The sequence below is a fragment of the Ylistrum balloti genome, unplaced genomic scaffold (genome assembly GCF_031769215.1).
Source record: "Ylistrum balloti isolate Yb309-2 unplaced genomic scaffold, AGI_CSIRO_Ybal_v1 Utg370176, whole genome shotgun sequence".
Lineage (NCBI taxonomy): Eukaryota > Metazoa > Mollusca > Bivalvia > Pectinida > Pectinidae > Ylistrum > Ylistrum balloti.
In genome coordinates this window covers 528,080-672,258 of record NW_026782164.1, presented here as the reverse complement: position 1 = coordinate 672,258, position 144,179 = coordinate 528,080, and the positions used below count along the sequence as shown (strand labels likewise).

General features: G+C 35.2%; 7 protein-coding genes across 7 annotated transcripts; 2 read left to right on the top strand and 5 right to left on the bottom strand.

Moving 5' to 3' along the window:
- Positions 1-11,051: 11,051 nt before the first annotated feature.
- LOC132551104 (uncharacterized) lies at positions 11,052-40,591 on the bottom strand. The gene is made up of 4 exons (XM_060215210.1): positions 39,145-40,591; positions 16,736-16,897; positions 15,187-15,309; positions 11,052-14,377 (listed from the first exon to the last, which is right to left on the bottom strand). The coding sequence occupies exons 1-4, from the start codon at positions 40,589-40,591 to the stop codon at positions 14,211-14,213; spliced, it is 1,899 nt and encodes a 632-aa protein (XP_060071193.1). The 3' UTR covers positions 11,052-14,210.
- Positions 40,592-62,639: 22,048 nt separating this feature from the next.
- Positions 62,640-68,623, bottom strand: LOC132551106 (uncharacterized). The gene is made up of 6 exons (XM_060215215.1): positions 68,569-68,623; positions 66,654-67,049; positions 64,875-65,282; positions 64,315-64,398; positions 63,860-64,039; positions 62,640-63,481 (listed from the first exon to the last, which is right to left on the bottom strand). Exons 1-6 carry the CDS (start codon positions 68,621-68,623, stop codon positions 63,393-63,395), a joined length of 1,212 nt encoding a protein of 403 aa, XP_060071198.1. The 3' UTR covers positions 62,640-63,392.
- Positions 68,624-74,756: 6,133 nt separating this feature from the next.
- Positions 74,757-76,855, top strand: LOC132551117 (uncharacterized). Its single transcript, XM_060215226.1, has 2 exons — positions 74,757-76,017; positions 76,494-76,855. Exons 1-2 carry the CDS (start codon positions 74,775-74,777, stop codon positions 76,853-76,855), a joined length of 1,605 nt encoding a protein of 534 aa, XP_060071209.1. The 5' UTR covers positions 74,757-74,774.
- A 1,054-nt stretch (positions 76,856-77,909) lies between these two features.
- On the bottom strand, positions 77,910-87,990 carry LOC132551113 (sodium/glucose cotransporter 4-like). Its single transcript, XM_060215221.1, has 15 exons — positions 87,910-87,990; positions 86,278-86,349; positions 85,541-85,645; positions 84,601-84,660; positions 84,374-84,478; positions 83,759-83,864; positions 82,607-82,687; positions 81,456-81,661; positions 80,852-80,987; positions 80,373-80,480; positions 80,015-80,165; positions 79,658-79,826; positions 79,015-79,227; positions 78,503-78,611; positions 77,910-78,283 (listed from the first exon to the last, which is right to left on the bottom strand). The coding sequence occupies exons 1-15, from the start codon at positions 87,988-87,990 to the stop codon at positions 78,072-78,074; spliced, it is 1,914 nt and encodes a 637-aa protein (XP_060071204.1). The 3' UTR covers positions 77,910-78,071.
- Positions 87,991-91,432: 3,442 nt separating this feature from the next.
- On the bottom strand, positions 91,433-103,841 carry LOC132551116 (sodium/glucose cotransporter 4-like). The gene is made up of 15 exons (XM_060215225.1): positions 103,761-103,841; positions 103,373-103,444; positions 101,768-101,872; positions 100,809-100,868; positions 100,364-100,468; positions 98,720-98,825; positions 97,693-97,773; positions 97,091-97,296; positions 96,499-96,634; positions 96,039-96,146; positions 95,620-95,770; positions 93,530-93,698; positions 93,151-93,363; positions 91,960-92,077; positions 91,433-91,644 (listed from the first exon to the last, which is right to left on the bottom strand). Exons 1-15 carry the CDS (start codon positions 103,839-103,841, stop codon positions 91,433-91,435), a joined length of 1,923 nt encoding a protein of 640 aa, XP_060071208.1.
- An 8,491-nt stretch (positions 103,842-112,332) lies between these two features.
- LOC132551115 (sodium/glucose cotransporter 4-like) lies at positions 112,333-121,768 on the bottom strand. The gene is made up of 15 exons (XM_060215223.1): positions 121,688-121,768; positions 119,358-119,429; positions 118,514-118,618; positions 117,920-117,979; positions 117,693-117,797; positions 117,378-117,483; positions 116,907-116,987; positions 115,972-116,177; positions 115,133-115,268; positions 114,327-114,434; positions 114,002-114,152; positions 113,574-113,742; positions 113,197-113,409; positions 112,701-112,830; positions 112,333-112,541 (listed from the first exon to the last, which is right to left on the bottom strand). Exons 1-15 carry the CDS (start codon positions 121,766-121,768, stop codon positions 112,333-112,335), a joined length of 1,932 nt encoding a protein of 643 aa, XP_060071206.1.
- Positions 121,769-128,582: 6,814 nt separating this feature from the next.
- Positions 128,583-137,537, top strand: LOC132551114 (uncharacterized). The gene is made up of 9 exons (XM_060215222.1): positions 128,583-128,799; positions 129,309-130,370; positions 131,015-131,177; positions 131,665-131,812; positions 133,902-134,011; positions 134,259-134,378; positions 135,123-135,263; positions 135,372-135,483; positions 135,675-137,537. The coding sequence occupies exons 1-9, from the start codon at positions 128,665-128,667 to the stop codon at positions 136,804-136,806; spliced, it is 3,123 nt and encodes a 1,040-aa protein (XP_060071205.1). The 5' UTR covers positions 128,583-128,664; the 3' UTR covers positions 136,807-137,537.
- The last annotated feature ends 6,642 nt before the right edge of the window (positions 137,538-144,179 follow it).

The following is a 144,179-nucleotide window of genomic DNA, read 5'->3' as shown; positions in this document are numbered from 1 at the left end:
TCCGGAAATGATCCGACCAGAAACTGGAGACTTATTGATTGCATCTTGGAGACGAGATTACGAACGGTTCTATACTGTTTCTAGTCTATTTTTATGTGTTGTTTTATTTTTCATAAATGTGGCAATTCTCCAAAAAATAACCGCGTTGAAGAAGCGATATGCTTCGTTTAAACATATTGGGAAAGCGGAACATGCAGAAATCAACATTACGTTAATATTGGTAGTTTTGTTTTTCTTTCAGCTTCCCCTGTACATATTCATCAATGTGGTTACTTTCATTTCAAAAGAAAAATATGTTCAGAACTTTTCTTTAATGACTAAACTTCTGACCTTTATTCGCCTTTTGTACATTTCTCAGTCAGCTGCTAGCTTCTTGATATACTGTGTGCTTGCACGGAAATTCAGGGAAGCGTTACGGGGTATTTGTGACAATTTGAATGCTACTTCTGGCCTTATCGGACATTTTGGACACAGGGCGGATAGGATGCCAATGGAAGATCGTGGAAAATTAAAAATCGCTGAAGACATGAAATTGAAAGCTGATGGTAACCTAACTCTTGCCACTTCCGAATGTAATGATATCCGAAGAAATCAGAGTAAAATTGTTTGAGAACAATTTAAAAACAGAACCCCGATATATCAGGTTGATTGAAGAGTGATTTAAAAAAAACCTGAGGTATATATGATGTAAGCAGATACACGAGGTATATACAAGATATAATATACACAGATGTATCAGGTATATATAATATGAGAATAGAAATAATGTTTTTTGCTGTGCGGTTTGTTTTTAATTTATCTATTTGATCTACGTAAAAATTGTCTTTAAACCCAGATATTCTACTTTTTAAAAACTACACCATGCCACAAAGAATATCTCACATACCAGAAGTACACCAAAGCGATAACGAGAGAGGTGAAAAGTAATTTACAACACAGACAGATTGAGAGATTTTTTCTTATTAAGCGTGCACCACTTAAGTGAATGGCCCGTTTCACCAGCATTTTTGCTAGCAGTAAGTGATTTTATTAGTACAGGATACCCCGCGTGTGTGGGCGAAATGACGTAGAAAAACTGTCATGTGCTATAGCATATTGTGTCTGATTATAATAACACGCTTTATCATAAAACCTCACATTCTCCAGATAGAAACCCTTTACCATGCAAGCATTGGTGGGGTACAGAGAGGAAGAGATTGAACGATATACAGGTATGTTGTTGTTTTGTAATCAATTTCGTGTATTTATGAGGTTAAAAAATGTGTTCAGGTATATAATACTTTGTCTTAATTACATCTGAAGTAAATCAAACTGAAATCAGACTGAATTTTAAATAAATCCCAATTTAGATAACGTATATTTAAAGAAACCGATCATTTTCTGTTATTTACATTTATTAAAAGCAAATCACTGCAAGTGGCGTGTACGTAATACCGGATACATTTAATAAAATGAGACGGGAGTGAGACATCTATTTGAAAAGAAATGTTTTTGATTATTTCTATCACACTCAATCTTATCGATGCTGTGCAATAGATCATGGAGTTGAGTAATATGTTCTTAGGTAGTTTACACATTTACTTAAACATGTATTGGTAAATCTTAAAGAAACGTCATTCGTACTGTCGCAAATATTAATTTGTTTATGTTACCAGTATTACGTGTTAAGATTTGTATGTAAACAAATATATATCACTGTTGCCTATAAAATATTGTTTTGTTCTTCATACCGAGTGTTTTAAAACGGCAGTATATTTTTGGCGATAAGTGCTGATTTTACCATGAAGCATGCATCACGACAAAAGTAAATAAACGACACATCGGTTTAGGTTTTTATCGTAAACGTAATCTCATTCCTCGTCAGAGTCCCCTTATGAATTTAGTCCTCAATGTTTATTCTTGGTGTCTTGTAATGCCATTACGTGTATATACGTCTGCAGTAATATCACCGAGTCACAGTCGCTAACACAAAAAACCATATCGCTGACGGATTACGACAGAAATATAAAAAAAAAAAACTCTCTTCGTGCGTTTGGTGTTTGATCTACGTGTGGCTCTTCAGCAACAGCTGTGATGATAAATTGATGCATTGGGAGTTGAATAAACCCCAATAATTGTGGTAGAACTACGATTTTATACGGAGCCCGTTAAGTGACATGCTCCATACTTATTTTATTTCGTTTTTTCGAAATAATAATTCGTTTAAACGAAATCGTTTTTCGAAATAATAATTCGTTTAAACGAAATATTATTTCGTTTTTTCGAAATAATATTTCGCTTTTTCGAAATATTAATTCATTATTTCGAAATAATATTTCGTTTAAACGAATTAATATTTCGAAAAAACGAAATAAAATAAGTATCGAGCATGTCAGTTAACGGGCTCCGTAATTTTATACTGTTGTCAGTTTTGCATTTTATTCAGCGACAATTTAATTAGCGGCCATCCCTTGTCAAAGGCCGAAAGATAATACTCTTGTGTTTGTATATGTAATAGTTGGCGTGTTTTCCTCGCGTTCTTACAATACTACTTTATAGCTTTGGATTAAAAGACCCTGATTGACCCATAAGTATCATGAAAGAGTTGATATGAGGATGTGAAATCTGGCAGGTTTTAATGTATATTCTATTCATTGTATTTTTACATTTAGCACCCCGTCCTCATGTCGGACACTGGCTGGTGTGAGGACGTGAAATCGTGTAAAACTTAAAACAATATAACACTAAGTGGATTGACGATCGATATCGATTCGGTAGGTTAGGAAGGTATATCCATGATAAATATCAGTTATCTACTTACCGTTTGATAGCGTCTTTATAAGCTAAACATATGATATACAAGGTCATTTGTCTGATGAAGGTGACCGTGTAGTCATTCAAATGTCCCACTCAAATCTTCTGTTGGTGGTGTTAAAAAAATTCTGTCACATTCGTTGTGGTAAAATATCGGTAACAATGTGCTGAAGGCATTGCAGTGAAGAATGGTACACCTGATCGGTGCTGAAGATGACGTCACTACTTGTATTTATCGGCATAGCAGCATTTTCTTCGTTAATCATAAAACGTTATTAGTGACAAATTCGATCTTTTTTCCATCGACTTACTTTACATTTTATCGGCCCCGCAGAATATCCCGATATCTGTGTTTAAACATTGGTATTCCTCCATACAATACATTACTTGTAATGTATGAATATGCTTAATATCAACAAGGAACATCAAATATGCTTTACATAGTCTTTAATACACTTTCCGGATAAATGTTACATTTGCAAATTCGATTGACACAGCAAACTTTTTTATGAAATGATTTGATCATAACAGGTATCACGTGACTCATGGCGCCAATGAAGTTTTCAGGGAAATCGACTTTCAGTATTGGGGCCCTTTTCTCGTCCGTGCAGTTTAATTACCTGATTTCTGGCATCATCACTCCCGTGGTCCTGTTAGTTGGCGCTGTTGGTAACATCGTCACTCTGTTTGTTCTGTGCCAGAAATCTCTGTCAAGTGTCCCAGCGATTTTGCTGCAATGTCTTACTGTGCAGGCACTTCTCGACTCTCTGATAGCCGTACACATGGATGTTATACCAGCCTTGAAGGGATCCTGGGCTACAGCCGAGCTGTTTGTCAAACACGACTTACATTCAATGGATCTTCATGCACATGAAATAGGACATATTCATGAAAACGGGTCTTTCCATAATATATTCGATTTCATTCACATGGCCAAACATGATCAGGAATCTTTAAAACAATTTATCAATCCAAAATATTCTATTCGACAAAATAAAACGTCGATATCAACGATGACTGACGTCAAACGATACACTATGTTACTCAAAGAGGACAACGAACTTGACCTTGTCTCTTCCAGTAAAAAGTTCAAATATGGGGTTGGTGTAACATTGATGACGAGAACAAAGGACAAAGCAGATGTTGATACGAAGCTTCAAAATACAGCTAGCATCATGTGTGGTATAAATAGTGCTAACGCACGTACGGATACTCCGACTGACGTAAACATGACAGGTCCGACCCGTCTCTCAAACACCGTCATAAGCAAATGCAACACGAGCACAAACATGAACGAGTCCCTTTTGCAGGATCATTTACATCGTCACGGTCATGTGATAACGTGGGAGGCATTCGAGCGTTACGCCGTGTATGTTAATGAACACTTTGGACAACTTGTTACTATGGTGTTAGCTCTACAACAAGGAATCGCGATCACGTGGCCAGAAAAATCGACCCGGTTTATAACAATTAATAGAACGAAAATCCTCATAATTGTTCTGGCACTGTTGTGTTGTGGTATCGGTATTCCTAATCTCATACAAGAAGTCAGCAGAGCTGATCACGACCATCCGGAAACACGTGCTGTAGTCGTAGATGAGCATGCGCTTGCCATGTGGACAAGCTATTTTACAAAGTTCTATGCTGCATTGAGTCTTGTTTTTGCTATTTTACTAGCATTGCTTAACATGTCTCTTCTGCAGAAGCAACTCGATGTCCAGCGCGTTAAGGATACTTTTCTGAGTCTAAAACGGGCACAGCAACCCGGCCGTCTAACCCCGAACTTCAGAAACAAATTTAGATCCCTTGCACACTTACGTCATATAACATTGGGAGACGTACAGAAAAGGACACAACAACTAAAACAAAAATGTATCGAACTGAAGAAAATGAAAGAGGGAGACAAAAGTGGAGTTAACTCATCATTATTTGTGGTCATTCTTGTGTTCTTCCGCCTTCCGGTACAAGTGTGTCAAAACACCATTGACCTAATTTCATTCGGAGATGTATTTGAGGATGTTGCACTTGTTGCAAAAGCAGTTGCAGTGTTTCGGTTAGTAGGGCTTGTTCAATCTGCATCAAGCTTCTTCGTATTTTTCATTTTTGCAAAAAAATTTAGAAAAGTTATGAAACGATTATTCAAGAATATTGGAAACACCATTGCAAACTCCAACAGGAACAGTAAGATTATCATGGATTTTGTTTCCACCCCTTGTTCATCAAAGGAGCCCAGAAATTTCAATGAATTTAGGAGCAATGTCGATCACTGCAAGAATGATCATTGGCCGGAAGGCGAAGGAAATGAAACTACCGAATCGAGTGAAGATTATTCTGAACTGCCTTCTCGCTGTGATCTCGAATCTGTTAGTTTAGACGGCGAAAAGATGTACAACGACGTTAAGCAGGCCATAGAGAAAACAACTACAGCCATAGCATGGAGTGATGTCACCGGAAGAAGGTAGATGTATGTGCATGCATATCGTTCGGTGACCATGGTTACATGCGTGCCTGGTCTTGATAATCACTTGATCGTTACACGAGTCATGGTAACGGCTCTTGCCTTTGTTTATTACATGATCATCTTTTGATCATCTCATGATCAATGGTGTCAGCCTTTACCATTTAATAAACATAAGGCAGCGAGAATCAGGTTTTACGACAAACTGTCGAACGCATGCAAAAATCTTAATCAGTTTATTGTGTTTTCATCTCGTATGTTTTATCAATGTGACTTTTTCTAGCGTACCTTTATCTGACTTGTCTTTCTCTGATGTGTCTTTTTTTCTTTGTCTTTATTTGATGTGTCTTTATCCGATATGTTTGATCGGATGTGTCTTTATATGACGTGTCTTTATTTGACGTCTCTTTATCTGACGTGTATTTTTATGTGTTTATCAGACTTGTCCTGTCTGGTGTGACTTTATCTGGCATGTCTTTCTTTGATGTGTCTTTATCTGACGTGTAATTTTCTGGCGTACCTTTATCTGATGTGTCTTATTTGTCTTTATGATGTGCCTTTATCTGACGTCTCTCCATCCGACGTGTCTTTATCTCATATGTTTTATCTTAAGTGTCTTTATCTGACATGTATTTATCTGATTTGCCCTATTTGACTTTATCTGGCGTGTCTTTCTCTGATATATTTGATATGATGTTTTATCTGATGTGCCTTTATGTGATGTGTCTATCGTTATATACTGTATATAGTGTCAGAGGGTTTACATTTAAATATATATTAAACGTTTTCATATCAGAATATTTTTGACGTTCGTGCAGAGTTACCTCCCCGCACGGAGCTTTCCTACTTGATTTTATTTTTATGTAAGCATGGCGGGTATTACGCGCACCTCACGGAAAGAAATTGCTTACAGGGGAACTGTGGTGAGTTCTTATGCGTAAGTAATAGTTCTTTTGTATTATATTAATATCATTTAATTGATGAAATGGTGCTTGAGCTGTAGTTTTTAGAGATCGCGTAGTATCGTTGTAGAATTTTATGGAAGCGCACTGCAACCGGTGCAAGGGAAATTTTAACCCATTTAAACATGCCAAGAGAATCATTTAGCAAAAGTAATTTTAAATGTTAATTATTAACAGGGATAATATCAATTTTATTTTTATTTATTTATATATATTTGTTTATTTTTTATTTATCGAAAAACACATGAGGAATAAATAGATTCATATATACTATCAGTCTATAACTCCCATCGTCACACACTTACAGAGTATAGTCATGCATCATTTTCACCACTAAACACACAGCATTTTGAGTTGCACACTATATCTTAACTATCATAGACACTATGTAACACAATCACTCTAAACATATATTTATAACTTGCAGCCATACTAGCACTCCAGCATTGTTACATATACAAACAACATCAGCATCTGACATCAACGTCATCATATACAATCATCATCCTCGTCACACATTAGCATCATCACATACCATCAGCATCATTATGGTCACCTATCAACATTAGCATCATCACACTTCAGCAGCATTACACATCCGCATTATCACATACCAAATCAGCATCGTCACACCTCAACATCATCATATATACCAACATCAGCAGCATCACACAGCAGCATCACACATCCTCATTATCAGCTTCTTCACACACTTTAACTTCCATGCATAAGGATGCTGCAGATTCTTAGACACAGTCAACATCATTATCTTCATCATCAAGCACACATAGACATGCTAATTTCAGTAATTTCTCCATAAACTAGTATGGACTCATAATAAGTGAGCAACTGACAGCTGTCACTATATCACTATAAGATGAATGTTCCTAGATATAATGAAATAGACAAATAAAAAACAAAACATGTGATGATTTTTTTATAATTCTTTAAACAGCAGACAACTATTAGCTGTTAATAATAAATGTAAATCAATATCAGAAATACTGTCAGTTCTTACCATTGCTTGTGAAGTGATTGATTCTAAGGTGACCGATAAGGCCCAAATCTTAAATTAATTTTTCAATGTATTTTTATGCACAATATGCGTACCTCAAGTGATTTTGCTTATTATTTTAGATTTATGATCTTTACATTTATTTACTTCTTGATATTTATGTATTTTATACATCCGTCAAATGACAGGACATTTTATGGTATTCTCGTTCCATCCGTCCATCTTCCGTCCGTATAAACATTTCAATGTCCCAGCGATTTTGGAATTTATTAAGCCTTAACAGATTTCTTTTAACTTTCATTGCAAAAGTACAATCAAAGCTAGATTGAGTTTGATTTCCATGATTTTTGATCCACAACTTTTAGAGTTACGGCCCATTAATGTCTGTAACCTTTTCAATGTCTGCAATAACTTTGCAAAGTATTACGCAATTACCATTGAAACAAATGCAATATATTATATACAGCATAAATAGTGTAGGTGATAGTCTCAAAAAATCACAGGCTAATTTCGTGACCTGAAACAGGCTCTTGTTTTTTTTTTTTTTTTTTCGTGTGACAAATTAAAATGATTGTTCAATATATGAATATTGTCAGCATTCCATTATACCTTCATAGATCCCTATTAGGATAAACTGACGGGACAGAGCTTGTTTGTTACACTATCAGAATAATGTAAATCACTCATACTGGTGGAGGAATTACAGTGATTCTAGCATTAAGTTGTATGGTTGCCAATTTATTTGCAGATAAGTCAATACCATTATTACTATTGCAGCCATGGTCTTTTGATGGCGTCGTTAACTTCACCTTGTCAGAATATCCTAATGGGGCAATATTTTGTACATCATGTGAGAAAAAAAAGCATATTTACAAAATTAATAAAATCACAGGGACTTTTCGAAATTATTTTTATTATCTTAATTATCTAGACAAGCCATTGTGGCTACATATAAATGTGCAAGTGTTTCTGACTTCGTTTTAAATAAAAAAATAGTTGTGGAGTGATGGCTTTTGATAATGGATATATGTATATCTAGTTTTGATATATGCTTTATTTGACAAGGAATGTCAATTTATTGTTGTTAATAAAGTTACTGTTTCAATTTTGTTGTCATTGGTCCGTTTTTCCTTGGCCCGGAACTATTTCTGAAGGCGTCTATTTGCATCAACACTGCATCGTCATGCCGGTAATTACGGGCTTAAAATAGATTTTCTGTTGACCAATTTCATTTGACAGATGGGATTAAATCCCTAATGCGTCATATCGAGCGTAATAGCTTATTGGATAAATATTTATAGCAACCTATATTGAACTTGGGGAAACCCGTTCGTCCGCCATGGTGTTTCACGTTGTAATAGCAGCAAGCTGCAAGATGAACTCGAGTAATTTTACGGATGTTTCCTTTGATTGCTTTTCATTATAACTACTGGAGCATGCATAAAACATCCTTGTGTCGTTGTCACGAAATGTAATAGATGTAGCAACAACCATTTGTACCTTAACTTTAATAAAAACATGCCAAATGTCGTATCTTTCTAATGGGAAGCCTGTTACGACGGAGATGTGAAGGGGACGTAACTCTTGGCGAACGACTACTATGTTCTGATATGTTCCATATAAAACAATACCTGCTTTACAAACGTTGTTGAACTTGCACACAAACGCCCATCTTGTCAAGCATATGAATACATCATCGGTGGTCAAGGTGAGATGTCCACCACAAAGTAATCCTGATAGATATAAATGTAATATTTACATTCTGTGTTGTATTCGTCTATATATCATCAGTATGCCAAATTGTATTACATGAGACCGTGTCCAATAACTTACAGTGATTCGGTCAGTTATGGAGATAGATATTTCGCCTTGGTAAACAAAATCTTGTCTCCGTTCACTTTCACTTCGGTACAGTATCAGTAAACAGTGTACTGACATATCCAAAGTTGTTCGATATAAGTAAGAGATTCAGGAAAAACATAAATAACTTTACAAAACTATCACTATATAATAGAACAAATTTATCATCAAACATGTAATTTTTGCCGCAAAATCATTATTCGTCTGCTTAAGGAGACATCGATTTGAGAGTCCAAATTACAACTGTAGAATCTATTTCAAACAAGATATCGTCACTTACTGACAGGATCGACTTTCATTTTTAATTACTGTGGTTATTCTATTCTGAGAATCGCATCAATTCACTCCAAGACACGAAAACGTAAATAATTCCCAAAGAAACACTAGACACCCTTTTTCGTGACTGAGAGCCGCATCACTTTTTCATGAAATATCAATGAGCAATTTTATTTCAAACGAGAGAAAAAATACATTGTAAAATGTAATCATTCAAGAAATTGAGAGACTTTACACTAGAAAATCAATAAGCAAGTTAAATTTGTGTCTATACCACTCAATACAATTGCTATTTATGGTGACAAGAGGAACCATGCTATTATGGCTGTTCTCGGGATTGGACTTGCTGGCGTCAGTATTTGGTTTAGCAGGAGGGTTAAACGGTGTATTTCTGGTTTTCGCTTTGTTTTGATTTTTAATAGGTATTTGCGAACGAAAAAAAAAATAAATAAATAAAAAAATAAACTGTTAACAGGGTACACAGTTGATATAAAGCCAATCCGGGTGAAAGGTAAATAGAATGACATCCTTTCATTATTTAGGTCTATACAAAGATAAGGTATTACCATTTGATGGTACTGGTATGGTTGTCAGCAATATTACGTACAGTGTTGTCTTTAATTATTATCATTTATGTTATGATTAGATATTTCAAATCAGACCTACCTTTTTGTGACTTTGTACATACAGACTATGAACAACTTATATATTATTTATCTACCTTCTCTTTTCATGCACCCGAACAAAATTACGATCAGGTTACACTTAATACCCAACAAAAAATCATCACACCATTTTCATATAGTCGTCCAATATCTTTTGGTTTTCTTTTCCATCCTTCATGATTGCAAAATCTTGGTAATGGCAACACATGATATTCCGAAACGATCCTTTCAAAACGTCAACAAGTCAGAATAGCAGAGCTGCTGACGTCATTTGCGTTGATGACGTCTTCGAAGAAATTGCATATAACTTTATGATGACGTATCTTATATAGTTGCGAACTAACTTGTTTAGTAATGTCCATCGAATCATCTGGCTTTTTATTTTTATGAAATTGAAAAAATTATACAATTTCATCTAAATACATATAGTTCAGAATGAGATCAATGTAAAGAGTGATTATAAAACCTTTACACTAAACATCTTTCTAAGATACCCCCTCCCGATTCTTACTTTTGAAGGGTTATATTTGGTATTTGGTAAAATCATGTGTTAACGAATAGGTTCGTTGTAGCCATTGAGTAAAATAGGCTGAGGAGTAGCAATCACGTTTCTTTGTGTAAAGAACGATAACTCTTACTTAGAGCAAGTATCTTCATGTGCTGCAGTGAGAGGTCGGAGAATATCATAAAGTATGAAGATTGTGAATGTTTCGAAATATCGGAGTGACGGAGAACAAATGTTTGACGTGTGATCTTACTGACAAACTAATATAGATAAACTAATTAATATGTCGGTAAAGTTATTGATTACAAATCGCATGTCGAAAACAAAACCCCTCCAGACCATCCTTCATGATTACCTGCCATTGTGCAAATTTTCTCGGCTAGATTGTGTTTGCTAATGCTAAACAAGGGTAGCATAGCGGGAATTAGACAAACTACGACAGGCAATCCAGCCTACAATTGAACACACATACAGTCATATCATTATGTAATGACGTCATGATAAGAAACACTTCTGTAATATGTACATTTCATTTATTTCATTATAAAGAACGGGAACCGTACCATCTAAACAGAACTGAAAACCACAGACATGATGTCAAGGAAGAGAAATTACACTTCGTTTGTACATAATATTTACTTTAGTAAATGAAATGAGTAAATAGATATATTTGTACCCAGTGCAGGTTAACTCTGCTGGGTCTGAAACTGCTCCACATATAACACTATAGTAAAAATATACCACACAATATCCGTTCTACACTTAAGTCATAGGCCTAATTGACTTATGAACTGTACGGATAACTTCAAATATTCGAACACATAACATGTAGGCAAAATTAACTTTACGGATGATTTACATCTTGTACATTGCAGACAGGCCGCTTAGGCCATGTGAAAAAGGGGGACATCGACAACAGATTACTTGTAGGAAAAGCACAGCCTTTCTGGTCCTGTTCTGACGATTTATTGGGTCGCCACCGTATACATTCTAACGTACTGCCGCTTACCACAACACATATTGTATATTAAATAATCATCGTTATTGATGGCCGTGTCGATGATAAAGGACTGCTCTATCCTTATTGATGATAATATATATATGACTCAAGAGTAGCTACGACTTGCAGAACAGAATCTTTGAATACACATGTTATTTGTTGAGAAGAGTGAATTAAATACAAAACTCATTTGGTTGCTATGGGTATTGTGGATTGCATTACCGTTCGCAAGAAGTTCCCTTTTGAATACTAAATTATTTTAGCGAAACCTGACATCCTTTATGTTCTTTTGATAAGATTTTGATATTTTGAATTGGTTTAAGGGACATACGGTAAAAACGTTATTTGTTTTGTATTGGTTGTGCGTTATGTTTCTATGCTATCTTGATATCAAAAGTCAATTTCCAATGCCCAATTTGACCACTCAATATACTAGAGAACCCAACTCAAATCAGAGCTGATAACATCACGTGACAGTTCCGAAAACGAGGCGGTTCATTTTTTTAAACGAGCACCTGTTATTGCGGAGAAAAATGTAGTGACACTTAAGTAAATACGTTTTTCGGCACCCGAATGTGTTATGTTAAAGTAGTCGTTTGATAAATGACATTTAATTCACAAATAAGAAAATTGTGACATTAAAAGCTTATGTAAATGTCTCACTCCAGAAGTACACTTATTGCAAACAAAACGCAAATCTTTGTTCACCGATGTGATGCCTTGCGCACGTGCGTTATCATATTTTGTCGGAAAAGAATAGACTGTTGATAAACGGGGAGAGATTTTCTTTTCATCAAGTAACATCTGAATGTGCATATTTCAGCATATATATATATATCTTCTTTGGGGCTACTCACCATGTGTATACCTTATAAAAACATTCACATATCACCTTAACTTCCTAGTAATTTTACCTGATCCGATACTTAAATGATAACATGTTATTATCCGAATGAACATGTAAAAATTAGTTATTATCGGAATGGGGAAAAGAATTTCCTGGAATTCTATATATATGATACAATAATAAAAACAATCTGAAAAAAAATGTTTATCGTGATGTCCATTAACCGGGTCAAATAATCTTCCCTGTGTACAGCGGAGTGATTTCCCTTCCTTATAATATGTAATATGGGAGTTGCTTCCCTTGCAATACTGGTTTAAAAGTTTGGACATGATGCCGAGAAAACAAATTTTATAAAAAGAACATGGATATGATTTGTGTTTTTATTTCTCGTTACTTAACGATGCAAATATTGGCAGCAAATCACTTTATCATTATACCTTTGAACCAAGCACGACAATGGGAGATGAAAATGAGTAACAGAAATTGAAATATTATGGTTGGGCAACGATTCAATGTCTACATATTGGTTATCAGTGTTCAGATATACATCTAAATGTTTCCAATTCCAGAAGTACAGAAATGTTCCGATACCTCCGATAGACTTTCAAGCCCAGGCTCAGTTATACGGACTTCAGTTTGGGCCCATTATTGACGTAACAGCTTTGAAATGAACTAGTGAACTACTTCATATCTGTAAGACTGGTTTGTTTGATAAAAACTCTAATGTAGAAAATAAACTTCTAAATGTTTGACATGGTGTTGTAGCTAGATAAGATGAAAAGCTGAGATCAATTCAATTTCAAAACATCATAAAAAGAAACCATGTGACAGAGAGTGACTATTGTCTGCAACAAAGTAAAATATTTCTATATAAACTAGTTGTTGGTGTTATCCGTACCAGCACAACAATCAGGTTACGATAATGTTTTACAATACTGACCAACAAGAAGCCATTTGTTAATTATTATATTCACATTTCAGTATCAAGATAAAACATAGAAAGTGGACAAAGTAAGGTGAATCAATAAAAATACACAAACAAGGTGCACTACTCAAAGTTAAGGTGAAATATTACCCACAAGGTGAACGGGCCACAAGTCGGACGAGACAGTCACACGTGACACCCAGAAGTCAGGTGTAAGGTGACTTGGCCATAAGTATGAAACATGTACACTAGGATAAGTAATAAAAAAAAACGTAAAGTAGTCAAGACAGCTAAAAACGTATGCAGGCCTACAATACTGGGTGAGTTTGTGTGATATTTGTAGAGCCAGTCACAAGTTGAGCTATCTATTCCCAGGAACTTGAGTTTGTCATTTAAACATTCAAGCAAATGAGGCGAGGCGACGTGATTTCTATACCGTCAGGTTTTCTATTCGGACATAATGAATAAGTCACTATGTAGATTAAGGAAAAAAAGATAGTCGAACCAAAACAAATACGCACAATGTCATAGTAACAATGTCTTAATACGATGTGGTCACAATAACATTGATTATCCATTAACAACTACGGAGACAAACTTACATTAAAAATTTACACAGACTAATACAATTAAGGTAGACTAAATGGATCATCACTTTAAAGACCGTATACAAACAAAACATGTAAACAATATCAACTTGTAAACAATCTTAACATGCATCATTTCTCAGTGTGGTTCAAGGATAGGTGTTTTGATAATGAATTAAACGTCTTCTTCCAATGGAATCTCTGGCAACCTTTCCACTTCACAGAGCCGCTCAAGATATTTTTAGCAACCCAATATCTAAGGTAAGGATTAAAGAGTCGCCTATATTCAGTGCATATGAAAATCTGTTGTTCAAGCATCATAGAGACGCCGGCACGTTCTTTCGGAATTCCCCTGGTCTGTTGCCGTTACCGACAGGTCGGTACTGAGCTACCACCACACACTTGTCCTTGTCCTTGACCTTGGCCACGCCTACTCCGACATCGGTCGAAGATTTCCAAATCATCTGAGTAAAGTTCATGGTGGCTGAAAGGTAAAGACGGTATGTTAATCGCTTATTTAATGCGTTACTGAAGCATCTAAAAATTTAAGAAAATTTCCACTAAATTGCACCTTGTAAAAAGAGTTGAATGTTCTCAGTTATGGTCTATACTGTCGAATGGTTTTGACAGTTTGAAGTTTCATTCGATTAGAAGTTCCCTGTGGAAAGAAGTGTTTACTCAGTCATATCTAAATGTTCTAGTCGGTTAAAAGCTATATAGAAACAGATGTTCTACACGGTCAAGGTCAAATGGGCAAGGTGTTCATTGAAGGTCATATGTTTCATACGATCAGACATTCTAGATCATTAACAAAATATCTTGATTCTATGTTTTAGAGATCAATTGGTCATAGTACAGGGCTGACATATTGTAACCAAGTCTCATTCGAGATGAAGCCATAAATGGGAGGTTGATAGTTAGATATCGTATTCAGTCAGATGTTGTATATAGTCAGACATTCTATACAGCCCGATATTGTATATGGTTCGATATTGTATAGTCTGATGCTGAATATAGTTATATATTGTTTCATACGCTTTATATCATATCTCTTGGTCAGGTTATTGATCAAAATGATTTCGATCAACAATTCAAACCAAAGGATTCATTATCTACTTATCAAAATTAGATACCTGATGTGCACCTTACATTTCAACACCAAAATCTTAGTGACAGGTGCCACTACAGTCAAAGGAAATTCTCTATTTTCTATTTTAAACTTAAATTTTAATATAAAATGTGTTCGGAGATTTTCCAAAATGCATGTTAATACTAGTTTCTAATTTAGACAACCTTTTTTCCATTTTGGGTCGTTGAAGTCGAACTGGTCCCTTTCATTGTACCATAACTTGGACACATCACCGCCATCTAATTCCAGCCCGTTAGTGTCCATAAGGGCGATGCTCTCTCCTCTCCCTGTATATTTTAAAAATAAAAACAGTTGTTCAAAATTTATCATAAAAATACATCATACACGATTTATTACCATTTTACTAATCTACCCCATCTGTTGGTAATTTAATCTACAGGCCCACATAGGACAAACTGACCACTTCCAGCTACATAAAGGTATAAACGTGTTACCTATTCCTGAAATTTTCGTTGAATGAGGTTACGTACTGAGGACATTACACTGTATGTCGACTATGCATCCTGTCAGTACTAGTCTGATATTGTCTATTATTGTTAGTTACGGCCAGTTTACAAAAATATCGCGAGTCAGACAGATGATAGGAATACAAGGTGAAGCCGAGATCTCATATGAATCTGACGACCCTCTATATCTCTAAGGATCGTCAGTAAAAAACTTATTAATTCATTAAGGAACTATCCCGTCATCATGAAAGCGGATAAATCATGCAGCTGTTTTCAATCATTTTACTTCATTAAACATCACAGGTAACAAGGGTCAAGAAATAAAAGGATTTGTTTTACTTCCTACCTCAATAAACTACCTATTTTAGTTATAAACCTCAAAGTACCCAGTCAGTGACCATAACGGATAACTATCACATATTAGCTGTGATGCATGTCTTCTTTGGCCGTTCGAAATCCCAAAGTGATGCATATTGGCGTCTATTAACGGTCAATACGTGACGTCCACTGTCCAATGGAATGTCTGTATTATATTCCGATGTACGATATACGTAGTATTACTAAGTAGATAGGAAAATAACTCTTACAAGACGGACCAAAACATTGTCCCTGCTAACCCCCACTGCATGATAGCAAGAGGTGACTGAATAATTTGGGACTTGATCTTATCTATCGAAATAATATTTCTTTTCCAATGTCTCCTTTGACAGTTGACATCGTCTCACTTTTGGCCTCACCACCATGAGGACGTCTTTAACTTCTGATCCCTGGCCCGCATATAAGAGAGCCTATCAAAAAGTAGTTACAGAGATATTACAAAACACACACAAGAAAAGAGTATATTTAAATACAAATCTAGAGTTAGATACAGCAGAGAAAAAAATGAATAAAACTGCACCATACAATCGTTTCGTCCTTCCTTAACGCTTTGTATTGTGTGTTTGTACCGGCCGGTTCTGCCATCATCAGAAAATGTATATAGTGACCTAATGGGGTGTTCTGCTGGAGGCTGGAAGCAGTTACATCGGTCGCACAAAATGTACACTAGACTTCTGTTTATGAATAAATTGCAGACTCCCGCAGATACACGGACCCAACATAATATGTACTCATCTCCCATACTCAGGCCGCAGCAGCTAATTGGACGTTAAGCAATATAGAACCAAATTAAAAGAAAAGGTAAGTAAAAAGGGGGTGATTTTATTGATATCAGTAAGCTTATTATGGTTACTGAAATTGTACCTACCAGGTAGTTCACTGTATTGTGTGAACCCTTTTTCTGCAATAATATCAGCCCACATCTGCGCATCACGTGTCAAATCGTCCACTTCCGCAAGCCTCGGGCTTCCATGGCAACCTCGCAATGCATTGTGGGCATCAATTAGCTGTTTTCGGAAAACTCTGTTTTCTGAATAAAAAATAAATGAAAAGTAAGAAATGTTTTTCATACAAGAGAAACCATATGATCCGCAAATCAATTGTTTACTCAGAATACATTGCTTTCTAATAGGTATTTCGTTGCCGCCTGCTATGGCTTTATAGCACATTCTCCAAGGCTCCCCATCAACCCAACAGCCGAGACTCCCCATACAATCATATGGAATTGATTTGTTTAATCACAACATTCTGCTACAATGTTGATTTGCTCCTATACCCTCTACTGGTGCCTACCGCCTCTCACACTCCCCAATTTGTCGTCTCCTCATCAAATACGGCTGCAGGTCAATGCCAAATGAACACATAGTCGTTTACACCTATTACAATGTTCTCACTGCTAAGTATAATGTAAATACCACACAGCAGAAACTTTGTCTGTGTGGATGGACTGGAAACGTAAATTAGTACAGAAGACATTTCATAAAAAAAAAATGAAACAATTAAAACCTAAATAAAGCATTACTTCATGAAAATGCATGGCTGTTTTACTTATAGAGGTAGAGAAATATATTCATAAAGGTATATCGCTTGTTATGTTCGTAACCACAATTACAAGATTTTGTAGTGCAGTTACAAAGAAGCTGTAACGGACGGACAGACGATTTCCAGATATTGTGTCAGTCTTTACACCGTTACCACAACGTAGTAAAAGTATTGATATTTCTGAATATCTTCTCTGTGTTCACTCCATCACCACAATGAAAAGTATTGATGGTTTCCGAATATCGTCGACAGATATTTGTACGGATAGTGCAGAGGGTCAAAGGGCCCCTAAGGCTAAGTACATATTCTGTCAGTTTATCTACACTCTGTTGCTGTTTTTTTTTTGTTTTTTTTTTGTTGCAAATAAAATAAATCGGTTATAATTTACATCACTCCTTCATTTTACGCACAGCGATCAATAACATTATTTTTTATTGTTCGAATCTACTCTAAATGTAGAATCAGTCACAGATCATGGTTTTCCGTGCAGCTCAAATGTTTCCAGTTGTCGCGACGACATTTTGTTAGTCATGGTACCGATAAATCAAAGAAAAGAAACACAATTGATTATATTAAACATACTATGCCTCAATACCTTTTTACTGGTTCCAGTATCTGAATAAAGGTTCTTATAATACAAACTGTAGAAATTTTTGAGTGTGAGGTTTCGATGACTACACGGTCACCTTCATTAGACAAATGACGCAGGTAATGTATGAGATAATAAGGAACCGGCACTTTATTAGTTGTACAAATAATCCTATAGGTCGAATACAGTGTGAGGAGGTGGTACACAGATTACAGAAAAGAAAATATACAAGACGGTAACAATGCACTGTAATTGATTCAGCTACACTTTGTTCAATACTCGGTTATATATTAGAGAAGTGAGTATGTGGCCCCCCTCGTCCCGGTTTTAGTACTGTCCCGCTGTGGTGTATCTTGATGGTTTCCTTAACCTGCCACATGAAAAGGGTTGTTTTCTCTGTCGATTATTTTGTTCATACTCTATAACCAAATGTTTAACAAAGTGTAGCCGTATCGACTATGCGTCAGTGTTACCATCTTGTGTACCTTTCCTAGGATCTGTTTGCCATCTCGTCACACTATTTGAAGTATGCATATGATTATATAACAGCCGAAAACCCGGTTGACTCCTTACCATCTCATACACTTATTTTGTCAGAGCTAGTACGCTTCATGGGTCATAAACACAGGTTATGAAAACAGTTTTTTATGACATGACAAGCTCAAAGAAAATGTTTCGAAAAATGTTTTAGTATTGTAATATATATCAGTATACAACACCCTCTCAAGTTCATGGTTAGTTAAATATAGTTACGTTCTTTCATATATTATTGACATAGGTACAAATGAAAAAAATATATACATAAAATGTACATTATTTTTTTTACCTAAATAATCCAATTCACCGTTATACAATGTTTATCTACGGAAGATTTTATGTAACCACGCAATAACACATCTGTCCCCCAAAATGTGTAACATTTGGTGTTTACAGTCACAGGATAAGGTAACTGATACTACACCATCTGGCGGTGCTAATCCAGTTTGTGATGCACGATTTAGTTTTATGATCTCATGACATGCAGTACTCTGCAGTAAGCAGATCAAGCTTACTTAACAATGCAGTAGGTATTTATCGCTTGGTTAACATTTAAATAACCATAACCCCGGGAGAATTACAGCGAACGAATATGTGTTGGTATCGCACATGACCTAATTCCCATTTACGTGATACAGTATAGGAAGTAACCTTGTAAACTTACAAAACAAATTACACCACACGATTCCGGTATCTCCTCACAACGAATAAAGTGTCAATATACCTATAACACGTGACCCGTGACAGAAATGTCCATATACTTATAACACGTGACCCGTGACAGTAATGGCAATATACCTATAACACGTGACCCGTGACAGCAATGTCAATATACCTATAACACGTGACCCGTGACAGCAATGTCGATATACAAAACACGTGACATGTGACAGCAATGTCAATATACAAAACACGTGACATGTGACAGCAATGTCAATATACATAATACGAGACTGCAATGTTAATATACAAATCTAAATATATAACATGTGATCCGTACAACAATATCAATATAGCACGTGAGGTGGGACAACAATGTCAGTATAAATATACTATCGCACGTGAGTTGGGGCAGCAATGTCAATATACATAAACCATGTCACCTGTGTACATTTCGGTATACATATAAGCATCCTGTATCCTGTTCAGTGTATTGTAAATATATATCACGTGACCTTAGACAATATTGTCCTCTATCCTTTGTTAGGGTGGTCGAGTGTTGTGTAACACACTCGCCATTTCGGACGGACGTGAAAGATTGGGTTTCCTTCTCGGCCACAAGGGGCTTCCCCGGGTATTCCGGTTTCCTCCCACACTAAGACCTCTCGTTTGCTTATGTTCGGGTCAATATGAGTAAATAGTTGAAGTTGAAATTAATATTGTTTTGTGACTGGTGTGTATGTAGCAGCAAATACTACTCCTGACATCAATTCGACCCTGAATTCGCTGACATTTTTGTTAGCATACAAGTGGCAACTCATTGTCCGTATAACACGTGACATTGGTTCTTTCAAAATGTTCTGATTATATACATATCTATAGACTGCATTAAACAAACTGTTTAACATATGTCTCTATAATGCATTAACTCTCAACAGAACAAGGGAACTATGCACTCTTACACGATACTGTCAGTTCAACATGATCTGAGGTCTATACATACATCACATCGTTTTGTAAATCTTAATTCAATCTTGTATACCCAAATCTAAATGACCAATGATCGGATGACCTGTGTTCTTTTTAAAAACTGCTAATTTTTAATATTCACTAAAAACGTGTGGTAAAAATGTTTAAGACTTGTTGAATTCGTTAAAAACACCATAACGAACACATTCTTGAGACCGTGTCTTAACATCTGAATATTCTCGAAACACTTTGAAGCTTCAATACAGACGGCTAATTGTTACAGCAATATGTGTAAACTACGGATGGAAAATAATTAAACAAGGCATACTTAATTTGACATCACCGGAAGTACATAAAAAAAGTTTAAAAATATCAGCATCTTTGTTCTACACTGTCACGATAAGATCTGTGGAAGGGAATATAAGACCTTTGGTGTATGTTTGCTGACGTAGTGCAAGGTCACTAGGCCATCACTACACACTACCAGCGTGGTGCAGATTTTCTGTAAGTCAAGGACCTAGAAAGTAGGTTTATGAACTTTCGTACAACATCGGATACCGAGTATCCCCTGACCCTTACTCCAGAAAAAGACATGCATGTATCTGCGCCTTCAAATGTACCCTGTCATGCAATGATGTTTGGTAAAAACTTTATATATGTTTGTTTGCTATTTTTTCCACATTTTGAGAGACCGGGTGACTCGGTGACACGACCGGAGTTCGAAATTTCAATCGGACGTGAAAATGTTTAGAGACACCGATCCAGATTGCTAATTGTCTCGTGAACCCACAAAAATACATATGTCGTATTTCAATGTCAGAAGGAAAAAAATCGAAAAGGTAGCTTTGATACTTCCGTGTAAATGTTAGCCTTCCTTGTTTACTCTACCTAACACTGACAGCTGTCAAGCATCAATCCGAATTACATAACTGTAGAAACGCTAGCTTTTCCAACAGCAGTCAAACTATTCCAGAAATTCCATTTTGCAGCTCTACCCTTGTCAGAACGTAGATATTTGGCTCAGAATGAAAATGTTGTGACTTAAGTGAGTTTAATTGACTGAAATTGAAATGCTTTAGTTAAAATATGTGGGTAGTTAACCGAGATTTTTACACGTAGGATACTTCATATGATTCAATACAATACTAAATTGAATCACGTTAAATGATTTTTCACGTCTCGTATATATTGAAAGGATTGATATCAATTTATATCTAAAGGGGTTGCCTAATTCCATATTACCCTGACATGAACGTATGATTTTATTTCATGAACGATCATCTGTCTGTAAAATCTCTGAGTTATACACGGTGGTTAGTTTATGTCTGTATATAATTTGATAATGTTTACACACTTGACGTTTGTATGTAACTGACTGATGTTTACACGTTTGTATGTATCTGACTGATGTTTACACGTTTGTATATAACTGACTGATGTTCAGATGTGTGTATGTACTTGACTGATGTTCACGTGTCTGTATGTACTTGACTGATGTTCACATGTCTGTATGTACCTGACTGATGTTCACATGTCTGTATGTACCTGACTGATGTTCACATGTCTGTATGTACCTGACTGATGTTCACATGTCTGTATGTACCTGACTGATGTTCACATGTCTGTATGTACTTGACTGATGTCCACATGTTTTTATGTACCTACATGATGCTTACACTATTGTATGAAATAGATGTGAACACGTTTGATAATAACTGACTAATACTTATGCATTTGCATGTAATTAATGTTTACACGTTTGTATGTATCTGACTGATGATTATGTTTGTATGTAACTAACTGGTGTTTACACATGTGTATGTAACTGACCAATGTTTGCACGTGTATATGTAACTGACTTATGTTCACACGTTTGGGTGTACCTGACCTATGTTTACACGTGTATATGTAACTGACTTATGTTTATATGTGTATATGTAACTGACTTATGTTTACACGTGTAAATGTAACTGACCTATGTTTACACGTGTATATGTAACTGACTTATGTTTACACGTGTATATGTAACTGACTTATGTTTACACGTGTATATGTACCTGACTAATGTTTACACGTGTATATGTATCTGACTAATGTTTACACGTGTATATGTATCAGATGTGTTTACACGTGTAGTTGTATCTGACTTATGTTTATAAGTATATATGTTATTGATGTTTACACGTGTATATGTATCGGAATTATGTTTACACGTGTATATGTATCAGATGTGTTTACACGTGTAGTTGTATCTGACTTATGCTTACACGTGTAGTTGTATCTGACTTGTGTTTATAAGTATATGTGTTATTGATGTTTACACGTGTGTATGCCTCTGACTGATATTTATACGATTGTATGTTATTGATGTTTACACATTTGTATGTAAGCGACTGATATTTACACGTGTGTATGGACTGACTGATGTCCGTATGTTTGGACGTATCTGAATTTTTCATGTATGTGTGATAAGGATATTCATAAATGTAGTTATTCATGCATTTATTTCAAGTAAACGTTGATAATTTTCCGTTGTTTAGTCTTCTGTATGATTGACTGAATTCTGTGAAACTGTCTAGACTTGCGGTTAAACTAAGACTCTGGGAAGAAATCAATGATCTACACTAGCCGCGATCGCTCACACCACGTGTACAGTGATGCTGTTGTGTTTCGGTCTTTTTTTACATTATATACAAAACAAACGTGGAAGGTTTTGTCTAAGACTTGGAACCTATATGGTATTGTTGCCTTTAAACGCTGCTTTTTCATACTTTATGTTGTTCCTTTACATATCAGTAGTTGTATAAAAATGTTATTAATGTACTAGCTTGAAATGATAAATACATTTCTACAATTACTTTGGAGTTTGTTAAAATATATTTTGTTTATCTACATGTGTTTATCAGCCTTCACCAACTTCAAAAATATATGGACTCTTTTTCAAATACATGACTTTAACAACTACACATGTTTTCCTGCCGGAGGACACTGAGATGTTTGGAAACGCAACTCAAGCCACCACGTGGCGTATAGCAATATGGAGGCCTCACAATGTATCTAGTGTCCGAATGGTATTTTCTTCTCTTGACCAACCTGTATCGTACTTTATTATACCATACAAACTTTATTTTGTATATATATCGAATCATTTCAGTTCATTTCTAATGAAATCGTCAACATTTATTTTTATTTTACTTTCATGCGTATGAATGGAAGTAATAATGATTATCACTAAGATGGCGCTGTCAACATTACGTGGTTGTAAATGAAGGGTTCAGATATGTATTCATCATCTAAATCAACACCACATGGCGTCAGACAGTCCCTACATACACAGCTGGGAGGACATGGTCAGAATTCTTTGGTCACGTGGCATAGTCTAGATCGTCAACACAATTACATTATACCACACCCATACAAATACATCTGAGCTTATTACATTGACCTTAACAGGCCAATAGCTACTTCGCATGATGACATTGCGTGACCTTTATCCCGTGTCCTGTCCTTGACATGTTATCTGTATGTTGTCTTTTGACCTTGATAACTTACCTGTTTATTGCATATTGACCTTTAAACGTTATATGAATGACTTCTTTTGACCGTGATAACTTATCTTTATGCTATGTACTGACCTTCACGAATTATCTGTATATCGTAAATTACACTTGAGGCTTTATCTGTATATCGTAAATTACACTTGAGACTTTGTCTGTATATCGTAAATTACACTTGAGGCTTTATCTGTATATCGTAAATTACACTTGAGACCTTATCTGTATATCGTAAATTACACTTGAGACCTTATCTGTATATCGTAAATTACACTTGAGACCTTATCTGTATATCGTAAATTACACTTGAGACTTTATCTGTATATCGTAAATTACACTTGAGACCTTATCTGTATATCGTAAATTACACTTGAGACCTTATCTGTATATCGTAAATTACACTTGAGGCTTTATGTGTATATCGTGAATTACACTTGAGGCTTTATCTGTATATCGTGAATTAACCTTGAGACTTTATCTGTATATCGTAAATTACACTTGAGACTTTATCTGTATATCGTAAATTACACTTGAGACTTTATGTGTATATCGTAAATTACACTGGAGACTTTATCTGTATATCGTAAATTACACTTGAGCCTTTATCTGTATATCGCAAATAACACTTGAGACTTTATCTGTATATCGTAAATTACACTTGAGACTTTATCTGTATATCGTAAATTACACTTGAGACCTTATCTGTATATCGTAAATTACACTTGAGACCTTATCTGTATATCGTAAATTACACTTGAGGCTTTATGTGTATATCGTGAATTACACTTGAGGCTTTATCTGTATATCGTGAATTAACCTTGAGACTTTATCTGTATATCGTAAATTACACTTGAGACTTTATCTGTATATCGCAAATTACACTTGAGGCTTTATGTGTATATCGTAAATTACACTTGAGGCTTTATCTGTATATCGTGAATTAACCTTAAGACTTTATCTGTATATCGTAAATTAACCTTGAGACTTTATCTGTATATCGTAAATTACACTTGAGGCTTTATGTGTATATCGTGAATTACACTTGAGGCTTTATCTGTATATCGTGAATTAACCTTGAGACTTTATCTGTATATCGTAAATTACACTTGAGACTTTATCTGTATATCGTAAATTAACCTTAAGACTTTATCTGTATATCGTAAATTACACTTGAGGCTTTATGTGTATATCGTGAATTACACTTGAGGCTTTATCTGTATATCGTGAATTAACCTTGAGACTTTATCTGTATATCGTAAATTAACCTTGAGACTTTATCTGTATATCGTAAATTACACTTGAGGCTTTATGTGTATATCGTGAATATCACTAGAGGCTTTATCTGTATATCGTGAATTAACCTTAAGACTTTATCTGTATATCGTAAATTAACCTTGAGACTTTATCTGTATATCGTAAATTACACTTGAGGCTTTATGTGTATATCGTGAATTACACTTGAGGCTTTATCTGTATATCGTGAATTAACCTTGAGAATTTATCTGTATATCGTAAATTACACTTGAGACTTTATCTGTATATCGTAAATTACACTTGAGACCTTATCTGTATATCGTAAATTACACTTGAGACCTTATCTGTATATCGTAAATTACACTTGAGGCTTTATGTGTATATCGTGAATTACACTTGAGGCTTTATCTGTATATCGTGAATTAACCTTGAGACTTTATCTGTATATCGTAAATTACACTTGAGACTTTATCTGTATAATGTAAATTACACTTGAGACTTTATCTGTATATCGTGAATTAACCTTGAGCCTTTATCTGTATATCGCAAGTAACACTGGAGACTTTATCTGTATATCGTAAATTACACTTGAGACTTTATCTGTATATCGTATATCGTAAGTTACACTTGAGACTTTATCTGTATATCGTAAGTTACACTTGAGACTTTATCTGTATATCGTAAATTACACTTGAGACTTTATCTGTATATCGTAAATTACACTTGAGACCTTATCTGTATATCGTGAATTAACCTTGAGACTTTATCTGTATATCGTAAATTAACCTTGAGACTTTATCTGTATATCGTAAATTAACCTTGAGACTTTATCTGTATATCGTAAATTACACTTGAGACTTTATCTGTATATCGTAAGTTACACTTGAGACTTTATCTGTATATCGTAAGTTACACTTGAGACTTTATCTGTATATCGTAAGTTACACTTGAGACTTTATCTGTATATCGTAAGTTACACTTGAGACTTTATCTGTATATCGTAAATTACACTTGAGACTTTATCTGTATATCGTATATTAACCTTGAGACCTTAAATGTATATCGTATATTAACCTTGAGACTTTAATCGTATATCGTATATTAACCTGGAGACTTTAATCGTATATCGTATATTAACCTTGAGACTTTAATCGTATATCGTATATTAACCTTGAGCCTTTAATCGTATATCGTATATTAACCTTGAGACCTTAATCGTATATCGTATATTAACCTTGAGACTTTAATCGTATATCGTATATTAACCTTGAGACCTTAATCGTATATCGTATATTAACCTTGAGACTTTAAATGTATATCATATATTAAACTTGAGACTTTAATCGTATATCATATATTAACCTTGAGAGGAATATTATCTGCCTGTCGTTTATCAACCCAGTATGCTACATTATTTGTATATCCAGGAAGTATTTATACCATACACTGCTTTCTAGTTTCTATAACCAACTGAGTTTTATTCGAGCTTTTCACCAAAAGTTGAAAAGACCCTATTGGTATTTTTAAGTAAGTCAAAAATCCAATATGGCCGCCATGACCCAATTACCAGAAACTTTAAAAACAGCAAGAACTCGAAAACTATTTGTCCTACAAATATGTTACAGTTATATTTTATATAAAGGCGGGTCATATCTAACATATTTTTATACATGTTAATAGAAATTCTTTCAAATAAAAAAGCTCGCCAAGGGATGAAGGTCACATAAAAATAGAAAAAAAACTATTACAATTTTTTTCGATTTTTTTCCACAGTTCAATGCAGAATGTCAATCCAAACATTTTAGTGCCTACATTTCTTCTGTGACGTCTTCCTTTGACGTTTTACGTCATTTAAAAAAAAATTTCCATAGTTCAATGTAAAGTGCAGATAAAAAGTTTGAACAAAAATTAATCCAAGGTTCTAATTGTTAAATTGTCATGGGATTGGTTTGCTAACGTCAATATTTCAATAATGACTTGACATTTCGCAATCATCTTTGGATATGTTATGTAGTGTAAAACGTCAACTTCCGGTTTTCGGTAGGGATCAAAGTTTAAAAGTGCAATTTAGGTTACTAAACTACCAGAAACTTCTTCTCAAGTTTGGAAAGGTCTTGACGTTCGATATTGCACAAATGATGCTCAGGTTATTTCCTACTAAGTTTGGTAATATGAATGACGTCGACCTACTTTCAAGGTCACAGGGGTCAATTATCATTAAATCACGTATACGCAATTCTTCTCAAGTTTGGAAAGGCCTAGCGATTCGATATATCACAGATATAATGCTAAGTTAATTGTCTATTACATTTGTAAATATGAATGACCTTGGCCCAATCTCAAGGTCACAGGCGTCAATCATGTAAAAAATTCCTAAGAATTCAATTTAATATTCTAAGAAGTAAAAACTTGTGAAATTTCCTTAAAAACCCACTGTGGTCCTATGGACACTTATTATTGTAAGTAATATTTTCCCAAAATTCAACTTCTGCTTTTTTCGGTACAGTTCAAAATTAACGTTATACAACATTATTTTGGAAAACAGTACATTCAGTGCTTTGATCTCTTACTATTGATGATTCCTTTTGTACTTTGATTTCATACAGAGTGCCAATGTATTGCAAGCACTGAAAAGCCCAGACACAATTGTCTATGACAATTTCTCGATGTACATGTAGTTGTCTGATTATCCTCTTGTCTACAATAAACATATTCAGCCTTGTATAAATAGGCCAGGAGTTCCAGGTGTGAAATATGATCAGATCCATTAGTATCGAAGCAATTATAAATTCCCATTCAACCTGCAGGAGACCAAGCGTATTTGCTCTGCAACGTGTGCAATGCGATTTTCGGGTACAGTTTCAGAGGTGAGCTTTGATGAGAAAACACACCAGAATTATAGTTTAATATGTCATTTTTATATTTATCTAATGTGTTTTTTCGTTCCTTTTTAAATGTCTATTATCACCAACTGTTTCACAGATATGATTCGCATGTTAGTGAAATTTCGCTTTATTTTAAATGTTTCTGTTGTCATGAATACCGAGCACGCACTTGGCAATGTCATTGCTGTCTGTCCTAGTGTACATACGGCTCAGTCTGATACAAATGGATGATAACCAAACCAAACGACCAAAGAAAATGGAACAATATATTTCTCTGGGAACACCAATGCTCTTTTGGGAGATTTTGTTATCGAATTCAACAGAAATATTTCTTAGGACTTCAAGAATTCTCAAAATTCCATCGTCCGTATATATATATATATATACGTTGTTTTGTTGAAATTTCTGTTCAGTAAAGTTGTTCTTGGTATTTCCGTTTACTTTTTTTTCAGAATCCTCATGATCGGAAAAGGAAGTTGTGCAATTAGTTACATTTTTTTATAAGGGACATGATACGTGTACTTCGTTAGTGTACCGAATGTAAGGGTTCATCGTTCTAAAAGAGGAAACATTTTTCAGGAGCAGAAGTTGAAGACCGTTCGAAAGCTAAACCAGAAAGAAATGTATACGATATTCGTTTACAATGTGAAAAAATCAATACCAAGACGAACGATGGTTTCCAGGCGTTACAAGAATGTCGACAGTGCTTTGTCGTATTAGACACATTCTTCCCAACCTGCAAGCAAATTTGGACACCATGAGCACATTTCCCCTTTGTTTATGACATTAACACAAATTTATGTTGATTTTTGTTGTCTTTTAAAATTAAACACACAAGATATCAACTGATGACCTTGTTGACAAAGTATGGGTCCGTGTACTAAGAGAGTAGTTTACTTAAATCAACTCATCGACACTTAATACAAACTTTTATTGGTTGAGCACGGGAGGTTATAATCGTTATCATACAGACGCTTGCGAACTTTGCATTCATGTCACGGACCGTCCAGGCCGCCAGGCGTCTCAGTAACACTGTGACTAAGGGTAAGATTAACTATGGTCGTTTTACCATGACTGTGATGGCAGCAAGGGGAGCCTAACTTACAAACAACATGGAGTTCCTAAGAATCCACGTCCAGTTCTGGTTCATCAATGGACGCTTGTCCATTAATAGTGTACTTTAAACATCGTGTGTGTCATTTTGCCTGTATGTAACCACGCAAACATGTACCGAATTTTTGAGAACGTATTAAAGAACGTCACACACGACACAAACTAAAATCATAACATGGAGCTAATGTGTATGCTCCAAAGTCAGTCTAAAAATGTGTAAAATTAACAAGAAATAAATTGGTACCAAGAACGAAGCTACCTAGTAAATAGTTTTACGGATGCTTAGCAGATAATGCAAAATATTTTGATTGATCAATGATTACGTTTTGTTTCCAGTAGATCCGACGGGACCACATTAAATTCTAAATTAAACGATTCCATACCAGCATACTACAAAATGTTAAAGGGTAAATAAACAACCTTTACTGTGCTGAGCTGACTTAATTGAGAATCAATCTAGTAAACTGTCTTGTTTTCTATTTGATGTGTTCAAATAAATAGCTCGCCGTACTTAATGTTGACATGTCCAAATACGGTATTGTATCTAAATTGCAAACAGATCATGACTTAGCCGAGTTACTTGCCGATAATGGCGGCCCCCTCGAGTTTGATCAATAGTGATACCGTTCTCGTTATCACAGCTAATCATTGACCGGGCTAAACGATGGTAATAAAACACCCCGTCATCCGTGAGGAAACCATCGACGAAGGAGAGACATATCAAACTCCTCCCTCTCCCTCCAACTCATTTAATGGTGACTGATCGGATTTTGATACATATGCAAAGACCATGATATCGGTAACCTTACACAACAACAGTCCTAACATAACCCTTCTCAATTTCCTGCTTGTGAAGACGGCGGGAGAATTTAAGTAGCAGTCTACAGATTTATATTGATAGAGTATGGCTGAAATCATAAACATGTAATATAGCTGTAGTGATGTAGTATCACTGTAGGTGGTCATGGCTGTTATTATAATGATAGACTGTGACTAAATGGGTATGGCTGTAGTGATAGAGTATGGCTGTAGTGATAAAGTATGGCTGTAGTGACAGAGTATGGCTGTAGTGATAAAGTATGGCTGTAGTGATAGTGTATGGCTGTAGTGACAGAGTATGACTGTAGTGATAGAGTATGGCTGTAGTGATATAGTATGGCTGTAGTGATAAAGTATGGCTGTAGTGATAAAGTATGGCTATAGTGATAAAGTATGGCTGTAGTGATAGAGTATGCTGTGGTGATAGAGTATGGTTGTAGTGATAAAGTATTGCTGCAGTGACAGAGTATGGCTGTATACTCTGATAGAGTATGACTGTAGTGATAGAGTATGGCTGTAGTGACAGATTATGACTGTAGCGGTAGAGTATGGCTCTAGTGATATTGTATGGCTGAAGTGACAGAGTATTGCTGTAGTGACAGAGTATTGCTGTAGTGATATAGTATGTCTGTAGTGATAGAGTATTGCTGTAGTGACAGAGTATGGTTGTAGTGATATAGTATGTCTGTAGTGATAGAGTATGGCGGTAGTGATAAAGTATGGTGGTAGTGATAAAGTATGACTGTAGTGATATAGTATTACTGTAGTGATATAGTATGTCTGTAGTGATAGAGTATTGCTGTAGTGATATAGTATGGCTGTAGTGATATAGTATGGCGGTAGTGATAAAGTATGGCTGTAGTGATAAAGTATGACTGTAGTGATAAAGTATGGCTGTAGTGATAGAGTATTGCTGTAGTGATAGAGTATGACTGTAGTGATGCAATATCAATGTAGGAGGTCATGGCTGTAATGATAATCATAGACTATGACTAAGAAGTTATGGCTGTAATGATAAAGTATGGCTGTAGTGATAGTTTATGACTGTAGTGGTAGAGTATGGCATTGATGAGAGGGTGTGACTAGTGACAGTCATTGCTGTTATGATATATGGATGTAGTGAAAGAGTGTTGCTACAAAGTATGGATGTATTATGTTGTGATAATTTCTAATGTTGATTTTGTTGTTTATGAGCGAATTATTCAAAGATACACCGGTTTGAAACGTCAGTAATAATTGCATAATACAGTGTACCTTATATTGTATTCAGAGAAGTATTCGACATATCGACAGCCTATATGTAATACAGTGTACCTTATATTGTATTCGGCGGACGTATTCGACATATCGACAGCCTATATGTAATACAGTGTACCTTATATTGTATTCAGAGAATAATTCGACATATCGACAGCCTATATGTAATACAGTGTACCTTATATTATATTCAGAGAAGTATTCGACATATCGACAGCCTATATGTAATACAGTGTACCTTATATTGTATTCGGCGGACGTATTCGACATATCGACAGCCTATATGTAATACAGTGTACCTTATATTGTATTCAGAGAATAATTCGACATATCGACAGCCTATATGTAATACAGTGTACCTTATATTGTATTCAGAGAAGTATTCGACATATCGACAGCCTATATGTAATACAGTGTACCTTATATTGTATTCGGTAGACGTATTCGACATATCGACAGCCTATATGTAATACAGTGTACCTTATATTGTATTCAGAGAAGTATTCGACATATCGACAGCCTATATGTAATACAGTGTACCTTATATTGTATTCGGCGGACGTATTCGACATATCGACAGCCTATATGTAATACAGTGTACCTTATATTGTATTCGGCGGACGTATTCGACATATCGACATATCGACAGCCTATATGTAATACAGTGTACCTTATATTGTATTCGGCGGACGTATTCGACATATCGACAGCCTATATGTAATACAGTGTACTTTATATTGTATTCGGCGGACGTATTCGACATATCGACAGCCTATATGTAATACAGTGTACCTTATATTGTATTCAGAGAATAATTCGACATATCGACAGCCTATATGTAATACAGTGTACCTTATATTGTATTCGGCGGACGTATTCGACATATCGACAGCCTATATGTAATACAGTTTACTTTATATTGTATTCGGCGGACGTATTCGACATATCGACAGCCTATATGTAATTCAGTGTACCTTATATTGTATCCAGAGAATAATTCGACATATCGACAGCCTATATGCACCGACATTCCAGTGGAATCTCTTCACCTGCACTTACTCATAAAATAAATTCTTTGAATTTTTCGAAATTCCAATTTAAGTTCTCGGTATGCTAAGTAAATTCCTGTCTGTGTTTTGAATCTATCGGCCAGATTGCCGTCCAAGTTTTATGTAGTACAGCGTAATAGTTTGGAAGACATTCCCATGTACAATGCTATTCTAATTACCAAAGCAAACATTTCGTGTGGTTTAATATTTTGTTTTACTTCAAAACGCAAACTTATTAAAAATGAAATTTAAAAAGTTCATTACTCCAGTAGTGAATTACCGGTAGGTTAAAACTCGCAGTAAGAGTCATCAAAACTTTACAGGCCGAACAGGGAACTCCTGCTGTTTGGCTTGGATAACACGACGGTTCAATTAAAACCCCATTCCTCGTGGTAAAAAAGAGAGGTTAGCTAACCTAATCAAAGGATTTAGGAGATGTGGGTCCTGAGAGGGGGCCAAGTTGTTCTCTTTATCAGCAATCTCAATACAACAAATCAAACACTTGCATGGCTAGAAGGTCAAATTTAAACATGGTTACTATCTGAAAATATAACGTGAAATTATCATACAAGTCAGTGGCTAACCTAGACTGTATACGGAAAAGACACGTCATCTTCTAATACATAGCCGCCATGGTATTGTGGTAGGGAGCTTGGCACCATAGCGAACAACTGTGTGGGGCAGACAAGCTTGATGGCGTACAAGTCAATAAAACTAAATAAAGATCATGACAATTTGATAAAACTCAGGATCTGCAGAAGACTTGACTAAGAATTTTTCAGTCGCTGCACTACAACACTGATCGAACAACGATGTATTAAAAACGTCTTATCAGATTGGATTTGGTGTTTCGTCTTATGCTTTCCTCAAAAATCTTCATCGTATTATCTCGCAATAAAACATGCACTCCGTTGCTCCTATTTTGGCAAACCCTTCATCTATATTGAATATATTCCCATTTTTTATCTTTATATTTATTCTGATGAGCACCTTATCACCTTTGAACTACGAGACCTCCGTTTATATCACTCATTGAGTACACATGACCCTTGACAAAAACACCCTTAAACTTTAGTTTGATCCCTTTTATTTGCTAATCAAAACTCTACTCGGATGGATCCCTTTACTTCTTGCAACCCTATGCCCTCCTAAAAACTTTTTATATCCGACCTCAAACTCTCGTCCTCCAAATTTGAAATTTCACCGGAACTTGCAAGTTTTTATCTTATTGGAGCCCGAAGTACTCTCACCTTCAAATTTATTTTGTTGGAGCCTTCATCTTTTCGCAATCTCAACATAAACGAACATCGTTTGAATTCTTCGGAACTCGCATCCTAACGCCTTCATTTTTATTATTATTGTCTTTTTCATTTTTTTTTCTCGCATCTCTCTCTTCGTCGATACCCGGATGTTGTCAATTACCCTGAAACCCATACCAACATGCTAAGAGAACCTAATAACACCGATTTGTATATATTGTTTCCCACGTTGATTTTCTCCCTTCTGTGACCCACATAGAAGCTGATACTCTAGGTAAACGAAGTGCCTCCATACTGATTGTAAAACACGTGGCCCTCGAAACGATACCCTCTCCTAATATCTCAACTCTGAAAATTTGTTCCGTAGTTAGAGTCGTTTGAGACAAAATCCCTTCCATTACCAAGACAACTGAACGGCATTGAAAATCAATTCAGTATGCAAACATTGTTAGAGGCTCTGCAATATGTAGTATGACCAATAATAATCCGTGCTATTTAAGATAAGTTGCTGCATAATATTCAGAAATAGCCGAAGACATTCCCCCAACCTTCGTATAACTGATAACTTTTCGATAAGAACGAAACAAGAGGACTTTCATGAGATTTCCCAGCATCATAGACCATTCCGCGTGTATAAAAAAAGTCTTAGATTTCCCCAAAGCCTCGGTAATATAAAAGGATTCCACAAACCTGAGCGAAACACAATAAATGTTGAAACAGCGCAAGAATACGGGGGATGAAAGGATCCATCATATTAGCCGAGATTTTCTACGATGATCGAGGACAATTACATAATTATCTACTACAAAGCTCTGAAGGGTGATATAATATTACTTATTTGTTGTATTCTGTTTTAATGTCTATCCGAAACCTAGTTTTACCGATTCGTTACTGTCCAGTGTTTCATGAGATAAGTTAGGAACGCTGATAATGAAAGCAAACGACCATAGAAACCACATGGTTTGGTCACGATGAAATAACAATCTTAGAAAGCATTGACAACTTACCTTCAGAGTCCATCTGTGGAAGCAAAATTAACATCGAGATCAATGCATGTCTATGGTTGTAAATCACACAACAATGTTTCCTTCAAAGGTAAAATCCAACATCAACATCCAGACGACATGTAGTTTAACCTAGAGCATGTCGTGGCAGTGAGGTTACGTCTAGTGATGAGAACCAGGACCGTAGTGTGTAAACGACTGGGGCTAACTAGTAGGTGTACTCAGCCTGTCTGTCTACAGCAATTTGTCGATTTTTCTCACCGAATCAAGCGTCACCGGTGAAGCGACTATGTTAGCGAGTCTGCGTTATCAGAATGTTTGCACGTTGCCATGGTAAATGTGTCGAGTGTGAAGTATTGTAAGAGGGTTGTAACGTATAAACTTTCACCTGAATAGAAGTGTTTGTTTTCTATACTTAAACAACATGACATAATTTATTTGATTAGTCATAAAGCTTTCCATTTATGGATTGAATGACGTTATGAACGCACGTTAGTGTTCAGCAGCAAAAGTGTCGGGTTTTATCCGAACTGACTAACTGATCGTTGACACGCAACACATGGTATGTAAGAACCCATGGGATCACTCGTCTACCTCTGAAACACTGACATCATAGTCTTTATACATGCACCGAAATGCATCATTTATCTGCTTGAGACTTGCGTCCTGCTTGTTCATATTCTCCCCAAACACTAGATCAACACAAGAATTCCCAAAAATATGAAACTTTAACACGAAAGTGAGTAAACCATGCCGACAAACGTTCTCTATAGTTTTACTGCAGACATGTTAAAGTTTTTAAAAGATATAATTCCCTCGAACACTCAGCGATAGGAAACACGACACTCAGTAACCGGCAGTTGTACCAAAATACCCTAATAAACAAATAATTGATAAATGTGTAAGGCTCCGCATTAATCTGCAAACTATTCAATATCAAAGCTTTCATCGGGAAAAAGTACAAATGTCTCTGTACCATTGGTAGAGAGATTCCGGCTCCCTAACAAAATGAAATTGCGGAACGCTGATCGGTAATGTCGGGATTACAGACAATATATTCCAATGAAATGAATGGGAAATAATTCAAAGGTTTATTAAACTACGATTGGTTCTGAGTCTTTATTCTGAATAGTGCCATATTCATCAGACGGTCGTTTTCGTGCGTGGATGCGGCACAAATACCTGGTCGCGCACAGCTTAATCGCCAATATACATTTGATCGTAAACCGTTGTAAAAACCGTTCTCGTAAAGCTACTCAAATACATTTCGATCATCATCTGCCAATACACCGTACTTTCCACATAAACTACGTATCGCACGTGGAACTTTACTGCAAATAAGGTAATATCAAGACAATAAACCTGTGTCGTGGAGCGCTTTAATCTCGGATTATCCTAAAGCGTTAACCGGCTACCTCATCGTGTCTTAGGCTTCAGCACAAGCGTACAACAACGAATTACTTTGTCGCAGATATAAATATCTCCCGTAACAGTTCCAATTGCCAGTATTTCCTCCATAACATAGAGTTATGCTAATATGGTTATTAAAAACCCCTTGTCATTTCCTTTCATTGTTCATACCTGTCCACTATGTCAGTCAAATATATATCTAGGTATGTGTCTCGTGCATGATGTTGATAGGGCGAACTTTACGTTAAGGTGTTTATCAGTCTGAGGACGCCATGGGTTATTGTCCTCTCGTCAACCATTGTGACGAAGAGAGGGAATATAGTCCTTTAAAACTTATCCCAATGCTCTTCAGATGTATGGAAGGTAGCTCGAATATATCAAAGGTTGATTGTATGTGCAGTACATCAATAAGTCTTGTGAAACAATGAGTAAACAAATACATTTCTTAGTTAGAACTGATTAGGAAGACTTGCCAAACCTGAAGTCTCCACTAGCAGCAGCCATTTTCAAGAGGATATTCTCACCAAACCATTGCACGTTGTTGTTGATGGACATATTAACATACTTGAAAAAAAATCCACACAATGGTGATCTGTAATAGTATTTAAAGCACCGCCCAGCTTTGTGCCTAAGTAATCAGCAATTAACTGCAGTTGTTAGTTTCGCTAATTAAAACCGACTGTATTCCACAAGCTTCCAAATCTCATAGAACTACAGTTACCGCAAAAAACGCTCTGCATTCTTCTACATCAAATCAACTTAAAATCACCAGATGTATTTATTCAAACACATGCAAAAAACAAGTTTTTAGCATCTTGTCTGTGAAGGAATCTCGGTGAGAGCGTCGTTATATTGTGTTCACTGCAATTAGTCGCTGTATCTTTATGTTAATCTTTTTTACGAAATATATCTCTCCCATTACTTATCTCCTACTACTTACCAGATCCTTTGACGTTACCTAAAGCTTGATATTAAAAACTTACCCGACATCTGTCATGAAATTTCTTTTGACTTCGAGATTTTCCGGCCGATCCCTAAAATTCTGCCAGAATCTACTTCAAATACGTAAGAATTATTTCGTAACCGTAATTGAAGTGTGTTGAACTAAACTGCAACAAATCGCATATTTACAATTATAACACTCTTGCATAATTACCTCAGTACATATTCTTGTTTTACACTTTCTCCAAACTTCTCATCATTTCATCTTGAAATCTCGATTTTTCCTTCTTAGTATTTATCCCTCTCGTGATATTATTATTAACTGTAATCAACACAGGTAAGTTGGTTCCTTAACCGTCTTACCATTAGTCACGTACATCGTATAATTTTTGATACATTTTTCATATATTGCCGTGGTAATTATGGCATCCGTCCGTTTTTTTACGGGTAAGAATTCAAGAATTCAAGTTTTATTCATAATCACTATTCTGGGTAAAAGAATGAAGGGGATGGGGTGACGTGGGTTGGGGTGGATTCGGTGGGGGGTGGGGGTAAACCTGCAATGTGTCTATATAGGTTATTGTAATGAATCTAGATTTTATGTTAGATAACTTATAAAGGCTATGGAACACAGGTTTATACCTTGCATTATTAACCAATAACATCATGAAGTGGGTACTTGAGAAAAATATGGAGTTTTACAGTACGTTTTTCCAAGTACCCGGCGATATTAAGTACATACAGGATAAGTAATGTGTATTGATTCCAATACTATTGACAACGTATTTGATATAGAAATGTGTCTTAAAACACATATTGTTATCACTAAGACAGGAAACATAGGAGATTAAACAACCACTCTAATTAATATCATAGCTAATCTGTGATTAATATTGACTTATTGTAAGACTTGACCGCTCGTGAAAGCTAGTCATTTGATTGTGTTTTTATCTGCATATTTTCTAAGTTCGAAGTTTACGATTTCTTATTCACAAACAGTACAACGCAAACCCTAAAAAGGCTCAATTTGTACACAGGGAATTTTTTCACAACAACCTTCTTATCAAATATTGAACGGGACCAGTTTATACATGAACTTGTACTCTCTAAGTATAGTTAATTATATCATACAATCAAAATACGTAGTTAACGCGTAACGTTTTAACGCGGGTATTTTAAGGACAAAAATAACAAATAAAACAGATAAATATACAGTGAATATGTTAATTGATGTTATATCATGCAAATTTTGTTTGATAAGAAGACAAGCTTGTTTTAAAAATCTTTTTGATAGGATGCTGAAGGTGTGTTCACAAAGACCATTAAATTGATGTTCAAAGTAATCTACAAGTACATGTACATGCATAACAACATTCGATGTTTAAAGCACGAACAGTTTTGAAATAGTGTTACCGAATACTTCAAAATATCATATTTAAACTTTTGATCATATATATATATATTTAGTGTGTTCTTTTTCTTTAAAATGTTAATAGAGCGTGATTTTGCCTCACGATAGAAACTTAATTGATTATTATTGGCGTCATTTGGCAAGCGTTTCTCGCTTGTATTGTTTGTCCTTCGTACGAAGTGTTCAGGACCACGAATTTATCCACATATCTGCGATATGTTTGCCTTCGACTTATTTCTTTTCTTGAATATCCTGACACCGATTTCACGATGATTGAGTTTAATGTATTTATGGAGAATGATGAAGCTGGAACCAGTTGACTAGACAGCAAGGGTCGTTGGAGTGATCACTTGATTTTAAGGAAACCATGGTAAAATTGCAAACAGATCATTAGATCGATCATTACAAAAAAATAATGGTCTGATTCGAAAATTGTTATATTCATATTGGTTTTGATAATATTGTAAAATGAGATGAAATATGGTAAACAGAGACTTATAACACATTGAACTTCAATATTTGACAGCCTTAAAGGGACTAAACGATTAGATTTCCTTATTGTTTTCCATGCGTTTGATTTCGGACATGCGTTGTTATACTTAAAATAAAAGCATTTTCTGAGAAAAATTCGTAAATATTATCAGCTTCAAATTAACGCTAGTCGACACTAGATGTTGTGTCTACCGCTGATTACTGTTGTAATCGGAGATAGCCGAGTCATCAGGTGAGCTTTCGGAACCTCGTTTTAATCCGCCATTTTGTTATGATTTCTAATATGCATGCGCAAAGACATCGTTTTCACTCTCCGAACGATAATGATATAAATTAGTCTTGGGTCGCTACTATCTTATTTCAATATTTGACGCTTTTAATGAAATGGTTATGCAAACTTTAAAATATTATGATTAACAGAAAGTGAACAACTTTAACAGATATTTAAATGTTATAATGCTTTTTATTAGTTTTGAAATGAAAATCTAATCCTTTAGTCCCTTTATCTGAATTTTAAGTACTTTTACTCACCTTGAAGTTTACTGACTAGCTGTCTTTCCACTTCCACGTTCAGACCGGGTAGCGACCAGCCCTGCCACAATGTTCGGGCAACGCCCCACTGCCACTGTTCACGAGGCTCACTAGCGGGTTCTCCTAAGTTTTTATAGGATGCTCCTGATTTGCATGTTCTATTTTCATCTTCAAATACATCCGGGTACTCGTCCTCATTATTTCGATTACTGTAGAAATCTGGAAACAGCCATGGCGGGTACCGTGTGGCTGGGGGGTCTACCTTTAGAGCAGACAATTCCGTGTAATCTGTCGGATCATAACGGTTATGTGAGCGCCATTCCATTGCCGTCCCAGAATTCAGTTCGTCAGATATATGCGAAATCATTACGTCACCATGATCTGTGCTTGTGCTTCCTTCATCGTTTTCTTTTTCGTAAGCGTCACAGTTTGTTGGAGCCACATTGCTTGATTTTATTGCACTATCAACGTCAGTGTCCTTTCGTGTTTGGTAACCAATATCTTTTCTAGGATTATTCTGTAGGTCACCAGATACGTTCACGTTAGTTACGTCACCACTACTGCAACTATACATGTTGTTTGTCATATATTTTGGAACCCAGTTACAATACCCTCTTTTCATTAGTTCCAGGTAATTGTTGGATCTCATCGGACGCCATTGTCTCCGCTTTCCGTACGGATAATCGAGTCCGCCAATCGTCCGGTATGTGGTACTAGAACTATCACTTCGGTCAGAGTATTTATATTCCGAACTGCCAAGTCCACTGTCACTGGATTTAACGCTAGCAAGAACGTTTGAGGGATGTTTCTTAGTAGACTGATAGCAACAAGCGTTTACAAGATCAAGACTAGTGGATCGCGTATTAGACGTTGAGGGATTGAACACTCTATTATTCTCTGGAAGTGAACGAATATTGACCAGATCCAAGCTCTCCGATGTAAGGCTCGGGCTTAACGGGGTTTGCGGACTAAAAGATACTGATTGGAAAGGCAAACTCCCGTCTTCTGTTTGGTCGAGGCTATTTTCACTTTTTGATATAGATCCAGTGAGACCAGAGTCCTGACTGACGTCATTCCTTCCTAGTAATGACGTCAGCGCAGTAAGTCGGTCTCTGATGTCATTGATGCTGGCACCGATGGACGTACTCACTTGGGAAAGTTTCTTCTCAAATTCTCGGGAGATCTCTGATTGTTCTTCTTCAAAATTTGTTTGTAAATGTTCCAACGACCGTCCGATTCTCGTGAGATTCGTTTTTATAAATGCTGTGTTATTTCTTTCCCGACCAGCTGTAAGACTTCTCGTACGTCCGGGCCTTGTGAAGGTCGTCTCAGGGAGGGATTGGAGGTCAGACGTCGTATCTTTATAATACTGGGCTGGTTTTCGAGTTGCTGCTGAGAACTCTTTCGGCTTCATTAACTGTTGCCGACGTGCCCGGAGGATGTCCATGGTTGTCACTGTAGAGAACAAAATACCGGAAGTGATCACTGGACAAATCTTTAACTTCATAAACACATCAATGTACGGTTATAATGTCTTACGCCAGACTGAGAAACAATGGGTCACGCGGAAATCACGTAAAAGTTCTCGTCACTGGTTATCATAGGGAACATGCAAAGTTTTGGAATTTCTATAATGAAAATAACGAAATCAGTTTTGGTAATACAGCATAAATGTATCAAAGAATGACACTTCATGACAAACATGACTATATGTTGAAACTGTGCAACAGCAATCTCTGTATAGCTTAACACCATCAGGACAAGTGCCTGTTGTCAAAGTCGTTTTATCAAAATCAATAGATTACAAGGATCATTGTGATTTATTTACAGAAAGTCGGAGAGTTCTACTCGCACTTCCTTTACAGTAAAGACGTATGTAATGAGGAGATGACGCAAACGAATCTATGGTCAAGCGTTAAAATGCTATTAATTCAGCATTAATTACACTGTATAAGCTAACACATCCGTTGATAATAGCCACGGTCAATGACATTATATGTCTCCGTCTTTAGAATGTTTGTCTAAATCGGAGGAAACCACAAACAAGGAAAGAGCGATTTGACTCAAACGTGACATCAAATAAACAAGAATAATAAAGTCAGAAGTTGACCGATTTCTGTGTAACCCACATATTGAGGATTTGTATATGTGTGTCCAGAACCTTGAAGTGATGGAAGGACGAAGGATTTTGGGATAGTATCGTTAAGCGCAGGTGTGACCTTGACAATATCTTGTAAACCAAAAATTCACAATAACTTACATTTCACACATTCCCTTTGAAAGCATAAATAATTCCTATCTATGATTACATTTAGAAAAACGATAAACATAAAAAAACCTCACCATCTTTCACATTGATGGCAAAGGTTTCCTTATCAGTTTTTCAATTTTAATGTTGGGCGAGTCTGGGTCATCATAAGACGTCATTCGGCATACAAATAAAATCATTTTTTAAACTGATCACCTGCTATCATACTGACATCGGTAAGATGCATGTATGTACACTGTACTTAAAGGTACAGTTGATGCGTCATAGACCTAACCAGCATACCTGTTACAATGACTAGACGGGTCAACATTGCTTGATTTCCCAATAGTCGAGGGGTGTGACCCCATACACAACCGGCCATGTCTGATAGATCATATAATTAACGAATTCCCTGATAAACTCAACTGACCGCAGGTCCGCATTCCTATGATCAGATAGCCGACGTACATTTTATCTTCTGAACATCCTGTAATATTTTGATTAAATCCCAGTCATACGTATATGTACTGTATATGGGAGAAGCGGGCAATATTTAATTGATGTCTCACACCGATCTTTTTCAGTTTCTTAGTATTGTGTAAAGAAACATTACTATAACAGATTTCTGTCTTTGTAGTACTTGGGTCGACTTATCAGGCGATATACATACACCATGTACCTCTCATGTAAACTAACATTACTAAACAGGAGAATTTTCCATGCTATAAGGCCATATGTGTACATCGTGTACCTCTCGTACACTAAAACACACACTAGTAATAAATAGTGGACCTTACCACACCATATGTGTACATCGTGTTCTTCTTCCGTACACTGAAACATACACTAGTTCTAGATAGTGGACCTTACCACACCATATGTGTACATCGTGTTCTTCTTCCATACACTAAAACATACACTAGTTCTAGATAGTGGACCTTACCACACCATATGTGTACATCGTGTTCTTCTTCCGTACACTGAAACATAAACACTAGTAATAAATAGTGGACCTTACCACACCATATGTGTACATCGTGTTCTTCTTCCGTACACTGAAACATACACACTAGTAATAAATAGTGGACCTTACCACACCATATGTGTACATCGTGTTCTTCTTCCGTACACTGAAACATACACACTAGTAATAAATAGTGGACCTTACCACACCATATGTGTACATCGCGTTCTTCTTCAGTACACTGAAACATACACACTAGTAATAAATAGTGGACCTTACCACACCATATGTGTACATATGTGTACATCGTGTTCTTCTTCCGTACACTGAAACATACACACTAGTAATAAATACACACTATGTGTACATCGCGTTCTTCTTCAGTACACTGAAACATACACACTAGTAATAAATAGTGGACCTTACCACACCATATGTGTACATCGTGTTCTTCTTCCGTACACTGAAACATACACACTAGTAATAAATAGTGGACCTTACCACACCATATGTGTACATCGTGTTCTTCTTCCGTACACTGAAACATACACACTAGTAATAAATAGTGGACCTTACCACACCATCTGTGTACGATATGTACCTCTTCCATACACTAAAACACACACTAGTACTAGATAGTGGACCTTACCACACCATCTGTGTACGATATGTACCTCTTCCATACACTAAAACACACACTAGTAATAGATAGTGGACCTTACCACACCATCTGTGTATGATATGTACCTCTTCCATACACTAAAACACACACTAGTAATAGATAGTGGACCTTACCACACCATCTGTGTACGATATGTACCTCTTCCAGACACTAAAACACACACTAGTACTAGATAGTGGACCTTACCACACCATCTGTGTATGATATGTACCTCTTCCAGACACTAAAACACACACTAGTACTAGATAGTGGACCTTACCACACCATATGTGTACGATGTGTACCTCTTCCGTACACTAAAATGTACTAGATAGTGGACCTTACCACACTATATGTGTACATCGTGTACCACACCCGTACACCAGTCAGTTGGCTTTACCGGGTTATTATGTACATGTGTACGTACATCGCGTACCACTCCTGTCCGCTTATATGTACTCGCATGTACTAGGCAATGGACATTACTAGTCTATACACTTTACATTTTTATGTACAATTTGCATAATACAAGACGAATTAAAAGTCCTGTAGAACCTACCTGCAATGATGATCTACACTTCACATAGTCTATCTCGTTCCAGACTCCCTGGAGCAAGTAGTTTCCAGAAAGGACATTACTGACCCATGGATGAATACAATTTTCTATCCTGCTCGGTGAAATGAGCCTAATTTGTGATTATGACCGGACGAATACAATATTTCTATTCATAACAATAACATTTTTGATATACCTATATAAAGGATTTACTAGAGATTTATTCTATATGGAGTAGGTTAATCCTAGTCGTACGACAGTGATTATATATGTACCTAAATGTATATCCCGGGGAACTTGGGCAGTGGGATAAAAAAAACATAGTAAATATTTATATAAATACTAATTGTATATGGATATAATGTTAACATTCAATAAACTTATCAAAAGCATGCGTTTCAAATTTTAGAAATTGTATCTGAATGTCTACTTATATCTCGGTAATGTGGTTTTTTCTACCCTTGTTAGGTACCTAGGTATGAGGGTTACAGTACAGCTGTATAGTTCACCTGTTATTCCGCGGTTTAAATAAAGCTATTGTCCAATTCTAATCCAATAACGCTAGTATTTAACGATATTTCAGCTGGTAGATTATTATCGGACAGCCAGTGTTCCGTGATCAAAGAAAGCATAGTGTTTACGGAACAGAACGAAACAAAACGTTTAAATGTACCTACACATGCAAGCTACGACAACGAGAAGTAAAGAACGATCTTTGTACGTATTCATACAATAGACAACATTTTCACAGCCTTCTTTAGAAATTTCATTTTCTTGTCAATGAATCAATGGTATTAAAGAATTTCTGTAAGTATGACCTAAACCTGCCGTAGATAAATCTACAATCTCGTAACCAAAGATGATATTCCAGATTTAAGAAAAGAGCTGCACGTCAAACGTGAAAGTGACTTAGGTTTATCTTGTATTCGATTGTTGAGTTAGAGAGGAATTTGACAATATCTTACACAGTATTGTAACGCCTTATATTTCGCAGCAAAAACTGTATGTTTAAAATACCTTACCATATATTAAAATTGTTTTCATTGTGCAATTTAAAACCATACACAAAAAATGAGAAAAACAACAAATCTGGCACAACCAGTGGCACATTTTTTCTTTTGTAGGAGTGTATGCTTTCAAGAGAGGGACCAGGGCGATGCTCTGGTGGGGAAGAAGGCAGGAGGGGGGTGTCTGGGGATAAGTATAGTAAAAACAAAAAAATAAAAAAAATAACAATGGAATTCGAGTTTATACTTAAGCATACAAACATACATAATTGCTACGTCACGGACTATTTAATTGCAGAAAAAAAAAATTATTGGACTGAGAAAATGCAACGCATCTTTTCGGACAGTTAAAGGGAAACTACTCTTGTGTCCTTCAGCTGTGCTAGCAGCAATTTTATTTTCGTCACAACCTCGTGCATGTACACATGTATGGATGTTTTAAAGCACCATGTTAATACTATGCATGGAATTTAGTATGTTTAATCCACAAATTGTTCATGGGAATCTTTAAATAGAGAAAACCCTAAATACCATAGCTAATCAGCTTTATTCTATGAAACACACGAAGTTTAAAGAAAGGAGAGCTAAGAATGATTTTTTTTAAGAAATGAGAAATCTATGCCGCTTATTATTTCGCTTTTGGTAAGGTGGTCCGGTTGGTTACGTTAACAGTAACAACAGACTTAGTTGACTGATGTAGAAGTCTCCGAACGTTGATAGAATTTCTACAAATGCAATATTGGTAAAGTTGACTGTCTCCTTCACCTGTTTTTTACGTTGTGTAGTTGCCTTGGAGAGCAATTAAGATAGCCAAAGTGAATAGTATATAGAGTTCGGAAGGTGCGGAATATATATCTGAGTGTTCCTGTAATTTGGGCGTTAGCTTTGTTCCAGCTGTCCCCATAGAAGCATAATGAGAAGAACTTTATTTTTATCTCTTCTCTCCTTCTTTTCCACATCTTCTTAACATCTTTCTCTTTCCATTACCTCTATCACTCTTAGCCTCATTGTTACGCGTTCATTATCGTGAAGACGGAAATCTAAGCTCTGCTTGTTTGGCATCGGAGATGTGCTATATAAATATAAAAGAGATGTTGTGAAAATTCCACATGTAATCATCCATATGTCTTCATCGTTTTCACGTGACCTTAGCCGTTACGAAACAAACAAGTAAACAAACAATACGACGTCATTTGTGTTTAATCGTCAACCTGATATATTACTCGAAAAAAGTGATTCTTAAATGACCTCCATAACAACATCTCGCGAGTGCTTTGTTTACATTAGGTAGGTAAATCTAAAGAAAAACCTCAGTAGGTATTTCTATCTAATTTCTATGTATCTTGGAATAGGGGTGTAAAGTGACTTTAGTGGCTTTTTATAGACGCTTATGTTGCTTTCCCGTTTACGATACAAGATAATAATCTGATCAATAGTCAGACACAGGTCCGACAGATAGTCACATATAAATGTAACGTTAAGTAGATTTTGTTTGTTCTTTAATGGACATAATAATGCTTTAATCTATGTTATGAAATAGGTCTGGTGTAAGTGTATTGTGTAAATATTTAGCCATCAGTTTGTAAGTAGAAAAACATAGCGATAGTTTCTAATTGCTGGCAATAATCCTAATGATGCTAAACATATCAAATTCTTCGCTATATTATTCACATTAAATTAGCTATGATAAGAAAGGCATTTACAATTTTCACAATTTCATGAAAAATTATTCAAGGAACGTAATATGCATTTATGAATGATGAAGCAGAAAATGACTGTCTTCCGGAACACCTGGTCCTATTTCCTTGTACATTTTCAGGAGTCTCCAGAAATATTTCTTTGTTTACATTTGATCCTAGTTTCATTGAATATGTGTTTGAATTATGCTTCTGTTGACACGTTGGCATGTTCGTCATTTTTTTTTCAGCTCGAATGATAAGCTGTATTGATGGTAATAACAACGGCCTTGCCGGACATCTGATTGTGTTATTCAATGTATGAAGAGGTCTTCATTCAGGCCATGTGTATTAACTAAAATACTGTTTATGATATAGGAAAATCGATACTGTTTAAAGTGGTCTTTATGGGATTTGTCTAAAACGCGATCGTTTGGAGATTTCAGAAAAAAATAAGATTCTGTTTACAGTAAAGAAAAATCAAATAGAAAAATTGGAAAACGGAACATTTTGATTTCGAGGAGATTTGTCTAAAACGTGATCGTTTGGAGATTTTATATAAAAAAATTCTGTTTACATCAAAGAAAAAAAAGATAAAAATACTGTTTACGTTATAGGAAAATCGATACTGTTTACAGTAAAAAATAGAAAAAATGGGAAAAGAAAAAAAAGATACTGTTTACGGTATAAAAAGATACTAATTATGGTTTACCGTCAACAGATCCCTATGTTAAGCTATGTAATTTGATATTATTAACCGCTTCAGGTGAAATCACGTAGAATTATTGTAGGTGGATAATGTAATGTCTTATTAATGAATCAACAACGTTGTTATTTAACGGTATAAATGTGCACCTATCTTATGTCATGGTTGGCTTGTTTTATGTTTAAAGACTGGCGGTTATTAATTGATGCTCCAAGGGTTACGCTCACTATCTCTCTTTAGAAATACAAAAACGAGTATACCTGTATATATGGTAGTTTAAGGAACGGATTGAACGTGACATTGTGAACGCCGTGTTTACTGTCTCTCTTACAGAAAATACGAATGTACTTGAGTGATAAGCAATGTGATTAATTTGACTTTCTTTAAAAGTACAGATCATACATAAAAGATAAGAAAAGTAATGTTATAATTTGATGCCAGAATATTCTATACAAAGGAAACGTTATTGTTTCAAAGTGCATTACGGAGTCAACATGCAGTTGAATAATGAATTATTACGCTCACTATCTCTCTTTAGAAATACAAAAACGAGTATACCTGTATATAAGTAAAACTAGTACTACATTCTCTCACCTGAGCGGTGATGTGTCACACTAAACGATGACGTCCTCTCTGTGTCGAACGCACGGGTGCCTAATCATTATCTATTTACTTGGCATCGTCTTTTTCCTCCTGGCACGTAAGTTTAATAAACAATCGTACCTTGAATTTATTTCTACAGGATTTTGACAGTAATTCACATGGTATGTTTTCAGTAAATTTAGAAATATTTGCTCATTGTCCGATTTAATTCAAACTAAATGGAACGCTTGATGTTTAATGTATTAATTCCTTAAACTTGTTTTAGAAGTTGACCTGAAATTCACAAACTCTGATCTGCACATTTAATTTGTAAACATGACAATGGTAGTTTAAGGAACGGATTGAACATGACATTGTGAACGCCGTGTTTATCTTAATACACATTGCAGCAAGGCGAGAAAAATTACAGAAAATACGAATGTACTTGAGTGATAAGCAATGTGATTAATTTGACTTTCTTTAAAAGTACAGATCATACATAAAAGATAAGAAAAGTAATGTTATAATTTGATGCCAGAATATTCTATACAAAGGAAACAAGTTATTGTTTCAAAGTACATTACGGAGTCAATATGCAGTTGAATAATGAATTGCGAACTAGGTTTGGGCCCCCATTTTTCCATTATAGGTCGCACGAGGCTGTTTGGGGTAGATCGTTTTAAAATGCTTTAGATTGTTCAGCTTCCTGAAATATTTCATAAATATTTGAAATTATTCAAAGCATGAAGCACAAACATTTATTTTTGTTCTATAAAATATTTCAGAAGACCATGTTTCTGAAAATATTTTAGAATACGCAATAATTCAAAATTAAAAGTACATGATTCCTAAAACATGTTAGAATATATTTCTTGAAATATTTTAGATTATGTGTTGCTTAACATATCCTTGAAAGTACATGATTCTTAAACTATTTTAGAAGATCATGTTTCTGAAGATATTTTAGAAATATATGATTATCAAACTATTTTCAAAGTATATAACACTATTTCAGAATTTTTATAATTGCTAATAATAAATGCTGTTGGCATCTGTGTCCTGCCATATGTTTAGAACTGGTTATGGGTTACATGATGTTTTGAATGCTATGAGTGATGTGTCAATTTTAAAACCATCTTCCACTGGTCAGCCCGTCTACAGCCACAGACCATTGACCAATGAGTGAAGACGAAGGGAAAAACTTTTTTATACAATTGTGTTGTCCGTTGTATGCCCTAATTTTATTTTTGTCATTTGGAATTGAAAGATTTAAACAGCAAAGCTACATGCTTATCGAAACCACTGGTGCTGTATTCATGAAAACATGCTCATGGTCAAGCATACAATTGTGTACAACATGTACTGAAATTTAAAGCTGACCATTTTTAGTCATTTTGACCATGTCCTCAATGTACATAACTAAATATGTGGTAAAGCTGAATCACACAATGATGCAATTTTGATCCTTTTGGTCAACAAGTAATCATTATATAAATTTCGTTTGGAAATTATCTACTTCATCATTTTGATGAATTACTAGTCTGAAAAACACTAACATATCCTATCTGTCCGCTGTACTTAAAGACTCTGAGTGAACGAGGAAGTCAAATAAATCTGTTAACTTCTTAATGTGTTTTACATTAATTACATTTTACGATGTATATCCACTGGTTATACAGGATACGTTGATATGAAACACTAGTTTTGTTGATACATCTACCCAATGGGAAAATACAGTAAGATGAAAAGGCGGGATGATTAATTAGAACTTGTGTAATATTCTTGACAAGGTATGATAATCTATGTCAATACTTACACAACTTGGAACTGAGTACAAAAAATAAGGAAGCATTTCCAAACAAAGAAGTGTTTGCTTAGCATCGAGTAAACCTTTCTAATATAGTTTAGTTTGGCTACTGTTGTTATTATAAGTAAATTATTCATTCAAAAATTCATTAAACCACCCATGAGTAAATAAAACTTCATCCATTTTAATATAGAGATAACTCTTTTTCAAATTTTAATTTTTTTTCTAAAGTTCAATGGGTAGAACTCTGCAAATATTGATCTGGAGTCCAAGATGGTCAAAATCATGCGGTATTATTTTGCGGATATTTCTGAATCTTTGAAATATTTTATGTATTGTAAAAACAATATAAGAATCACGTCCTTCTAAAACAGTTTCCGAGCAATGTACCTTTAAAACATTTTATCATGTGTATCGATACTTATACTTGTGTATGTATGTATTTTAAGAAGACATACCAACCAGAACCATATGCGACCTTTAATGGAAATCGGGGGCCCAAATATAGATAGCAAAGACATTATTCAACTGAATGTTGACTCTATCATGTACCTTTGTGACGCTGTATGATAGTATATGCCTTGTGAGGTTTGCATCGAGATATAAATGTATGTGAAATGCCTTTAAGGGTTTGTGATAGAATTCCTACGCTCGTGTTTTCTCATTTCATGGTATCTTGAATTAGGACGAGAAAAAATTATCAATTTTAGTACCTGTCACTAGAAGTAATTCACAAATGGATAAGATAGTAAGATAACAGAGCAAGGCCTACCAGATGATACTTTCAAAACTCTTCATATGTATATTATCTATGAACTAAATGAATTGTCAGATGTTCGAGGCAATCTGCCAATGCACGCCGAAGGCCCTTTGTAGCGGACAAAAAAACATCAACAAGTTGTTGTATAAAGATTGAAATATACAAAATGTTTTACATAACCCGAAGTAGAATTATATATATATGTATTAAGTAATATCGACAGTATGGTCCAACATTAGTATTGGAATTGTTATAGCATTTCCTATTCATTGCTTTCAGGTTAATTTACAACTGTATTTATATTCAACGGCTGAATGGATTAATTAATTATTTTGATGAATGCAGACTGATGAAGACCACGCATATTTTATCCGCATTAAGAAACAGGTCATTGGCCTGATTAACAATTTCTTTTCCATCAAATACAACTGATTTTTACTGTCAGACTTCAACCAGCTTTTGTATTGCTTTACATTAGTGAGATATGAAAAGAGTTCAATATTGATCAAAATCCGTTAATACTTGCCAGAACTTTAGTTATTAAAATAATAGTAAGAAACGAGAGGAAAACTGTCATTATTAATGAAAGGCAATGAAAAATGTAGTAAAATATATTTTTCTTGATGAAAAGCAGCACTCGTGAATAATATCAAAGATTACACCCGACTCACTGTCACTGTCATACAAAAAAAATTTGAAGATTATCTTTTATTTCTTTAAGAAGTGACTCGAATATACCCCTATACTCTTTTAGAAACGTTTGTATGAACAACGAAGTTGAATGCTAAAAATTATCCTGAAAACAGCTGATATAAAAATTGAAATTTTAGAATAAACCCAAGGACTTTCAAATTTCATTTTAAAAAAATATTCATATTTCATTTGTATACACGGATTAATATATTCAAACTTTGTATTAATTGGGCATGTCTGTTTACATCTAATTTAAATTAAAAAGAAGTGGTTTGGTTTGGACTTTACGCAATGGGTCTTATAGACAATTCTCTTTTATTTTTGTATACAGAGGATAATAAAACGCATGCTTTGGTAAAGCTTATAAAGTTTTCAGCAATGTCGTTCACCAACTTGTACATACTGTCGATAACATGCCTTCTTTGTTTCATCTACAATAAAAAGCATCTGGGAAGCACATTCTATATTTTATTGTATATATTGCTTCTGTCTACAGCTGTTCAAGAAAAGGTACTTAATCTATGCCGCACAATCATTGAAAGAGACGTACGTATGGGCATTATAATATTTTAATTATATATAGAATATGAACGATTATGTAAGGATCGCTTTTACCATTGGATTTGAGGTATAGTATTGTGTATGAACTGTTAATCTTAGTTTTCACATCACGTATTGTTGTAAGTCACCTTTTCCTCATGCATGTCCCTACCTTTCCTTCATCTTGTCAGTAGTCAGCAATGGGCTGGTCTTAACATATGTCCTTACTCATTCCTTCACATGTCTTCAATTGCCCCCAGTCAGGCCCATAATTCGCCCCACTGTTTTCCCCTGCCGCGACCTTTTTTCCGGTTTCGGATTTATTTTTTCTGTTATTAGATCGTCATTCTGAAATGAAATTGTGAAGCTTAATCGACAATTTAAAAGAAAAGAGTGCACTACTATGAAAAGAGTGCTTATATCATTCTCACCTTATTTATACGACGAACAAAACCAGCGGTCGGTGCATGATGTCCCAGTTATGGAGGAACGTTCCTTAGAATAGCCTCACCCGTATCAAGTTCGACCAGCAAGCCGACCCAGTTAAATTTTATTTTGTCTACATTCATCTTTAATCCAATGATAGATGATTACCCTATTTATACTAGAAACAAAAACAAATCAACAAGTCTCTTGCTTTAACATCAAATGAAACCTATTCTTTTCAAAATAGATTAGAATTAAACAACAAAATTAAAGTTTAATGATAAAAATAAAGTACCAATCATTTATTGTTTGGACTAACTGACTGAATTTCTTGGTTTTATTGTTTTTCTTGCATGACTTCACAACCATGCTCCGCGGACTACAACCATCTTTAGTTTGCTTTATTGTGTTGGCTAGGGTAACATGGCATATCCAAACGCCTTCCGAGTCCTCCTTACAAAAGGTTCGGACACGCTTTCCCTTCCTCTAGTATTTACAGTTTATAAATATACAAAAGTTAAATCAGGGATCCAAAGAATCTTAAAAACATGTTTAAAAATAATTTCAGGGTTGAAATAAAAATTGAACGAACATATTGTAATTGTTACATACTAAGAATATTTATTTATCTTATCTATCGGAATATAGCATTACTCAATTGTAAAGGCAGGGGGGTAAATCTTGAATATCATCCTACACAGCCTAGCTTCATTGTGGCAGCTCACCATACATGTTTCTGTGATTTCCTTTCTAGACAATGACATAAATTCTTTTACGTCCATAATTACTAATTCACTTGACATTCATTCGGTTGGGCTTGAATACCTATCCGTACATCTCCTTCAGACTTGGGTTCTCTCCCCTTTTCACAAATAATGCAATTGATATATCACAAGGTTAGAATATAATTAACTTGTGTTCTATACAATCATCCCTGACGTCCTTGTCGTTGTAACAGCATTGAGGTACACGTAGGTCAATACGAGGTGTACTGAAGTATATCAAAGATCACAGCAAATCTAAAAGTTGCCATTAGAGATGGAATTAAGATTCTTTTTATGTTTATATATTTATCCGGCAGAAAAAGACATCGAGTTTTAAATTCATCATAACCCAGCTGACCATAGATGTTGCCAATTTCATCATAATGATGATGATTTAATGTAATGACTATGATGATAAAGCCTGAAAGTATTGTTTTAAATACAATTTGAAACAAAAAAAGTCAAAAAGGAACTTTTCAGGGGGTACAGTGAACAGCGTTTGCTATCTATAATACGTTTTTTATGGACTGTGGTGACTGCTTGTATGGTTTTGAATTTGTGCGTGAGATAACATGCTGGTATGTTATGTAAATTTTAGAATATATATATGTGTGTGTGCCATGACATGGATTCGCCAACATTATATCTCTTAGTAACAGAACACATCAAAATACGACAATATAGTTGGAAAACCACGTTGTAGAAATACAAAAACTTTCCATGGCCACAGCATTGGGCAAATTCTGAAAACATTAGGGATGTGACATTCCTTGAATTCATTACAATTATTCTGGCAATGAGCATATGACAATATTAGTTGAGGAATATAAAGATTATGACAGTCAGGCCTTGGTCAGTATTTTAAACAATCAGTCTTCCAATAAACAAAAGAGTGAAGTCACTAATGCTTTGGATCTACTAAAGTATGGGTATTTTCTTTAAAGTCAGACATGTACCTGTTATTGAAAATAGTATTGCATACTCTATATCTGATATGTAGTGGAATTGCTTCCGTTTAGTGACCCCGTGTTCGCAACTTCACCCAGCTTACTTACCAGAGTAATTCCGGAAGCTGATATTAGAAATGAAGTAGGCAGACTGTTAAAGGTCTCTATGTCCAATAATATCCATCGCTCTTACTCTACGGAGTTAACAGCCTTTGACAATTTAGAGCTGCACATGCACTCCACTCTGAGTGGCCATACCCACAGGGATCACATATTCTTTTTTGATGCCTCATTAACATTGAGAGGGCTAGCAGACACGACTGCCCGCTTATATATTACTAGCGTTGGCTTTCATTGCAAGATGTTGTGATATGTAGACCAAGTCCACGTGTTTGTAATAGTTAAACTTTTAGAAGAAATGAAAAAAAAAAAAAAAAATAAATAAACATATGCTCGGCACTGAATACTTATTAACGGAAATGTCCTTAGACAAATAATCAAGATTGCATCCTCTGCGTGCTTTAATAGCTACAAATATATTCTCTTTAAAGCAGCATACAGTATGCCACAACACAGTACCGAAGTCATTCAGAACTGGAAGTTTGGTTTGTTGGGTCCTCTATTTTAAAACATGCATCTGTGGCTGCACATTTTAGGCCAGTAGGTCATAGCCTTTGCTTAGAGAGGATGGGGCAAGCATATAATGGTAACGATACAGTGGCTTGGGTATCAATCCACTGAAAAGGAATATCTCTTTACTGAAATATGTTGCCGGCAATCCACAAATGCTCTATAGTGGAGGAAATAATTTAGGGAAAGTGCAAACGGCCAAGTTGCTAAGATCGTTTATAAGAGTTTTACGGTTGCTGTTCATATCTTCGCCTGGTATCAAGATACTATTTTCAGCTGTTACAGGTACTCAAATAATATAGCTGCCATTGAGATAGGTTAAACAGTGCTATAGTGAAGGATTATAAAACCAGGGGGTTACTATATGATATACCGACATATAGGGTCATCACCTACCTTCTTCACTAATGATAAAGTACAATAAATAAATATTTGTTGAGCCTTGAACTGATGAACTTGAACTCTTATATGTGTGTACCTGAGCTTTTGAACTTATGAACTTAAACTTGTCAAGTTGATTTGATGTTCTTAAACTTAATGCTTGTGTTGTGAGGGCTGACCAAATGCTTGTCGGCAGCCCGATTAAAGATTGTCGTGACAAAAATACGACATAATTTCTAAAATAAAACATGACGTAATTTTGAATTTTGTTTCTATTTAACTTCTCTCCTATAATTCTGAATGCGTCATGGTTTGGAAAACCACATTGGTACGGATCTTGGAAATCGCGACCATATATTTTGTTTGTAGAACATTCAAACGATCGACTTTATCGATCCTGTTAAACGAACACGAGCTATCATTAAATATATGTTTCCAGAGAGGTTATACAAAACTTGCAATTATTGTAGAAATATAAAGAACGTAATGTTAGCATCGCATATTTTTGTTTGTACTGATATAAACTATGAATGTGAGAAAGACATGAGTTAACAGACGATGGAAGCACATCGAGATCAATGGAAAAGTTTTAACCTATGAATATAGAGAATTACTAATTTTGATATGAAATGTATATTTTCAAAATCAATTTTTGATGATATTCGGGTGAAATCAGAGTGGTCCTAGTAATTCTAACAAAAGTCAGACACGTGTTTAACTATATCAACACTGTGTGGCGTGATTAGAGTGTTATCTTACTGGTAGGTTTCTATAAAAATATAAGGATAAATGTAAAAACATAAATCATCAGCTAGGCTTTGTCTTGCCGTTAACTACACTATGACGTGCACATATATGTAAAATTGAATGCTTGCAATAAATATTCGATGATTAAACTAGCGATATCGTATTAGTCGATAATTAGCATGATGGTATTTTCTTTATTGCTTATATAAGCTGTATTGATGTTATTCAATGTATGTAGAGGTCTTTATCCCGCACAACGCGCAGCCACATCATGTATCATAGTATAAAAGGCATTGGGAAACAGAACAGCTTGGACTTGATGGGATTTATCTAAAACGTGATCGTTTGGAGATTTTAGGGGAAAAATAAGATTCTGTTTACAGTAAAGAAAAACAAATAGAAAAATTGGAAAACGGAACATTTTCATCTTGATGGGATTTGTCTAAAACGTTTGGAGATTTTAGATAAAAAGATTCTGTTTACATTAAAGAAAAAAAACAAGATACAAATACTGTTTACGTTATAGGAAAAGCGATACTGCTTACAGTAAAGAAATAGAAAAAAAGGAAAAAGAAAAAATTAGGATACTGTTTACTGTATAAAAATTATGGTTTACCGTCAACAGATCAATATGTTAAGCTGTGGAATTTGATATTACTAACCGCTTCAGTTGAAATCACGTTGAATTATTGTAGGTGAATAATGTAATGTCATATTAATGAATCAGCATCGTTGATATGTGTATAAATTGTACATCTATTTTAATGTTATGGTTTGCTCGTGTTATGTTTGTAGACTAGCGGTCACAAATGCATCCTTGATACTCCAAGGGTTACGCTCACTTTTACTATCTGCAGAACTAAAGTGATCATAACGAACTCTGAAAAAGTCTTTAATCACCCTTCAGACACTGGAAGAAAATCAAATCCTGTTTGGCCACATTCTACAGAAAAATCATGATATATCGTATGTTATTGAAAACGTTGAAAATAATGTCAATATGTTTCTATTACGGAAAATTGAATGAAATGCCGTTAGATTTATACTGTACTACAAGGTTAGAAATATTGGGTTGACAGTTAGTTGATCACTATATAGCTAAAATAGAAATACATCGTATATACCATCCATCGGGTCTTTGAGGTCAGTGATGTAAATATTTATAAATTATTAAGAAAAACTGTCATTGTATCTATCATTTCTAAATACCTTAAATGAAATAAACCTTTTTATTTAGACTACTGTTTGTCTTCTATATTTTTGTAATTAACGAAACATGATAACAGTCATTGCTTTAATCCTCCTGTTATTGTGTTTGGGCCAGTTATGGGAAGATAAAGTGTGTTCTAAAACAACTGTATATCCTACTGTTTAATCTATAATAGAGTACAGGAATACGTCAACCACAGCGAGTACTCTGGATGGTAATTAGATAACATAATAAAACATTATTTTTCTTGTAAGAGTAACTGACATTTAACCATTTCCCAGACACTTGTTAAAATATTTAGATATACATATGTGTGTTCGTTTGATTAAATTTGCCTACTAGCGAGAAGATGTCATTATAGCAAAATAAAATATAGGTTTGATATTCGAGTCGAACTGCTACTGGATACAAAGAGACGTGACGATGTCAATTCTACGCTTGGTCAGGTATGAGCTATCATACGTGTTATTGACAGTACGTTTGTTTTAACACGATTAGTAGCTAGACCAGATGTTGACTGACCGATACAAAAGCAGGTATAAAAGTACAACTGTTACCATAAGCTGTCACCTGAGCGGTGGTATGCCATAGTAAACGATGCTGTTCCCTCTGTGTCGAGTGTATGGGTACCTACTTACCATTTCTATACTTGGCATCGTCTTTGTCCTCCTGGCAAGTAAGTTTACTATGCGATAGTAACTCGAATTTATTTCTACAGGGTGTAGGTAGTAATTCACATAGTATGTATTTCAGTAAACATAGAAATATTTGCTCATTGTCCGATTTAATTCAAACTAGATGAAATGCTTGATGTTTAATGTAATACTTCCTCCAACCTTTTCTAGGAACTGATTTATAATCCACACATGCAAACTCTGATCTGTACATTTAATTTATCAACGTGTCATTAGTTTACTGAATGGATTGAACAAGACGATAAAACTCCTTGTTAACGCTTTGTTTAGCTTAATTCATATACATATTGAAGAAAGATTGAAAAGGATACTGGCATATAAGCGAGTGTAGAACTGTTGAAAATTTTTCCAATTTACATTACAGAAAAAGGCGAATGTAGATGAGTAAAAAGTATCGTAATAAATGTAAATTTGTTTACGACTACAACTGCAAATCATAAAAAATACATAAAAAAAGATTGGAAAACTGATGTTATACATTTCATACTGAGGTGCTTTCGTGATGCAGTACAATTGCATATGTCCAGTAAGGTTTACTTCAATGTTTTATGTCAGATGTCTTTAAGGGTTTGCGATACAATTCCCGCGCACGTGTTCACTCATTCATAGTTTTTTGTATCATGATGAGAATATCTTAACAATTTTAGTAATTTCCAATCGAAGAACAAATGTACCGACAGGAACACATCTACATAAATGATTTTCCTGGATGATTAAGTGAGCAAGAACAATTGCAGATAGTAATATGTTATACACATTTTATGGAATTCTTGGTAGTTATTTTCCTTATCGACAATATGGCAAACGTGTCCCGTGTTGGTGGACGTGTTAACGATATTGAATCGAAAGCAAACTTTTTGTGTGAAATCTTTTGGTTGCCCTTTGTTCTTATTGCTGTAAATATGTTTATGATTATTTCTTCAAGTACAAACGTTTACTTTTATTTATTGATTACGATATTTCCTATTCATTACTTTCAGTTTTCTTAATTTACGACCGTATTTATATTGAACGGCTAAATGGTTTAATTGATTCCTAATACGTCCGGCCAAGCGTATAGTTTGATGAATGCAGATTGATGAAGACCGAGCATGTGTTATGATCATCCTCATTGAGAAACATGTCAAGGTCTTTGATTTAGATAAATGCATTTGCTTTTATCAATACATTTGTTGTATTGATTCGTTTTAAAAACGACACCTACTATTCCACATGTGGATGTAGTATTTACCTCCTTTGTTCTTAAATGTATATTTTGGACACTGGTGGACCATGGTACCAAAAGCATAGCCAGGGAGTAAATCACGGTTAGCAATACCGTTTAATAATTGTTTGCTATTTATAGATAGGTCGATGAAAGTGGCACTGATGCACAACAGAATGGATACAGGTAACGGAACCAGTCTTTACTGGCACATGAGACCAGCAGCTGACACAAGAAAGACACCAATAGTTGTAGATTGGAATCGAACGTTTGGAAAAAACAATCCTTACACTACAACTTATTATCCAACTCCGACTGAGCCACAGAATCAAGGTACAGCAGTTACTGTTACATATGTCCCATACAAGAACATCAATGAACTTGTTTTATGCCAATTGGAGATCGAAGGGTGTTGACAATGATAAAAATCCGTTAATATTATTGGACTTTCAAAAACTTGAAATAGATAAGTTTCTTGTTTTCGTCATTTAAAACTTTAAATGTTGCTTTGAATTATTGTATGGTTGTTTTGCATATATAGGAAATTTTTGTTTATATTGATATTAGTCAAAATCTAAAGGCATTCGCCTGATTAATGATTTCTGTTTCCATCAAATACAACTAATTTTACTATCAGACTTCAACCAACTTTTGTATTGCTTTACATTAGTGATATCTGAAGATTTGTCAAAATCCGTTAATACTTGCCAGACCTTTACTTATGAAAATAATAGTAAGTAACGGAATGAAATCAAAAGCCCACTTCTTTTGTAATGTATAGGCTTTATTTGTGTTATCCTCTAATGTTTGACCGCAAGTAGGACATAATTCAATTTCAAACGAATTCCGAATTTTTGGACTAAGATAGCGTTATATGACGTTTTAAAGAAATTTCGCTCGACGGCATAGTTGACTACGTGAAAAATCTTTAGTACATTTCAACTAAACTTTGCAAGAATGAACAACGCAAATAACAGATTTAAAAATTATGAATTCGACTTGGTGGACCAATTTGTATAATCCGATAACAAAAGTTTTTTTTTTCATTTCTCAGACGAGTACATCCTTGATTTGTAGTGAGTTCCGCAGTTTTTACGTCAATCAATGTCTTATACCCTTTTAGAAAATGCATCATTACTTTTCTCATGCATTCCTAACTGACTCTCATTTGATGTACCATATTTATTCATCTACACATTCGATGTATTATAAAACACTTTTTAGCTAAACTAATTTCCTAGACCTTCATAACTTGCGAATTTATCGTAGAACTAATTAAAACAGACTCGAAAGACCTTGCCAAGACCTTCAATGTTCCCTTGCACCTTGTATTATAAAAGGATTACTTTAATTTCCCAACTATGAATTCTCCTTTTCTGGATAGAGACGTTCCTGTTTCCCAAATCAATGATGTTCATATTTCACAAATGATTCAAAGGCCTGTTCCATTATAACGATATTCGTGGAAGACAGGTTTTCGAGAGAGTCATAACGACTGTCCTAGGGAATACTCTATTCCCCTGTGCGATATGGAGATATGATATCATTGCCTACTACGATTTACATGTCGAATGTCATCATTGAAAGAAAAATCTATTACCCTTCCGGAACATATGGTTTTATTTTCTACTACTTTTTCGAGATTTCTCTTTCTCTTTTTTTAAATATTTACTCTGTTTACATCAAATTCAAAGTTCTTGAATGAATGCAGTGTTGGCATGTCGGTTTTCTCTTTGATGTATTTAAATGTTAAAGGTATTTACCGAATAATTGTGTACTTTGATTAAATCTGTGCAGCTAAAATGTAACAAAATTGCTGTAAAAATTTAACGAATATTTTTATGACAGTTGTTTGCAATCACTTCTTTGAGTTAAATGTTTTTAACGCAAGAGTGACATAATCATAAGGCCTTATCACGATAACTGTCTTGCTGAAATTAATTCGTGAAAAGTCGTTCACACTAAACTAAAATGTAATTAATGACAAGTGTTTTTTGTCATCTGAGCGTTTTTTCGATTGAAGCTTGCATTTTTAGCATTATAAAGCCATCAAGCCCATTTTCTGCATAGAAATAATTCTTGTGCCAAATGATTAAATTCCGTAAATGGATTAAAATTTTATCAATCTTACTTCACACGTACATGCATACCAAGGATTACTAACGCATTTCTGCTTGAGAACAATGTCTACTATTTTCACCGGTAGGTCCAGTTCCGGTTATAATCCTGACGTACATGCGCAGCGGGTCTTCTTTCACAGGACAAATTCTACAGGCAGCCCCGTCAACGTTCTACTGGTTCGAACCAATGCACAATGTATTGAAAAATTTTTCACCAAATAGTTCATTCCGATTTCTGAACGGTGACAGTCAGTGAGTAAATCAAACTTAAAGATCGTTTACGTTTGGCTTTAATACAACTTTCATCGCAGTGTAAATTTCGCCCTGATGAAATAGGGCAAAGCAAAATGTAGATTCAAATTTGAATCAAAAGCTGAATTATTGGGGATAGAACATTCTGAAGTGTAAATTCAACACTGGTAAAAAGAACTTTATTGCGCAAGAAAACTGCCGATATAAAAACCTTATTGCATAAAGTTTTAAATAGAAAGTTTTAAGACAAATCGACAAATTGAAATTTTGGTCTCATTACAGAACTTTTCGTTCACCAGAGGAGATCGCAAGCTTAACGGCGAGGAGCATCGCCTCCTGTCAATTGGAGCGACTTCCGGTTAAGGTCCTAACTGATGGATTTATCAATCAAGGGAACAATAAGACATCACATAGCTTCATTTCGTGCTTAGCGACTTTCCGGAGATTATTATTTGATCCAGTTATGGCATTGAGGAGGTGTATACTTGATTACAAGGAAACCTGTCTACAATCAAAGCACGTTGTAATCAAAACAATTAGAATGAAGATGGCAAGCATGGAGAACATGTTGAGGAAATATCCTAGTTTAAAAGTTTTGCATTTGATGAGAGATCCGCGGGGTACAGTAAGGTCCCAAAAAAGGTACGGAGGATTTAGTAAAACTGAAACTGAAGCTGTAAACACTGCTTCTTTCTGCACAAGAGTTCTACGCGATGTTGTTGTAAAGGAAAATTTGCAAAGACGGTTTCCAAACCGAATTAAAACCGTTTTTTATGAAGAAATTGCTCAAAATCCAATAACTTACTCTAAAGCGCTTTATCAATTTTTCGGAATGGAATTTACAAATGAATCAGAGGAACGTATTTTACTCATGACTTCATCAGGAATTCAGCCCAAAAAGTGTGGGGCGTTGTGCATCAGTCGTCCGAATTCCTCGGCAGAAGCGTATGAGTGGAGACATCAGGTCTCCATTGACTTTGTCAAAATGGTTGACAATGCATGTGTTGAATTATACAAAAAGATAGGTTACAAATCTATCCCGAGTAAAAAATTACTCCTTGATTCAAGTTATCAACTGCGAAATTAAATCGTAAGATAGGATGGATTTAACGATAATGTGTCTTTTAAACATTTTAAACAAGAGAGAGAGAGAGAGAGAGAGAGAGAGAGAGAGAGAGAGAGAGAGAGAGAGAGAGAGAGAGAGAGAGAGAGTGTGTGTGTGTGTGTGTGTGTGTGTGTGTGTGCGTGCGCGTGTGTTGAAAGACCTGCATATATATAAACTATTGAAATGTTATTGGCAGAATGGTGCTCATGAAATGGTTGTAGAAAGGTGCCAGTAAGGTAAGTCTTTGAATTTCTCAAGTTTACTGAAGTATATCAATTTTAGCTGATACAGGCGATATAGTATGGTGATGAATTTAATTAGTCATTTGCACAGACAATGAGAAGGAAACTTGTTCAGAAGAGTGTGTCAACTCTGTTACAGAGACACTGTAGTCACTGTAATGTGCTGTACTGTAAATCTTACTCTATTTGAATAAATCTTTAGTTAAATGTTAATCGATTTAAAGTTATGACTCAGCCTACAAGAATAGAGGATGTGTAAAAAAAAAAAGACAAATTCAAACTGGTAATATTAATGAAAGGCGAGAAAAATGCAGTAAAATCATGTTTCTTAATGAAAAGCAGAATTCGTTAATAATATCCATGTTTACACTCGACTCAATGAAATATCACTGTTACCGTCATATATAAGAAATTAAGATTATCCTTTATCACTTTCTGACCTAGAGGTGACACGAATATAACCATATACTTCCTCAAATACATTTATATGAATTACAACGTTTAATAATGAACAAACTAATTTGTAAACAGCTGAAACAAATTGAAATTTTTAAATGAAACAAACGAAAGTCTGTTTAATAAAATTTCATTTTAATGCGACAAAAATGTTCATGTATAATTTTTATACACGGATTAAGATATTGACACTGCCTTTATCTAATTCAAAATCAAAGGAAGGGGTATATGGGGCATTAAGTGATGAGTATGATTGATGTTTTTATTATCTTTGTACACTGGGGATTAAAAAATACACATATTCTTCGGTAAATCTTACAACAATGTTATTCACCAACTTGTACATACTGTCGATAACATGTCATCTTTGTTTCATCTACAATAAAAAGCAGCTGGGAAGAACATGCCATATATTATTATCTGGATACATTTCTTTCGTCTACAGCTGTTCGTTATAAGGTACTTAATCCATGCCGCACAATAGTTGAAAGAGACAAGGAAAACGCACAGGAACTCCATTATGTGAAATCCGATTATATTTTCACAATAAAATGTTCTTCTGCTCGGACAGTTTTTATTTTTATGTATTATTGATAAATTCAACAAACCCATGTGTTCGTATGCGCATTATAATATTCTGATAGTAACTATAATATGAGCGATTATGTAACGTTCGATTTAACCGTTATGCTTTTATGGTATGGTGTTATGTATTGACTTGATCTTAGTCATTGGACCACATGCTATTGCCGTTGTCCTTTATATGTCTTTGTTTTTTCGCACATTCCTCTCCTTCATCCTCTCAGTAGTCGATAAATTAACTAAAATATATCCTTACACATTCTTCCACACCTCTTCAAGTGCCCGAGTCAGGTCCTTAATCCGCCCCGTTGTTTGCCCCTGCCGCGGCCTTTTTTCCGATGTCGGATTCGTTTTTTCTTGTCATTTGATCTTCCTTCTGAAATGAAATTGCGAATCACAATTAACAAGAAACCAGGACAACTTCCTCCTATCTAACGAGTGCTTGTATCGTCCTCATCTTATTTATACAACGAACAAAACCAGCGGTCGGTGCATGATGTCCTACTTATGAAGAAAAGTTCCTGAGAACAGCCTCTCTCGTATCAAGTTCGACCAGCAAGCCGGCACAGTTAACAGTTATTTAGTCTTCCTTCATCCTTAATCCAATCAGATATGATTACCCTATTGACACAAGAAACAACACAATTTGATTCAGGTGAAAAACATTATAACTGTTTTAACATCAAATGAAATATTTCATTTCTTGAAATAGATTACAATTAAATATGCTTGAAAATCTAATGTTTGAACTAACTGCCTGATTTTCGTGTTTTTTGGCTTTTCTTGCATGGCTTCTCAACCATGCTCCACGGTCTACAGCCGTCTTTAACCTGCTTCTTTGTGTTGAGTAAGGTGACGTTGAATATCCTCACACCTTCCGTGTCATCCTTACAAGAGTCTCGGATACGCTTACCCTTCCTCTTATATTTACAATCTGTAAATATACAAACGTTAAATAAGGGTTCCAAAGAGTCTTAGAAATGAATTTCTATACAATTTCTGGAATGAAATAAAATGCATTTGCTAAATAGTAATTATATATATTTATCTTATCTACCGGAATATATAGAATTATTCTGTTGTAAAGAAAGGGATGTAAATCTTGAATGTCATCCTTCACAGCCTGACTGCATTGTGGCAGCTCACCATACATGTTTCTGTGATTTCCTTTCCAGACAATGACATACATTCTTTGACGTCCCTACTTACTAATGCACTTCGCGTCTCTTCGGTTGGGCTCGAATACCTGTCCGCACACTTCCTCCGGTCCTGGGTTTTCTCCTCTTCTCACAACTAATGAAGTTGATAAATCACAAGGTTAGTAAATAACACATTAAACATGGAACACATGCAAATACGACAATAAAGTTGGAAAACCACGTTGAAGAAGTACAAAACTTATTGTACTATCTTATTCTATATTATATCATCTTATAGTATTTCGATCTTGCACATGTAGGAGATTGAGTTAAATGATCTCATGATGAAACAAAACCAAAGACAGGTACCTGAGAATAAGTCAATTACCTGCATTGTTATACAGCCGGTCTTGATAAGAGAATATTTGGCATGGCTAAACATCCTTGATTAATGGATATTATGATACAAGCAACTGGTTCAAAACGGACAATAATTTGAGGCGGTGTAGCTGTTTAACCTCTTGAGGCAATGATCTATATTTGCAGCATTTTATGCTTATTTACCGAAAGTTTTCATGGCATTCGTCAATTCAAATGAGAAATTAAGTGTGTTCCTGTAACGATATTTACATTTGAAGCAGATAACAAATCCAGATCCACCAATTCGCTTGCCAGTGTTGACTTCACCGATCTTTCTAAGACTAAGGACAACTGTTTTTGCATCAGGAAAGACATGAACACTGGGCCAGTCATTGTTGCGAAATTCAATTATGTTGTTGTTGGACTCAGCACGAAGAGTTTCAAACTCCGAGTGAAGATCCAAGGAGACGACGACCAGCGCTAGCTTAGTGAATCCACCTGGAACTCCAAGTAGGTGGGGATAGAAAGTCTTGTTACATTCCGTCACGCCGCCAGGGATTCCGACCGTTTTTTCCAGGAAAGGCCACGCCTCGTGACTACGAACAACACCCTGACGTGTCCTTTCATTGGCTGTATTTATTTCAAAACTTGCAGTCTCGTCACACATCTTATGGATCACTGTACACAGTTATTAAAAATAGGATTATTTTTTAATTTACATCACTCTCATCTCAACAAAGTTTTTGTATTGTGTTCTGTCGTAATTTGTTATGTGAATATTATAAGCCTGATAGCTTGTTGTCAGTTTTCCATGTTTGATGTTTTAGTATCACGTTTATACTATCGACATAATTATTTAAATTCCTCTTTATCTAGCCCGTGTGCTCCCATGTTTGTTATAGCAGACATGGGGTGTTATTTCTCTATTATGTTGTGATGATTCTGTGTATATTTGTGTATATTCTTAATCATCTTGATAATTTATTTTAAAACCTATCTGAATTTGTAATGGAGGACTGTGTAACTTTTCCGTGAAAATAAGTGATTTGACAACAATCGTTAATATGAATCTGGATGTGTTTGATTATCATTTGCGAATGTGATATTAATTATTGAATTGACCATTATTTACATGGCGGATGTCGTCAGTGAAGTAGAAGACGCTTACACTTCTGGAACATCTGATCTTATTCTTGTACTTTTTGAAGAGACTCCGTGTAAATCTTTCTTAGTTCATATTGTGCTCTAGATTTGGATTATGATTATGTTTGGATGATGGTAATTTCTTGCTCTTTGTTTATCTAACTAGCGTGCAAGAGGTAGTGTTTTGAAGTTTGGTTTCAAAATGAATCTATTTTTGTGCTGATGATTTATGTTTATACAGTCAATATAATAAAGCCAGTTACACAACCTGATTACCCAAATTTCCCCTGGCTAATACAGATCCCTTGTGTGAAAAAAACATTTACAGTTCAAAATTTCCAATGGGAAAAAACATGAAAGAAATACCGACATGTCATGTCAACAGGTTTAATTCGAACTCAAATTCGATGAAACTAGAGCAAAGTATAAGAAACGTGCAAAGCGAATAAGACGATGTGTTCCAGAATGGTAAGCGTTTTCTGTTTCATCAACAGTACAAACCATGTAAATGTTCGTCAATAGCATATTTTCCAATGGGATAATTATGACCAGCATACAATTTTCCATAACCTTCATCAACCTTCATATCTCTTTAAGCTGTGTGTGACAGCTATCGACATCTAACATGGAAATTGTAATATATGAAAGTACAACCAAGGACGTTTTCCTCATACGATAACAAAAAACAAGTTTGCCAAGGCCAAAAGAGTCGCTGAATGAAAGCTCGAAATCTCTGACATCATATGAGTTGTTTAGGATAACAGATAAAATGTTTATGTAGTAGAGGTGTTATACCATCGCCTTGTTATGCAACTTACATATATTTTTGTTGTTATTGTCAAGCTAGTTTGATGTTTAGTTACCGTCTCAAATCATTTCATGAAATTTCATTATATGCAACCTTACTTGTATTTTTGATGCACTGCCAATTCCTTACATGTACAGCATGTATGCATTTTCCAGAGCAATTTTCCTCGCCGTCCAGATGTTTAACGATTATAGGCACTTTTGGGAATTTAATTGTGCACATGTTCTTCCAGTGACACGAGCTGGTGTCAATCATTAATTGAGATGTTAGTCCAGTACAGGTGCCTGTCTTGGAGGAGTGAAGCCCCTGAACCATAGGGTTGTAAATCGAGTGACCAGTTCGACAGGAGAGTTTGGCAAATGCGCATTTCTTCCCATCTTTGACACATCTCTCATGATCCCGACAAATCCCACTCCTTGAAAAACTATTCTGACTTTGTCTATAAGCGTGTCGAGTATTGCCACATAAGGTCAGACCGGTGATGGAGTGAGACCCTAAAACATAACAAATTAGTATGATGGTGAAAAAAAGAGCAAAAACAAATCACTGTAAATATTTTCGGCTTAGATCAGATATCTTAGAAAACACGTTTGTCAAGTTGGTGACTTTTCTATCCCAGGCATTTTTATTAGCAGTCTGCGATAAACAATTCTATAAATGCAGTGTTACATCTAAGCGTTTGCTTCATGGTTTTCATTATGGTTATCTATTGATTATTACTTTGTATTGAAAGCATGTTTCCAATGTTTTGATGGAATTTTGATTGGATGAACCTCCTGGTAATGGGCTGCTCTGTAACACTGTAACTGTGATAACATATTTTCTCTTTATTCCCGTCTTTACAACATCTGTTCACGGTACATTAATGTCTGAATACGTGAAAGTCCCCAGCTTTTAACAACGTTTGTTTTTTGTTTTGTGGACATTGAAGGCATTCAAAGGCATTTATAAAGTTTATTAGTATAGGCTTTGCCACGAAGATTCACATTCCAGCCGATTACATCACTCTAACAACTCGGAATGCAGTCTCTACTGTATCACATGTAAACAGAAAACTTTAATCAGACATGCATACTTTACAGCAACCAATCGCTGGTGATGTATCCAACAGTTCACTTATTGTAAATTAATTAATTTCACAGAAGTTTAATCAACATTGATTTTATGAATACGAATTGATAGTCCAGAATATTGTAATTACTGTTCTATCTGCGAAATCAGGTTTTTAATAAACCACGAAATTTAGGCCCGATTAAACTATATAATCTTACAGTAGTGGATGGTCCATATGTCATACCATCTATGTGTCGGAGGATAAATGACCGATGACTATAGTTGGACCAGTAAGAAGTAAATATTACTAGTTGTGGGGTGGTGGGTATATTCTGTTTACAGGCGAAGGAGGCATTAAATGTTCAAATCTAAATACACTTCACTTGATGTACATAAGTAATTTTCTCACACACTACATGCTAGTCAATTAATAAATAAATTAATCGTGATATTTAAACACACATTTAACAGAAATCATTATGATGTCATTGTCTGTTATCCTATCAAACAATTATTAATAAAATTATAAACAAAATCCTTTTGTAATAGCTTACCTAAATATCTAGACATACGATACATATATACACACATGTGTAAATGATTTCTTTATATATGATACAGTATGACTTGATTGACCTAGTTTTCGACAACGAGAAATTCTAGAATGTCGTATATATATATATATAGACGAGAAAAATAAAACGGTTTTTATAAGTAAGTGGGCTAGTAAAAGCGAGCACATGTGTAAGGTCATGCCTAAAATATTTAGAAAAATGCCAATAAGAAAATCGATGTTAACGGGTACACTTTAAAAAAGTTTCAAAAAAGTTTCAATCATTTTATCAACATATAACTTAGATATAATTTGTCGTTAATTATACGTATGTTGAAAAAGGAAACAATTTATATACAACTTATCGATGAAAACAAAATAACATTCTAGAACATTACAATACTTGCCTAAAAGGTCCAAAATAGCCAGAACTGTTAAATACGTTATGTAGCTAGTATCCATTTTGCCGACGCTTCATCACTAGGTCAAGGTCGTACGAGGCAGGCGCCACTGTTTATGTTATGGTTTTACAGAATCCTAGCAGCCCCCGTCTAAAATAACAAGACTTACTAGGCAGTATCTCTCTTTGATTTGATATTTCTATGTTTATTTTTTTATAAATAGAAAGTCGATGTCCTACTTAGGTTTCTATCGTTATGGATGTTGCATTAATATATTTGTATTGAAAGGTGCGAACGACTTGTGTTTCATACAGAAATCCATATAGATAAGTATTGTACTATTTTGCTGTTCTTTTGTGTTACCTACTTGTTATTCTGACTTGAGAAATATATATTTGTTTTCGTTTTAAAAACACGAGTAGATAAAAATAAATTAGAATTATGAAAAGTTATGAACATAAAAAAATGAAACAAGACCAAATACATAAAAAACTAATGTTATGAGAAACTAGTTAATTTGGTTGGTTGGTTGCTCACTCCCTCCGAATATATTTATCATTTTGCGTATTTAATATTTTGTGACATTATTGACCATACAAGTATAAGTATATTGTAAATACCGTTAAATTGATAATGCTTTTGTTTTAGACCTATGGGTCGATACACTCTAGGTTAATAAAGAACTTGTTCAATGTCCATCCAGCATGTTTGACAATCGTCCATACAAGTTTTCCTTTTATATTTAGGTCAGTTTGATGCCGGACCAGCAATGTGTACTGCCTAGCATTTGCAAAACTGTTTCATGGCTTTTATCCTCATTTATATATATATATGTCCTCGGTCCGGGGAAATTAGCTATTTCTTCTAGTTTCGTGAATGTTCAATATTTGAACAGCTGAATTTTGAGTTTCATTTTTCTCCCTCTCTTTATCTCTCTTGAAAAAGACAGGGTTATATTGTTAACGATTATTTGTCCCCTAACCGTTGTCAGCTCTCTAGAGACTTAACGCCTTAAGGGTTTACCAAGAAACTTCACATATAAAACTTCACATTGTTTTGGAAACGTGTAAGTTTTAGGGTTTTTGGGTCAAGGTCATTGTCACGTTCTACTTTTAGAAAGTCATTGTCACTCCTCGAGGTATTTTTATTTTTAAATAAAACCACATGTTTAAAATATGAAAATGTTCAGAACAAGTTTGAGTTCGAGGTTGTTTGGTAAAGGTCAAGGTTGCCATTGATATTTAAAAACAAAGTTGTCTCTAGCGGCTTCATTCCTTAAAATGATTTGTTAAAAACACCATTCATTTACAAATGACAAAACAAAATAGTGTACACAGCTGAAGAACCTTGGAGATTGTCATACTTATTTTATAAAATCAGTTAAATTTATTGTATACTTATTTTGCAAATGAAAAACAAATAGTTCCATCTTTAAGGTGTTATAGCATGTAGGGGCCGATTGAGGATATATAGCCTTCTGCTTTATGTCACAACTGTGTGTGTTTATATACACTGTGTATAGGTACAGACACATGCATCTGGAACGTAAACAACACCAAGAAAATCCAGGTCACTACAGCATCATACAAAAAGGTAGGAAACTTGCCCGGCCAGGCCAGTCTCTACGACGGAAGTACGTCATTTCTAAATGTAAATTCATTTTCAAGGAGCTAGTCGATTGGGTGACTATTGGGAGTTCCTATTAAGGGATCGATATGTGAACTGAATGACGTACTTCCTTCATGTAATCAGAAATGGATTGACCGCTAGAAATCTCGAGCGAAGATATAGTGACATTTTACGGCGAAAATGTGACATATGTTCGTAATGCTATTTAAAGGTTATTCAAACATGTTTTAATGGTAGGATAACATTAAAAATGGCGAACATACTATTTTCAAAGTTGTTTGAGGAGCTCCGATCTCGAACGGGGAGTTTTGCTTGTGTTGTTTACGTTCCAGATACAGGTGCCTGTGATACTGGGAAGCATTGCAGTTACTGTAGTATTTACCAGAGTAATATAGCTGTTTTTGTTAATATGTAAAATATTAGTGGTTAGCTTCAGCTGAAAAAAAAGTCAGAATGATATGGTTTTTGAAATACACTCTGAATGTACATTCGAATAAAAGGAGAGAGAAAGGAGGGTGAAAGTTTCCCAGTGTACGGTGTGTTTATTGTAAATAATTTTCTTATTCACAACTATTTAATGATCCAAAGAAATAAACATATCTAGATGGCGAGGGAAATATCATGGTTTTCATATGTCTGGTAGTTTTAGGAGAACGTCAAAGCCATATCTAGTTGCTGAACCGTGCCATCATTTAAATGAATTTATACTCGACATGCAGGTTACGGGAAACATCGGGGACTAATAGTCTAAAGTTACTGACACATATGATATTTGTAATCTTGTAAGGAAAGTGAAGCATGGGCCTGCGAAAACTTTCAAAAACATTCATTCGTCGGACTAATGGAATTGCAAACAGCACTCCTCAGAATTAACTTGTTATGAAAACTGACACGTATTTGGTATCTGGATCCAATTTAGATAAGTTCAGTTTAATTAGATTGTCAATTACTGGTGAGCGTTTTGCTTAATATGCCACCAACAGTTGCATAATGTTAGTACCTGCCCAATTATAGAGTTAGTGTAAACACTATCACGAATTCTTTGTTTTGTGACAAGTTGTGAGATAACTTTTCAATGAACCTATGAACTACAAGATATCCTTTGGGCCTGAATCCCTTACCTTGTCTGCAGCATACAAGGAAAGGTTCTGAAAAAAAATCTTCAGTTTGTTAAATTTTTGCATATTTGTAAGTCCATTTCTCAAGGAGAATGTTACTTCATAATCACCATGTCACTGGGCTTAAATTGTATGTTATTGAAGAGAAGCAGTTGGAAGGGTTATGCGTGTGACCCTGTTGCCTTTAAAGAGGCAAAGGTAATATACTTGTATACTTTGTATAAGTTGTTGAAATTTTTATACACTTTCGACCCATGTGACCTTGCTAATGTGTAAAGAAGTATCAAGCTTGTCCAGTCAATCTTCCCATTAGGTTTCGTGTATGATGTCATCTTTACACTTGTGAACGATGTCACCTTTACACTTGTGAACGATGTCATCTTTACATTTGTGAACGATGTCACATTTACACTTGTGAACGATGTCACCTTTACACTTGTGAACGATGTCACCTTTACACTTGTGAACGATGTCACCTTTATACCTGTGTATGATGTCATCCTTTACACATGTGTACGATGTTATCTTTACACCTGTGAACGATGTCATCTTTACACTTGTGTACGATGCCATCCTTTACACTTGTGAACGACGTCACCTTTTACTCCTGTGTACAATGTCACTCCTACACATGTGTACAGTGTCTCCACAAGCCCTGTGTGCGAGGTCTCTTATACACATGAGTACAACGATGTCATCCCAAAACATATGTACCATGTCTCTACCACACGTATGTACAAGTTCCCTCCTACACCCGTGTAACAATATCTCGCTCACACCTGTTCACTATTTAACTGTTACATCTGTACTACTTATTATACGCACTCTGATTCAATGTTCTAAATCCTTCATATCTTATCCTCATTCACTTCCATATATTCCTCTAAAGCTGCTCTCATCTGGTAGATGACACAGATTTGAAATTTCTAACTTGTTATATATTTAAGTAGAAGAATTCGTGTAGGCGGACATATGCTAATTTGTTTAAAGTTGATATGTAATAAGCTAACAGAAAAGGTTGTTCAGGGTATCTTGGTTACAGTGTGAGAGTAGTGTATGTGATGACATAAATGGACTTCACAATCAGAAAGTGAGAAATTGGGGAACTATGACACGTGATGTGTGGATGAGAACTGGCCAACAAGAAAGGTAGGAATAAGTAACTCGAATGTCTCATCGTACTTGTATGTCTGGGTAGTAAAGTGGCCAATAGGTTTTACAGTATCTATGTATATATCAAGGGGAATATATTTATCTCGAAGAAAACTATTTATCATTGCATTGATAATATAATCTTTACTTAAACTTCTGATAACGATCTAAGATATGCAACGTTCTGCTACCAAATTGTGATTCGGACACCGTACATTTAGCGTTTATTACATAATTCCCCACATCTCATTTCGACATATTTTTTTTTCTTTTTTTTTTCAATCAAGTAAGTGGCTTTCAACAAAGAGATGAAGTCAGCAGCAATAAGCTGAATGGCTTCAGTCAGTAACACGACACCTTTCCTTACAGTACATATATGCCTTCAAAATATGGGCAAAATAACATACGACACGTCTCAAAATCATTAACGGTATGATTTATTCCGGATTAAACAACGAGACACCGAATCCCTTGGCGTGTCGTTTAGTGTAATAATTTTTACGTCCTTCAGCTTAAGCAAGCGTATTTGATCAAGAGTTGTCAATGACGCACCAAATTCTATATACCGGAGTTGAGAAATCGATATGGAGTTATTTATACAGATAATGTGCTTGAAATCAAGCAAGTAGCATCAGACAAATAAATACCAAAGTACATTAATCGGTCTCGGAGTGTTAGACCACATAGATTAATGTCTGGTATTCGTTATCTCACGGCACCAATCGAGTTGTCCTTCTTACATCATTTCCGGTCACAAGAGGCTTAACTATCAGGTAAGTACTAATTGTATATGAAACACTGTTCATATATCTAATGATAATGTGTTATTGTTTAATTAATCATACGGGCGTCTGTTTATAAGGAAAAGGTGTATAGGTGTTGTGTTATTATAAAGAATGTATCGTACTTTTCATAACATTTAAATGATATCTTACTTGTCCGAATCGTGTTTACCTGTCTGATTGTCGAACTGGGAGACAATGTTGTCAGACGTAAATGCCTTCTACAGAATATATTCTTTATATTTAGTATTCTCATTTACTGTGATTGATTTTATGAACCCAGAAAAAGAAATATTCCGTTTTGTGTTAAATTGATGGTTGTGATATATACATGCATATATATATATACATTTAATACGTGTGTGCGTTTACTACCCTCATATGACTGTTGATAACACAGCCGACCTGCAAAAGTCACCCTCGTGTGGTATCTCACGTATACGTAGATCTGGTTTGCTCGATAACGTGCACGATGTTTACATTTTGATACAGTCTAGTCTAGGTTGAAGTATTTAAGACTAAAGCGTACAAATCCGCTAAGGCAAACATTAAGTATAACGGTTGTCCTGTATGCATTCCCACCGCAAACGTAAACTTTTAAATTACATAATAAGCAATCTGCACTTCTATATTATCATTTACAATCCCATATCAAATTACATTATTATTTCTAAATTAAATGTATCACGTAATTGAAGGTTTATTGAAAGGATTGAAAGATAACACATTTGCGTATACAAGTCCTTATTTTCATTACAGTGGCAAATTACAACCAGAGTTAATCATGAAAATGTACATTTATATCATCCATTTTATATTCTGTATCGTTCAATTTAAGGCTTGCCACTTTTTTCAATAGCTGCTATTGGATAGTCGACCCTTATAAAAGTCCTATTTCATATTCTAAATGTTTATTTCAAATCAGGTGTCATATTGTGCTATACAAAGCAGCATGTCGGAGACGAAAGAGCCTGATTCACCTTCAATAGGTAATGGTTTAAACCTTAACGCAACAGAGGACAGTAACACAAGTGGTATTGAGAACATTGCTCTTGACCCGTTTCTGATTGAATGTCCCATATGTCTGGAGCAACTTGACCAACCAAAGTCCCTGCCTTGCCTTCACACATTCTGCCTCGACTGTCTGTCTGACTGGATCGTCAAAGACGACAATCTCACAACATTTCCTTGTCCGATATGTAGGAAGGTTACAATGCCGCCTGACATTACGTCCGGAAAAGCTACATGGGCTATTAATTTCCCTACCAATAATCTGATAGTTGAAATGATAAGATACTCGCAGAATACTGCTGTTAAAAAAAATTGTGATCCTTGTAAAAGACGTACGGACAGAGAAATTCTTGCTGTTCGTTGGTGCAAAATCTGTAACGTGTACCTATGTCAGGAATGTGAGATCGACTTTCACAGATTTCTACACACAGCAGGGGAAACATTTCATGTGAGTGATCTCAACCAATCTCCACTTAGGACCACTACCGCCTCACTCAGATGTACACAGCACCAGAAGAAGATGAGCTTGTTCTGTGAGGACCACCAGGCTCTAGTGTGTAGTCATTGTGTATCCATTTCTCATCGGACATGCGGCAGTGTAATGACTCCGGAAGATTATGCCCAGAAACTCAACAGGGATGACGTCATCAGGACACGATTGTCTGACGGGGAACACGTGATGGATGCTCTGGTAAAAGATTTCAGTATCCAACTGGAATTATTAGAAAGCAATAAGCATGAAGCAGAACGCAAGATTTCATTAGAAAGTCAGAAAATAGGTGACATAGTTTGCAGGTTCCGTGATCAAGCCATGAATCAACTTTCTAAAGTTCACAAAGAACAGAAAGGAATTTTAGAATCATCAATACAGCGGTGCAAAAGTCTAAAAAACAGTATGATAAACACTAGCAAAGTATCCGGTGTAATATCTTCCGGAACTGATCCCGTGCAGAAGATTTCTATCTATCAGCGAGGAAAGGCCGAAATAAACTCGTGCACACAGATGGTCCATGATCTTGTGAGACCCTTTGAAGGAAAACTCATTACGTTTGAACCAGAATGTCTTCATGAAAAGATTGAATCGTTCGCTTCTATAGGAAGGATAAGCGCAAATAACCAGATCCGTGATTTTCCTGTACCTGTAGACAAGTGGCTCCCCCTGTCGGACAGGATCGCTAATCACCATGACACATTCTCAGTCAAACTGGAAAAGGACAAATATGCATGTTCAGTTAGGGATATCCTGTGGTATGACGATGATGTAGTACTTCTCACAGATGCAAACAATAAGAATGTAAAACTGTTCTCTGAAAAGGGCGAATTTATTGATGTATTGCACATGGATGATCGGCCATGGTCGGTATGTAAACTACCTAACAACAGAGTAGCAGTAACAAGGCCAGACGCGAAAATGATTTCTATCGTCAAGTTAGAAGAAGTCAATACCGAAGGAGGAAATGGGAATTCTGCAAATGTGAGAACAGATATACCCTTCAAAAAGTTAGGTACCGATTCCACTGATTGTACAGGACCGGACCAAGTTCCCAGCGAAAATAACACCAGTCAAGATCCCCGGAGGATAATCTCGCTGACTTTAGAAAATAGCATCACGACAAACCTAAATTGTTATGGTATTTGTCACGTCGGGGACATGTTTGTTGTAAGTAATGGGAAATATCGCCCTTACCAGTTGTACACTGTGGCACCGGATGGTCGGACAGACCTCATTATGGAACATGAATCACCATCTTACTATATAACCAGTAAGTATACGTATCGTGCCTGAAAATATTACTTTGAGGAACTCTGATATTTTCTTGGACTAAAAAATGTAATACCATTTCTTTACTACGCCTTGATAATATACGTATTTTAGCATGCGGTTTGTTATTATATCACGACAACCAATTATTGGAATAATGCTAGTACACTTATGACATTAGGCCTTACTTTGATATGAAAAACATTTTGATAAAAAATACGCAATTTTTAATCTTTGATTCGGGAGTTTATTTTTTTCACACCTAACTTTAATATGCCAGTTTTCGGGATCATTTGTCTCTGTTTATTGCCATCCTTAAAATAGGTTTCGATCTGATAATGATATTTCGAGAAGGAATATGTATCTGTGTGTTGAAATTTATGCATGCTATAATTGTTGACACATGGTGTGTCTATGATGATGTGATTTTAGAATAGATCTAAATCGAGTTTTGATTGTAGCGTTTATTTTCACTAGGGTCAATCACTGAACAAGACATCGTTGTCGGTCTGACAAGCTCCGTCCCTAGAAACGTCGCCCTATACTGCCTAAAAAGTCACAGCTCACCAGAACGCATCAACATATCCCCAGCTGCAGAGAAAACCCTAAATAATGCATACGGCATGGACGTCGATCGAGATGGCAATATATACTTATGTTGCGGAGGACCTATGAGTGTTGTGCAAGTGACATCAGATAGGGAGACTGTTAGGGAATTGGTTGGGGTTGAACAGGGCATCAAGGATCCCAGGGCTATTTCCGTGCTTCATAATAAAGTTGTTGTCACAGACGTCGCTAAAGAAAATGCTAACATCATTAAGATATTTCATCTCCGCTGAAATATTGATTCTTACACGTGTTATATTAAATGTTTATCTTTAACGTTTTCATTACTAGATATAAAACAACTGTTGATTTATTTTGGTGTCATTTATACCGTGTATCTAAGGACGATTTACCCTTGTTCAGGAAATGGGATATCATATCATATAGATAGTCGCTCTGTCAGAGTATGAAAAGATATCACGGGAAGATAATTTGGCATTGATGTTGTGATTTATGTATAATGGTTTATGTATAATATGTATAATGGTTTATGTATAATATGTATAATGGTTTATGTTTAAATGGCAGTGAGTTTTACTATATTTACATTGAGTTCTCTGCGATTAATGCTACTCCACCCTTGTTGCATGATTGTATGACATGTCTAAATTTGGACCTATTCTTTTTTTAAACAAAAGATACGATTTTTAAAAATGTCTTTCCTTGACACTGACTCGCTTTGGGCCTTAAGCTGACCGTTTGCCCCTGTTATAAAAAGTGTGTGTTCTGTTCTCTTGCCCAGACATACTCCCTTTCAAAAAGATAATTAATACTCACTGCTTATCTCTCAGTATTGTGTTGTTGTAAATTACTGGTTCGCCAACTGCCAGTATAATGTGATCGGATGAGTGTCCTACATGAGGCCTCTGGCAGTATACTTTGGAGTAGCAGCGGTATTCATATGGCTTCTCTTTCGCACTGTTACAAGGGGACATACACAAACATTGCGTAGCCTTCCACAAACATACGAACTGAACACACGCCATCACCTCGCATACACAGGGAGGCCGTCCTCAAATGAACACAACTGTAACTGTTAACAGGGCTTTAAACAAAATAAAACTAATATTCTTCATCTCAAATGTGTACTTAAGACAGGGAGCATATTTTAGAGTTACCTTTAACTCCATCAATGGCTGTCTTACAAAGTTCTATTTGACGCGATGTTCACAGGAAATAATCACAATTTTCTCAATATCAAACAAGGAAACTGTCTATTTTGACCTGTGATTTAACATGTAGACACATTATTCGTTCTTAACCACAAAAGGTAAAAAAGGGCCTGTTGTTACCTCAATTTATTATATTTCAGCTTTGAGGTTCAAGCATAAACACACAATTACTCTGTTGTTTAGCGACATACAAATGATTTCCTTTTTTCATCCAACTTCCAGAATTTAACATCATATCCTCACCACACAACCTCTGTGATGATTGAACAGATGTTGATCAGTTAAAGTAGCCAGACAAGAAGCCAACAACCATGATAAGTATAACAGCATTCGCATTAAGGAGGCGTTTGGCCCATTTGGTTTGGTGAACAAATTCCTTCCTCTGATCAATGTCGATTTCTGTTGTTGTATGGTCCTGTGCACTCCCGCATACCATTTCTAGCAGTCGTCTTAACTTTGGAGTCGAGCCGGAGATAGCTGGATCGACATCTGTTGCAAATAGATTTAAATTTAAATTAAACTAAGTTAAATATATGTCCATGGCCCCACCATCTCCATGAGGACTTTTTGGGTACATAGCAAATAAATGTCAAGTTATTATCCGAGTGATAGGATTAAATTTGAAAATGTGAATTAAAGTTTTAAACTTTTCATAACTTTTTTTTACTAATAATGATAGACATTTCCTGTCATGTGACTATAATATACCTTCACGCAGCCGTGATGACGAATCATTGGAAGATACTTTGAGTTGGAGACCCTGGTCTTGCGAGTTAGTGTCCGCTTTGTATTTGGTCCACCATGTTACTCCAACAAGCTGTAGATACAAGTGATTCACAATAAGAATGGTATTATGATCCATGTAAAAAAAACGAAAAATTAAATGACATTTTGAAGATGTAAATTATTTATGAATAAGAATAACGTGTACACCTTATGTCTTATGTAATTTCATAACGTTGCCTGCTTTCATAGGTGATCCTATCGACATTGAAAAAATCGTTTTGGGATCTTGTTCTTGGTCGATATATTTAACAAACTGATGGATGAATCAAAATCGACATCAACAAAATGTTTTAATCTGATACCATGCCATCAACTCTACAGTTCTATAATAAATCCAATCTGTATCACTAATTTACTGGAAGACATATTGCCCAATAATCACAGCTATGCTATGCTATCTACGTTATCTTTGGTCTAGTCATACTGGTACTGGCCTCGTCCTCTTTTCGTTTAGCAGTGAAGATACTGATGAGGACTGTAGCAACTGTTGTGATGAAGAGGATCATGATACCGAAATACAAGTAGTTGATGGTGAGGAAGGCAGGACGCGTTTCCTCCTCACCGCAGTTGGGCTGCGGATAAACGAACTCCAACACCAGGCGAATAATTCCGCATACATGCCCAAACAGCAAACCCCAAAATGCGCCCTGCACCAAAGTTAACGTGTAAAAACATAAACGAGAGGAGATGTTTAAGCAATGAACTGTCAGCTGGCAGTTACAGTGAATATACAAGATGAAAGCCAATGGACAAACACAAAGAAAATACGTGGAAAATATGGTTTTAATCTTGCTTTGTCCAGTTGGAAATGTAAACGATAATGCGCGCATATTTTCCATTTTCGACGTACATGTATTTGTAAAAGGAAAAAATCCCAACCAAACCGGACACGAACGGCATATGAATCTTTAAGAGATACACAGTAAAGGTTAAGGGAACTCTTGAAAAGGTAACAAACCGGAGTAGAAATTTCTTTATTCGAATGAAGAGGTAAGAAAAAATCACTACCATTTATGTAAAAAAATTGAAATTAAATGTGAGAGTGATGTAAAACTGCTACTTTGTACTACGCCTTACGTTTTCTGTTGTTCCTTTCCAGAACATTGACAACAAGAAAAGAATCCCTATCGGTGATCCAAGGTATGCTTCCATTGCCGTCATGTATTGAAATAATTTTCCGCCCTGGGAGGACTTGACCAATGGAATCCAAAGAATACTGATGACGCACAACACTACCACAAACAACCTTTCAAAGGGGAATAATAAGGTATATTGGCACAGCTTGAGACGTATGAAGTATCCCTCTAAATGAATTTATCATGATACAAAACGAATAGTGAGAGATTAATCTAAGACATTTACATATTGATACAGTGTGCGAGTTCATACTGATAAGCCGTATTGTTCTCGTCAGAGGATGTCTTTGACACTAACCTACCAACAAGTAACAATTCCACTTGAGATGCGTGAGATCTGATCCTACGCCAGATATCCATAGTAAATACAGTACTGGAGCTGTTAAAGATCGACGTCAAAGAACTCATTATAGCTGAAACCATCACCGCCATCAGTAGGCCCCGTAAACCTGCAAAATACCATTACCTGGTTTAAAAGGAAAAAGGAAATTATGTAGCTGTCAAGTGATGTCAGATGACTTTACAGACAGTATTCGAACCCAAACAATGTTTTTTTTTGTAATCAAAAATGAATGTGAGTCTTTAATAAAAGAATGTTATATCTTTATAGATCAACAGCAATTATACTCTTGTTAGCATTACTTGCTGTAACCTACCCACAGGAAGCAGCTCTAATACCAATTTAGGGTAGGCAATGTTAGAGCAACCAACCGGATTGTCACATATTCTAGAGCATTCGTCCGGGTCCACACACCCAACCTCGTCTACAAAAACAACATGAAAATACTAGCATGTAAATCTAATCATAATCCAAACTCAAACTCAATAAGCCAAAATATATATATCAAAAAAGACTTTCACGAAGAATGCTGGTAAAATACAAGGACAATTTAAGTATCCAAAATTATCAAACACTTGATCTTTATTTTTTTTTTTAAAATTCCCTTCGTGATCTCAACGCTTTTGACACCTGTCATCGAGGAATGATCCTAAACGTTTAAAATCATCTATATGGTACAATTCTTTTCCTCACTCTCATGTTTCTTTCATTATGCTATATTGACATGCTGTGATGAAGCGGTATATATTGTTTAGGTATGTTGCCATGACTGTAACTCTTTGTTTGAGGTATTACCTGGAAACAACACCCTGCTGATCATACCAGGAAAGACGATGAGGAAGAGAGGAAGAGTCTTAAGATAACCGGCCAGAATAGAGCCACCTTTTGCGTGCGACAAGTTCTTCGCTCCCAAAGACCGCTGAACAATCACCTTCATCGTAACGGAAATGGTATCTAATATAATTATGACATGAAAGTGTAATTTGGTGAGCATAGCAACACATTTATCTCACCGCAGTTCATTTTCAAATATCAGAATTAGTCATAATAATGATTTTTGGAAATAATGAGGTTGCGTTTCTCACAAAAATACTGAAAATTAAATACGAAAAATTACCTACATTTATTAACAACATTCACGATATTGCGCCAACACTTTGAAATTGTCAAAACGATTTAACTCGTCCTGTTGTTAGTAATTTTTGTGAATAATATAGTATGTTGAAATATATATATATCAGTCAATCATTAAGAACAACATTTGGCGTTCAGACATTTTGATGTTATCACCTTCCATGATGCTAGTTTGTGTCTGTAATCGATCCGGATTTTAATTGAATAGTGTGCCGTTGTCTGGTGAAAGCACCAGAAGGCCAGATGATAGTTATGTTAACCTTACCTGGTCACAGCACCAGTACCACAGACTGCCGATCGAACTCTGTAAGACGAGGGCGGGCCATGGGTAGTCTCCGTTGATGGGGTCAAGGAACACTCTAAATGCGTCATGGTTTGGAATACCACATGTCGTAGCATTGTTTCGGATCTTAGGAATCGCGGCCATATATTTTGTTTGTAGAGCATTCAAACCACCGACTTTATCGAATCCTGTTTTAACGAACGCGAGCTATCGTTAAACTGATGGTTCCAGAGAGGTGAAACAAAAATTGCAACTGTCGTTGTATGATATAAATGTGAGAAAGACATGAGCTGATTGACGATGGAAGTATATTTAAAATAAACAGCAAATTATCCAATGTCTCCCAGAGTGCATTGCGGTATCCCAATAATAATATATCTGTAAACAGCTTACGTCATTTCAGGATTCTTGAAAAAACAACGTATTTGTGTCATATAATAAAGTATTTCATAATTTTTAGTGGTTTTTTTTTAATTTGCATTATTACTTCAAAATGGACCTTTGTTCATCTGGAAAATGATTACATAAATGTATTTGGTAATAAGGTGTGTGGAATATATCGCGGAAGATGAATTTTTAGTGGACTGTCACTAACCGTCATGTTAACATTTTCTACTTTCACTTTTCAGCTACCGACGTGTGCTCGAGTTACATGTTCGTACATTGTGATATCAGTGATAATTGATGGTACTCTGACTACGATATTGGCACATAACCTCTCAAAAATAGTTAATTCTTTTTCATGCTGATCGATGACATACACAACAATCTACATTGGAGTCCTTTGTTGGTGTTGTCGGGGATGACGCCATATTTTTTCCCGACGTCAAACTTTCACCCTGACAGCGAGGTCAACTATTGTATTGTGACTGACAAGGAACGACAACTCTGATAGAGATTGAAAAATCATCGTGACCATTCGAAATGTTTTAATCTACTACTTCAGTTTAGAGAACGTGTTAAACGATATTAACAGTTTTGGGCGTGATTATTATGTTATATGAGAATGAATGTAAATTACAATTAACTTTTTTTGTCGTGAACTACAATATATTTCTGTAAAACTGCATTGCTGTAATAGAGAAAAAAATCGATGATTAAACCTGTGATATTGTATATGCTGTGTGCCTTACCTATAGCTACAATGGAGAGCGACCCGAGAATCATGACAACTGTTTGGAATGTGTCTGTGTACATCACCGCTGTCAACCCACCTTTGAATGTAAAGAGACAATTATAACACACATGCCATTTTGCTTTTATATGACATATAAAACAAAAGGAATAAGAAAAAATAAAAATTGCCTTTTTATGGCTATTGCAACAATATAAAATGGTCTCGATAGATGACATGCATAGTAAAAATCATTGAAAACAAACCCTTCCAAAGATGCTTAAACTTAAAAATTGCAATATTGCTTTAAAATAGATGTATTAGATTCATAACAAACACACATCTTTCGGAGATAAAAACCTTTATCATCTCATCCTCCATATGTTTGCGATGTCAAAATAATAATGACATAAACACGTACAGCCAATACGAATGTCACCTACAATATATATTATAGCAGAAAGCAATATAAAATGTTATATCATCACAAATATTTTGTTTTCTGTGGATAGTGTATATGATGATCATTTATTTTACTAATTGCCATTTCTTATTTCACACCATTGTGCAAACTTACTGACAGTTGGATAAATATAACACACACCACTACTGGTATATGACCTTCCGGACTTTTGATTAGCTGGGGAATTCAACTTAGACCACAAAGGATTATTTGAACGCATATTAAGTAGGTCACGAATTTTTTTGTAATAATATTTTTTGGTATGGATTTATTGATTTTAACATTCATGAATAATGATATTTCGATGTATTTCTGAAATTGTCAGTGTTGCTTATCTATTAATGGCATTTCACTATCAATCGTAGAATAACGCCCACAAACGATATCAAAAATTGCCGTTACAATAAAAACTTACTCGAGTGAGAGTAAAATATTCGACAAAACTAATTTTCGTGTAATTTTCCCTTTATGAAATATCATCTTTGATTTCTACAGAAAATCGTCACATCAAAGATGGTTTATATATTATATCTATATATATATAAGTGCGAATTTTTATATAATACTCCAATGTAACTTTGTGTTTAAATACATAGATATCTGTTTTTTACTATGTTCAGAGTTTTTCTAATGTTAAAATGTGTAAGTTTGTTTATAATCATATGTCGTGATAACCGCAGACGTTTTTACATTGTTTTGCTTACTTACCTAAAATGGTGTAAATCGCCGTGATCACCAGTAGTACAATTATTGACAGGTACATATCCCATCCGAGGGTCATCTGGATAAACATTAACCCCGCAAATATGCTTACCTAAGAAAACAGACAAATGAGTATATCAGAATCATAACGACCTTATATATCTCTTATGTTATGAATGATAAAAACTTTACGCGGAAAATTCATATTGCTTTCTGATAGAAGGTAGTGGAACCAATATTAGTTTAATTGTTCATGATTATTCGAGTTTATTAATGTAGAGAGGCGACTAACTACACTGTGGTAATGAATTGCCCGTCATTGGTACAGAAAATCGAAGTCTTAAGAATATAACAAACGCTCGACTGACCAGTTCAGAATGCACACATTATTTTTTTATCTTTTCATATAATAGTTATATATAGTTCCCTTTATGATTCTATGTCTTCGTAACAACTTTACATTTTATATTAAAGAACAATTTAAAAGATGTTAGACAATTAAGGAATATTACCTTTTTATGAACAAACCTAACTCAAAGTCAATTTTACGACTTTCTGGCGAGTTAATCCTTTGCACTACTGATCACCTTGGAGAGGTTAAAGATTATGTATTGTACTCACGGCCAATTTGGAGACAACATATAAGATCAAAGCAATGCAACTCAAATACACCCTCAGCTTCCGTCCACCGTGACGTCTCTCGATATACTCAGGTAGAGTGTATACCTATACAGAAGAATTCAAGTAAGTAATTATATATAAATTCTAACCTAAATACAGTTATGTTTGCTTTATAAGGTTTCATTACGAAATGTTTAATTAAACACATGCGAATATCACTAACCTACCCCAGCCGATATGTAGACAGGAAGAAACAGCCAACCACATAAAAGGATCAGGAATATCACCTGGAACAATCAGAACATCGTAATCTTATCACATTGTATACCTTATACTTAGCAGTTGATTGTGCATAACACACATACACTCAACCTCTCTCTCTCTCCCCTCTCTCCCTCCCTCCCCCCATCTCTCTCTCTCTCTCTCTCTCTCTCTCTCTCTCTCTCTCTCTCTCTCTCTCTCTCTCTCTCTCTCTCTCTCTCTCTCTCTCTCTCTCTCTCTCTCTCTCTCTCTCTCTCTCTCTTTCTCTCTCTCTCTCTCACACACACACACACACACACACACACACACACACACACACACACACACACACACACACACACACACACACACACACACACACGCACACACACACACACACACACACATACGCCCTCACATATATAACTTCTCGTTAACTGATATCATCTTGAGCATATTTAACATGAACACTCATCCTTACTGGCTATATCATAAATATATTTTCTATAAAAGGAGATTACATTTTCTAATATTCCACAAAACATCAAATACATGCCATCCCTTATAAACTCTGAACTCGTATTTGTATTAAGTGATGTAAAATTTAATTCAATTAAATCATAAAGCATATGTTTTAATAAGTTCTCTTCTTAAATACATGGTACAAAGGGCAAGTTAAAAAAATAGGCTGGGTCTCCATGTTTCCAAATACTTTATTATATTAACAGGTAACAGATTACGTTAACATCATTTTCAATACTTCTATCGCTGCTTGTTCACTTAGGCCATCTCAACTGTCTCAAACTGAAACAAACGATACATTTAAAACCTGATATCAGTAGGTGTCCCGAGTCTACACCAAACCTACTATATGTGATATAGGGCTATAATGATTCTATATATATACATCTCGACCTATTCACTTACAAACCACTCATACAGGACCAGGGCTATACCCGAGGACGCCCCAGCTCCCGCCAAACCAACGAAATGTTCACTGCCAATGTTACTGGAGAATAGGGACGCACCGACCTACAAAAAGAAAACATACATGAATGTCCGGTGTGAGTTTCGTATATATACTAGAGATTTTTGATGTAAACGAAACCGAGACAAAATGTTTGTTCAGTAATTTGAGAGAAAGGAAATGAAATGAGGTTTTCGAAATAAGAATTATAGAAAATGTCAACGGCATAGCGATGTGTAAATCAAAAGGTTATTCCTAAATGTCAGGAGTGTCACCGGTGGAATGAGCTAAAGAATACAGCAACGAGCGCATGGAAACACTCCAAAGTACAGAAGAAGGAGCTTGACACAAATTTTAATAGCAAGTGTAAAAAGGTGTAGATGTCTAGAAATTGTACAAAAGACACACCAGTGAATAGTACATTCTTATAATTTAGAACGAATGAAACTGCATCATACAGCTGTTTCGTCCTTCTAGGACTCGTCTGTGATGCTAAGGGCCGAAATTTTGAACCCTAAGAGGCGACTAAGGAGAATTTACAGTGATAAAAAGAAAAAGTTAAAATCTAGACGGGGAGGTGCAGCAGCGACATAATAAGATGAATTTCGTAATTTTCATACATCAGATAATTTTCGAATGGAGAAGGAATGAATATATATATACACATACATATCCTGGCGATTTCAGCAGTACTTACAGCAAACCAGGGCATGGACCTCCCGGCGAGAAAGTAACTCTTGACATTTCCCCTGTTTGGTCTTCGGAGCGACTGTAATGATACATTCATTAATAACATTGTACAAAATAACATGTTTACATTGTAAATAAGGGCATTATTGGCAATCATGTTGGATTCTAGAATGTTGATGTAAAAAGGATTTGTGGTAATTACTTCATTTTCAATCGGTAAATGGATTTAGCCCAGTTAATTAAATGAGGTCACCAAACCGACACCAAAAGAACAGTAATATATCGTTGTTCTGTGTTCGATTAACATGAACTGAATGTATGAATAAACAAAGCGACATATCAACCCTCTGTCCTCATCTTCATGGTATTCCGGAAATGTGATGTTTGTGATGTTTATAGTAATAACAATATTTCTCATATCCGGAACAATGAAGTTCATTCCCTTGACCCTGCAGTATTATTATCTATCTGTATCAGTAAATGTTACACTATTGTTTTACAGTCTACCTTGTCAAAAGTGTACAGTAAGTTTTAGTACTATACAATAAAGTGGAAAGTTGTCTTATGTCTTTTTACCGATTAGTAAGGTATGCAGTTCGTCAGCTATTTAAGCTTGTAAAGCGTATTTTAAGGATCATTTGCCATCATCATCCATTCTTAACAGAGAAAATGTGAGTTTTATCTTTCTTAATTCCCATTGTCATTACGTAACATAACTCGGTAGGTGTGATTCAAAATATTGCCAATATGCATCGTATTAAAAAAACTTTTTATTTACCTGAACATTTTTGTCTCAATTCAACTTTTGCTCTGCGTATTTAGAGGGAGTCATTTTCCACAGCGAGTTTTTGCACAATGATGTTAGTACTATGAAATGAAACCTCCCATCAGGTATGCTTCCTATTCAAACTAGACCTTGCGATATTACTTGTGGTAGTTTATAACGTTAGCTGTCAGAATGATAGTGGCTTCAAAGGAACATTCATGTATTTATCTAAACAGTACAGCGCTAACTCTTTATATTGAATATATATCAAAGTTTCCAATAGATTAAAAGACATTATGAAAACCTTGTTATCAGCCATGTCCCCACCAGTTCTTTAAAGATCCAGATTAAAACTCATACTACACGTCCATGTAAATCCTTGTGGTATAAACTGGCGAAGCTCATAAACTCGAACTAAACATTTCTGACATAATTTGGACCAGTTTTCGAATTGAAAAGACTTTTTTCTTCTTTCATTTTTTACTCTGTAGTGCTTATTTCATTGAAGATTATCGATTTGAAAAAATTGACCTGTTAAAACTCGAAATTCTTATCTCCTAAATTTGACGACGATGATCGAGAATATACATACACATGAAGACATTACATCCCCTGTTGTAATGTATCAGGTGAACAGGGTTTTACTATATTTATAATACTGCCTGTAACTGTGTTTATCTAAGGATTAATGATGAAATTACAAATGTAAAACAGCATACATGTGGTACCAGGCTGCACAAATATATTTGTACAATGTTGTTTGGACTTGTATGTACACTTTTGTGTTAGAGACTTTACAAAATAGAAATTGAAATAAATGACTAAAATCTAAATCGCATAAATAGACAAAAATAAGAGAACCGAGGTACGTACCCAGAGGCCGACACCGATCACAACCACGAAGTAGATAACAACTATGAGAATGTCGGCCCAGTGATTGAGGCCTTTCGCCATGTTGTGGACGCAGTGGGTTTTATACACAGAGTTGTCTCCCCGATAGCGCGTACCAGCGTAGTGATGTGAAGATACACAAACATGCGTAATTCAAAGATTTTTTTTCCCCGTCAAATGTATATAGACTTAAACTTGTACACATAAATGACCCGAGAGAATTTCAAGCTAACTCCTCAATCTGTGCTACTTTCCTATCGCCCCAGTGTGTGCTGCTTGTAACACACCCGCTTAGATTTCAGGTAAGTGTAGTCTTTTAATGTAGATATATTAAAGAACACGGCTTTTAAAACATTTGATATGTCACGGGTGATTTTTTAGGGGAAGGGATATACCTAACAATTTAAGGTGTTTAGTTAATGCGTTATAATATCGGCACAAGTGTAAGATTCTATTTATCATACAAGCTGTATTTCTGAAAAAAATATATACAAAAAATACAGTGCTAAGATAAGAAGCCTTAGCTGGAGAGAAATAGCCTTTGGATGGGGTGATGAGGTGCATTTTTCTACATATCCTGTATCCCTCCATACATATGTATCTTGCGCCCCTCATCGGTGCCGATAATTTGTACCCCATCTTTTTGTTGTACATATAGACTGAAGTTAATGTCATTCAGATCTATATATTATATAACAACAGTGATTGATATTATGGTTGTTTTTGAAATGTTCCTGTCATTTAATAAATGACCATTTGACAACATTTCTTTTCACTGTTGTTGTTTTTTGTTCATGAGACATGTACAACAAATAACAAGCTGCAGTCTCTGAGCTGGGTTACCGTGCTAACACAAATAAAAGTTATTTCATGAAATAAATACATTTGTGTTAGATGGTTACTTTATATATTCATGTATATATATATGTATAATTGTCATAATCCTACAGATGTTCTTCACATTATAATGTTATGTAAGTTGGCTCTTGCATGATTTTGTTATTTGGAATAAGATCTTGAACTCTGACCACCTTGTGACCATCTGTTACCCTATGTAGTTTGTATCTCTTGTTATTTGGATGTTATGTGTGCGCACGTGTTAGCTAAGAGGGCCGTGTAGGGCAACTCGCTATGCGGTCACGGTTTTAGCTTGACCAGTCAGAGGGGCTGTTCACATGACCAGCGGCAGTAGCCGTGATGCTAGGCGGTCAGGGCCTGGATTGACCAATCAGCGAGGCGCGCACCTCTTCGTGATTTTGACCGCGTCATATCTTCATCACTCCTCATAATTTTTCTGCTGCTGTGATTACGTTTAATATCTTTCGAAGTCCCACCCATACCACACTCCCACATTTTGTCTTGAGCCAACTTATATATCCATGTTTTTTTTTATGCCGATAATTTGTTCCCCATCTTTTTGTTGTACATATAGACTGAAGTTAATGTCATTCAGATCTATATATTATATAACAACAGTGATTGATATTATGGTTGTATTTGAAATGTTCCTGTCATTTCATAAATGACCATTTGACAACATTTCTTTTCACTGTTGTTGTTTTTTGTTTATAAGACATGTACAACAAATAACAAGCTGCAGTCTCTGAGCTGGGTTACCGTGCTAACACAAATATATATATATATAAATAAAACTATTTCGAGATAATCAGATGAATTAAAACCAGACAAGCCTACACTTTAATTTGACATAACCGATCTTGTAAATGTCTGTACTAGCTAGATATTATCATGAATTGTTCAATGCCATGTTTTAGAGTGTTGGATGTGATTTTTAACCAAATGTGATTCGCTGATGCAAGTGTATTTATATATGATACCGATGAATTGTGACAGTCAAGAATATTAGCGTTTGCAAACATGTATGCACGCGTTCATATTGTTAGCACAAGTAAATCACCGGTAATCTGGTACCTAGTACAATATTATTTGTTAATAGATGTATTCAAATTCAATGTCACCCCCCTTATCTAAACCCTGAACGAAAAAAAAAAAAAAAATGAAGGTCAGACAGTAAGTTAACACCATTACTTTCGTGGGATGGCGTCATAATTGTAGTCATAGTGATTTGAGGATCACACTGTTCTTCTTGATCAACTTCCGTTATTTTAAACTGAAAAAAAACACCTTAACAACACCCAAGATTTTATTAGCATTATTCGCATGAGACAATATATTATTAACGTTTCTTTCTTTTAGCTGTAAATATCAGATTATATGGCTTTGTTTACATGCCCCTTTTAGAGCCGAGTTCATCTGGCGTTTTAGATGGCAGAGATTCTATGGGGAAAACTCATCGTACAAAAGTCAATTGATACATAACTCATAAATGACCCAAACTATAGATTTTTTCTTTATAAAAAAGTTTAAAATCATGCAATCTAATATTCATTCTTGCTATTTTGCTATTTTTTTTAGGATTTTCAGTTTTCAGTTAAACCCGTTAGTATTAACTTGATTTCCAAAAGTCAAATGCGGCATTGAGTAAATGAACAGTGTACTATTTATGAAACTGTTCCCGTTTTGGGTCCTGAGGCGTTAAATTTAACACGGAAAGGTGTATGAAATGTAAAAAATAGCCATTAATATGCCTTTTATGACATTTCTACTAATTGAAAATGACAGAACTTTGCAGAAAAAAACATACCATAACAACCGATATGACTTTCTCGATATTCCAGGAGTTATGCTCACTATTTCACTCTCTGGAGCATTTTATGATAAAATTGAAGGTACCTTGTGCGAAACCTCTCGTACCTGTTTTGGCTTAAAATCGTAATGTACTTAAACCTTTGAACGAATCTCAAGGTCCCATAACGGTATGTGGTACTGTCTTTTGGGTGTCAGTCCTTTGTGTTCTTTAAAGAAGCGTATCGGTTTATGATTGGTCAGGTTTTCTCTCCTCATCCGCATTAGACCAATCAATTTACTTTGCTTTTGCCATCAGATTTGACAAAAACTGTTTGAGGGATTCGCAATGCAATTGGCAATTCCATTTGACATAACTACAAACTTTTATCCTTATATCTGTTCCATATGATTTTACGTTCCATCCGGTATTCGGAGAGAAGTTACAAGACATAAATATAATTTCAAAAAATAAAAGACACTGAAGACATAAGAATGGTAAAATATGTACTATTCTCACACTAGTTAAGTTGCTAACTTTTACATTAACTCTCCATATAATCACAATGGACACTGTACATCAGCAGTCAGCGCAAAGCAAAACAACCAATTGCATAATAAACAAAATCTACTTAGCTATATGAATTTAACGTAAATACAAATTAGAAAAGATGAGGTATATTAAAGACGAGGTTTTATTGTAAGTTAACACAAGATAACGGTTGGTAAACAAATATTTTTACTTGTTTCCAGGAAGCAGATGGAAAGGAAATTAAGATGAGTTTAAAAATTATATATATCTGCTGTCTCTGTAAACGAATACCACCATATATGTTAATTACTGTGGACAGGTTGGTACTCAGTTGAAATATCCCGACAGGAAACAGATAACCATGACAAGTATGACAGCGTTGATGTTTAAAGTTTGGTTAGCACACTTGGACTGATGGACAAATTTCCTTCTTTGTTTTATATCGATATCCGTGACGTTGTCTTCTGAACTCCCACACACAGTAGCTAACATTCTTTTAAACCATGATGACGATGCAGGATCGACTAAGTTGTCCACGTCTGTAAATTAATTAAATAAATCTTAAATGGTCTTAAACAGAGATTATCTGATTAAAAAAAAAAGTTTTTAGCGTTTCCATCTTCAAAAGATGAAAGTTTATTTACGAACAACACGGAAAAGACCTGTAATGATGAAACAGCTGTACGATGAGTTGATTTCACTACTTGGCACTACTGTATATAATTCAAAATTGTACTAAAAGGCGTTCTTCACTTGTGTGTATTTATCTTTATTAAAACGAGATGTTCCGGAATAGAGAGTACAGGCATTTGGAAAAATAATTCCTGATATTTCATGAACGAAAGCCATCCTACCTCCAGGTTGGTCCGGTGTACTCTCATCCTTAGTAGACAGAGATTCACTGAGTTCGCCATCATCGCCTTGTGGTTCTTTGGTGGCTTTGTATTTCGTCCACCAAGTGACACCAATTAGCTATTATAGTTTGATAGTAACAGAAAAAAGATATAGATACAATGTAATTGATAGTTTACCATCTGATGTCCTGTGTATTTCACGAGTATGACAGAATATCTATATATTTAACGATTATGACAGAATATCTATATATTTCACGAGTATGACAGAATATCTATATATTTAACGAGTATGACAGAATATCTATATATTTCACGAGTATGACAGAATATCTATATATTTCACGAGTATGACAGAATATCTATATATTTCACGAGTATGACAGAATATCTATATATTTCACGAGTATGACAGAATATTTCACGAGTATGACAGAATATCTATATATTTAACGAGCATGACAGAATATCTTTATATTTCACGAGTATGACAGAATATCTATATATTTCACGAGTATGACAGAATATCTATATATTTCACGAGGACGAAGCACGAGCAAAAAAATCTTGACACATCTTGTCATTACAGCAGTGATCAGATAGATTAATTCCTATGTTGCATTGACAAAAATGTAATAAAATTGTAAATCATAATTCCTACAATAAAATGTATATATATATATCCTATGTATATAATCTTCAAAAATATGTACGAATGTTTATGTAATACAACCAGGATAATTTTTCATGCAAACATGATACGTATATATAAGACATTCGATAACTGTCTAATCTAATAGCCTGGCGACATCAGAGCTGAATTATGTGAACAAGATGTTAGATATTTTCTATGCTTTTTAATAGGTAATATTCAGAAGGGATTAGACAAGGGTAAGGAATTACAAGCCCCTTATCTAGACAGGCTGATTGATTATGTACTAAAGATAATTAGGTTTGATGAACTTAGTGACGTCGATATCAATACCATCGTATAAGGCTTCACGGACAAGTCAAACAGCACGAATACAAAACACTATCTAAGAGTTGTCTCCCTTTAACATTTATACAGTTTTATACAGATACAGAGAACACTGCGAATGGGTGATATTTAAATCTTAAATTCAATTAGAAATTTAACACGTTCACCGAAGTTATGGGATCTGTATCAACATTTGATGATATCATACTGACCTCCTCTTCTGTCCTTGTTTTGGTGAAGATGCTGATGATTACGATACCGACTGTTGTTATAAAGAGGATGATTACCCCGAAATAGAGGTAGTTAACGGTTAGAACAACAGGACGTGTATCCTCCTCACCACAACCGGGCTGGGGATAAATGAAGTCCAATACAAGACGAATAATTCCACAGATATGTCCCAACATTAAGCCATAGAACGCCCCCTGCAAGCAAGCATGATTATATTCTATTATATTATAATTGTTTGAATCCGAAAGACTAAAATTTGTGTATGTAAACTTGAATTACTGGTTGAATGCCATAAAAATTTAACCCATTTTCAAAGAGATATAATATTTAATTACTATCACTTCTTCGTGTGTACCTTACGTTTTCTGTAGTTCCCTTCCACAACACGGACAGTAAGAAAAGTATCCCATTAGGAGCTCCTAGATAGGCTTCAACGGCAGTCATATACTGGAAAAGTTTGCCACCTTGAGAGGATTTGACCAAGGGAATCCAAAGTATACTGATGCCACACATCAAAGCCACAAATAGTCTGTTCAGTATAAAATTATAAAGCATACCATTAGCATATCAGGTAGGTATTCAAATACTCACTCCACTCCTAAAATTAAAAGTGTTGCTAAAGGCAGTTTTTAAAAGTGACGTGCAGTTAGTATATAAACAGATCTACATTAAATTCTTCTGGTCATACTTTTTATGAACATCATATTTATCAAAATAATATCGGACGATTATGAAAACTTCATCAAAACCAGCAGATATATGAACAAGCGTGGACACTGTATTAGGTTTGAAAAATACAATGTTTGATCGAAACAATCCAAGAACAATGAAAGCAGACATGTTTCATACTAACATTAAATGGAAAAGAAAGTGGAACTATTCCAATTCCTTGTGTCATATGAGGGTACATGTTGCCGAGAATTTTTCAACAATGACTCATTGAAGAACACGTGACACTGCTAACTTTAATTGACCAGAAAGTGTATGGCTATGTTGAGAAGATTATGTGTATTAAACGGAAGACAAATTTGGTCAGATTAACTTCGTTTGAACCTAGCCTTATATCATGTAAAGACTTCACAGTGCTAGATGAATGCTGCTCAAGCATTTCTCGAAACGAGAAAGGAAAAAACAGACTTGTGGGTCTTTTGAAGGGAGTCTCGTAGCTTCCCCACTGAATTTCGATCAGGTACTCCATTGGGTGATATTCAGGGTATCTGGAAAATATCTTGCTACATAACGCACAAACATGACAGCACCAGACACTTTTAATATCAAATTCCAAAGAAACACAAAACGCTCTGGGCTGGGATCGAACCAGACACCTCGTGTCTGTATCTAGGCTCTACCAACTGAGTTATCATGGAAAAACATCAGGAAAATAGAATATTTTTACGTAAATGGCGAAAATAGAAATCTTAAATATTTATATGATGGGCTCAAAAGCAAGTGGATCCCTTGATGTCGCTCAAACACGAATATAAAAGGTTCTGGCTACGATTGTTTTATAATGTCATATTTCAGTCCACAATGATCCAATGATGTATGTATTTCCGAGATATCCCGTCTTTATCGGCACACAGGCGACTGCAAAGTTTGTCTCGCCCCCTATATCTTAGTCTTGTTGAACGCATTTCTGAGGGTGGAAGAGGTTAAAATGATATTTCGACGGAAGCAATATTCTATTTGCCTAGTATGTATCAAAATGCGGACATGTATATCAATAGTATCGTAATATTTTCGGACCGCAAGTCCTTGGTCTTTCGTATTAAAAAGGACAGAAAATTCAACTGTCATTTTTCATTATATATACTTTGACAGCTGTATTGTCATAAGGTCGATTCGAAATCAAAAACAAAATCTTTAATGCATACATAATTTAGTTCTGTTTATGTCATAAAGTTGATTAATAAGAGTAACAGCGAATCTACTTTAATATATATAATTAAATATCGCCTATTTGCTAACTTGTGTAAAGAAAGATATGTAGTTTTTTGTTGAAAGTACAAAATTTCACAGTTAATTAAGTTAAGAGTATTACGAAAAAATGGGAACACGTGAGGAGACCACTGTTTAATATGTTCGACAAGGTCAGTCGAAGTAACTACTTGTCGGCACATTTACCATGTGACCGATCCCCCCATTCAGTTTCTCAGTCATGCGTAACGAACACTTTCGTCTGCCTAAAATTTGTATTAAGGTGAAATATTTTAACTTTTAGAGCATATCTGAATATTGATCGTAAGTTTATGTAATTAAGGTCATTCCCAATGAACAGATAATTAAATCGATAAAGTTATCCGCTATAAACAATATATAAGATAATGATATAAAAGACAGTCGTATTGTTCCACGAATCATGACATTTACAAGGTATACTGATTGTGTTAGACAATCCCGTATACAAAATACAACGATATATACTGGCAGTTAAAAAATGGCAGACATACTTGCCAACAAAAAGTAATTCTCGCTGAGATGCCTGTGTTCTGATCCTGCGCCATATATCCATAGTAAACACAGTGCTGGAGCTGTTGAAGATTGATGTCAGAGAACTCATACTGGCCGACACCATCACTGCCATCAACAAGCCTCGAAGACCTTTGAGATAGTAGTTTGTTACCAGAGATAAATACAAAAAAGGTGTTCTAATACAACGTTTGGAATATGTGTTGTTATATACTACGTAATATTAAAATATTTTCTGACACAAAAGCGGTGGTCTGAAAGACAGTCAAAACTTTATAATGTCTTCTGAGAGACATCATACTTTTTATGAATTGGACGTTCCCACTTTGAAGATCACAAGAACGAAATTAGTAACAAGTTAACGATACAGACTCATTATGTCTCTTATCCTTATACTTACCAAGCGGTAGAAGCCCCAGAACAAGTTTTGGATAGGCAATGTTTGAACAGCCAAGGGGATTGTCGCATATCCGTGAACATTCAACCGGGTCCACACATCCTACTTCGTCTACAAAACACAATATCTAATACAAAACACTATGCTGGTAAATTAGGATTTGCGTAGAGCCTTATGTTCACACCCCTTTTTCTCCAATATTACGAAAGCTCTTGTTTTCGATAGAAGTTACCTCATGAAACTTTAGAATCGACCGGGATGGTATCAAATTCAGTTACGCGCTTACGACTTACTGAAAAACTCAGGGCAATGCGGAACATGATTATTTGGACGGATCATAAAGCAAAGAGGATTGGTAGTTGATGGAAATCATAAAATTACGGACATTTTAGTTTTTGCGATATTATTCAATAAGTAAAACAATAATTATAGAATCCCTCAAAATGGAAATCCTTAAAATTACCCGGAAACATGACTCTGCTGATCATGCCAGGAAAGACGATGAGAAATAGAGGAAGAGTCTTGAGGTAGCCAGCAAAGATTGATCCACCTTTTGCGTGCGACAGGTTCTTGGCTCCCAACGATCTCTGGACTATCACCTTGGAAACGACAAACACGCTTTTTGATTTGTATAGAGAGTAACACTTCAGGTAATATACATTAATATAATATGCAAGAGAAAAAATTTATCTTGTAAAATAGATCGCAACAAATCTTGTTATACTGTCATCGATACAGGCATTACAGAAGGAAGCTGTATACCGTCAAAATGTATGCTCCACTTGAAGGCTAAAGGTGTCACTCATTGAATAACTTTTTCTGAATCGATTTGTTAGAATTATCATACAGTATATTAATGTATAAATGTGTAGTTGATGTAAATGTCTTGCTCTGATATTCATGCTCGAATTTGTTTAATCAACGAAAATGTTCAACAGTTCCAAGGGTCTTTGAATTAAGTGGTTCTACTTTTTAATCGTAGATATATACAGATAATATGAGACTTAAAAGGTCACACAACAAAGTCATGGATTTATAAAATGACGAGTTCTTACCTGGTCACAGCACCAAAACCCCATACAGCCGACTGAACTCAGTATGATAAGGGCAGGCCATGGGTAGTCTCCATCAATGGGGTCTAGAAATACCTGGAAGGCATCCGCTTTTGGAATTCCACAAGTCGTAGCGTTGTTTCGGATCTTTGGAATGGCTTCCATGTACTTCGTTTTCAAAGTGTCTAAGCTGCCTACTTTGCCAAAGGCTATAAATAAGAAAAGTGGCAGTGAGAGCGAGATTATCATCTAATCGAATAAAACAATGGCCACCTATTATATATGGCAAACTAGCAAGCAAAACTGATTAACAGTAGCAAACATATTTTACCATTAACACATATTTTTTTGAAGAGAAGAAGAGTTTTAAGCACTAGGACAAATGGAATGCGATTCGGCGAGATGGCAAATACGTGATTTAGATATTTGTCATCAAAATTTCCTCGTGCTATATTGAAATGAAATATTCTTTATGTAATTGTGCATGGAAATGAATCCAAATGTCAGTAAAAGTAAATATTTCAATCATTCTTTTGAAAGTGTTGCTGAACGTAGATTTAACTAATCGAGGCATAGTTTGCATTCAAAGTGTAAATTTGACTTACCAATAATTGAAATTGACAGAGATCCGAGAATCATGACAGCTGTTTGGAATGTATCTGTATACATTACTGCAGTTAACCCACCTGTAACATGAATATGATATATTACCTTTGAATAGTATCTCATCAGACATCAGGGTACAGCTATGTTTATCATCGATTTTACACACAAAATTAATGTAGCGAAACGAAATGAATCCATCAACTGTGACCCGCCACCTATCGCACTTTTCTCTTCATGCTTTAATAGACATAAAAGTAAGTCATATAACTCGGTTACGAACATCCGGGTTGTGCTGTGCTTCATTCTTCCCACCGTGATGTCTTTTTATCTCTCAGGAACAATGCTTAATAAATCCATAACGGAATTAAATAAGAACCTACTGGTGCTGTGTATCTTATCATAAGTTAATCTTATGTTTAGACCGAACCGCCCATGATAACTTGTTTAATTGTTTTATATTTAACGGGTGCGAAACTGCTTGTAAACTGGAAGTGAGCTGCCGATTTTAATGCCATGTAAAGCGAGTATTATAAAGCATTGTTATAGGAATATAATTTATATTTAATCATTATCTGCGAGTCTAAATATATAAAACGTTTGACCAATTAACTGTGATATATTTATTTAGTAAATAAGTAATTATATCTATGTTGTACATTATTGTCTCCCACCACACCTACTTCTGACAGTATGAGTGATGTTTGATGAGTGTAAACACTCTTGTACGTAATACATAACAATATGAAAAACAAAAGGAATTGCCTTTATGCGTTTGTGAAGTGCTTTCATAACCCAATGATGACCATTGCCGACTGAGGCGATTCTTGGTAGAGTACATAAGTATTTTGATATTGAAAATATTCTGTACTTCTCACCTTCTAATAACACAGATAAGGGGGTGTCAATGTAGATATTCAATGATATACAATTGTATATATTATGCGTAAATACAAAGATATGTTTGTATAATCTTTCACAAAATGCCACGTGTTCTTTTCTGACTTAAATGATGACCTAATAACTTACCAAGAATGGTGTATATTGTCGTAATCAGCAGCAGTACGATTATTGACAGGTATATATCCCAGCCGAGGGTCATCTGGATAAACATGGACCCAGCAAATATACTTCCCTGCAGAAAATGTGTTTATATCGTAAAAAGTATATTTGGTTTTGAGGTTTATTAAAATAGATTATTCAGCTTTAGATTGTTGTTATTGTCCTAAATGAATGCAAGTGATTTCAGAACTTGGCGAACATAATATACGTTAAGTCAGTTACGTGATTTTTCGCTTTTGTTAGTCCAAATCTTTTTTGCTGTTTTTTTGTTTTGTTTTTTTTTATTTTGGGGAAGTGATAGTTTTGATCAAAGATATTTCAAGTGTCGTTATAATTTTAACGTAGATAATTGTTATAATCTACTACATGTTATACTAAGTTTCTTTCCTTTTAAACGCAACAAATTAGCCAAAGGCCGAGAAAACACTATCCCAGATATGTTTGGTGCTGTTATAGTTATATCCATCATTCGGAGTCTCGTTCAGTCACGATCTCATCAAAAATTATGTGTCACGCCTTTACCACACAAATATTCCATTTCAAGATGGTTATAGTAAACACGAGTTGTGCTGGATAACGCTCGTCCAACTTTTGTTATCAGCGCTTTCTTTTCAAAATAAAACAACATGAATGACGGAATAAAAAAAGGGATCGAGTTGAGGGCTGAATACGTTTTCGTCGAGTTTTGTGGTAAGATCTCCCAACAAACTGTTGGCATAATTATCTTATTGGAAATAACTATATCCCTCTTTTGTCCGACTAGAGGCAAAGCTGATCAAAACAGGTCAAAAAGACTTTGCAAAGTTCTTCAATTTCACTTTCATTATGTGGATGATGTGTTGTCTTTAAATAAGAAGAAATTTATTGAACACGCCCATTGTTTATGTCAAGGACACCACAAGTTCGTTTACATTTGCCGTTTATCTCGTTCTTTCATCACAACGAAACCATCTTGGACAACTTTCCACCAAGCTGTTCAATTACCGGAATTATTTAAATTTCTTTATTGTGAATTCTAAATTTCTGGATAAGAACAACCACGCATACCAACTGATGGTGTCGCAGTTGATTTTATATTGAAGGGCATATTTCCCACGATTTTTGTTTAAGATGTCGTCACGTGACAGACAAACTCACAACAGAGGATTTCAAACACAGGTTGTTAGAAATTATAGAAAAGTTTCACAGTCGTCATAGCGATCTTTGTGCGCATTGAAGCTGGATGTGTTTGATGGTTGATGCTCGTTATTCTGCCTGTTGCTTCGGCTGTTGTATACCTTGCTTTCGTTTTCGAGAGCACGGCATTACTTACTTGATTTGACTAAGATTTACCATGCGTGTGTAGTCGATGAAGCATAAGACGTTAATTTTTCCGGAAGACATGGTCTTCTTATCATTGTACATATTATTCATTTGACTCCGTGTAAATCATTCTTCGTTCATATTTTACGCTACAATTATTATCAGGAAATAACTTAATTTTACGGATTAAACATTGCTAGAATCCGGAAGAGCATGTAGGAAAGGATAGCAATTGTTAAACTAATCACGAAAGGAAACATTTCTATCAAAATAATGTACACATTTATAATGTTATCTCATGTAACTCACGGCTAGTTTGGAGATTATATTCAGCACTAGTGCCATACAACATAGATACGTCCTTAACTTCCTGCCACCATGACGTCTCTCTATATACTCCGGAAGGGTGTACACCTTAATGGAAGCACAACAAGGTATGATAGTACAATATGTCGTTTTTTTTATAAATATTAGAAATAATACATAGATCGTCTGAATGAAGAACAAGCACCATGATATATAAGTTTCCGAAAAGCAAAAAATAATATATTGTTTTAAGATGTACAAAGAAGAGAGGTACAAGACAAAAGGAGAACTTAGGCGAACTCCTAAGACTACTACAAATATAGTTTGAAAGTAACGGAAGTGTTGTGTTATCTACAGGCTATAAATTCTGCTCAAAGTAAAACAGCAATAAACAGGAGGGTGACATGTGTTTTTTTCTTTTCTGATGGAGACAATAATAACAACCTACCCCAGCCGATATGTAGACAGGAAGGAATAGCCAGCTACATAAAAGGATCAGAAATACAACCTGTAATAAAACAAAAATAAAACACAAGATTATCACATATGATTAGGAGATTATGAGTTATGAGAAATTTATAACAGAAACCAGAGTGATAAGTTGTTAATGTTTGGACACGGTTGGTGATATAGGGGATGGATGTTTACAGTTTATCAAAAACAATTTCTAGATAGAAATCCTGAAGATTTGAAAGAAAATAAAATGTACATAATCTATAAGTATGAATTTTCATTAATTGCGTACGAGTGATGAAATTGATGTTTTCACCACACAAGAGAAGACATTTACTCAGGTGTCATCAAGATACAAAGACCATCGTATATATATATATATATATATTCCTCATACTTAATTGATGCAACTTCGAGTTGGTCACTTTATCAGCATTACTTCGTGAGACCACATACAGAGGTTTCTCACTAAGACTCAAATCTCCAGGATCAATGCAATACAGTAAAGGTTGCTTCAATTTTATAAGGAACGTATTATTATAATTTTGACCAAGTTGTCTTTTCTCACGAATGTCGCCATGCTCTTCTGGAGAAATTGATATTTTCATTGCAAATACTGTCATATGACTCAATTAGATGTGAATGAAAATACCAATTCTTATTATTTTCACAAATGTCAAATGACATATATTACTGCGAAAAATGCACTGAAAAATATTTGATACACGAAAAGTTGAATGTCTGAACAGCTTGATACAAAACTAATAAACATACAAGATCATAAATATACATAAAAGATCATAAATGTACATACAGGTACATACATTTACATACAAGATCATAAATGTACATACAGGTTCATACATTTACATACAAGATCATAAATGTACATACAGGTTCATACATTTACATACAAGATCATAAATGTATATTTAAGTGGCAGTCAGTACTTACGAACCACTCATATAAGACCATGGCTATACCCGAGGATGCCCCGGCTCCCGCCAAACCAACAAAATGTTCACTGCCGATGTTGCTGGAGAACAATGAGGCGCCGACCTGATCAAATAACGAAAACATACAAAAAGCAGGTAGGAAAATTGTCTAACTGATCAAATAACAAAAAATAAAAATTCACAAATGCATGTAAGATAATATTTCTGTTTCGCTGTGATACAGGTAGTAAAGTAAAATACAAATGTAAATGATTTACAAACATTTATAACTTTTTTATCTATAAAGTACGTTTCATATAATAAGTATTTAATACGCCTTCCGGATGATTTGGTTTTACATTGGACACGCACTCACATATAACACTAAATAGTTAAATGATGATTGCAGTAGTTTTATCATATTAATCTTTAATTAACTTCAGCACTTGGGAGATTGCTAACTTGTATATTTTGTGTGCGTTTGGAATGTTTCCCTGTAACTCCTTTTCTGTACTTTTTGTACAACTGTCATTGCCATAACGTTTGCCTTTTTTCAGACCAGAACATACAACTGCTTTGGTTGCACAACACAATAACGATCTGTAGAATTTGTTGTTGAACACATCATATGTTTACATGTATTCTTTTTACATAGATGGTATAATAATATATGTAAATAAATTATCTAATATTTTCATACAAGAGTTACAAAAGACATTCAAGGGAATAACACCTTTAAATACATATTCATAATTAGATATTGTATAGACAAATAATAAGTTAAACTACATCATACAACTGTTTTGTCCTTCTATTATGCCAGGAATCTAAATTTTGAAAACTAGGACTAAAAAGGGGAAAAATCGATCGAAACAAATTTAGACAGCGAGTTGCACAACTAGCACCATACTTTGTAATCAGTAAGTATCTGATAGTTTCAAAAGAATATCAGATATGTGTTTAAAACAATCGACATATAGAGTGCACGTATTGATCAAAGGAGGAAGTATCCCACTGTTTGAATAGAGACTTCCTGATAACAGGTCTTGAAAGCCAACAAGTTAAAACAACTGGCAGTAGATAAATATGAGGCGTAACTACTTTAGGGAGATAAATACTGATATGTAATCAATAAAATATATTACAAAATGGAACGGGAATGGATCGAAAGACAAGCAGTACGATACTGATAAACTGTACATTGTTACCTCCACAGTAGTGGAATTCATTAAAACGCTGACAACGTCGGAGCATAACAATGGCCGTGTCCATTTTATTGCAATACTATTATGATAATTCACAATGAAAATGCACCTGTTTTTTTTTTACATCCCTTCCATAACAGTGTGTTGCAACATACTGTCGCTCACCACATTTGAGGTAACAAGAACCAATTTATTAAGGACTTTCGACTCGTCACTCACATATACATTGATATGAATAGCAGGCGAATCAACATTTGAATAGGGTTATGTAATCATCTTAAGGCACATTCTCTACTCTATACACATAAATGATCAAGGGAAAATAAGTTATCATAGATAAGAATAAATGTTATCACCTAATTCAATTACTCAAATATTCAATAAAACGCGACAGGTTATTCTGGTTGGGTGATACGTACGGCAAACCAAGGCATAGACCTCCCGGCAAGGAAGTAACTCTTAACATTGCCTCTATTCGGTCTCCGAATGGACTGCAATTACAAAGTAACAATATGAACTTGGTGTCGACCATGACTTGAAAAGAGGTAAAGACAAACATTTTTAACAATGTTGTAGATAGTGTTTTCCCAATGGAAGATGAGATGGTACATTTGCTGTCTCCACTAAATCTTGATTAAATCAAGGTCATAATACATATTACTGTGACGTAACTATGTTAGAATACTGGGGCCGTTCCCATTAGAGAAAGCAATACTATATCACAGCTCCAAATTACCCATACATTGACTCGCATGACACCAAAGTTAGTATAGTACAAGACAGTCCGTTATCCTCAAGGATACTTACCCACAGTCCAACGCCGATATCGATGACAAAGTAGACAACGACAATGAGAATGTCGACCCAGTGGTTGAGACCCTTCTCCATGTTGTAAATGTTGGCACTGAATGAATTAATGAGAAAACAACAGGATCATTTCCGGTGAATGGATTATCTGACGATTTTATAAATAACGTTAAAAACATGATACACTCAATTAACTGATATAACATTTTCGGGAAAGAAATATTAACAATGGTTTTAATAGTCCTTGTTTGTATTAAGGAACGTTTGGAGAGAAATTGTATTACTTATGCTAGGTGGTATGATAATCCAGGAGAAACGAAAATCACCATTTTGCTTGCGTTTATATTTTCCTACCTAAGAGTAAACCATATATCTAATGGTTGTTATCACCTATAGCCCTGGTTCCTTTTATTTGTCTCCTGTGAAAAGAGGTTGATACAAAGTCATGTGTTAATGCCAATCATGAAACTGTACACTTTAATTGAAATATTTATCACGTCGTCAATGTGTTTTAGATTATGAAAATAGTTCAATTTTATCAGGTTAAAATGTGTCCCTTGCAAAATATGAAAGCACAAACACAGTACACACAAGTTTTGCGTGGTGCACACATACTGATAACGTTGGTGGAGATATTCTATTCATTCACTTGAAGTTTCAGTCGCTATACGCAATCCATCATTATGACTTTTATCGTAACCGTTATGAAAAGAACAGTAAATGATATTTATGTTCACGAGACCATGCATTATCTAGGTAAAAGTCTGCGTATCTATTCTCCTATAACCAATGATTAAATAGCAATATAAAATGGAAAAGCAATATGAATACATTTCCAGCCCTTCATATCCGTCATTTCAAAACTTCCCAACATTATAATAAATAGGTCTTATATTATGAACATTCTAAATGAAGTATCCTTGATTCTTTGAACTTCACGTGTAGTTATTTACATGTTATTAGGATAAGACATACATAAAAACAAATCTTGAAAATATTTATCAATAACAGCAGTGCTCCCCGCGTGGCTATATAGCCGCACTGTGCACCCGGTTATTTTCCAATCGCCTGGTTATATTTTCATTAGCAACATACATGAACTGACATGAATGTCTTGTATTTTTTTCCATTTGATATATTTAAAAGTGAAATAATAACATGCCATTGCCTCCAATTATTGTCATTTCAGTCATGATAAACAATAACTATGATGAATTCAAAAGTAATAATCTAATCTGTATTATTATTATTTCTTTCGTTTTTCATTTTCTTAATTTTCTTCGCGCATATCAGAATATATGTACCCCGTTATACTTCCCAGCTTACATGAAATTCTAGGTTACTTCTTTACAGGGAATATTGAATACTCTTAGTTTTTTTGTTGGACATCTACAAACGAATAGATATGTTGACCCCTCCTTCCCGTTTAAATATCAGGAGGGAGAATGTCTATATATAAGAATGTTGATTAAGAAAGTCTTTAAAAATTCACTTGAGTCAATTCATTTATCTAATCAACCTCTCCGTGTAAATGTTCCTTTAACAGTCTCTATGTGTAATGGAAGGTCAAGCTAAATATACAGCTTCAAGCTCCTCACGACACCAATGTTGGGACGGGTGCGGTTAAGCTAATCATTTTGTTTGTCACTTTCTCTAATAGAGGCCAACGTCCATGTTACTTTTCCTAATGAAGTGGCGATTTCTTATCAGCCGCAGTTTTAGTGAAATAAATTAATCCGGCGTATGTCAATTTGAAAAAAAGAGTCAATTAGACAATTTATCGAGGGAATGGTATTCAGATCCTTAGTCCCTCAGTAATGCCCTTTTCTTTTAAAGAAAGGACTTAATGATTCCGCTTTTGAATAATAGAGAAGATAGTGGCAAAGGGCGCGATTCATTACACAGGGTTAAGCAGGGGTTTCGGAAATAATATGATCTTGACAATAAGTAAGAAAGTAAAACTTTTTACGGAGAGGCCTTTACATAAGAAGAAGAAAAAGAAAAAGAAGAAAACGAAGAAGGAAAAAAAGAAATACATCAAGATATACTTACCCTTTGGTTATAATGCTGTAACATAGGTTAAAACATCCAGCTTGTCGCCAAATAAACAGGCGTCCCGCACGGAGCTTTCAATGGGGTGGATCGACGAAGCGTGTAGACATTCACTACGGTACATAGAAATAATCATATATTTTAGACATACTTGTACCACATTTATGGTCTGCATGGGTTTAGGGAAAGTTCAAGGTACCAAATAATTTACGCGAAATATACTTTGTAATACCCTATAATCGTTAAAAAAGCCATAAATTCTACATTAACGCAAATATTTACACAAGGATAAACCCTTAATATAAAATCTATGTTATGTGCTATTTTTGTTGAGATTTTTCATTTCTTTTATTTACTTTCGACAATTTTCGTAACGTTTAATATATTCCATAATTATATATTTTATAATTACTAAAGGAACAACACCAGTGTTGATGTTTTTATCACATTCTCAATCCTTACAAGGAGTTATTTCGCAATACTGCTTTGACTGCTGATATATCTGATGTTTGACGGCCTTTGGAAGTTTAACCTGTGAGAGAAAGCGAGGCATCGACCACTTGCCTATTCTCTATTCATCTTGCATGATTAAACCCAGTATGAACTAGGGGAACTGATTTATATTCGTAAGATCATTATTGCTTTATTGCCGGAAGGATAAACGTGAAAATTGAGGTGAAAACCACTCGTCATGGACGTATCAATGGCGTCATTTTCACTGTTGATTTAAACAGTTTACAACTATAACAGGATATGAGCTTGGCTTTATATCCATTGTAGTCAGATTACAGTTAAGAACAGGAAAAAATAACATATGTATTCATGGAAATTAATTAAAGGAAATGAATATTGCTAACGTGGTTGGTCGATCCTTCTAGACTAATGGCAAAGGATGGGTTATTATCGAATCGACAAATGAATTTGAGCCAATATACTCTTAAGAACTAACAAATAGCATTATACTTAGATCATCATATGGTCGACAAACTTTTGACATCTGCTAGAATAGCTGAAAATAAAATTGTGTCCCATATGTCGATTCCTTACTTGATGTTGGCGGTGTATTCTTAAGGCTTTAATAGTCGTTTGAACCAATTGTTATATCTCTTGCGTAATGTTCAACTCAGCTTCTAGGATTTGATAGTACTAAGAATGATACTGATGAAGGTTCGATGAAGGTTAAGCTGAGCAACTAGACGATCCAGCAAAAGCATTGTTTATATGGATTCTTGTTAAGTTTAGAAATCCAATATAAACAAGGAAGGCCATAACCTTATTTCTAATTGCAATATTAATTATTGTAATATTGAAGCGTGATAAGTCGGTATGAAGAGTTTTTCCTTTGTTAAGGAGCAAGTGTTGGTTTTGTTTATACAGGAAATTATTAGCTGCCTTGTCTTCAAGCAAAATGTCATACCGACTTCGTTGATTTTTTTTATTTCAAGTTGCGTATTATTTTAAGAATGATTGACCGAATGAATTGATATGAAATTTGAATCAAACTCGTGATGTTATCGGTTCATCCACACTCTGGCATAGTTTGGCGCGGCATCCATTCGAATTTTGGAATTTACATTAAAAAATGGAAGGAATGCACAACATTTTGGGCCCTTCATGAAAAGCTCTAGTATTTAAAAGTGACATCATGGTAAAACCCTAATTCTATTTATTGATTTATGTGTTTTATATGCTTATAATTACGGCTCTATGCTATCCCAATATTCACATTTGATTTCAAATGTCCAGTTTGACCAATGATTTTATTCGGTAAAACTAGATCTAATAATATCAAATCACAGATTTGAAAACGAGACAGTTTATACGTACACACACATATGATGCGACATCCGAATTCGTTTCGAACGATTAGACGAAAAAAGTACATATACAGACTGTCGATCAAAAGCGAGAATTCATTTTATTATTACTAAATAACATCTTCAAATACATATGTCAACGAAAACCGACTGGATGGCATTGTTCAAATCGTGATTCACTTAATATATATGCAATAATGAAACACACTTTAATAATAGAAATCTTTTTACCATGAAGTCGCTTTCACTATTTGGATACTGCATTAGTCGCCGGTTAATACATATATATTCCCATAACGAACATACTTATAAGGAGAGGTAGAACAAGAACGTGTCACAGAAGTACTTATACATTTACATTCATGTTTGGCTGCATTGGATGCAGTGGAATGTTTGCTTGAACAAGATTTTGGTGCAAAAATATTACTGATATTAATACGGCCAATCCCCTATTAGATAAGTCAAATTATATAATTTGCCGGGTTGCTGAAAAATTGTGGCTATCCGATCAGACAGGCTTACAAGTCTGGTTTATGTTACATCACCAATAATTCTATGAAGACTCCATGCTTGTTTCCAAAGGTCTCCAGGACAAGAGTATGAATTAGTTCGACTAACATTCGCAAGTTTTCGAGATACAGAGAACGGAAGCAAATACAACGTAGATCACACATGATGGACACCTTATGCATTCTCTGAAGTCTTAATCAAATCTTCAAACTTGACATTGTATCCTCTAGATGTATTGTAATATCGCTGCCTGTGGCCACGATTACATCCCAACATGCTGTAAACATTAGTGTAACAACATCACCTTTTTGCCAAGTTATTTTTGTATAAAGCTCTCATGTTTTATATTTGTATATCGCTCCCTCTCTTGTTCTCTGTTTCTCTGCTCAGATGATTTAAAACACGTACTACATAACTTAATTAGTCCAAATATAGGTAGGAATGATAATTATTTGTAAAAAGTTTGAAAAAAATCACCATACATTTACTTACCCTGCACTGATAATCAAGTCACCTCAATCCAGCCATACAGTACATCAACATATAGATAAGGGACCCGCATAGAGCGTCAGTGGGTGGGTGAACGAAGCATGAAGGCATTCACTACGATACGTAAAGGTAACTATATGTATTTTAAACATGCGTACACCACCTTTGTGTTCTGCATGGATTGAGAGAAAAGAGGTAGGCCAAACAACTCACAAATATGTCTGTATTAACCTCTTTAACCATTTGAGTTTTATTCAAACGTAAACACTACTATAATAATTTGTTTTTGTTTTGTTTTGTAATAAGATATAATACATTAATTCCATATGTTATTTTCCATAAAGAGTCTTAGGAGTCTAGTTTTTGTACTCATTTGCGGGCAATTCTGGCTTTAACTTAATCCATAATGCTAATTAATGGCAAGTTATTAAATGCTAAATTGGTTTCGTCAGTTTTCTTCAAATTCATTATATTTTGCCTAAATTACTCAAGGACAACAACCACTCTTGTACATGTTTTTGTTACAATCTCTTTTTTATAGCAGCGTTTAACAGGTAAGAGAGAGTGAGACATCAGTCATTTGCTGTTTTCCCTATTTTCATGAATGGTTGCGTGATAAACACAGTTGAAAGCTAGGGAACTGGTCAACCCCATGTATCAATGACATGGTTGTTTATGTGGTATTTGACCAGTGGATATCATCTCTACTTCACATCTATCGAGTAATGGAGTGTGTTACGCTAAGAAAGCGGAAAATGTATCAGTATAACATGGATAAGTCGAAGTCAACATGGATAAGTCGAAGTCAACGGGACCAAATAAAATATTCGACTTATCCGACTTGGCCGTGTTTCAATGCACGGATATATTTTGACATCAAAGATTGACATTAATTTCATCGGTTGTTTACTGGATACGTGTCTCATAGCATGGCGTGACCATAATAAATAAGTAATAATTAAAAAAAAGTTATTTTACTCACTAAGGATATATTTTATTTTGATAAACATATATAGTTACGAATATTTGAAACGATATATTCATTCATCAAAACCAATTAAAAAACGCATAGCCGTTAATGGCGATAGACAAATGATGAAAGTAAGCTCCAAAGGAATCAATATCAGAGACTACACTTCAATCAGGACATCGGTTCTACAACCTTTTTTTTTTACTTTTCTACTTACATTATTGCGTCCTCTCATGTCGATTCCTAGCTTGACCCTGGCGGTGTAACGAGATATCTTTCCTTTCACTTGAGCTACAATTGATTTTTGTATCGCACTACCTGTCACGGAATTTATAGTATAAACGTCTCAACTGTACAACTGTACGTTGCTGGTCTTCCATCAGATGATTTAGACAATTTTTATGAAGATTTTTCCTAAGTTCTGTATTGAAAAATATTTTTATTTATAAAAAAAAAATAATATTTAGCATTACATTACCTGTAATTTAACTTTAGAGAGTGCATTTTAAATACTTTTATTTTCTTTGTAAACGCAATATACTATGTGTAGTAAAATGGTGTTGACACATTGAATTGAAGTATATATGTAATAGTACATAGGGAATGCTGTGTATCGATGAGTTCTTTAGAAGGTGAATTAATGATTTTTCTTCAGAATCTACTGCATAGATGTGTTTAATTCAGAACGTTCCCAGATGTGTATGTATAGTCGATTTACACGTTTTTGTTTTGGATAACATAATAAATCAATTAAAGTCGACTTTTCCAGGTTGTCATGGAAAACAACGCGCTATCAAGAGCAAACCCGTTCTTAAAGGATGTTGATGGACGCCTGTATTTGCTATCAGTGCATTTTAAAAAAATATTTTTACAGAAATCTGAATAAACACTTTCAATGCATTGAATACATAGAGTGCATCCAATGTAATACATTGCATCTTATCCAAGAAGTTTCTGAGGCTCGTCGGTATATAGAATGTGAATAATTAATAAAAGTAAAAACCGACCGAATCCTTGACTCATTCATCATTGATATACCCGATTTGTATTAGTTAATGTTATATAGTTTATGTTTATTTTAAAAGACTGTCAGACAAGCTTATAAAGCGTCTATAGACCACCGTTCATGTGTGAAGTGTGCTTTGGTTTGTAAAAAATACAAATGAATCAACATTTTCTATGTGAACTACTTGTGTTATTTTACATATCAGATTTGTTTTTAATGCGTAAAAGTAAAGCAAAATGAGACTACATGTATTTATGTATGACGTAAAGACGAAATGGTGTTAGAGGCGCATTATATAAAAGTTTATGGAGGGCACTTGCACGGGTCATGATTATAATTATAAGTGAAATAATAGTTTCTTTGAATAAATATTGTTCTTAAAACGATATATCGCGTCGTTTGTTGTTTTCCCATTTTTAATGTTTACGTTAAAATCAAACTTAAGCCTTTGGATGGGGTGATGAGGTGCATTATTCTACATATCATGTATCCCTCCATGCATATGTATCTTGCGCCCCTCATCGGTGCCGATAATTTGTACCCCATCTTTTTGTTGTACATATAGACTGAAGTTAATGTCATTCAGATCTATATATCAAATAACAACATCGATTGATATTAGGGGTGTATTTGAAATGTTCCATTTGATAACATTTCTTTTCTCTGTTATTTTTTGTTTATAAGATATGTACAACAAATAACAAGCTGCAGTCTCTGAGCTGGGTTACCATGCTAACACACACACACACACACACACACACACACACACACACACACACATATACACACACACACACACACACACACACACACACACGTACACGTCTCTTTCTTTGCTTAAATATGGTATTGCAGATCTGTATATAAATCATTATTAACACTGTCAATATGGTAACATGGTAATATGGTAACATTAAGGCTTTGGCCAAAATACAAAACGAGGTTACTGTAGATGTTGGCCTTCGCCAAAATTCCATGTTCGTTTCATTAGTGTTGTGGTCATTCTTTATCAAGTAGTGTTTTTTTTAAACAAAATGCTAGACAAATAAATACAAAAATAAATGAATAAAAAGGCAACTGTTCCGAGGAATTTTTAAGATCAGTTTGTTTAATTATCAAGAACACAAGGTTAAATTTCAACACCCAGGATAATATTTCTACAAACTCAAACGAAATTTTGAATTCATGTATTTCAAAATGTAACACACTGAAGTAGATGTTTAAAAAACATTTCCTTTCATATGAATTGTGAACAAAACTAGAGCAACCAGGTCCTCAACCAAAGGATGGAAATTAAACTAAGTATATTTCGATTTCGATATAATGCATATGCAATGTGCTGGAAAAAACATATGAAACTGCTTACCAATGTTGACTATTACCTTATCAACCAGCGTATTATATATCGGTTGTCACGTTCCGGCAGTCATGGGACTTGCTATTGACACCCAAATTAGAATGCTTGGTTCATTATTCACTGGATGAGCTACAGACTGTGCTTAATAGAGGTAACTTTAATGCAAAATGTAAAGTAGACGTGTGTAAATAGGATTTTCTCTGCGTATCAATGTCTACAAAGCACACCTTAATCTGTTACAATTATTCATTGTGGGCCGGTTGTGTGATTCTATATATCTGCCATAGTATAACCTCAACATATCTGTGGAGGTAATCATTTGTAAACCACGGAGTATACCGTGTTTAAGTTACTGAAACCAACCTTCCGATTTAGTTAAAATATCCTGACAAAAAACAGACAACCATGACAAGTATGGCGGCATTGATGTTCAGAATTTGTTTGGCACACTTCGTCTGATGGAGAAATTGTTTTCTGTGATCGATGTCGATTTCTGTCACTTGGTCTTCCGAGCTTCCACACGCTATATCAAGCGCACGTCTATACCAGGGTGTAAACTCGTGGTCGGCTTTATTGTCTACTGCTGCGAAAAAATAAAAAGACGGTGCCGGCATACAATATATTGTTCAAAGAAAAAGAAAATATGACGAAACAGAGTGTTTAAAAACCCAACGGAAAGTTGACAGAAGGTGCTGATTAAATTACTTCAAACCATGATATCTCAATGAATACATTTTACCTTCAAGCTGGTGTGTTGACCGACATTCATCGTGGTTTTCCTGGTTAGAAAGCGATTCGGTAAGTTCAATACCAGAATCTTTTACTTCAGTGTCTGGCTTGTATTTTGTCCACCAGGTGACTCCAAGTAACTGCATATTTCGTATAGTAAAAAAAAACATTTAAAAAGTAATTCAAACAAAACTCGTCTCAAAGGAAAGGGAGTGTGTATGTCTTTACTTCGTCTATTACTCGATACTCAGCTGCTACTTTTACAAGCCTTTAATTTTACTTTTGAGATTTTCATTCGTCGCCTCTAAGATGTCACAGATTTGTACCTTAGTATCACTGACGATTCTCAAAAGGACGAAACAGCTATTTTGTGAAGTTTGAATGAATTATTTGGTCATTATAATGTTTTCTCTCTCTAATAGCTCCTATTTATTTGTGTTTCTTTTTCACAATCACTAAAAATATATTTTGGTCTGTTTGAAGGAATCTAGTTATACAACACTGACCTCATCCTCTGGTCGTCTCTTGGTCACTAAACTAATAAGTATGGTGGCAACCGCTGTGATGACGAGTATGATTACACCGAAGTATAGGTAATTGATGGTAAGAAAGGCAGGACGCGTATCTTCTTCTCCACAGTTAGGCTGGGGGTAAACAAACTCCAACACCAACCGGATGATTCCACATACGTGACCAAATACCAAACCCCAGAATGCCCCCTGCAACCAATCACAGACACCGTACTAAATCGCATATGACACAGATCTACTTTTGTCTTAGCGCAAGGACATTGTATCAAGTAATTGATTTTAATATTGTAATGTGCTTTTCCATGGTTATCTGTTTTCATATCAAATCTGTTTCTACATTCTGCACTTCTTACATTTTCTGTTGTTCCCTTCCAGAACATCGACAACAGGAACAGAATCCCCGTAGGAGATCCGAGGTATGCTTCCATTGCTGTCATGTACTGGAATAGTTTCCCGCCCTGAGAGGACTTGACGAGAGGAATCCATAGAATACTGATGACGCACATTAACACCACAAACAGTCTAAAGAACGGGAAAATGAGAAGGAAGTATTCACAGGAGTATTTATACTCACACAGACCTTTTCAAACGTTCAAAAGTAATTGTTTCCATGTTGAAAGTGTTTTTAATGTACTCCGTAAATGCCAGACTGACCTTAACACAAACTTTGTATAAAAAACCTTCAGGAACACAAGTTCAAAGTGATATTCTCATGTCAATGCAACGTCTTAGGGATTTTGTGTGGGTATGACGTTGATAAAAGTAATTGTTTGACACCTACCTGCCAACAAGTAACAATTCTCTCTGAGATGCCTGAGTTCTGATCCTGCGCCATATATCCATAGTAAACACAGTGCTGGAGCTGTTGAAGATTGATGTTAGAGAACTCATAATGGCCGACACCATCACTGCCATCAACAAGCCTCGAAGACCTACACGTGTATACAATAGCCATATAATGATAAAAAGAATATCGAGAAGATTATCAGTTATGATGGTAAAAACAATATATTATATGATATCGATTTCGGAACAGGAATATATGACAAAACGTAATATGAAAATACTAGGGAAGATAGCAGAAATCTTTCTTTTCTAGTACCTACCAACCGGAAGTAGCTTTAGCACCAGTGTCGGGTATGCAATATTAGAACAGCCGACTGGATTGTCGCATATTCGGGAGCATTCGTCCGGATCTACACACCCGACTTCATCTACAAAACAATATTGCTAATGCCAATACCATGATAAATGCATATATAGGGGCTACAAATTAAAACACGTGTTGATTTTGTATACTGTGATGAAAATGTCTATTCACGTGTTACAACAGTACTCCTTCTGAATGGTTTGAATTTATTTACAAAATGAATGTGTCGTGATAATTTCTTGAATTTTTTCCTCCCTAACCTTAAGATATGATGTTTAAAAGGAATTGACAGACTTAATTGATCCATTGATATAATACAATCTGGATAGCTTAAAAAAGGCTTGCAGTAGACCTGCCCATTTGCACATTTATTTTTAGATATCAAGACATATTAGCAAAGTATTAATGGTAATAGAGGCAATAAAATAGGATATGTAACATTGTTCAAGTAAAATAATAGAAAACTGAAGAGTAATTCTTAAGCATTATGTTATTGCTGTCAGGAATAGGAAACGGTTTAGTATGTAATTACATGAAAGAAACACGCAATCATATATATGAAAACAAACCTGTAATAAATGCGATGCTCAGATTGCACACTCTACAACACTTATGGAGTATATCTGAGCTAGTGGGGACATGCTTAAGCAATACGATAGGGCCAGTACATGTATATATATATCGCATGTAAATTACATCCTTTTTAAAAACAATCATATAGACATCTAGTGATTGCAGATTAACAAGGTCATAGATGTTTACCAGGAAACAACGCCCTGCTGATCATGCCAGGAAAGACAATGAAAAAAAGGGGAAGAGTCTTGAGGTAGCCGGCCACAATCGAACCACCTTTGGCGTGGGACAGGTTCTTAGCTCCCAAAGACCGCTGAACAATCACCTTCAAAATAAATAAATACGTTTGGTTGTTCATCAGGGAAGTTATATGCAACGAACCTAATATTACATAAAGTATATTTCTAGTTGTCGAATATTATCCCAATTACTCATTTACTCAATATATATGAAATGATAAATGATGTTAATTTGAATGATTCACAGATTGCCTAATAGAACAAAGCATATCCGTTCACTTTATCTGATAATTGTTCAGTTGAATTTCGTAAAACGCTTTATTCACTATCCCAAAACCTCCATTATTTGAAAAATCATAATTGTATATATCAACGACTTTTAAAAGAGGAGTGGGAAAGAACTCCTTGGAACACGAGATTGCAAGACGATTTGTTTGTAATAAATTTATGGTGAGGTTTTTAATGTAACCACTAGAACATCTTTTGCTCAATAAAAAACAAGTTATCAAATACAGATCAATTTCCGATGTAAAATGTGAACTGTATAAACATAACTTTCAGTATGTGTCCAAGACAATTCAAATGTGTTTGAAATCTGTTTAAAATGCTACATTCTTACATTAATAGAACATTTACGAGGATAAAACAATTTTGAACAACTAGATCATCAAAACCGATGAAGTACTAAATTGTGATTTTCCTCCAGCAAATATTTATAGTTAAACTCTGCACACATTTGAACAGAACTAGAGGCATCAGATTCCTCTGCTGTATGTTATTTGTCCCTACCTGGTCACAGCACCAATACCAAAGACAACCGAGTGAGCTCTGTAGGACAAGGCCAGGCCATGGATAATCTCCATCGACAGGGTCAAGGAATACTTGAAATGAATCCTTCTTCGGTATACCACATGTCGTGACATTGTTTCGGATCTTTGGTATGGCTGCCATATATTTCGTTTTTAAAGTTTCCATGCCGCCAACATTCTGAAATCCTGTCACAATGGACTGAAAGTCAGCATGTTGTACACAGGAATTATATATCAGAATTCAGTTAAATCATATTTGCATTTTGATTTCCTTCATGTGGAGAGATGTGTGACAATATCTATTTCTATTTTCTTTTTGTGAGTAAACCTCTTCATAATACATAAAAGTACCCTAACTTCATTTCCGTGAAATATGAATTCAAAACCCGTTTTAATTATCACGATTACTGTGATCGCGATCTGTTCATGGAAAAACCTGCAACACTAGATGATCAGACTATAAGTCAATGAAAAAAATGTTAATATCACCAACACATCTCTCTACGATATTACAACTAAAGATTTTTCGTGGGTTCTTGAAATGTTTGATACCTTTCTTGTCGCTTTCAAGGTTATATTCTTTTTGAGAATGGGACAATTTTCTTGATCTTACTTAATCTGTATAATTGACGCCTACATTTTCCCGTTACATCTCTAGACTTTATCACTCAATACTGTAAGTGTGGCTATGCATATATATTTTCATTTCACTCACATTTCATTATTTCGGGACAGGAATATTAAAGAGTGATAATGATTTATCGAAATTAACATCTTCAGAGTCCTGATATGAGGTGATACTGGTCTGATAACTGGAACAAACTTTATCTGATATCTCGGATAACATACAAACATGTTTCTGTATGTTGCCGCAACTAAAATTAACAACTTGACAAACAAGCTCTGTTGTCTTACCGATAACTGTGATGGAGAGAGACCCGAGAATCATGACAACTGTTTGAAATGTATCTGTGTACATCACTGCCGTCAATCCACCTTTCAACATAAATTATACATACTCATTTGAACATGCATTGTCAGAAAAAGCAACTAACAAGACTCTATGGAGCAAAGCTAAAACAATACGATGTGGTATTTTATCGTCTACAAAGAACAAGGACAATGTGTCATCGGAAATGACATATTTCTCTAATTGCTTTCTCTCATAACCGACATATTTCCAACTATATTTTCTGCGTTTACGTGACAAAAGGAAAAGAATTTATAAATGCAAGTACATATGATGCGTATACCAAAGAAATACATCTCAGTGACTAAGACCCTTATCGGTTAAATTGATGGATACATATGCAGTGTACAATATATGTGTATACTATTAAATAGTACACATCCTTCTCTCTTACAACAGGTAAATATTCTACTTACCGAGGATGGTGTATATCGACGTTATAACAAGCAATACAATAATTGACAAATACATATCCCAACCGAGGGTCATCTGGATAAACATGGAACCAGCAAATATGCTTACCTACAGAAAAAAAAGAGGGGAAAACAACTCTTTGTCACACCTTTGGCTTCTAAATTCGTAAAGGAGGTATGGTTTAGCGTTGATATCATTTACACCTTCTCTGGCGGTTTAATACAGATTCTAGCCCAAGAATTAGCACTGGGGATGAATTGTTTGAAGAAAACAGCATAAGGAAATAACTAACTGAAAACGCATCATTTAGAACTCACGGCAAGTTTGGTGACAATGTACAAGATAAGGCCAATACAACATAAGTATGTTCTCAACTTTCGCCCTCCATGTCGTTTTTCGATGTACTCCGGAAGTGTATATACCTACAGACAAGCAGAAAAATGTTTTATTGTAAGAGACCTGAAGACTATATGCTTTAACTTAATGAAACAGCCAGATTTCATATTTGACAACCTAAAGAATGCCTTTGAAATTATCAACCTACCCCAGCCGATATGTAGACAGGAAGGAACAGCCAGCCACATAGAAGAATCAGGAATATAACCTGAAATTAACAAAAACGTCAGGGAAAAAAAATTTCTGAGAACTTTTGATTAATCACATCCGAATTATATTGGTATCGATTAGAAACATGATTAGACTATGTAAAGTCAGTCGATACTAGGATTACGATTAGAATTTATTATAGTATATTACCTATAAAATTAACAAGGAATATGGTTAGAGTATATTATAGTCAGCGAAACATCCAACCCACCCGCACTCACAAATATATATATATATATATATATTATCCAGGCATATCAAAATCAGTCGCTACAATCAATTTTATACCATCAGATAGAACATTTCATTCAAATCACTGTTGCTACTTAACAGACACCGTGCTTATAATCAAACTATACATTAAAACATCACAAAGAAAATTGATCAGATTAAGGGCTGATGTATGTTTAAAAGAAACTAGTGTTACCTTCAAATATGTATGAAAATAAGTGGCTTATCTGTTATATCATCTTGTTTCGACAAGCGACAAGTAGTCTGCCTGTATAGTCGTCACATAGCGTCACATACTTACAAACCACTCATACAAGACCATGGCTATACCCGAGGACGCCCCGGCTCCTGCCAAACCAACAAAATGTTCACTGCCAATGTTGCTGGAGAACAACGACGCGCCAACCTCATAAAAAAGACATAACAATGCCAGAAAATATCGGTGAAATCGTCACAAAACCAATACTTCTGAATCTTTGCAGATTTTTCATAAATTATATTTAACAGCAACGAAAAGACAATTTAGGAAAGCACGGGAAAAAAAAAACTTTTGTACTGTTTTTATGTATAAAGTCCATATCTGATTCGGCTGACGTCATGTAAAGAATACTGGGAGTTGAATATAAGAAAGTAGGATTGTATGTCCATCTCCGGTTACGTCGGACTTGATTTACCAATCAAAGTGTAATACTGTGACACCTGTCTTACCAGGCAGAATTTCTCTAAATGCATCTGTTTCCTTCCAGACAGAACCCATGCACGTCACACCATTAAGAGACGTGTATACCTTACATATTTTCAAGAATTGCCCACGATCCATTGATGTAGGGGTTCGGATTAAGATTTTGTTAACAGTGTTTTCTTGTTGTTGCTGATGTAAAATCCTTTTGCTATGAAGATCCAGGCAATCATACCTTTATCTATAAATGTTACATCTGGCGGTTTTATTATCCTCCCCTTTATAACCAAATTCATCTCGTATCGATCATTTGATATGATCGTCTTTATTGATCAAATAATATTTCTTATCATCATATGATACTATAGCAGTAAATTAGGATCAAACTCAAGTCAACAATGGCAAGGATACCCTCCCTTTTACTTATAGTAAACTATGGATATGAACCTCCTTGCCTTATACTTACAGCAAACCATGGCATGGAACGGCCCGCCAGGAAATAACTTTTCACATCCCCTCTCTTTGGTCTACGGAGTGACTAATGTAAAACATAAACCAATATTTGTGACTTGATAATTGTATAGAACTATTTCTCAAGATTAAAACGGTGGTTGTTTTGACGCGGGACTCGGAACAGTATAGACGTTGTGAATAGGAGGTGAGCTTAAATGGACAAAGCTGGTAATTCGTAGGCCATAGTTTAAAGAACAAACGTGTAGATGAATTAAATGGGTTTGACTATTTTAAACGTAATGAATATTTTGGCATGAAACTGGTACACTATTGTTATTTGCTTACGGATAATTGGAAGGTAAACTGAAGCATTGAAATATATGCTTTTCAAATCGCTCACTATGAGGAAGTGGAAATTGGCGATTTGTTGATGCATAACGTGTAGATAATGTGACTCAATGTGAAAGTTCGTGAATTCGGTTAAAACATGAAATAGCATAAGCGGTATCAGATTTTGATAGCAAAATTCATGCTATTTGCAAATCAGTCTCAAACATGTTTTTTAAAGTTGGTTTACACGCAATGCTGAATGAAAAAAGATACTTTATAATTCCAAATTCAAAAATATGTTATTTCTGTTACAACACTTACCTCCACTGGGGAGATAAAATCGTTGATAGCTTGTTCATAATAAGTTTGCAAAAACTTTTTTTTCAAAATAACATGAAACTAAACTTATGATTAATGCGCACCATTTTCACTCATTCGAAATTCATTCATTAGTCGGGTCGGTCATATTCCAAACGGAAATGTGTAAAATTGTGAAATAGCATCTTTTCTCCTGATAAACCCGTTATGTTTTCCCTGATAAATCCTTTATCTATTCGTTTTTTTATTGTTAGTGTACATTGTAAACTATTTGAATATTTTATGATGTTGTAGTCCGTTTTTTTGTTTACAACATTGAATGACAGCGATCCAATCACTATGCAGATTAAAGTCAAGAGAAATTCCATTCATAAAAAAGAAGTTCCAACAGACCCGCCGCAAGGTGGCGTGTTGTTATCAACTCCTCCGGTCATTATCAAGTCGGCGGAGCTAGATGTTTATTGGTTCAGGGAGAAATGAAAAGAAAATCAGAACCAGAAATTTGCATTTTGCTTAAAAAAATCGAAAAATTAATTATCATACCATTTACTTTAAATTATCAATTTCGTAAAACAAATATAAATCATTAGTTGAATGCATTTTTACCCATCACACACGTTCACCTACACCTGTCTTGTATTTAATTTGCTTTTGTGCTATTATATGAATTAGTTCATTCATTTGAAAATTAACTAACTCGAGTAAAACAACCATGGTAAACACCTGTCGTTGAGTAACCACTATGTGTTACATTTATGTCCCGGTAGAGGGTGCTGTATGGTAATAATCCAGGTATGTATAGAGTATATAGTGTATATTTACATGCCGTTCCCGTGAATACATTACAAACCCTAGGTATGCAAGTTCACTGAGTATACGGCCATTTACTAGACAGTTGGACAGTGGAACGGGACAAAGATGGATACGAATGTTACTCCACCTGACAGATAAACATAAGCAGAAAAAAGTTGTCATGGCAGAGTTTATTTCATGTATGCCTTATCTCAGTTAACGTTTGTTTACGTTTGGTCAGTTGAGTGTGCATGCGCATAAGTGTACTTCAGGCGAAAATTCATTCATGCAATTTTACAATTTCATACAATACATTTTATATTTATGCATTGTTATGCATTGAAAGTGATTACATTTATGTCATGTGAGGTTATATCAAATGTATATATTTATTTCAGGGCGAATTTAACGCTGAGCGAAAATGAAAGGTTTGATTTGAAGGCAAAAAAAGTAAGCTTTTGGAGAATCGTGCATGATGAATTTCAAGACCGCACGAATGAGAGAAAATGGAAACCCTACATTTATCTTTCATTACAAAATACAATCAAAAAGATTTACGGTAACGCTTGAGTACAAGGACAACAAGACCAGATCGGACAAGACAAAGTAATGTTAAACGATAAATGAAACGGAAAACTACAAAGCAAATGAGTTGAAATGATCAGACTATCGCGTAATCTTTTTCAGCCTGCATCTTTCAAAACCTTGTATTGTACGTTTTATAGATGATTCCGAAAAGAAATTACAGAATTATTTCGTATATTACATATATATATCACAGGTGACACACATACCAATAAAACATATGGGTAATACTAAAGAGAGGTATTGTTGAAGACAAAAGCATCAACCATTTGTTATGTAAAGTGCCAGGAAGTAGGTAACATTCAACAACATACTTACCCATAATCCGACGCCAATAACGATGAAAAAGTAGACAACTACGATAAGAATGTCGACCCAGTGATTGAGGCCCTTCTCCATGTTGTTAGCGCTAGAGTCGTTTGTCTCAATTTTCTCCCTTGATATCACGTACAACTGCGTACCAGATTAATGTTGTAATGTCATTCAGGACGCTGTCCTGGCATACAGGTTAATCATTAAGAATACTTCAAATATTTATTCATTGTAAATCTTTAGTTGGAGGTGAAAATTGTTTAAGTCTTGGTGTTATCTGAATGCTGCCTTCCGCAGGCTAACAACTATTTGCCCAGTGCCCCAAAAAGTAAATAACGACATCTATATATATATAATTATATCGAACATTTGATCAATCCGTGAACATATTGAATACCCACTTTATCTGTCAACATATTGAACACCTGCTCTTTCCGTTAACATATTGAACAACCGCTCTATCCATGAACATATTGAACACCCACTCTATCCGTGAACATATTGAACACTCGCTCTATCCGTGAACATACTGAACACCCACTCTATATATGAAGATATTGAACGCCCACTCTTTCCGTTCACATATTGAACACTCTCTCTATCTGTGAACATACTGAATGCACTCTCTATCCGTAACAATATTGAATGCCCGCTCTATCTGTGAACATATTGAACACCCACTCAATCCGTGAACATATTGAACACACTCTCTATACATGAACATATTGAAGACCTACTCTATCCGTTAACAAATTGAAGACCTGCTCTATCCGTGAACATATTGAACACCTGCTCTATACGTGAACATATTGAACACCTACCCTATCGGTGAACATATTGAACACTCGCTCTATCCGTGAACATATTGAACACCTACCCTATCCGTGAACATATTGAACACCCGCTCTATCTGAGAACATATTGAACACTCGCTCTATCCGTGAACATATTGAACACACTCTCTATACATGAACATATTGAACACTCGCTCTATCCGTGAACATATTGAACACCCGCTCTATCCGTGAACATATTGAACACCCGTTCTATCCGTGAACATATTGAACACCCGCTCTATCCGTGAACATATTGAACACACTCTCTATACATGAACATATTGAACACTCGCTCTATCCGTGAACATATTGAACACCCGCTCTATCCGTGAACATATTGAACACCCGCTCTATCTGTGAACATATTGAACACCCGTTCTATCCGTGAACATATTGAACACCCGCTCTATCCGTGAACATATATAACATACACTCTATCCGTGAACACCCGCTCTATCCATGAACATATTGAATACCCGCTCTATCCGTGAACGCTTGTAGGGTAAAATGTCCACAATCGGCTATGCATCAGAATAACGCGATTGTCTTGTCTTACTTATACATACCAGCGTAATGGTTTGGTTCGATAAGCATATGAAAAACAGTTTTGATTGGGTTAACACAGAATACATAATATGTTATTTACATACATAAAAAGGTAAGATTATGGTTTACATTTATGTTACGTCATCATTTACTCCCTAAGTCTTCTCATGTATGGAAGTATACAGATATATGATACCTATGTCTAACACCAGGAAATGTGACGCTGGACATACATCTGTATCCAGTCGTACACCCAGGTTTGACATAAAAAGGGATGTCAGCATGTGTCGAAAATAATATTTATCTTCCAATTAACATACTGCTCAGATTCATGCAGATCTAGAACAGTATACCTCTTAATTCGTTAACTAGTTATTTATCACCATTCTGTTTTGTTTCGGGAGCTTTCCGTATAGTTTTGTATTTAGGAGTGTTCTCTTGATTCATAATACCCTTAGACAACACAGTGCACCATCGCTGCTTAAGTCATAACAAGTATTAATTAATAAAGATTTGCAGTAGATAAAACGTCACAGATTTTGAATTTAGGGATTCCAACCGCGACCGGTAAAGACCGAAGCATGGACAGGTATAAGCCCACTCGTAACCGGATACATTCGGTTATTACCGCGCCGCGAGGTAAACATCGATTCCATGTACTACCCTGGTGATGTTTATGAAAAAAACATAGAGGCCAGAGACATATCGTTGCTGATGACCTTTAACATTTCAACACAGATTTCATTCTTCTAACACTGACTAATATTCAACAATATGTTTGTCACAGCCTGATCCAAGGTGTCCGGACCTCCTTCTCTAGTCTTTCCTTTTTGTACCAACAAAACTGTTGGTTATTCTCGAATTTTAGGCACGGTGCACGGGCCGTTTGGTCAGGTGCATTTTTTCATCGGTTTATCGGTTTGTTCAGTTGGACCAACGTTGTTCTTATATGCAATACTGGCAGACCTTCTGATAAGATTTTACTTTCTGACGAGTTGACCGAGCCTTTGGATGCCTGTATTGCAGGCCCGTCTCGATTTATGTATGTAATAGTACATTAAAGTCCAAACGAACCGGTTTATCTGTATTAAAGAATAGGCCTCGGTTGTTTAACATGAAAAACAAAAATTGTGTACGATAGATGTTTAATACGTTATTACTCGTGTTAAAAACTGCATGAATAAAGATTGTGTCATTTAGGGATAACTCCACTACAGGCTCCATACTAGCGGAAATTATACCTGAAGGTAGTGAAGGAAACATGTTGTTTGGGATTACTCCGCTACAGGCTCCATACTAGAGGAAATTATACCTGAAGGTTCTGAAGGAAACATGTTGTTTGGGATTACTTCGCTACAGACTCCATACTAGAGGTGGTTGTACCGGAAGGTTCTGAAGGAAACATGTTGTTTGGGATTACTCCGCTACAGACTCCATACTAGAGGTGGTTGTACCTGAAGGTTCTGAAGGAAACATGTTGTTTGGGATTACTCCGCTACAGACTCTATACTAGAGGTGGTTGTACCTGAAGGTACTAGAAAACTATAAGTGTGATCACTAGAAATTCTTGCAACATATTATTCGCCACGCTTAAATGCTTCTGTATATGTACATTGTATATATACAAAGTAAGTACAAACCTTTTTTCTATATACAATTTGTTGGTGAAACTGATAAATTAGAATCTTAGAAGCTACCATTTTACACCTAGTTTTGAACATTTTTAAGAGGAGGACCATTCACCTTGTCCATCGCATCTTCTTACAAAATGTACCTTGCGTGAGGGCCATTTTATATAAAGACTATTGAAAAAATACAGAAGGAGAATGAGACTTGGCGTTCCGGAAGGGTTAGCGTCTTCTTCATCGACGACATCCTCCAAGTAAACCTTGTTAATCCAAGTGTGGTGCATTGCTAATCAATTTAAATTGTATTTTTGCGTGTATTGGTTTGATGTGTGCACAGTGCTCGTAGTGTCACTGCTGTGTTTTCCGTATTCCACGTTGTGATATGTCCTTAAGTTAATTTCCTGTTGTGTCTAATGTATGTGTAAATATCTAAAAAGCGAATTCTTATGAGTGTTTCAAGTGCTAAAGCCCACTAAAAACCCGACTGTGTTACTAAGCTCCCTTGTAGGGACTCGGGATTAATACTTAGTGTTACTTTCACAAGAATCACTGTAACCACTGGGAACTCGAGAAGGGAAGCATGAAATCCAGGTAAATACTAGTCGCAATATACAGCTCGACTGAAGACGGAAAGATTTTCTCTTTGAAAAAAAAAGCAAGATCAGATAATGTTAATAATGTCGATAATGTGTTACTATTAGGCAAACACATTCAAACATATGTACAATGTATACATATTCTACTCCTTAGTGGTGTAGAAATGAGACGTGTATTTAATTGAAATACGAAATAAAAATTGTATCATTTGAATCGTTAGAATATCATTTCTGCTTGAAGTCATTGCTATAAATTACATGCAGGTATTTGTTTTTATGCTCCTGGTTGATTGGTTGGCCGTAAACCAATGACTGTAAGACATATATTCCGCGTTTTCAGAGTCTACACCCTGCTGAAGATTGATTGTAATTATCATCACTAATACCTCGGTCTATATCCGATGATGATACAGATATTAGATGCAAAATCATAAACATAAAAGCAAGACAAAACGGACAGAAGTCAGTTATGAAATTAAGTTTATAAGAATATGATGACTCAAATACAGGAGCACACTAGCTTACGCCATTGCAATATAAACATTAAATTTCAACGGCGGTGACAAATTTATAGGAATTCAGATGTCAGAAACTTATAAAAGGATTCACCTGTACCTAGTACCGTGTTATTTGTTAACTTTGTGAATGTCGATTAATAGATTTACTACTTTATTTACTTCCGGTAGATATATGGGATTATAAAGCACGGGCATAATTTTACTCCAACAGACGTGTGCATTCGATCTATTGGATGTATATAAAGATGTCTCCAGCTAGACTCTGGCATGATTATTTGGTTCATGTTCGATCATAAAATGAACACTTACAGAAAAGCAAAAACAAAACAAACACAAAAAAATCTTTGACATAATTTATTGGTTACAAGTTAACAATATTTGGAAATCAACCCGGCATGGATTAAAGTAAATATATCTCAGTTAGATTAGATCAATGATCATCTAATAAATTATTAGTACCTGCTCAGTATTAATGGAACTTCCAAGCCATATCAGTCAATGCGTTTTTAGTGGCCAATTCCCCTTCTAGGTGATCAAATATACAGCTGCACATGTGCTCACTTCAAATTAATATTTTTTGTATGCATATTTAAACCATAGCGAAAAGCTAGAAATATACCTCAAGTTATTTGTACCGCGAAACATGCCACTTGAAATAGCAAAACTCACATTCATGCGACAAAATAATACCATATCATAATTCTGGTTGTTACTACAGAACGTAGCTATATGTAAGTCATTTTTATGAATATTTCTCACCAAACAGTTACTAAGAATAGTTAATCAGACAAACCCCTGTTTTATGATAACCTTTCTTCAATGCTTGATGTCCGTTTGTTTTGTTTTTAGATTTTATTTTGATTCGTTTTTATTATTTTTTATTTTATTTTTTTCTCTAAGTGTTCATTTTAGAATCGGACGTGAACCAAATAATCATTAGATAGCTAAGCAATGAAATGCTATGGTATAAGCAAAGTGAGTAAGCAGGTTGAAATAGAGGACTATACGGGAAGTAATAGGATAGCTTTCTGACTATCCACCACACAGCCACAGCTCTTCCTCAGTCTTTCTATTCTGCGATGTTTGAGATATATTTTAGAAACAAAAAACAAACATGGTTTATCTCACTGCGGGGGTAACAGCATTATGTAATTCACGACTATGAAAGTGCCAGCTGTACCATTGTTCTGTGCATCCTATTTAAAACTTCAGAGACTCGAGTTGTTTACAATAATGTGTATTACGACTTGATCACGACTAACAGCTTATGGATTTCATATATATTTGTAACATATTTCGAGATATGATGATGTTCGTTTCTTGTGTACTGTCATAAAATGATACATAAATATATTACACATTTTTGTCAACCTATTACAACAGATGGTTGTATATATTTCAACTTCTTCGTAATATCATTATCACTTAACATAAATCATATATTTTGTTACCCCTGCTGTGAGAATAGATTCAGCCTGCAATTTTCTGTGACATGCCTGGCTTGTCCTATACATAAATGATAATTATCATAAAATAACTCAAATAGGCAGAATATAGGTAGTAATTCATAAATATGTAACACATTTTATCTTGGGTGGTCAGGTCGCCCAGTGGTAACGCACTTGGCTTTCACCTAGTCGCCCTGGATTCGATTCCCGGAATTTGATGTGAAAAGATATTGGGTCACCTGGCCGAACACGTGGGTATTCCCTTGGTACACCGGTTTCCTTTTACAGTAGGACCCCTTGCGCGCTTCTATCCGGGCCCACAAGGGTGATTATTGTAAGTTGGAAAACTTTTTTCACAATTGTTATAAAATAAATATTTTTTCTATTTATTAATATCATTTTACTGCATGTAGTTTGCCCAGAGCACATCTGATAATAAAGCTTTTATATATACGCTAGTTATAGGTCTGTATAAAAATGAACTACTTTCAGACACGTGGAGTTGTAGAGTTGTAGATCTTATAACACAACCAGTAAAAGATTAAATGTGAAGTTCCCATAATTAAACGGTCTCCTTACATTTAAATGTAACGTTTCGATGACTGTACGGTCACCTTGGTCCTACTTAAATCGTCTACTGGCTGTGTTATAAGAACTTCTATTCTATAGACATAACCAACACGAGGAAATGCCCATTACATGTTAAGTTATCAATGTGCTGATATGGTTCAATTATGAATAGACAAGGAGTAAATGTAGTTACTGAAGTGCAGTCTGATGTGTTGTAGATGTATAATTTATAACACATTGTATAAGCATAGCTGACATTCCCGGTCCAGTAGATATTATTCATTACTTGCACCGAATACCTAACCGGCTGCACCCACCACACTGCAGATAAGACATTGGGATTTTATTGCATTATCGTGTTTACTTTAGACATATTGTTTGATCACTCTGGCTGTGTCCCTAGATCTTAACCTCATTTTCTCTATGTAATGCGTGAAACTTTAAGTATTGGGCGTAGCACGGTTTACCATAACTATTGATAGACTCAATAGACATCGTATGTGTAATGTTATCATCACATTTTGATTTTACTTCCGGGTACACTACAGGCCATAAGTGCCCAATAATCTTTCCGGAAGGTATGTTGTATGTACTATTGAATCCTTAAAATACACTTCCTCAAAACTGGAATATCTACAGGGATGCAGCCATATTAATATAATGGCCGAGGACGTAAACAACAGAAAGACATCATGTGTAATAAACCACACCGGTTAGTATTACGTTTGTACTCGTAAACATCACTGTTAGGGGACGCGTTACATTTCTGGTGGTATTCAATGTTTTATAGTATGGTGAGATTCGGCCATTGGAGAAGACGTCTTCAGAGCATTACAGAGACATGGATGAAAGTATACCGTTTGTAGGGAGACGAAGAGACTGTGAGGAAATAAAAGTTTGGTTCCGACAAGGTCGACACAGACTTATACAGGTATATGGACCACCTTTCACAGGCAAGCAACGACTGGCTCAAAAGGTAAGCATAGTGAATAGCAGTGTAGTTCGTCTATTTTCTCTGGACGTCAAGGTAATTTCTGTGTTCTGTGTTTTGTTTTACATGAGCGAGTGACTACAAGTTTCATACCACACCTAGGTCACCTGATAACAGGTTATGGTGATTTGTTGCCACTATTTTTAGTCCGTCATCGTTCGTTAAATTTTTCTTCTAAGCATGATAACTTGAGTAAATACGAACGGATTTTAGTGAAACTTTGAATTCAGCCTTATATCAGTAAGATTTCAGACGAGTTTAGGAATGGAACCGATTTGATTTATTTTTTCGTTGTTTGCTGTTTAAGTTCAGTTGAGATAAGTATGGTGACCGTTTAAGCCAACATGTCTTCTTCACTAATGCCAGCAGTTGACTTCATTTGATAGTATAATGATTTTGTTTTTAAAAAATGTGTTTAAGTTTTGACAATGTATTGTGTGACTTTCTTTTTTTAACAATATGTTTAAGACTTGCTATGACTGTATTGATTATAGATTAAGGACGACCTTGCTGAAGAATGTAGGGAGAGAGGATTACCATTGAGATGTATAGGTACGTCGGGGGAGTATACGAGGGATTGGAATGATTGGTTGGATGAGTTAGTGATTGCATCTGGCGATCAAAGCAGACAAGACAACTCTTCTGAACGTTGTATAACCAACCACATCAGATTGATGACGAACGACAATCAATTTTCACGGATCCTCTTTGTATTTACAAAAGTAGACAATGTTATATGTACACCTATATTGCAAGAGCAATTTATTATGTTCTGCCAAAAAATCTTGCAAATCTCAAGGAAAATATTTATCTTAGTGACAAGCCAAAAACGCATTATGTATCCATCATCGCTATCAAAGCGAGCCGTGTTCCTAGCCGGCGTTACAGAATCCGATGGGGTATTATTACTGCAAAATGTAGCGCAAAGACATGCTGATATAAAAATACACTCTCGGGACATTGTTCGTGGATGCTGCTATCTTCCTGGGTTAATCGTGGAGGCTGCCATGTTGTTGGACAACCCTCAACACGTGGTTAGTGTAGATGATCTTGTTGCCATAGTACAGTCTCCTGGGTCGCTGATGAAAATTCTTTCATTTCATCGACAGAGATTGCAATATTTCTTCGATCGAATGTCCGAAAACATGAAGAAAGGTGCTATGTTGTTAACACTTTTCCAGGGATCCTTCTCAAAAGAAGCGGCAACGGAAGTTCTTTTACAATCTAAAACGACAGGACAAAGTCCCTATGTGTCTCTTATTGAGTTGTGTGACCAATCCGTGGTGTCGAAATGTATGCAATCGGACAGATATGAAGTTAATGCCTTTTTTCATTGTCATATGTTAGAAAATATACAAGATGTTACTGAATTAAATTCTGGCCGTTTACAATTTACAAAATTCTTCTGTCGGACTCTTCAAGATATAGACCATAGAGTGTACGTGCATGGACGCGAGAATGTGCTGAATCATCTTCATGCAGACTTCGATAATGTCCGACAGCTGATGCAACAGACCATGCATTGTACTGAAGAAATATTTCCACTTCTCATGCAGGTTTGTTGAATTTAAACTAGAAATAAAGACAACGTAGACAAAACATCGGTAAAATAAGAAAAATAACTGTAAATATGAAATTCAATTAAATTCGTAGCAATGTTGAGCGGTAATGTGAAAAGGTCACATAAGTGTTCCGTGGTGTGGTGGTGATGTCATTAAGTTGGGAGGCCCTATTCACTGTAAAATGTGAACGTGATAAACTCCTTAAGCCAATACACATGTATGTGTTATTTCCAAATTACCTAATATTAAGTATTCATAGCTTTACAAGTATTGCTTATCTTCCTGTCTATATATTCTTTTTAGTTCTAACCGTTAAAAGTATCATGTATATTCGCCTTCGTGATTTTAGAACAATACCACTACTGACGAGTTCCAGAATGATGATTAACTTTATGATCTTATTATTAAGCAGATACTTTTTCATTTGATAAAGCTTTTTAAATATAGAAAGTTTACTTGTGTGCATTTTGTATGTATATAAGAAATGGTATATGGAAACATACTTAAGACACCCAGTATAGTTTTCATGTTATTTGTATGACATATATAAGTATTTTTTATTAAAGTATTTTCGTTGTATCTGTGTTAGTCATGGTTGCCTGATAATCGTAGTCAATAAGCACAAGTCTGTTATCTAGGTGGTTGTATCTGCTGAGGAGGTGTTCACCGTCTGTTTCTCCAATCAGGAGGTGGAGCGTTTCTACGAGAGCCTGATGGCCGCAGCCTCAGTGTTCGGAACGGCTAGAGAAAGAGCACTGATTCTTTGGCTCATGGCACAGAATAGCAATCCCTACGGGAAAGGTTAAGATATTATTTAATTAATGCAATTTCATATATGCATACGTCTAAACATTATCCAAGCATTTGTTATATTAGTTAAAAGGAATGCTAAGTTAAGAATTTAGCTATCTTAAAGAGATTTGTGGTAGAAAATAATAAAAAAATGTTTATTTTGTTTCTGGATTTTAAAATTTCTCCGATAAAATTTTATTCTCTTTAGTCTTCTCCTAGATTTCAAAATAAAGGATCACTGACAAGTCCCAAAAGGAGAAAACAGCTGTATGGTTTTGTATTGAAAAATACTGCCACTTGTGTGACCTTTTTCTAATCTGCAGAAACTGCTCGTTGACTTTCAGAATATACACGTATACTTGATATATATTCTCGGTGATTTATTTTTGTATAAATTATGAGACTGACTATTGCTTTCTCAGGTGATTTCCAAGCAAATTCGAGATATCTTTCATTCGTGATTTTAATTCTTAAATACTTGTACTGGGATTTTCAGATAAAGCGAACAACATGGACGTTCTGGAACTATGTAAGGCTGCCGTTCGTATTCTGCACCTTGAGGGTCCATCCTATCATTTAGCAGCAATAAAAGGTCTGATGGGACAAACATACAACAGGATAGGCAATGCCAGAAATGGACACCGGTAAGTTAGTATGGAACAAGACGTTCTCTGGAGTTATAATTGTGTGTCCTACATTGATTATTGAAACGGAAAGAGCATTATATGATCAATTAAATACAAACATACATGTACACGTTGGCAAGTAATGATATTGAATATAAATACACAAAAATATCAGAACCAAACACCTCGTAAAAAGCTGTTGCAATAACGTACTTATAACATACAATAACATAACATCATATGATTATATTTGCATTCTGACAGCTGTTAATGAATCTGAAAATGATGAAACAATAGATATTGTAAAAAACTATGAAAAAACTAGAAGTATAGCAATTCACGTGAAATGCCAAAACAGCCATCGATCTAGAACTAGGAAATTGTCAATCTTTTAGATATCTCGTATTGCAAAATGACAGATCAACAGAATCACTTTTGTAATTTTATTCTCTGCGGGACATTAAGAATTTATGTTGGTGAAACAAAAGAACAGTCAAAACAAGGAATTAATGGTAATCATTCAGCAGTAAACAGCGAGTAGAATGTTTGTATCGACATTTCAACCTCACGGACCATTTTATACTGTCAATTAATGTCCGTATCTTGTGAAAAGTATAACCGTGCAAATGACAGCACATTGAGCACACCGTACCGTTGACAACGTGAGGAACATGACGTAAGACTCCTTTGCACTGCTGCGTCATATGACTGCAATGACCGCGTGGGCTGTGATTTTTTTTCCCAGTCCTGGATACAATAACAGTAACGTTTTGACTTTACAGAAACTATTAGGTGTCCATCAATTTCGAACTACGTTATATTCGATTCCTTTCTCCGTGCTACGAAAACTGCAAGTGGATTCAGCTAATACTGCATCTGGTGACATGTGGAAATTATTGTTTGACTACATAAGATGATTGAGGTTGTCACACAAATCCGGCTATCAAAACCTTTCCATACAAATGGCAGCGAGGTAGTGAACCTTCAACAACTCGCTAATTAATGGAGATGCAATGAAAATATACGCGGGTCAGCTTTCCGTCATCCTCATGTTAAATCCACACTTCAAGATTTACATGACAGGTTTGTTATTGAGCCTGCATATAAGGCGTTCAAAAACCTGACCCTTGTCTGCAATTATTGTTGCATTTTCTGTATACAAAAATAACTATGCTGGCTTAAGAATGAAGGAAACCACCTCTATATATTATGCTGCAATCTTTCCAAAAACGATATACTGGCAAATCATGCTTTTGGTTATATAAACATGTTGATATTTTCTTTTTTTTTTTAAAGAAAAGGTCGTGAAAAGGTTCGTGTAGAAAGTTTACTTTCTGAAATGTATAAAGCCGATCAATATAGAAAAGGTGTTTCTTATTGGGTCATCACTTTCCTGACCAACGGCGAAATCAACTGAATGCTTACAAAGGCCAAGATGGGCAATAATTTACGAAAACTAGGAGTGCACTTGGCGTAGGCTTGTTGGTCGTTCTCTATCTATACTGTTCCGCAATACATTCTCTGCTGGGTTACAACAACCTCACATTTTCGTCGAACAATGCCAGAAACCCTATATATCTTTATCATAAGATATCTGTAGTAGCGAACATTAAGATGAAAATTATGTTGGATTAAACCGGTATGTCGGGCAGGAGCCATTATGTTACAATAATAATCGGTGATTAAAAAGATAGTTCGGACATCTAGTTGTTTTCTTCTCTTTCACATTTTCTTCAATTCACATTACATTTACATAATTTGTCACGGAATAGTGTATATAATGTAATATATATGTCGATATATGTGTTAGATTTCTGAATCATTCGACCTGTCATTTATCATATTGCACTTAAACCCGACATAGCTGCCGCCGATACAAACCCTGATAACTATTTTATTTGTAATGTATATGTTATTGCATGACGAAGTAACAAAAACTTGTAAAATATAATGATTAATATACTAGAATAACAATACGAAAATGTACCAGGTAAATGATTTATTATTACAACCACAATCACAAAATCATATAATAATAATTTGTCCTCTAAAGACAAATTCAGTCAACCTGTCGTTGTCAAAAATGATGTTTTGGTATTTGATACAGGTTGTTGTCTGAGGCACTGGCTATGCTTGCTGGTATTGAGCGGTCAGTGATGGTCACGCGAAGAGAAGTGGCGCTATTGTCTCATCTAGCAATATCTGAAGTGTATCTAGGTAAGATATCTAAATATTTCATTTTTTAAGCAATGCAGCTCATTAACCGTCATATTACAATACAACGATTACAAAATGTCCACATCTTCAAAAGAGGTTTTTGATTGTAAAATTGCTCACAGATCTTGTTAATGACCTATATTCTTAACCAACATCTGGATTTATATCCATATGAATTATTCGTTTGCATTACATTGAATAATTGAGTAATACAATTGCATTTTTTACCTTTGATTTTCTACGTCAGAAAACCATAGCAATTCGGAAAGAACAGTAGATCGAGGTCTACATATAGCTTGTCGGGAGACACCTCATCATCCTGCCATTGCCGTCATGCTCAATACAATGGGCTTGATGTGGGAAAACTGTACGTACATGGTTAAACGGTTTTACAGGCATATCGGATAAGAGTCATCATTCTCTTACAAACATGATAATGAATTTAAGTTTTGAAAAAAAAGTTGTGATATTTCAAAATTGAATATTTTTAATTTATTAATTTCATATTCAAATCTTTCCTTTTTTTTTTAACTTTGAAGTGTTGCAAGTTCAGTTGTACCAAAACTCAATTTTCGAAATTGAAACACTTTGATATAGCAATCAGTGGTATTGTCACATTTGCTTGAAAGCACCATCATATTACACTTCACTGTCTTAAAGCATCATACCTGCAGCATTTGTATAGTTGTTTGAATGTTTACCACCATTTTGTGTCTTACTACACTAAAACATGTATCATTAGTATATAATGCAACGCTACTCTTGTAGGTATTGCATATCTAAGGCAAAGTCATTACTTCAAACCAGAGTGTTGTATATTACAATAAGAGCTAAAATCATTCTCTGGACAAATTTTTGTCTTAGCTGCTGAATCATGTTAAACAGATTTGAAATTATTTTTTGCTAGAGCGTAGCAAAACAGGTAATAAATTATGCTGAATCATTGAATACTGATATTACTAGTTGTCGCCATAGTAAATAAATAGTTACCAACGTCTTGATACCTAAGTACATTGTTAATTGATACGTCGTCAATGATTTAGGTACACCCTGAAAAAGACACGTCATACATTACATTCAACTAAAGAAGATCCTAAACTTACTTTTTTAGCTGGGCGGAGCCATGTCAATGCTTTGCAATACTACAAGTGGTCCTTGAAGGAAAGAAGAAAGCATTCCTACTTCAAAGAGGAGAACCTCGTCCCAGCTTTACTCAATGTGTCTTTACAGTTCGTTCGGACAGGGAGATACAGTAGGTAGACACAAGTTGGTCGGCAACTACTCTTAGAGGAGTTAAAAATATGTCCGTATGTGTTTAAGAATCTGACAGTATATTTTTCGTTATACTTCGTTATTTCAGGCGATGCCCTGAGCAATCTGGAGGAGGCCATGGAAATCCGCAAACGGTTTGGATGGATTAATCACTTCACAGCGGTGACACTATGGTATAGCGGGGTTGTCTATATGCAACTGTGAGTACACGTTTGTTATAAGCGCATAAATGTTGCTACAATAGTTATATGTAGTTTGAATATTTGTTATTCAATGAAGAAATGAACTATTAGGTGTTTACATTGACTTAATAATAAATTTGTTTTAATAAAGTATTATATGGATTAAAAGCAAAACTAGCTGAATTGTGTTTATATATGATAATTTGCAGAGGCAACTTTTCACGGGCATTGGATACCATTCAGCAAGCCTTTAAAATTCTTGAAATGTGTACACCGCAACACCCTGCAATCTTCGGTGTTGGTGCTGGTATAGCTCATTGTCACTTAGCTATGAAAGACGAATACAATGCAAGAAGAGCATTCAGTCAAATAATAGCGAAGTATCACACAATCAAAACAGATGATGTCTCAGTTAAGATTGGCGCACTACGTCATTGTTTGCTGTTAGGTGATTCACATCAAAGAAAAAATACGTTTTTGTGTTTACAAAGGGAATTGCTGGACATAACAGACACAAACTTGAATATCGAACAACAAATTTCAGAATGCAGGGATATCTATTTAGCAAATGAGGAGGAAAACTGGAATGAAAACGGGCGCATATTGTTAAGTAAACATTGTTCACTATGCCAAAATGGGTATCGTGTCTTTTCATATTGCGAAAACGCTGCTTGTGACAAGAATTTAACCGCGACACAAATGCAGTCGTCGGGATCGTTTGATAAGGATTTAAAAAAGACACACAGACAACCGTCAGAATCGGTTGACAAGGATTTAGACGAGACAGAAAGACAACTGGCAGAATCGGTTGAGAAGGATTTAGTAGAGACTGAAAGACAACTGGCAGAATCGGTCGACAAGGATTTAACCGAGACACAAAGACAACCGTCAGAATCGGTTTACAAGGATTTAACCGAAACACGAAGACAACCGTCAGAATCAGCTGACAAGGATTTAACCAAAATACAAAGACAACTGTCGGAATCGGTTGACACGGATTATGCCAAGACGCAAAGACGGCTGGTAGGATGGGTTTACAAGGATTTAATCGAGACAAGAAGACAACCGTCAGAATCGGTTGACAAGGATTTAGTCGAGACAGAAAGACAACTGGCAGAATCGGTTGACAAGGATTTAGTAGAGACTGAAAGACAACTGGCAGAATCGGTCGACAAGGATTTAACCGAGATACAAAGACAACCGTCAGAATCGGTTTACAAGGATTTAACCGAAACACGAAGACAACCGTCAGAATCAGCTGACAAGGATTTAACCAAAATACAAAGACAACTGTCGGAATCGGTTGACACGGTTATGCAAAGACGCAAAGACGGCTGGTAGGATGGGTTTACAAGGATTTAATCGAGACAAGAAGACAACCGTCAGAATCGGTTGACAAGGATTTAGTCGAGACAGAAAGACAACTAGCAGAATCGGTTGACAAGGATTTAGTCGAGACAGAAAGACAATTAGCAGAATTGGTTGAGAAGGATTTAGTCGAGACAGAGAGACAACTAGCAGAATCAATTGACAAGGACTTAACCGAGACACAAAGATAACCAACAGAATCGGTTGACAAGGATTTAGCCGAGACCCAAGGACAGTTATCGAAATCTTTTGAAAAGGATTTAGACGTGACACAAAGACAGTCATCAGAATAATTCAATACGGATTTTACCGAGACACAAACATAGCCGTCATTTGACAGGGATTTAACTATGACGGGAAGATCAACTGCAGAATCATGGGACAAGTAATTAATAAGGATACTATGGCAATCTTGTGGAAACAATTTAACCGAGACACAATGTCTGGCCACATTATCTGGCAATGATTTGACAGGAGAAAATGGCAATCAACGGAATCGTTTAAGAATGATATAACCGAAATACAAAGACAAACCTCAAAATCGTGTAATAAGGAAATAAGCTGAATGAGTTCAAGAATCTGACGAATGAAGTATTGCCGAATCACAGAATTTAAACTACTTGAAATGTGTGGAAGCAGTGTTTGACCTTGTACAACCCAAGTTAGAACATCAGGACAAGAAACTATATTCAATGTAATTAAAAATTGCCCTTTCAAAATCGTTTTCTTTTTTAATATTGATTTAAGACGGAAATGAAGTAAGTGTGAGCCGAATTTACTATGAACTTCAGCTTCATCCAAATATCGACATGTGTACAGGAATATCATAACTTTTTATTATATTTTTGATGATTTCTACAGTTGTGATATCGTACAACGCACCAAAAACGTCGTGCGCAGATCGTGAGCACATCGTGAGCAAACACGCACGATACAGTATCGTGCGCATGATCACGTGATAGGATCACACATTTTGTGCTGATTGATAAAAATGGTTGGCTTATATTACGGATTGAAAATTAAACGTAAAATCAATACTAAATAGCGATCTTATGAACATTAAAATTGATCGATGATTATAAAAATAATATGTAATTCGACAGTTTTCGAAATAACACTTGACTTGCATTAACAAGTCTTATCGTATATAGTTTCACATCTTAGAACGTGGCGAATAGTGGTACTTCGGGGAACAAAAGTTTACCTGTATATGAGTATATACGTGACAGGTCCGGATCACTGCCGGTTGGTCGCATGTATAACAAACACAACACTTAAGATTTACCTGTGCATATATTTTTTGTTTACAAAAGGAGAGTTAAACAGAAGTAATGAAAATGAAATGTCCTTTTCTGAAGGTATGAGATTTTAAATAATTCATTGCTGTGACATAAAGAGACGTCCATCTAATGTTTACTTATATAGTGTTTATATGTGTCGCTTCACTGGTAACGTGGGACTCTTTGTAAACAAAACACTTAAAATTACAAGTGTGTCTTAATATTCAGCGTGTATCTGATTTACAACTGTAATAATATACTAACTCTCATTTGTCAGTCCTTGTCTGATGTATTAAATCCTTTACATAAAGATGTATCCAAAATGTCATTTTTTTTAATTTCCGAAAGATTTGTTTTCGTACCACACAGTTATGGATATACTTCATCCATGGAGTACAATGTAATAATCCAAATATACATGGTTTAGTCTGAACGTCTATCTTTGCAATCCAACTGTAGGTACAAAAGTCAAGACGACTACAGGGAATTTCACATTCATTAACACATGTATATACTCAAACATCAACAATATTTCATAACAATCAATGAAGAAACTCTACACCTCGTGCAGGTGATCGTGGTGACATTCCTGAACACTTAGTTTAAGTGGTTTTACACTTTCCCTCGATCATTTTCCAAGGTACTTAATAATTCAAGAGTTTCCAAACTAAAATTGTCAGCCTTCTCACGAAGAGCAATACTTTCAAGGTTAATAGCAATTATCGGCTGTAATATCTAAATGTCAGACGTCACGAACCGCTAATACGTCAATAGATGTTTCATTCAAACATTCAGTAAGGTTGTTTGATAAATGTACTAGTTATATAAAACGTATCATAATGACATGATAGCACATCTAATAGCGTAAAAATAAGAGCTTATTGATGACTTCTCGTTACGTATAGCAATACATACATGTTTACACTAAAGTGATTGTGATATCATATTAGGTTTAGGTATTTTCAAGTCATTTACATCTAATACTGGTATTGTCCCAGCATTACAATTAAGGATGATCACGTAAGATGGGAAGATTTAATGGTTTTGTAGCTGAAATATGTTTTGTTATTAACGAATTTTATCATCGAGGTGAAATGTATTTCTATTCACCTATAATTTAATTCTTCAGGCCCCTTGCATTTCTTATTTGGCAACAGAAATTGGTAGTAAATGTTCCTCTCATTAGCATGCATACGATCCTTTAAAAAGATATTTTATGCAGATTAAGTTTGCATTCGTATTAATTCAACATTAATGACTAAAGTATATAAAACCGTCATGACCATAGACTTATAGGAATCCTTCTCTTTTCCTTTTAGATGCGATAACTTTCGCCTGAAACGAACCCATAAAATCTAAGTTGGAATATTTACATACACACCTTATTAAAGATTTTTCTGAAGACATACAAGAGAATCAAGAAACAACAGAAATGGTGGATAGGTGCCATTTTTTGAAACAATAAAAACGTAACATGTATTGTTTTAAGGAACGTGTGTGCATGCCTTTTAGATTTCACGCAACTGGTGTGAAATTTAAAATGTCACATTGAATTATTACCAGTGAGAAGGTACAGACAGAAAACATGTTTGCACAGAGTGTTTACATTTTTGATGAACGTTTCAAATTCAACACAATCAGCTTAACCAAGATTCCACTTCTAATTTTGAATTTCCGTTAAAAAAAATTAATGCGAAAATATTGCAATAATGGCTGATGGCGTGATCAAGATTTAACGCGGAGGAAAAGATCTGAGTAGACATATTTCAATTTTAATGTGGTTCAGATAATAGCATCCGAATAACATAAAAAAATCCATAATAAGATGTGTTACTTATTTGATAAAAACACTGACAAATAATAAATTGCAATGCAGAAGTAATCATTCTGATATTACATTCGGTATTTAATCCGTTGTATGTTCAATAAATTATCTGTATGCCATTACAAACTTAATGTAGATAACGATTCAGATGTCAATGAAGTCATATGTTGTCAATGACTAACACTTGTTCCTTGTAACAACATAAATATCAGGTTTCGTCGAGCAGGGGCAATCCGCTATTAATCAAAATAGGAGCGCAATCGACGCCTTCCAGCACTTGTGTTACCTGATAAATATCAACGGGTTAACGTACCTTATAATGTAACAGCACAAGTAAATACTGTCACTCTTATCAATAAAAACACCTGTCATGGTATACTCGTAAAGGGACAGCAAGATATACACGTGATTCCTTTTATTGATCGTGCGTGTTTTACACACTCCCAGTTACGTATATGTAGTTCCAGATATGCTATCACGATATCCACAGTCAACTTGCAATTTATTTGGGAAATCTCTATCAAATTTAGAGCTGGTTACATCACGTGACAATTTTGGAAAGGAAGCAATTAATTACTATGCATGAATACCTGTTTTTTTGCATTCGATTTTTTTATGGACGAGAAGACGTTGTTTGATAACTCAGCACAGAATTACAAAAAAATGGCATCGATAGTCAACCGTGCACGTTAACAACTTACAAAGCTTTGACCTAGTTATACTCGTTCAGTCGGTAAGTCAATCCAGCAGAATACACGTCTGATTGCATTCATGTTCCTGTCCACAAATCCCTTGCAAAATTATCAGTTTGTAGCTGTCATTTAAATATTTTTTTAACCGCGTGTGAAGCCATGTTTGTTTACTGATATGGTGTATTGGGTGCATGAGTTATCATGTATGACTCAAATATTTATATATACAGATCTTTCATCAGCCATTTGGAGACCTGCCAAATACATAACAAAAAATAGATAAAGAAAAATTCGGTCAAGGAGCAAGATATATTTATCCTGTCAAATTTTAACTCCAAACTTAAATATAATCCCCAAACGAAGTTCAATAAAAAAATATAAACAATTTTCACCATTAAATGTAATTATTAAGTTATTTTACTTGTTTCTATACCATCAGCAGAATCCCAAACTGATTCATGTGAAGATATTCCAATTGAGTTTACAACACTAGCTTGTCTATATTCAAACATTAATTAAACACTACTGCAAGACATTATCTTATTGAAAAGAAGGTAATATTAATGTTATACTGTTAATGAATTCTCTTTTGAGAATGACTTTTTGATGTGAATGTAGATGTTTTTTGGCTTGTTAATTTGGTGCCGTAGATTTTGATCGAGTGTAGGTCGACAAATGCCATTATTAATTAAATTATTTGTGTTTATATACATATTTACTACATTTTCCCTCTTGGTAGCATAATAGCTTCGTGTGTTTTCCGAAATGTCTTCTCATGACTTCTTGGTAATGTTATGAATCATCAGAATGTACTATTAGGCTAGTATGTGGGCTTTGCAATAGATATGCATTTACATAGTGTTAAACATAGATTGAAGTAAATATTTACGTCACATCACATATTTCTTTCTGTCGCTTTCTATCATTCCTCTGTGTTTGCCAGATCAATCAAATTGAATGGAAATATACCCGTAATTAAACATTAAGTTGTTCAATGCGCGAGTAAGCTCACCAAACATTCTCAACGTCAAAAACAACACAATTACAACCAATTAAACCAGATCGTGTACATACTGAATATATGAAAGTGTCAACAAACGAGCTTTGAAACCTTACAAATATATGAGAAGTATATGACAGGTATCAGAAAATGACAACGATATCACTCTTTTGAGAAAATAGGATTTTTTGAGCACGTTATAGCTTTCATGCGATATAATTTTTTTTCTAAGGTAAAGCTGATACCTGTAGCTACTTATGAAATAAGATGATGTTTTGTTTCGTTACTGATACTGCAATCTGTCAATAAAACAAGGCTGCAAAAACGATAACACATATAAAAATGTAAACACAAAATATTTACAGTGAAACCTCACCTAACGACCACCTCAAAATTACGACCACCCCGCTATTACGGGCACTTTTTTTCAGTCCCGTTTTTTTCCACTATATATCTTTGTATTGGTCGCTTCAGTATTACGACCACCCCGCTATTCCGTATTACGACCACTTCCTACAGTCCCAACGACCACTTATTAACGATAATTGACCTCACAATTACGACCACGGCCTGACCAGTGATTAAAGTTTACCTGGTGGGCAGTGAACCGCGGACATGTGTGTCGTTCACGACCATTGTTTTCGTCACGGGTTACCGACCCTGTCACCAGGTGGCGTTAAACGAAGTAAACATCATTATCGGATTAACTTGGCCTACCCGTCCGAAACCGCGTGCTAGACACATTTCAATAGCGGTCTGTTGTTTGTTAATTATATATTGATAGATCGGTAGGTTTATAAACACCTTAGAAGCCCTGCATACCCAAAAGTGAATTATGTAGTCGTTTCGGCCGATATTCCTTGGCTTGCACGCGCACACGTTGTCGAGGGTTTTTAACTGTTTTTCTAGTAATGTTACACTCTCGATATCGTTTGAACAATAAAAAAACGTATATGTGTTCCAATTTTTTTTACTTTATCTTCTTCCGGTTTAAAATTAAAGATTTAAAAAACACGATAGTGTTCTGAGAAATACAGATATAAACAGCCGACCTGAATATTTTTCCTGGAATTGCCACAATACCTTATATATAACCCTGCCTTTTTAAGGTTTCCTCATTTTGAACACTTGCTTTGCCGACGTATGATCAGGCGCATTGACTGACTGTTCTACTGCCGTCGTTTAACATACAGACGCAACTATTTTTCCGATTTCATTTTGTGAAATTAAGCTTTTGATCATCACGAATGGCAGCAATAGGAAGACTTCAAATGCAGGTTGAGAAGACTGGTGTCTCGGTCACTATCCCTAATAACGCAAAAGCTAAACTCATGTACTATCTAAACTCAATTTGTGGTGTGTTGGAAGTTGGCAACGACGCAGGGGCCAATATAAATCGACTGAGAAACTATCAAAATTATGCTTCCCTGTCAGATGACGAGACAACCCAGCTGTTTCTGATTTGTTTGATGATATCCCCGGACATTCTTATCAACAAGTGTATCTTCCAGGATGACGCTATGTGTGGTGACAGTAGCAATGAGTTTTACAAGATTACCTCTGTCCAAAACCGTTTTGTCGTCAGTCGCAGCATCATGATTGCCGGACGAAATCGGAGTGTTAACAAGATAATGACATTTAAGATGTCCTGGCTGCGGAATTATTATCTAGAACCAATCCAAACCCTGAAGAACCAAATAGAAGCTCGAAACAGACAGCGACAGAGGCAGGCCTCAAACGACAGTTGTATGGTGATGTGAACAATGCCAAATGTACATATATCGATATCAGTTTTGCATGGTAAACTTACTTCAATTATTTGATAACAATTATAAAACATACTAACATTTATTGGCTCGGGTGGAAACGTTGTGCGGTATTATTTATGGAAGGCTTAAGAAGTTTCCGGAGAGAATCTACAAGGAACATTCGTTTCTTTGTTGAAGGTGAAGTACACTGTCTACAGAAATGGTCACAATCTGCTTTAAATAAAACACTAATTACATTTACGTGTGTACTATAAATTACAGGATTACGCAAGGAGTTACTCTTTTCAATATAATTTGAAACTGATATATTTATTTGTTTGTATATACAACAACTACGCAATAAAGATATGAAATCCATATCAATGTTGTGTAATCATTCTTATCCCGTATTGAAAAGTAGAAATAATATCACCGTAATATAGGCTAGACATAGAGATACTCACCCATATCAAAATTTTGATTTTTATCAACAATTAAGAAAGATGTTTTCATCTATATGTACCATGCTTATCTTCCTATTTCAATTGTAAGGTTATCTTTACTCCATTTGAGAGCTCTTCCTTATACATATAGGTGTACAGGTAATCTAGATATAGTGTCTGCGATTTTGCGGCCCAAAAGCAAGCAGTTTTAACGCATGCGCATTCATTCAATTGCGCAGGTTGACATTGATAAAAATGGTGTTTGCAATAACAGTATCATAAATTGTCAGGGATAAGAATGTGATAGGAAGGAATGATTCAAAGTGGCACTAGAAACAACGAAAAATAGCAGAAAAAG

Excerpts from the sequence above, each read along its gene's own strand:
- LOC132551104 (XM_060215210.1), bottom strand. The coding sequence starts at position 40,591 with ATGGACATCCTCCGGGCACGTCGGCAACAGTTAATGAAGCCGAAAGAG. Across the intron at positions 16,898-39,144 it reads GCTAGTCAGTAAACTTCAAG|AAAACAGAGTTTTCCGAAAA; the intron begins GTGAGTAAAAGT and ends TTTTTTATTCAG. Across the intron at positions 14,378-15,186 it reads CGACCCAAAATGGAAAAAAG|CCACCATGAACTTTACTCAG; the intron begins GTTGTCTAAATT and ends TTTACCTTTCAG.
- LOC132551113 (XM_060215221.1), bottom strand. The coding sequence starts at position 87,990 with ATGGCGAAAGGCCTCAATCACTGGGCCGACATTCTCATAGTTGTTATC. Across the intron at positions 83,865-84,373 it reads ATGTTGTCTCCAAATTGGCC|GTAAGCATATTTGCGGGGTT; the intron begins GTGAGTACAATA and ends CTGTTTTCTTAG. Across the intron at positions 79,228-79,657 it reads GGAAAGGAACAACAGAAAAC|GGCGCATTTTGGGGTTTGCT; the intron begins GTAAGGCGTAGT and ends ACTTTGGTGCAG.
- LOC132551106 (XM_060215215.1), bottom strand. The coding sequence starts at position 68,623 with ATGGATACTAGCTACATAACGTATTTAACAGTTCTGGCTATTTTGGAC. Across the intron at positions 65,283-66,653 it reads GCAGTGCATCAAAAATACAA|TGATCCATAAGATGTGTGAC; the intron begins GTAAGGTTGCAT and ends AACTGTGTACAG. Across the intron at positions 64,399-64,874 it reads ATTTGTTATCTGCTTCAAAT|TTGTGAGAAGAGGAGAAAAC; the intron begins GTAAATATCGTT and ends CAACTTCATTAG.
- LOC132551117 (XM_060215226.1), top strand. The coding sequence starts at position 74,775 with ATGAGCTTGTTCTGTGAGGACCACCAGGCTCTAGTGTGTAGTCATTGT. Across the intron at positions 76,018-76,493 it reads ACCATCTTACTATATAACCA|GGTCAATCACTGAACAAGAC; the intron begins GTAAGTATACGT and ends TATTTTCACTAG.
- LOC132551114 (XM_060215222.1), top strand. The coding sequence starts at position 128,665 with ATGGATGAAAGTATACCGTTTGTAGGGAGACGAAGAGACTGTGAGGAA. Across the intron at positions 128,800-129,308 it reads AGCAACGACTGGCTCAAAAG|ATTAAGGACGACCTTGCTGA; the intron begins GTAAGCATAGTG and ends TATTGATTATAG. Across the intron at positions 134,379-135,122 it reads GGGCTTGATGTGGGAAAACT|CTGGGCGGAGCCATGTCAAT; the intron begins GTACGTACATGG and ends TTACTTTTTTAG.
- LOC132551115 (XM_060215223.1), bottom strand. The coding sequence starts at position 121,768 with ATGGAGAAGGGCCTCAATCACTGGGTCGACATTCTTATCGTAGTTGTC. Across the intron at positions 118,619-119,357 it reads GTTCCATGCCATGGTTTGCT|GTTGGCGCGTCGTTGTTCTC; the intron begins GTAAGTATAAGG and ends CTTTTTTATGAG. Across the intron at positions 117,484-117,692 it reads ACATTGTCACCAAACTTGCC|GTAAGCATATTTGCTGGTTC; the intron begins GTGAGTTCTAAA and ends TTTTTTCTGTAG.
- LOC132551116 (XM_060215225.1), bottom strand. The coding sequence starts at position 103,841 with ATGGAGAAGGGTCTCAACCACTGGGTCGACATTCTCATTGTCGTTGTC. Across the intron at positions 101,873-103,372 it reads GGTCTATGCCTTGGTTTGCC|GTCGGCGCCTCATTGTTCTC; the intron begins GTACGTATCACC and ends TTATTTGATCAG. Across the intron at positions 97,774-98,719 it reads GACAATATACACCATTCTTG|GTGGGTTAACTGCAGTAATG; the intron begins GTAAGTTATTAG and ends TTCATGTTACAG.